Source organism: Oncorhynchus masou, chromosome 28, assembly GCF_036934945.1.
Source record: "Oncorhynchus masou masou isolate Uvic2021 chromosome 28, UVic_Omas_1.1, whole genome shotgun sequence".
In the NCBI taxonomy this organism is placed as follows: domain Eukaryota; kingdom Metazoa; phylum Chordata; class Actinopteri; order Salmoniformes; family Salmonidae; genus Oncorhynchus; species Oncorhynchus masou.
The window spans coordinates 10,062,504-10,206,682 of NC_088239.1; the positions used below are offsets into that span (position 1 = coordinate 10,062,504).

The 144,179-nt window shown below is 43.2% G+C and overlaps 4 protein-coding genes, 1 long non-coding RNA gene, 1 other non-coding gene and 1 pseudogene across 17 annotated transcripts in view; 5 read left to right on the forward strand and 2 right to left on the reverse strand.

Moving 5' to 3' along the window:
• The first annotated feature begins 13,106 nt into the window (after positions 1 to 13,106).
• On the forward strand, positions 13,107 to 14,296 carry LOC135517148 (arylamine N-acetyltransferase 2-like). The gene has a single exon (XM_064941190.1). The coding sequence runs from the start codon at positions 13,358 to 13,360 to the stop codon at positions 14,201 to 14,203; it is 846 nt and encodes a 281-aa protein (XP_064797262.1). The 5' UTR covers positions 13,107 to 13,357; the 3' UTR covers positions 14,204 to 14,296.
• Positions 14,260 to 51,651, reverse strand: LOC135517147 (E3 ubiquitin-protein ligase MARCHF6-like). The gene is made up of 26 exons (XM_064941189.1): positions 51,288 to 51,651; positions 50,578 to 50,677; positions 46,255 to 46,328; positions 45,625 to 45,768; positions 45,184 to 45,256; positions 44,790 to 44,961; positions 44,523 to 44,697; positions 44,333 to 44,394; positions 44,193 to 44,225; positions 43,724 to 43,775; positions 43,541 to 43,599; positions 43,263 to 43,343; positions 43,088 to 43,156; positions 42,776 to 42,850; positions 42,500 to 42,634; positions 39,705 to 39,824; positions 34,798 to 34,898; positions 30,633 to 30,770; positions 22,680 to 22,890; positions 21,616 to 21,685; positions 20,052 to 20,233; positions 17,815 to 17,949; positions 17,633 to 17,722; positions 16,153 to 16,285; positions 14,882 to 15,026; positions 14,260 to 14,630 (listed from the first exon to the last, which is right to left on the reverse strand). Exons 1-26 carry the CDS (start codon positions 51,310 to 51,312, stop codon positions 14,543 to 14,545), a joined length of 2,742 nt encoding a protein of 913 aa, XP_064797261.1. The 5' UTR covers positions 51,313 to 51,651; the 3' UTR covers positions 14,260 to 14,542.
• A 283-nt stretch (positions 51,652 to 51,934) lies between these two features.
• On the forward strand, positions 51,935 to 52,008 carry trnat-agu (transfer RNA threonine (anticodon AGU)). The gene has a single exon. It is a non-coding gene; the product is annotated as a tRNA-Thr (tRNA).
• A 172-nt stretch (positions 52,009 to 52,180) lies between these two features.
• Positions 52,181 to 57,316, forward strand: cmbl (carboxymethylenebutenolidase homolog (Pseudomonas)). 2 transcript variants are annotated; one of them, XM_064941191.1, is made up of 6 exons: positions 52,181 to 52,306; positions 52,810 to 53,024; positions 53,141 to 53,248; positions 55,196 to 55,338; positions 55,806 to 55,897; positions 56,159 to 57,316. In XM_064941191.1, the coding sequence occupies exons 2-6, from the start codon at positions 52,810 to 52,812 to the stop codon at positions 56,339 to 56,341; spliced, it is 741 nt and encodes a 246-aa protein (XP_064797263.1). In that variant the 5' UTR covers positions 52,181 to 52,306; the 3' UTR covers positions 56,342 to 57,316. The 2 variants fall into 2 exon arrangements, with proteins under 2 accessions (XP_064797263.1, XP_064797264.1); XM_064941192.1 differs by having other exon boundaries at positions 52,181 to 52,296.
• A 16,440-nt stretch (positions 57,317 to 73,756) lies between these two features.
• On the forward strand, positions 73,757 to 93,382 carry LOC135517150 (uncharacterized). 4 transcript variants are annotated; one of them, XR_010451997.1, is made up of 4 exons: positions 73,757 to 73,849; positions 83,456 to 83,564; positions 91,752 to 91,981; positions 92,935 to 93,382. It is a non-coding gene; the product is annotated as an uncharacterized LOC135517150 (long non-coding RNA). The 4 variants fall into 4 exon arrangements; XR_010451998.1 differs by lacking the exon at positions 83,456 to 83,564 and having other exon boundaries at positions 91,752 to 91,844; positions 91,929 to 91,981; XR_010451996.1 differs by lacking the exon at positions 83,456 to 83,564.
• A 3,019-nt stretch (positions 93,383 to 96,401) lies between these two features.
• On the forward strand, positions 96,402 to 107,659 carry LOC135518486 (zinc finger C2HC domain-containing protein 1A-like; annotated as a pseudogene).
• Positions 107,660 to 129,218: 21,559 nt separating this feature from the next.
• LOC135517152 (uncharacterized) overlaps positions 129,219 to 144,179 on the reverse strand; it is a 21,693-nt gene continuing 6,732 nt past the window's right edge. The window contains exons 2-6 of one of the 8 annotated variants that reach the window (XR_010452000.1): positions 134,036 to 134,164; positions 133,855 to 133,932; positions 133,633 to 133,752; positions 133,103 to 133,504; positions 129,219 to 132,920 (exon numbers count right to left, since the gene is read on the reverse strand). Coding sequence is in view for 7 of the 8 variants with exons in the window: in XM_064941193.1 (XP_064797265.1) it covers positions 133,160 to 133,504; positions 133,633 to 133,752; positions 133,855 to 133,932; positions 134,036 to 134,164 (672 nt within the window). In the remaining variant the exon portion in view is untranslated. Of the gene's footprint in view, positions 133,505 to 133,632; positions 133,753 to 133,854; positions 133,933 to 134,035; positions 134,165 to 135,026; positions 142,522 to 144,179 lie in introns of those variants that run through there. The other 7 variants (XM_064941197.1, XM_064941199.1, XM_064941195.1 and 4 more) reach the window with 7 other exon arrangements.

The window sequence follows — 144,179 nt, forward strand, 5'->3', positions numbered from 1 at the left end:
GTAGCACACAGTACCACACCACACCACACCACACAGTACCACACCACACCATACAGTACCACACCACACAGTACCACATCACACCACACAGTAGCACACAGTACCACACCACACCACACCACACAGTACCACACCACACCATACAGTACCACACCACACAGTACCACATCACACCACATAGTAGCACACAGTACCACACCACACCACACCACACCACACAGTACCACACCGGCAAAGAGAAGACACTCTGGTCTAGAGACTGGTTGTTACAAGTAGTGCACATCCATACATCTGATTCAGATTTCCTCCTTCCCACCACCTCATCCCTCCCTCCCTCCAACCTGGTGAAGATGGGTAGCTGCCAGAACTTCTTCCTGTGGAGCTTTGAATGCCTCTGAGGAAGGGGGAGGAGAGGGGGGAGAGAGAGGAAGGGGGAGAGAGAGGGCGAGAGAGAGGGAGGGGGAGAGAGGGGGAGAGAGGGGGAGAGAGGAAGGGGGAGAGAGGGGGGGGAGGAGAGGGGAGGAGAGGGGAGAGAGAGGGAGAGAGAGAGGAAGGGGGAGAGAGGGGGAGAGAGAGGGGGGGAGAGAGGGGGAGGGGAGGGGGAGGGGAGGGGAGGGGAGGGGGGAGGGGGAGGGGGAGGGGGAGGGGAGGGGGGGAGGAGAGGGGGGAGAGAGAGAAGGGGGAGAGAGAGGGAGCGGAAGAGAGGGAGGGGAAGAGAGGGCGAGAGAGAGGGAGGGGGAGAGAGGGGGAGAGAGAGGAAGGGGGAGAGAGGGAGGGGAAGAGAGGGGGAGGGAGGGGGAGAGGGAGCGGAAGAGAGGGAGGGGGAGAGAGGGGGAGAGAGAGGAAGGGGGAGAGAGGAAGAGAGGGAAGGAGGGGGAGAGAGAGGGAGGGAGGGGGAGAGGAGAGAGAGAGAGAGAGAGAGAGAGAGAGAGAGAGAGAGAGAGAGAGAGAGAGAGAGAGAGAGAGAGGGATGGAGAGAGAGAGGGATGGAGAGAGAGAGGGAGGTAGGGTAGGGGAGAGAGAGAGAGTGAGCGAATGAGGGGGGGAAAGGTTGGAATTTGTTAGATTACTTGTTAGATATTACTGCACGGTCGGAATTAGACGCACAATCATTTCGCTACACTCGCAATATCATCTGCTAACCATGTGTATGTGAGGGGGTGAAAGAGAGAAAGTGTGTTAACCCTGTCAGTCCCAAGACCCCTGCAAAAAAATCAGATTTTTGTCTGCATGTCCAGCCCTTATATTTACCCTCACAATTAAGTATTTTAAAGAAATGATTACCATTCGGACTCCACATTCGGGATCTGCCCTTGTCTCACAAACACCTCTCTATCTCAGTCCACATTAAACACCGTGTTTAAAAGGGGTTAGAAGTCCAAAACGCACTGGCTTCACGGTGGGACTGTAGGTGAGGAGGACAGAGGAGAACAGAGGAGCAGGGAGGTGGCAAAGTCAGGGGTGGTGAGATGCCACAGACAGGAGGGCATGGTAGAAATGAACAGAGGGGAAGGAGAGGGGGCAGGAGGGTATGGTAGCAATGAACAGAGGGGAAGGAGAGGGGGCAGGAGGGTATAGTAGCAATGAACAGAGGGGAAGGAGATGGGGGCAGGAGGGCATGGTAGAAATGAACAGAGAGGAAGGAGAGGGGGCAGGAGGGCATGGTAGAAACGAACGGAGAGGAAGGAAGGGGGGGGGGTCAGGAGGGCATGGTTGACATGAACGGAGAGGAAGGGGGGGGGACAGGAGGGCATGGTAGACATGAACGGAGAGAAAGGGGGGGGACAGGAGGGCATGGTAAAAATGAACGGACAGACCAGAGGACAATAATCATGTCTGTGTGTGATGGAGAGAGAGAGAGGGGGGGGTCAGAGGGGAGGCAGAATGTGAACAGACTGAGGGATGGAGGAGATGGGAAATCATTACTCACTGTCCAGAACTTGATGGAATACTGCAGTATGTGGCTGCAATGAACAAACAGAAATATCCCACAGTTGTTCATCCTGAAAGAAAGACTTTGATTAATCCAATTTTGATAAACTCTCATATCTATTGGGTGAAATACCACAGTGTGCCATCACAACGGCAAGATTTGTGACAACCAGTGAAGAACAAACACCACTGTAAATACAACCCATATTAATGTTTATTTATTTTCCCTTTTGTACAATTTGCACATCGTTACAACGCTGTATATAGACATAATATGAAATGTGAAATGTCTATTCCTTTGAAACTTTTGTTGAGTGTAATGTTTACTGTTAATTTGTTATTGTTTATTTCACTTTTGTTTATTATCTATTTCACTTTCATTGGCAATGTAAACATATGTTTTCCATGCCAATAAAGCCCCTTTAGAATTGAAGAGAGAGAGAGAGAGAGACAGAGAGAGAGACAGAGAGACAGAGAGACAGAGAGAGAGAGAGAGAGAGAGAGAGAGAGAGACAGACAGAGACAGAGAGAGAGAGACAGACAGAGAGAGAGACAGAGAGACCGAGAGACAGAGAGAGAGAGAGAGAGAGACAGAGAGAGACAGAGAGAGAGAGACAGAGAGACAGAGAGAGAGAGAGAGAGGAGACAGAGAGACAGAGAGAGACAGAGAGAGAGAGAGAGAGACAGAGAGACAGAGAGAGAGAGAGAGAGAGAGAGACAGAGAGACAGAGAGACAGAGAGAGAGAGAGAGAGAGAGAGAGAGAGAGAGAGAGACAGACAGAGACAGAGAGAGAGAGACAGACAGAGAGACAGAGAGAGAGAGAGAGAGACAGAGAGAGACACTTGACACTTACTGGCCTGAGGCCAAAACACGACCAACAACATTGGACACTTTATGGAACAAAAAGCCTTTACTATTTCATCCTGGAATATCCAAGGCCTGAGGTCATCTGCCTTTGGCCTGAAGAGCAGAAACCCGGACTTCACCAAAGAAATCGGTAATACAGACATTGTCATCCTGCAAGAAACCTGGTATAGAGGAGACAGACCCACTGGATGCCCTCTAGGTTACAGAGAGCTGGTAGTCCCATCCACCAAACTACCAGGTGTGAAACAGGGAAGGGACTCGGGGTATGCTAATTTGGTATAGAGCAGACCTAACTCACTCCATTAAATTAATCAAAACAGGAACATTCTACATTTGGCTAGAAATTCAAAAGGAAATTATTCTAACAGAGAAAAATGTCCTCCTGTGTGCTACCTATATCCCCCCACTAGAATCCCCATATTTTAATGAAGACAGCTTCTCCATCCTGGAGGGGGAAATCAATCACTTCCAGGCCCAGGGACATGTACTAGTCTGTGGCGACCTAAATGCCAGAACCGGACAAGAACCTGACACCCTCAGCACACAGGGGGACAAACACCTGCCTGGAGGTGACAGCATTCCCTCCCCGTATGCCCCCCTAGGCACGACTATGACAACATAACCAACAAAAACGGGTCACAACTCCTGCAGCTCTGTCGCACGCTGGGTATGTACATAGTCAATGGTAGGCTTCGAGGGGACTCCTATGGTAGGTACACCTATAGCTCATCTCTTGGCAGTAGTACTGTAGACTACTTTATCACTGACCTCAACCCAGAGTCTCTCAGAGCGTTCACAGTCAGCCCACTGACACCCCTATCAGACCACAGCAAAATCACAGTCTACCTAAACAGAGCAATACTCAATCATGAGGCATCAAAGCCAAAGGAACTGAGTAACATTGAGAAATGCTATAGATGGAAGGAATGCAGTTTGGAAACCTACCAAAAAACAATTAGGCAACAACAAATTCAATCCCTTTTAGACAATTTCCTGGGTAAAACGTTCCACTGTAATAGTGAAGGTGTAAACTTGGCAGTAGAAAATCTTAACAGTATATTTGACCTCTCAGCTTCCCTATCAAATCTAAAAATCTCAAATAGAAAACCGAAGAAAATTAACAACAATGACAAATGGTTTGATGAAGAATGCAAAAATCTAAGAAAGAAATTGAGAAACCTGTCCAACCAAAAACATAGAGACCCGGAAAACCTGAGTCTACGCCTTCACTATGGTGAATCACTAAAACAATACAGAAATACACTACGGAAAAAGAAGGAACAGCATGTCAGAAATTAGCTCAATGTAATTGAAGAATCCATAGACTCTAACCACTTCTGGGAAAATTGGAAAACACTAAACAAACAACAACACGAAGAATTATCTATCCAAAATGGAGATGTATGGGTAAACCACTTCTCCAATCTTTTTGGCTCTATAACAAAAAATAAAGAGCAAAAACATATACATGATCAAGTACAGATCTTAGAATCAACTATTAAAGACTACCAGAACCCACTGGATTCTCCAATTACATTGAATGAGTTACAGGACAAAATAAAAACCCTCCAACCCAAAAAGGCCTGTGGTGTTGATGGTATCCTCAATGAAATGATCAAATATACAGACAACAAATTCCAATTGGCTATACTAAAACTCTTTAACATCATCCTTAGCTCTGGCATCTTCCCCAATATTTGGAACCAAGGACTGATCACCCCAATCCACAAAAATGGAGACAAATTTGACCCCAATAACTACCGTGGAATATGCGTCAACAGTAACCTTGGGAAAATCCTCTGCATTATCATTAACAGCAGACTCGTGCACTTCCTCAATGAAAACAATGTACTGAGCAAATGTCAAATTGGCTTTTTACCAAATTACCGTACAACAGACCATGTATTCACCCTGCACACCCTAATTGACAACCAAACAAACCAAAACAAAGGCAAAGTCTTCTCATGCTTTGTTGATTTCAAAAAGCCTTCGACTCAATTTGGCATGAGGGTCTGCTATACAAACTGATGGAAAGTGGTGTTGGGGGTAAAACATACGACATCATAAAATCCATGTACACAAACAACAAGTGTGCGGTTAAAATTGGCAAAAAACACACAAATTTCTTCACACAGGGTCGTGGGGTTAGACAGGGATGCAGCTTAAGCCCCACCCTCTTCAACATATATATTAACGAATTGGCACAGGCACTAGAACAGTCTGCAGCACCCGGCCTCACCCTACTAGAATCTGAAGTCAAATGTCTGCTGTTTGCTGATGATCTGGTGCTTCTGTCACCAACCAAGGAGGGCCTACAGCAGCACCTAGATCTTATGCACAGATTCTGTCAGACCTGGGTCCTGACAGTAAATCTCAGTAAGACCAAAATAATGGTGTTCCAAAAAAGGTCCAGTCACCAGGACCACAAATACAAATTCCATCTAGACACTGTTGCCCTAGAGCACACAAAAAACTATACATACCTTGGCCTAAACATCAGCGCCACAGGTAACTTCCACAAAGCTGTAAACGATCTGAGAGACAAGGCAAGAAGGGCATTCTATGCCATCAAAAGGAACATAAATTTCAACATACCAATTAGGATTTGGCTAAAAATACTTGAATCAGTCATAGAGCCCATTGCCCTTTATGGTTGTGAGGTCTGGGGTCCGCTCACCAACCAAGACTTTACAAAATGGGACAAACACCAAATTGAGACTCTGCACGCAGAATTCTGCAAAAATATCCTCCATGTACAACGTAGAACACCAAATAGTGCATGCAGAGCAGAATTAGGCCGATACCCACTAATTATCAAAATCCAGAAAAGAGCTGTTAAATTCTATAACCACCTAAAAGGAAGCGATTCCCAAACCTTCCACAACAAAGCCATCACCTACAGAGAGATGAACCTGGAGAAGAGTCCCATAAGCAAGCTGGTCCTGGGGCTCTGTTCACAAACACAAACACACCCTACAGAGCCCCATGACAGCAGCACAATTAGACCCAACCAAATCATGAGAAAACAAAAAGATAATTACTTGACACATTGGAAAGAATTAACAAAAAAACAGAGCAAACTAGAATGCTATTTGGCCCTACACAGAGAGTACACAGCGGCAGAATACCTGACCACTGTGACTGACCCAAAATTAAGGAAAGCTTTGACTATGTACAGTCTCAGCGAGCATAGCCTTGCTATTGAGAAAGGCCGCCGTAGGCAGACATGGCTCTCAAGAGAAGACAGGCTATGTGCTCACTGCCCACAAAATGAGGTGGAAACTGAGCTGCACTTCCTAACCTCCTGCCCAATGTATGACCATATTAGAGAGACATATTTCCCTCAGATTACACAGATCCACAAAGAATTCGAAAACAAATCCAATTTTGAAAAACTCCCATATCTACTGGGTGAAATTCCACAGTGTGCCATCAGAGCAGCAAGATTTGTGACCTGTTGCCACGAGAAAAGGGCAACCAGTGAGGAACAAACACCATTGTAAATACAACCCATATCTATGCTTATTTATTTTATCTTGTGTCCTTTCAAATTTGTACCTTGTAAAAACACTGTATATATATATATAATATGACATTTTCAATGTCTTTATTGTTTTGAAACTTCTGTATGTGTGATGTCTACTGTTAATTTTTATTGTTTACCTTACTTGCTTTGGCAATGTTAACACATGTTTCCCATGCCAATAAAGCCCCTTGAATTGAATTGAATTGAATTGAGAGAGAGAGAGACAGAGAGACAGAGAGAGAGAGAGAGACAGAGAGAGAGAGAGAGAGAGAGAGAGAGAGAGAGAATCAAAAACGAAGTTGAGTTATGACCTTACTTCATCTGAACATTAGAACAGTACACTTACACGTCATTGGAGATGTTTCAGGGCAGGTATCTAAAGGAAAGGTACCTCTTTGGAGAGGTTGGCAGGACTGGTTAAGATGGTGTTCCAGTAGGACCACACAAACATGATGGACAGGTGGAAGAACACCATGTAGAGGACTGCAAGAGCCACACACAGTCACAGTCAGAGACACATTGCAGGAAACACAGTCAAAACATTCAGGACAAGTCTACGAAGGGTTGCATTTTGTAGTAGTTTCATAATTGACTCTGAACTGAGTGTGTGTGTGTTTGCGTGTGCCACCAAGGTTCACCGCACTGCAAAAGCTGAATCTCTCCTTTGTTCTCATCCTCCTAGATCTATCCGCTGCCTTGGACATCGTGAACCATCAGATCCTCCTCTCGACCCTGTCAGGAGCATCTCAGGCTCTGCACGCTTCTAGGACCTCTCCTCTTCTCTCTATACACCAAGTCACTCGGATCCGTCATATCCTCACACGGTCTCTAATATCATCAACATATGACTAGGACGACAAAAACCACAGGTATCCAAGCTAAGCCCTGTTGACATCATTGCAGTATGTGGGTGGGCACCATCTCTACTCTCCCATCTGAAGGGTTTCCACTAGATGGCACCAGTGCTTAATTTGAGCTGGATCCTGCCAGAACAGGATCCGGAACATCTCGGATTTGACTTCAGTCTCCAGAACAGCCTTAGGAGGTTAAACATCACAGCCACAGGCCCAGCCAGTCTCCAGAACAGCCTTAGGAGGTTAAACATCACAGCCACAGGCCCAGCCAGTCTCCAGAACAGCCTTAGAAGGAGGTTAAACATCACAGCCACAGGCCCAGCCAGTCTTCAGAACAGCCTTAGGAGGTTAAACATCACAGCCACAGGCCCAGCCAGTCTTCAGAACAGCCTTAGAAGGAGGTTAAACATCACAGCCACAGGCCCAGCCAGTCTCCAGAACAGCCTTAGGAGGTTAAACATCACAGCCACAGGCCCAGCCAGTCTCCAGAACAGCCTTAGGAGGTTAAACATCACAGCCACAGGCCCAGCCAGTCTCCAGAACAGCCTTAGGAGGTTAAACATCACAGTCACAGGCCCAGACAGTCTCCAGAACAGCCTTAGAAGGAGGTTAAACATCACAGCCACAGGCCCAGCCAGTCTTCAGAACAGCCTTAGAAGGAGGTTAAACATCACAGCCACAGGCCCAGCCAGTCTTCAGAACAGCCTTAGGAGGAGGTTAAACATCACAGCCACAGGCCCAGCCAGTCTCCAGAACAGCCTTAGGAGGAGGTTAAACATCACAGCCACAGGCCCAGCCAGTCTCCAGAACAGCCTTAGGAGGTTAAACATCACAGCCACAGGCCCAGCCAGTCTCCAGAACAGCCTTAGGAGGAGGTTAAACATCACAGCCACAGGCCCAGCCAGTCTCCAGAACAGCCTTAGAAGGAGGTTAAACATCACAGCCACAGGCCCAGCCAGTCTCCAGAACAGCCTTAGAAGGAGGTTAAACATCACAGCCACAGGCCCAGCCAGTCTTCAGAACAGCCTTAGAAGGAGGTTAAACATCACAGCCACAGGCCCAGCCAGTGTCCAGAACAGCCTTAGAAGGAGGTTAAACATCACAGCCACAGGCCCAGCCAGTCTTCAGAACAGCCTTAGAAGGAGGTTAAACATCACAGCCACAGGCCCAGCCAGTCTCCAGAACAGCCTTAGGAGGTTAAACATCACAGCCACAGGCCCAGCCAGTCTCCAGAACAGCCTTAGAAGGAGGTTAAACATCACAGCCACAGGCCCAGCCAGTCTCCAGAACAGCCTTAGAAGGAGGTTAAACATCACAGCCACAGGCCCAGCCAGTCTCCAGAACAGCCTTAGAAGGAGGTTAAACATCACAGCCACAGGCCCAGCCAGTCTCCAGAACAGCCTTAGAAGGAGGTTAAACATCACAGCCACAGGCCTGCTCATGGCTTTGAGCAAGAAGTTGACTCTCAGGAGTTAAATGGACTTGACACGGGGAGAGTAATTGTGGGTGGTTTTGAAAACTAAGGCAGGACATTTTTCCCTTTTTTGGAGAGTGCTGTCCTGTTTCACCTCCATAGATGGTAGGCTACTTGGAGAGTGCTGTCCTGTTTCACCTCCATAGATGGTAGGCTACTTGGAGAGTGTTGTCCTGTTTCACCTCCATAGATGGTAGGCTACTTGGAGAGTGCTGTCCTGTTTCACCTCCATAGATGGTAGGCTACTTGGAGAGTGCTGTCCTGTTTCACCTCCATAGATAGTAGGCTACTTGGAGAGTGTTGTCCTGTTTCACCTCCATAGATAGTAGGCTACTTGGAGAGTGCTGTCCCGTTTCACCTCCATAGATAGTAGGCTACTTGGAGAGTGCTGTCCCGTTTCACCACCATAGATAGTAGGCTACTTGGAGAGTGCTGTCCCGTTTCACCTCCATAGATAGTAGGCTACTTGGAGAGTGCTGTCCCGTTTCACCTCCATAGATAGTAGGCTACTTGGAGAGTGCTAAATGACTTAAATGTAAATGTAAATGCTGTCCCGTTTCACCTCCATAGATAGTAGGCTACATTTACATTTACATTTAAGTCATTTAGCAGACGCTCTTATCCAGAGCGACTTACAAATTGGTGAATTCACCTTCTGACATCCAGTGGAACAGCCACTTTACAATAGTGCATCTAAATCATTAAGGGGGGGGTGAGAAGGATTACTTATCCTAGCCTAGGTATTCCTTGAAGAGGTGGGGTTTCAGGTGTCTCCGGAAGGTGGTGATTGACTCCGCTGTCCTGGCGTCGTGAGGGAGTTTGTTCCACCATTGGGGGGCCAGAGCAGCGAACAGTTTTGACTGGGCTGAGCGGGAACTGTACTTCCTCAATGGTAGGGAGGCGAGCAGGCCAGAGGTGGATGAACGCAGTGCCCTTGCTTGGGTGTAGGGCCTGATCAGAGCCTGGAGGTACTGCGGTGCCGTTCCCCTCACAGCTCCGTAGGCAAGCACCATGGTCTTGTAGCGGATGCGAGCTTCAACTGGAAGCCAGTGGAGAGAGCGGAGGAGCGGGGTGACGTGAGAGAACTTGGGAAGGTTGAACACCAGACGGGCTGCGGCGTTCTGGATGAGTTGTAGGGGTTTAATGGCACAGGCAGGGAGCCCAGCCAACAGCGAGTTGCAGTAATCCAGATGGGAGATGACAAGTGCCTGGATTAGGACCTGCGCCGCTTCCTGTGTGAGGCAGGGTCGTACTCTGCGGATGTTGTAGAGCATGAACCTACAGGAACGGGCCACCGCCATGATGTTGGTTGAGAACGACAGGGTGTTGTCCAGGATCACGCCAAGGTTCTTAGCGCTCTGGGAGGAGGACACAATGGAGTTGTCAACCGTGATGGCGAGATCATGGAACGGGCAGTCCTTCCCCGGGAGGAAGAGCAGCTCCGTCTTGCCGAGGTTCAGCTTGAGGTGGTGATCCGTCATCCACACTGATATGTCTGCCAGACATGCAGAGATGCGATTCGCCACCTGGTCATCAGAAGGGGGAAAGGAGAAGATTAATTGTGTGTCGTCTGCATAGCAATGATAGGAGAGACCATGTGAGGTTATGACAGAGCCAAGTGACTTGGTGTATAGCGAGAATAGGAGAGGGCCTAGAACAGAGCCCTGGGGGACACCAGTGGTGAGAGCGCGTGGCGAGGAGACAGATTCTCGCCGGGCAGCCGTTTGTATGGTCTGTGCAGAGAGGAGAGAACAGGGATAGATAGACACATAGTTGACAGGCTATAGAAGAGGCTACGCTAATGCAAAGGAGATTGGAATGACAAGTGGACTACACGTCTCGAATGTTCAGAAAGTTAAGCTTACGTAGCAAGAATCTTATTGACTAAAATGATTGAAATGATACAGTACTGCTGGAGTAGGCTAGCTGGTAGTGGCTGCGATGTTGACACTACACTAATCAAGTCGTTCCGTCGAGTGTAATAGTTTCTACAGTGCTGCTATTCGGGGCTAGCTGGCTAGCTAGCAGGTTGATTGCGTTACGTTACCTTAAAAGAACGACAATAGCTGGCTAGCTAACCTAGAAAATCGCTCTAGGCTACAGAATTGTCTTAGATACAAAGACGGCTATGTAGCTAGCTAGCTACGATCAAACAAATCAAACCGTTGTACTGTAATAGTTTCTACAGTGCTGCTATTCGGGGGCTAGCTGGCTAGCTACGTTAAAAGAACGACAATAGCTGGCCAGCTAACCTAGAAAATCGCTCTAGACTACACAATTGTCTTAGATACAAAGACGGCTATGTAGCTGGCTAGCTACGATCAAACAAATCAAACCGTTGTACTGTAATGAAGTGAAATGAAAATGTGATACTACCTGTGGAGCGACGCGGAATGTTGACCGGGTAGTTGAAGTTCAATTGGTAGAGGTTGGCTAGCTGTTGGCTAGCTCGCTAGCAGCATCTCCTACGTTAAGGACGACAAATAGCTGGCTAGCTAACCTCGGTAAATTAAGATAATCACTCAGTCTACACACTCTAAACTACACAATTATCTTGGATACGAAGACAGCGAAGACAACTATGTAGCTAGCTGACACTACGCTAATCGAGTCGTTCAGTTGAGTGTAATAGTTTCTACAGTGCTGGTGGACAGTGGATGTTAGCTAGCTGCTTAGCTAGCTGCTGGGCAGATACGTTAGGACGACGAAATACGATAATTATGCAATTATCTTTGATACAAAGACGGCTATGTAGCTAGCTAAGAAGAAATTGCTAAGATTAGACAAATCAAACCGTTGTACTATAATGAAATGTAATGAAAAGTTATACTACCTGCGGACCGAAGTGTAGATGCGACCGCTCGCTCCAACCCGGAACCGGAAACGACTTGCAGTGCGTCGAACGTCACAAATAGAACACTACTTGGAGAGTGCTGTCCCGTTTCACCTCCATAGATAGTAGGCTACTTGGAGAGTGCTGTCCGTTTCACCACCATAGATAGTAGGCTACTTGGAGAGTGCTGTCCCGTTTCACCTCCATAGATAGTAGGCTATTTGGAGAGTGCTGTCCTGTTTCACCTCCATAGATAGTAGGCTACTTGGAGAGTGCTGTCCCTTTTCACCTCCATAGATAGTAGGCTACTTGGAGAGTGCTGTCCCGTTTCACCTCCATAGATAGTAGGCTACTTGGAGAGTGCTGTCCCGTTTCACCTCCATAGATAGTAGGCTACTTGGAGAGTGCTGTCCCGTTTCACCTCCATAGATAGTAGGCTACTTGGAGAGTGCTGTCCCGTTTCACCTCCATAGATAGTAGGCTACTTGGAGAGTGCTGTCCCGTTTCACCTCCATAGATAGTAGACTACTTGGAGAGTGCTGTCCCGTTTCACCTCCATAGATAGTAGACTACTTGGAGAGTGCTGTCCCGTTTCACCACCATAGATAGTAGGCTACTTGGAGAGTGCTGTCCCGTTTCACCTCCATAGATAGTAGGCTACTTGGAGAGTGCTGTCCCGTTTCACCTCCATAGATAGTAGGCTACTTGGAGAGTGCTGTCCCGTTTCACCTCCATAGATAGGAGACTACTTGGAGAGTGCTGTCCCGTTTCACCTCCATAGATAGTAGGCTACTTGGCTGCTACGGTGTTTTGGACACTTTTTTCCTCATTGTGTTCTGGTACCTCTGAGCCCCCTCGGATACCCCCATCCACCCCATCTCGTGCTCACTGTGTTCCGGGCCTTCCCGATGTACAAATGAGCACTACTATATCGTAAAAATGCATGAAATATATATATTTTGTTTTTTGGTGGGGGGGTGGTGGTCTTAATTTAAGGTTAGCGGTGAGGTTAAAGTTAGATTTAAAATCAAATTTTAAAGACATAAATAGTAGAAATGGGCGGGGATTATAACTTCGTAGCTGTGGTATCTAGTGATGATTCCACCCCATGGGAGAGTTTGCGTAACGTCACCGACCACACTCCCCTGTGCATTTCTCTTCGTCTCCCGGTAGAGTGTGCACGTGTCCCACACTTATATATATAGTATATATGTAAGGTTTACATCCTGTTCTATTCGGCGCCTATTCTGTTGCAAAATATTATTTCTGTTGCGCAACCGATTACATGCAACCGTAGGTCCCTTTCTGTTTGCTTCCGTCTGGTTGTTATTAAACGGTAATGAATAAGCCCTGGCCCGGAAATAAAATAAAAGGAGAAACTATGGAGTTCCAACTGTTTTGCATGCTTTTGTTAATCTCTTGATTTCTAGTTTCGCTTTTGGATGCCTTTGTTAAATTAACCTTAATCAGGTCCCTAGACATATTCTACTAATCTTGGCGTCTCTTTAATTAGGATTGTATATTATATGAGTTTTAGACCTGGACCTAAAATACCTTCTTGCTTTATTAGCGTTCAGTCTGCTTGGACTATTCTGTCCAAATCACTAATGATTGGTGTGTCCGCCAGGAGGCATCACGTCCGTTTACCAGGGTAACATATAACCTTTGGCAGGACAGAAAGCAAACTGAAAGGAATATCCTACACACAGGAACTGCAGAGTTCGCCTAATCTATTTTCAAAATCCCAGGCATAGCATATCTTCCCATCGACATTGTTCTTAAAAATACATCGTATTTTGTATAAAGTGAACGAAATATTTTACTTTTTTTCCTTTTTAAAATATTTCGATTAGAAAGTTCTCGATTAGAAATGGATGTTCAGAAGTATTTTCTACGCATTGGGTATGAGGGACCAGCGTCGCCAACGCCGACCTTGGACGCGCTCCAGCGTCTACACCGCTGTCATCTGAGGACTGTCCCTTTCGAGAATCTCACCATCCACAGCGGAGGGCGCGTACGACTCGAACTCCCGCACCTCTATGAGAAAATCGTTAACCACCGCCGCGGAGGGTTCTGCTTCGAGAACAACGGTCTGTTCTCCTGGCTTCTGTCGGAAATGGGATTCGAGGTCACCATCCTAGCGGGCCAAGTGAGAGACGCCATCACAGGGTGGTACGGCCCGCCGTTCGACCACTTCATCTCCATGGTGACGCTCGAGGGGCATCGGTGGCTGTGCGACGTGGCATTTGGTGGATCAGGGTTCGAGCTCCCCATGTCCTTAGAGACGGCAGAACCTCAGAAGCAGGGCCACAGAGTGTACAGGATCAGACGAGCGGGAGAGATGCACTTTCTGGAGTGGCAAGATGAAGAGAGAGAAACTGGGCTCTGGACTGAGCTATACAAGTTCACTCTGGACACAAGACACAGAGGAGACTTCATAGAGATGTGTGACTACCATCAGAGCTCCCCTCGCTCCATCTTCTTCTGCAAGTCTCTCTGCTCCATGCTGAAGCCTACCGGGAGGCTCACCTACATAGGCCATAAACTCATCACCACCCAGTTTCCCTCAGATGAAGCTGGGACTGTGACTAAAGCCAGCAGAGAGCTGACTGATGAAGAGATACCTGACATACTAAAAGAGGAGTTTGGAGTAATACTGGAATCTCAACTTGTCCCAAAGGATGAAACTATGACACCACCCCTCAACATTTTTTAAAATGTTTTTTTTTTTCTTCCCCTTCTTCTGCTTCATGATAAACAACAAGACAAACAAATTGTCAGTTTGATTTAATAAATTAATATACATACACTTAAGATGTACAATGGTCATTGCATTAATCCAAATCTGTCCAATTTCAGACAAGTCTGCATCCAAAATATTTACATATGTACAATCAGGCTGCACTTAACACTTAGCAAGGCATGAACATGACAGGGATGGAGGAGAAGGGACATTTCAGGGGGGAGGGGAGAGGGAGGGGTGAGAGAGGGAGAGGGAGGGGTGAGAGAGGGAGAGGGAGGACACGAGATGGGTGGTTTCCAAAAGCAAACTTGACTACTCTGGGATAGAGTTAGGGGGCGGGACAGAGCTGGTTCCCCTCGCCTTGCGTTCGTAGTTGACAAGCCGCTGGCCAACCAGGTACCTGCAGGAAGGCAAAGAGGACACGTGGGGTTAAAAAAAACAGTCACATGTCAATCACAATACTAGAGCATATACCTAGTTTGTGTGTCAGCTGCAGATCAAGACCTTGAATAGTTAAAATCAGATGTGGAAGTGCTGGGCTGGAACAAAAGCCTGCATATCCTGAAACTCCCTGGGACCAGGGTTGTACTATCCCTATAAAAGGAGCTGTTAAGGAACAGGCCAGGTATGGAGATCGGGGTGGGTGCTTACTTGTCGTTCTTGATGTGTTCGTAAAGACGCTTGAACTGTCGTATCTGGAAGGAGAGGATGCCGATGATGGACACCACCATCAGGAGGAACGGGTAGATCCTCCTCTGAATCAGAATCTGCATCTCTGGAGTCACACCTGACACACCTGCCACACCAGGAGGGGTACAGATCTATTAGTAGAGTTATATCTGGAGTCACACCAGGAGGGGTATAGATCTATTAGTAGAGTTATATCTGGAGTCACACCAGGAGGGGTATAGATCTATTAGTAGAGTTATATCTGGAGTCACACCAGGAGGGGTATAGATCTATTAGTAGAGTTATATCTGGAGTCACACCAGGAGGGGTATAGATCTATTAGTAGAGTTATATCTGGAGTCACACCAGGAGGGGTATAGATCTATTAGTACAGTTATATCTGGAGCCACACCAGGAGGGGTATAGATCTATTAGTACAGTTATATCTGGAGCCACACCAGGAGGGGTATAGATCTATTAGTACAGTTATATCTGGAGCCACACCAGGAGGGGTATAGATCTATTAGTAGAGTTATATCTGGAGTCACACCAGGAGGGGTATAGATCTATTAGTAGAGTTATATCTGGAGTCACACCAGGAGGGGTATAGATCTATTAGTAGAGTTATATCTGGAGTCACACCAGGAGGGGTATAGATCTATTAGTAGAGTTATATCTGGAGTCACACCAGGAGGGGTATAGATCTATTAGTAGAGTTATATCTGGAGTCACACCAGGAGGGGTATAGATCTGTTAGTAGAGTTATATCTGGAGTCACACCAGGAGGGGTATAGATCTATTAGTAGAGTTATATCTGGAGTCACACCAGGAGGGGTATAGATCTGTTAGTAGAGTTATATCTGGAGTCACCAGGAGGGGTATAGATCTATTAGTAGAGTTATATCTGGAGTCACACCTGCCACACCAGGAGGGGTATAGATCTATTAGTAGAGTTATATCTGGAGTCACACCAGGAGGGGTATAGATCTATTAGTAGAGTTATATCTGGAGTCACACCAGGAGGGGTATAGATCTATTAGTAGAGTTATATCTGGAGTCACACCAGGAGGGGTATAGATCTATTAGTAGAGTTATATCTGGAGTCACACCAGGAGGGGTATAGATCTGTTAGTAGAGTTAGAGCTGAACACTTCATACTCACACACAAGTGTGTATGCAAACACTTCCCATGAACATGCAAACAAACAAACACGTGCACACACATACACTGCACACACACACCGTTGACTGACCTACGGCAGGTACGACCCCGGCTGCTATGAAGTAGGGGACACACAGGGACAGCAGCAGCACCGAGATGACAGGGGCAGCCAGCTTACAGATGATGAAATGGAGGTCGATGTTCCTGATGCCGTTAGCATACACCTGACAGGAGGAGAGGTGGCAACGCTACTTTACACAGGGTCGAAATCTATTGTTCACGTCGGGGGAAAAGTTGTGTCACAAGCGCCGAATACAACAGGTGTAGTAGACCTCACAGTGAAATGCTGAATACAACCGGTGTAGTAGACCTCACAGTGAAATGCTGAATACAGCAGGTGTAGTAGACCTTACCGTGAAATGCTGAATACAGCAGGTGTAGTAGACCTTACCGTGAAATGCTGAATACAGCAGGTGTAGTAGACCTTACCGTGAAATGCTGAATACAACAGGTGTAGTAGACCTTACCGTGAAATGCTGAATACAACAGGTGTAGTAGACCTTACCGTGAAATGCTGAATACAACAGGTGTAGTAGACCTTACCGTGAAATGCTGAATACAACAGGTGTAGTAGACCTTACCGTGAAATGCTGAATACAACAGGTGTAGTAGACCTTACCGTGAAATGCTGAATACAACAGGTGTAGTAGACCTTACCGTGAAATGCTGAATACAACAGGTGTAGTAGACCTTACCGTGAAATGCTGAATACAACAGGTGTAGTAGACCTTACCGTGAAATGCTGAATACAACAGGTGTAGTAGACCTTACCGTGAAATGCTGAATACAACAGGTGTAGTAGACCTTACCGTGAAATGCTGAATACAACAGGTGTAGTAGACCTTACCGTGAAATGCTGAATACAACAGGTGTAGTAGACCTTACCGTGAAATGCTTACTTACAAGCCCTTAACCAAACAATGCAGTTCAAGAAATAGAGTTAAGAAAATATTTACTAAATAAACTAAAGTGAAAACATGAATAAGTAACAGAGGAAAATGGCATAACAATAACGAGGTTATATACAGGGGGCACCGTGTGCAGGGGACAGGTTAGTCAAGGTCATTTGTAAAGTGACTATGCATAGATAATAACCAGTGAGTAGCAGCAGTGTATAAACAAATGTAAATAGACCGGGTGGCCATTTGACTAATTGTTCAGCAGTCTCATGGCTTGCGGGTAGAAGCTGTAAATGAGCCTTTTGGTCCTAGACTTGGCGCTCCGGTACCGCCTGCCGTGGGGTAGCAGAGAGAACAGTCTATGACTTGGGTAACTGGAGTCTTTGACTATTTTTCGGGCCTCCCTCTTTCCTTTTCCTGCCATCGCATGGTATATAGATCCTGGAGGTCAGGAAGTTTGGCCCCAGTGATGTACTGGGCCCTATGCACTGTCCACTAGCCTTACGGTCAGATGCCGAGCAGTTTAATTAGTAACAACGGAAAGAGTTGGTCAAACTTCGTGTGAGATTGATCATTGTATAAGGGATAACGACGTGGTGAAGGGTAACACACCTGTTCTATGACCGTCTTCAGCCACCACTGTGGACCCATGAGGGTGATGGCAGCGATGATTTTGGCATGGAGCACCCCCAGAGCCCAGTCCTACACACACCACATAGAACAGTGACCTTTACTATTACACACAAGATACCATATAAAAACCAGTGACCTTTGCCACCACACACACACAGTACCTGCCAGGGGTAGAAGAGAGGCGTCTGGTCCAGAGGAACGCGTAGGGGAGCAACGATGACCAGTTCAAACAGCAGGCCCAATAGTAGAGGGATAACACCAGCCACCAGCAACGCTACGACCAGGGTCTTCAGAATCTACACACACACACAACATTAAAAGGTAAGACATGATTGGATGTTGAAATATAAATGATAATGGCATGAAGATATTAGCCCTGGACATACAGCCATCTCCATAACTAGTACAACCTACTATACACACTTCCAGAAAAGTGGATTTGGTCATTATTAGGATCCCAATTAGCCGCTGCAAAAGCATTAGCTACTCTTCCTGGGGTCCACATGAAACATGACACATAGTACAGAACACAGTTCAGGATTGAAACACACATCTAAAAACATCACAGTCTATATATCAGTACATACAAACAATATCTAGCTGTAATACATACAGTACAAATTACAATACAAGACACATAAAATGTCTGTCTCTTCACAGTCCCCTTTGTGCAGTAAGGTGTTCTTTTGTCTGTGTTTTGAAACTGGTTTTATTGCTAGCTTTAGTTACCTGGGTTACCAGAGAGTTCCATGTAGTCATGTTACCTGGGTTACCAGAGAGTTCCATGAAGTCATGTTACCTGGGTTACCAGAGAGTTCCATGAAGTCATGTTACCTGGGTTACCAGAGAGTTCCATGTAGTCATGTTACCTGGGTTACCAGAGATTTCCATGTAGTTATGGCTCTATTTAATACTGTGTGTTTCCCAGCCTCTGTTCTGGACCTGGGCACTGTGAAGAGACCTCTGGTTGCATGTCTTGTGTTGTACCAATGAGGGTCCGAACTGTGTGTCAACTGCTTGAACAGACCGTTCGGTACCTTCAGCACATCAACACCAAGACCAAAAGTGATGCAGTCAATCTCTCCTCAACTTTGAGCCAGTAGAAACTGACATGCACGTTACTGACACATTCCCACCGTGTACGTCTCAGTGAGATACGTGCTGCTTTGTTCTGGACCAACTGCAATTGACCTATGTCCTTCTATGCCGCACATGACCCCACAGCTGGGCAGTAGTCCAGGCGAAACTACACATGACCCCACAGCTGGCCAGCAGTCCAGGCGAAACTACACATGACCCCACAGCTGGGGAGCAGTCCAGGTGAAACTACACATGACCCCACAGCTGGGCAGCAGTCCAGGTGAAACTACACGACCCCACAGCTGGGCAGCAGTCCAGGTGAAACTACACATGACCCCACAGCTGGGCAGCAGTCCAGGTGAAACTACACATGACCCCACAGCTGGGCAGCAGTCCAGGTGAAACTACACATGACCCCACAGCTGGGCAGTAGTCCAGGTGAAACTACACATGACCCCACAGCTGGGCAGTAGTCCAGGTGAAACTACACATGACCCCACAGCTGGGCAGTAGTCCAGGTGAAACTACACATGACCCCACAGCTGGGCAGTAGTCCAGGCAAAACTACACATGACCCCACAGCTGGGCAGTAGTCCAGGTGAAACTACACATGACCCCACAGCTGGGCAGTAGTCCAGGCGAAACTACACATGACCCCACAGCTGGGCAGTAGTCCAGGTGAAACTACACATGACCCCACAGCTGGGCAGTAGTCCAGGCGAAACTACACATGACCCCACAGCTGGGCAGTAGTCCAGGTGAAACTACACATGACCCCACAGCTGGGCAGTAGTCCAGGTGAAACTACACATGACCCCACAGCTGGGCAGTAGTCCAGGTGAAATTACACATGACCCCACTGCTGGGCAGTAGTCCAGGTGTGACAAAACCTAGGCCTGTTGGACATGTCTGGTCAACTGAGATGTCAAGGCAGAGCAACACCCTATCATGGACAGACCTCTTCCCATTTTTAGCAACCATTGAGTCGTTATGTTTTGACGATGAAAGCTTGCTATCTAGGATTACACCTAGCAGTCGTCTCCTCAATTTGCTCAATAGCCACATTTTTCAACAATAGGTGTAAGCAAGGTTTAGCGTTGAGCGAGTGATTTGTCTCCAAAATGCTGCTTTTAGTTGAGAAACTTAGCGGCAGCCTATTGCTAGTTACCCATTCTAAAAGTGACTGGAGCTCTCCGTTTAATGGGACTGTTGAGTCGTCAGCACACAGACACAACAGGCTTCATTCAAGGCCGGCTGCCACACTTAACTGAATTTGCACGAGAGACACTTCCATTAAGGAAAACCCTCTGACTCTTACCATGAGAGTCCACTCCTGGACTTTGACCATGATGATGGTGGGTCCCTGGGGCATCCAGGCCAACAGCACGGTGGCACCGCGGATGGACAGCCAGCACACGTACAGACCACACGCTGCTGTATACAGCTCATGGATCTTCGAGCTGCCTGTCCAGAATGACATCAGCCAACGGCCCGCAAACACTTCAACACACATTAAAAACAGAACCATGGCTTTTAGTGTCCTTTCGAAACATTCAGGTTCGTCATTCCAGGTGAGATTCCTGAAGAAATACTCCAGTATTGAGATTAAACAAGTCTACTTATTTCCGCGCAGGTCATTTAGATTTAAAACAATACTAAGGTGTGTCGATAGATGAGAGGTCAGTGTTGGGGAAGCTACTCTGAAAATATAGTTTACCAAGCTACCAATTACTGACCACTGGAAGAAGTCTAGCTACCCTTAAGAACCATATAGTTTTACTGAACGAAATGTGAGAGTTCAGTGACCAGCCGGAGGAAGACGATGCGACAGCACCCTCCTCAGGGGATAGGTACTCAGTGTAAAGCCAATTAGTACACACCTGGGCCCACTAATTGCTTTGCATCTTCCTCTATATCGGTGTGCCAGGAGAGGAGCTGGGTGAGGATGGGGAGTAGAGACCGGGACCCGTGAGAACGTCAGTTTTTCCTACCTCAGACAAAGCTCCTGTGACTGGTCTGTCTCTCTGTCAATCAAGGCAGGCTTTAGGTAGAGAGAAGTGTTCCCTCTGCAGCTGTTGTCTAGACGACAAGTCTAAAGACAGGAGTAGCCATTGTGTTCCCTTTTCGGCCACGGCCTTTTGGTCAACGGATTAGTTTGTGTGTTTTGTTACGTTGGTGTTTCAGCGTTGGACGTTCCCTGTACTGGAGTTATTTACTCGGGTGAACGACGACCCGTTTAGTAAACGATACAAAAGAAAAGGAACCCCAACACCGCCTCTGGTCTGTTCATGTTATACCTTCCATCGGTGTTAGGGTGCTTCGGATAAGCTGATCCGTTCAACGTTCATTTGAAAACAAACTACTTTGTGATAAATTATCATATCTAAACATATCACTACGGAGTCAGATGTTAACAGAATGTGTAATTTAACCTATTAAAAAACAAAAAAAATTAAAGTGAGGATTAGGCTAGGACATTCTTGACTATTTTACCCATATTTAATCAACTTGTGTGTAGTTCCAGTAGTTAGCTATATGTAAAAAAAAAAAGAAAAAATAAGTAATTCATTACTGAAAACACTACCAAGACTTCCATGGAGGCTGGTGGGAGGAGCTATAGGAGGACGGGGTCATTGGAAAGGCTGGAATGGAATAAATGGAACAGAGTCAAACATGTGGCTTCCATATCTTTGCAGTTTGATACCGTTCCATTTCGGCCATTAGTGACCCCGTCCTCCTATAGCTCCTCCCACCAGCCTCTACCGTAAGATTTGAATTTAGTTCAACTTCCCACTGAGCTACTGCAAAATATAGTTAAATTACTCGTTTAACGACATATTGTTCACGACTCCCCCAACAATGACTTTAGGTTGATATCTCACCTGGTAACGTCAGACACACCAGACTGGAAACCAGCAGGGTGATACACATGAACCCTATCAGCAAGACGATCTATAGACCGGAGAGAGAGAGACATTCAAGTGGTACATTCAAGCTTCCTGAAGGGGAAGTGGAAGGATCGGTGATAGTGTGACTGACCCTGAAGGGGAAGCGTAGGGGCCGATGGTAGTGTGACTGACCCTGAAGGGGAAGCGTAGGGGCCGATGGTAGTGTGACTGACCCTGAAGGGGAAGCGTAGGGGCCGATGGTAGTGTGACTGACCCTGAAGGGAAGCGTAGGGGCCGATGGTAGTGTGACTGACCCTGAAGGGGAAGCGTAGGGGCCGATGGTAGTGTGACTGACCCTGAAGGGGAAGCGTAGGGGCCGATGGTAGTGTGACTGACCCTGAAGGGGAAGCGTAGGGGCCAATGGTAGTGTGACTGACCCTGAAGGGGAAGCGTAGGGACCGATGGTAGTGTGACTGACCCTGAAGGGGAAGCGTAGGGGCCGATGGTAGTGTGACTGACCCTGAAGGGGAAGCGTAGGGGCCGATGGTAGTGTAGCTGACCCTGAAGGGGAAGCGTAGGGGCCGATGGTAGTGTAGCTGACCCTGAAGGGGAAGCGTAGGGGCCGATGGTAGTGTGACTGACCCTGAAGGGGAAGCGTAGGGGCCGATGGTAGTGTGACTGACCCTGAAGGGGAAGCGTAGGGGCCGATGGTAGTGTGACTGACCCTGAAAGGGAAGCGTAGGGGCCGATGGTAGTGTGACTGACCCTGAAGGGGAAGCGTAGGGGCCGATGGTAGTGTGACTGACCCTGAAGGGGAAGCGTAGGGGCCGATGGTAGTGTGACTGACCCTGAAGGGGAAGCGTAGGGGCCGATGGTAGTGTGACTGACCCTGAAGGGGAAGCGTAGGGGCCGATGGTAGTGTGACTGACCCTGAAAGGGAAGCGTAGGGGCCGATGGTAGTGTGACCGACCCTGAAGGGGAAGTGTAGGGGCCGATGGTAGTGTGACCGACCCTGAAGGGGAAGCGTAGGGGCCGATGGTAGTGTGTAGTGCACTGACCCTGAAAGGGAAGCGTAGGGGCCGATGGTAGGGTTGGAAACCTATAGGTCCTCCCTGCTGTAGTATGGCCTGATGGGCTGCATGAAGCCCCTCCCCCACAGCAGGGGCGGGGTTAGCGTTGTTGTTGTTTTGATGACCGGGAGCATGGTTGTTGTTGACAGGCTGGTTAGCATCATCTTCCTGTTCTCCGAGCAAGTAGGAGTGGAGGTCTCTGAAAGGGGGGAGAGGAGGTGAAGGGAGAGAAAGTCAGCTAACAAATATATACTTCATGTTACGGGTCTGTAGCTATACACATGACCCTATTTAAAAGACCACTTTGGGAGTGTGTGTATAATGTGTATAGGTGTAGTGTATAGTGTGTATAGGTGTAGTGTATATAGGTGTAGTGTATAGTGTGTATAGGTGTAGTGTGTATAGGTGTAGTGTATAGGTGTAGTGTATAGTGTGTATAGGTGTAGTGTATAGGTGTAGTGTATATAAGTGTAGTGTATAGTGTGTATAGGTGTAGTGTATAGTGTGTATAGGTGTAGTGTATAGTGTTTATAGGTATAGTGTGTATAGGTGTAGTGTATATAAGTGTAGTGTATAGTGTGTATAGGTGTAGTGTGTATAGGTGTAGTGTGTATAGGTGTAGTGTATAGTGTGTATAGGTGTAGTGTGTATAGGTGTAGTGTGTATAGGTGTAGTGTATATAGGTGTAGTGTATATAGGTGTAGTGTATATAGGTGTAGTGTATATAGGTGTAGTGTATATAGGTGTAGTGTGTATAGGTGTAGTGTATAGTGTATATATATATGTAGTGTATAGTGTATAGGTGTAGTGTATAGTGTGTATAGGTGTAATGTATAGTGTGTATAGGTGTAGTGTATATAAGTGTAGTGTATAGTGTATATAGGTGTAGTGTGTATAGGTGTAGTGTATAGTGTGTATAGGTGTAGTGTATAGTGTATATAGGTGTAGTGTATATAGGTGTAGTGTATATAGGTGTAGTGTGTATAGGTGTAGTGTGTATAGGTGTACTGAATATAGGTGTAGTGTATAGTGTGTATAGGTGTAGTGTATATAAGTATAGTGTGTATAGGTGTAGTGTATAGTGTGTATAGTTGTAGTGTATATAGGTGTAGTGTATAGTGTGTATAGTTGTAGTCTATAGTATGTATAGTTGTAGTGTATATAAGTGTAGTGTATAGTGTATATAGAAGTGTAGTGTATAGTGTGTATAGGTGTAGTGTGTATAGGTGTAGTGTATAGTGTGTATAGGTGTAGTGTATATAGGTGTAGTGTATAGTGTGTATAGGTGTAGTGTGTATAGGTGTAGTGTGTATAGGTGTAGTGTATAGTGTGTATAGGTGTAGTGTATAGTGTATATAGGTGTAGTGTATATAGGTGTAGTGTGTATAGGTGTAGTGTGTATAGGTGTAGTGTGTATAGGTGTACTGAATATAGGTGTAGTGTATAGTGTGTATAGGTGTAGTGTATATAAGTATAGTGTGTATAGTTGTAGTGTATAGTGTGTATAGTTGTAGTGTATATAGGTGTAGTGTATAGTGTGTATAGTTGTAGTGTATAGTATGTATAGTTGTAGTGTATATAAGTGTAGTGTATAGTGTGTATATAAGTGTAGTGTATAGTGTGTATAGAAGTGTAGTGTATAGTGTGTATAGGTGTAGTGTATAGTGTGTATAGGTGTAGTGTGTATAGGTGTAGTGTATAGTGTGTATAGGTGTAGTGTATAGTGTATATAGGTGTAGTGTATATAGGTGTAGTGTATATAGGTGTAGTGTGTATAGGTGTACTGAATATAGGTGTAGTGTATAGTGTGTATAGGTGTAGTGTATATAAGTATAGTGTGTATAGTTGTAGTGTATAGTGTGTATAGTTGTAGTGTATATAGGTGTAGTGTATAGTGTGTATAGTTGTAGTGTATAGTATGTATAGTTGTAGTGTATATAAGTGTAGTGTATAGTGTGTATAGAAGTGTAGTGTATAGTGTGTATAGGTGTAGTGTATAGTGTGTATAGGTGTAGTGTGTATAGGTGTAGTGTATAGGTGTAGTGTATAGTGTGTATAGGTGTAGTGTGTATAGGTGTAGTGTGTATAGGTGTAGTGTGTATAGGTGTAGTGTATATAGGTGTAGTGTATATAGGTGTAGTGTATATAGGTGTAGTGTATATAGGTGTAGTGTATATAGGTGTAGTGTGTATAGGTGTAGTGTATAGTGTATATATATATGTAGTGTATAGTGTATAGGTGTAGTGTATAGTGTGTATAGGTGTAATGTATAGTGTGTATAGGTGTAGTGTATATAAGTGTAGTGTATAGTGTATATAGGTGTAGTGTGTATAGGTGTAGTGTATAGTGTGTATAGGTGTAGTGTATAGTGTATATAGGTGTAGTGTATATAGGTGTAGTGTATATAGGTGTAGTGTGTATAGGTGTAGTGTGTATAGGTGTACTGAATATAGGTGTAGTGTATAGTGTGTATAGGTGTAGTGTATATAAGTATAGTGTGTATAGTTGTAGTGTATAGTGTGTATAGTTGTAGTGTATATAGGTGTAGTGTATAGTGTGTATAGTTGTAGTCTATAGTATGTATAGTTGTAGTGTATATAAGTGTAGTGTATAGTGTATATAGAAGTGTAGTGTATAGTGTGTATAGGTGTAGTGTGTATAGGTGTAGTGTATAGTGTGTATAGGTGTAGTGTATATAGGTGTAGTGTATAGTGTGTATAGGTGTAGTGTGTATAGGTGTAGTGTGTATAGGTGTAGTGTATAGTGTGTATAGGTGTAGTGTATAGTGTATATAGGTGTAGTGTATATAGGTGTAGTGTGTATAGGTGTAGTGTGTATAGGTGTACTGAATATAGGTGTAGTGTATAGTGTGTATAGGTGTAGTGTATATAAGTATAGTGTGTATAGTTGTAGTGTATAGTGTGTATAGTTGTAGTGTATATAGGTGTAGTGTATAGTGTGTATAGTTGTAGTGTATAGTATGTATAGTTGTAGTGTATATAAGTGTAGTGTATAGTGTGTATATAAGTGTAGTGTATAGTGTGTATAGAAGTGTAGTGTATAGTGTGTATAGGTGTAGTGTATAGTGTGTATAGGTGTAGTGTATAGGTGTAGTGTATATAGGTGTAGTGTATAGTGTGTATAGGTGTAGTGTGTATAGGTGTAGTGTGTATAGGTGTAGTGTGTATAGGTGTAGTGTGTATAGGTGTAGTGTATAGTGTGTATAGGTGTAGTGTATATAGGTGTAGTGTATAGTGTGTATAGGTGTAGTGTATAGGTGTAGTGTGTATAGGTGTAGTGCATAGTGTGTATAGGTGTAGTGTATAATATGTATAGGTGTAGTGTATATAGGTGTAGTGTATATAGGTGTAGTGTGTATAGGTGTAGTGTATAGTGTATATAGATGTAGTGTATAGGTGTAGTGTATATAGGTGTAGTGTATAGTGTGTATAGGTGTAGTGTATAGTGTGTATAGGTGTAGTGTATAGGTGTAGTGTGTATAGGTGTAGTGTATAGTGTATATAGATGTAGTGTATAGTGTATAGGTGTAGTGTATATAGGTGTAGTGTATAGTGTGTATAGGTGTAGTGTATAGTGTGTATAGGTGTAGTGTATAGGTGTAGTGTATATAAGTGTAGTGTATAGTGTATATAGGTGTAGTGTATATAGGTGTAGTGTATAGTGTGTATAGGTGCAGTGTATATAGGTGTAGTGTATAGTGTGTATAGGTGTAGTGTATAGTGTGTATAGGTGTAGTGTATAGTGTATATAGGTGTAGTGTATATAGGTGTAGTGTATATAGGTGTAGTGTATATAGGTGTAGTGTATATAGGTGTAGTGTGTATAGGTGTAGTGTGTATAGGTGTACTGAATATAGGTGTAGTGTATAGTGTGTATATAGTGTGTATAGGTGTAGTGTATATAGGTGTAGTGTATAGTGTGTATAGTTGTAGTGTATAGTATGTATAGTTGTAGTGTATAGTGTGTATAGGTGTAGTGTATAGGTGTAGTGTGTATAGGTGTAGTGTATAGTGTGTATAGGTGTAGTGTATAGTGTGTATAGGTGTAGTGTATAGTGTGTATAGGTGTAGTGTATATAGGTGTAGTGTATATAGGTGTAGTGTATATAGGTGTAGTGTATAGTGTGTATAGTTGTAGTGTATAGTATGTATAGTTGTAGTGTATATAAGTGTAGTGTATAGTGTTTATAGAAGTGTAGTGTATAGTGTGTATAGGTGTAGTGTGTATAGGTGTAGTGTATAGTGTGTATAGGTGTAGTGTATATAGGTGTAGTGTATAGGTGTAGTGTATAGGTGTAGTGTGTATAGGTGTAGTGTATAGTGTGTATAGGTGTAGTGTATAATATGTATAGGTGTAGTGTATAGTGTGTAGTGTGTATAGTTGTAGTGTATATAAGTGTAGTGTATAGTGTGTATAGTTGTAGTGTATATAAGTGTAGTGTATAGTGTGTATAGGTGTAGTGTATATAGGTGTAGTGTGTATAGGTGTAGTGTATAGTGTGTATAGGTGTAGTGTATAGTGTGTATAGGTGTATAGTATGTATAGGTGTAGTGTATATAGGTGTAGTGTATAGTGTGTATAGTTGTAGTGTATATAAGTGTAGTGTGTATAGGTGTAGTGTATAGTGTGTATAGGTGTAGTGTATATAGGTGTAGTGTATAGTGTGTATAGGTGTAGTGTATAGAGTGTATAGGTGTAGTGTAGTGTGTATAGGTGTAGTGTAGTGTGTATAGGTGTAGTGTAGTGTGTATAGGTGTAGTGTAGTGTGTATAGGTGTAGTGTATAGTGTGTATAGGTGTAGTGTATAGTGTGTATAGGTGTAGTGTATAGAGTGTATAGGTGTAGTGTATAGTGTGTATAGGTGTAGTGTAGTGTGTATAGGTGTAGTGTAGTGTGTATAGGTGTAGTGTATAGAGTGTAGTGTATAGAGTGTATAGGTGTAGTGTGTATAGGTGTAGTGTATCGTGTGTAAAGGTGTAGTGTATAGTGTGTATAGGTGTAGTATATAGGTGTAGTGTGTATAGGTGTAGTGTAGTGTGTATAGGTGTAGTGTATAGTGTATATAGGTGTAGTGTGTATAGGTGTAGTGTATAGTGTGTATAGGTGTAGTGTATAGTGTGTATAGGTGTAGTGTGTATAGGTGTAGTGTATAGTGTGTATAGGTGTAGTGTAGTGTGTAGTATATAGGTGTAGTGTGTATAGGTGTAGTGTATAGTGTGTATAGGTGTAGTGTACAGTGTGTATAGGTGTAGTGTATAGTGTGTATAGGTGTAGTGTACAGTGTGTATAGGTGTAGTATATAGGTGTAGTGTGTATAGGTGTAGTGTATATAGGTGTAGTGTATAGTGTGTATAGGTGTAGTGTATAGGTGTAGTGTGTATAGGTGTAGTGTATAGTGTGTATAGGTGTAGTGTACAGTGTGTATAGGTGTAGTGTATAGTGTGTATAGGTGTAGTGTACAGTGTGTAGTTGTAGTGTGGATAGACCCACAGTAGGTATCCAGCGCTGATGTGTAGTGTGTATAGGTGTAGTGTACAGTGTGTATAGGTGTAGTGTAGTGTGTATAGGTGTAGTGTATATAGGTGTAGTGTGTATAGGTGTAGTGTATAGTGTGTATAGGTGTAGTGTAGTGTGTATAGGTGTAGTATATAGGTGTAGTGTGTATAGGTGTAGTGTACAGTGTGTATAGGTGTAGTGTATAGTGTGTATAGGTGTAGTGTACAGTGTGTATAGGTGTAGTGTATAGTGTGTATAGGTGTAGTGTACAGTGTGTATAGGTGTAGTGTACAGTGTGTATAGGTGTAGTGTGTAGTGTGTATAGGTGTAGTGTATAGTGTGTATAGGTGTAGTGTACAGTGTGTATAGGTGTAGTGTACAGTGTGTATAGGTGTAGTGTACAGTGTGTATAGGTGTAGTGTACAGTGTGTATAGGTGTAGTGTATAGTGTGTATAGGTGTAGTGTAGTGTGTATAGGTGTAGTGTAGTGTATAGGTGTAGTATATAGGTGTAGTGTATAGGTGTAGTGTACAGTGTGTATAGGTGTAGTGTACAGTGTGTATAGGTGTAGTGTACAGTGTGTATAGGTGTAGTGTACAGTGTGTATAGGTGTAGTGTACAGTGTGTATAGGTGTAGTGTACAGTGTGTATAGGTGTAGTGTACAGTGTGTATAGGTGTAGTGTACAGTGTGTATAGGTGTAGTGTGTATAGGTGTAGTGTACAGTGTGTATAGGTGTAGTGTGTATAGGTGTAGTGTACAGTGTGTATAGGTGTAGTGTGTATAGGTGTAGTGTACAGTGTGTATAGGTGTAGTGTGTATAGGTGTAGTGTATAGTGTGTATAGGTGTAGTGTATATAGGTGTAGTGTATAGTGTGTATAGTTGTAGTGTAGTGTGTATAGGTGTAGTATATAGGTGTAGTGTGTATAGGTGTAGTGTGTATAGGTGTAGTGTACAGTGTGTATAGGTGTAGTGTATAGTGTGTATAGGTGTAGTGTAGTGTGTATAGGTGTAGTATATAGGTGTAGTGTGTATAGGTGTAGTGTATAGTGTGTATAGGTGTAGTGTACAGTGTGTATAGGTGTAGTGTATAGTGTGTATAGGTGTAGTGTACAGTGTGTATAGGTGTAGTGTATAGTGTGTATAGGTGTAGTGTACAGTGTGTATAGGTGTAGTGTGTAGTGTGTATAGGTGTAGTGTACAGTGTGTATAGGTGTAGTGTATAGTGTGTATAGGTGTAGTGTATAGTGTGTATAGGTGTAGTGTAGTATATAGGTGTAGTATATAGGTGTAGTGTATAGGTGTAGTGTACAGTGTGTATAGGTGTAGTGTACAGTGTGTATAGGTGTAGTGTACAGTGTGTATAGGTGTAGTGTACAGTGTGTATAGGTGTAGTGTACAGTGTGTATAGGTGTAGTGTACAGTGTGTATAGGTGTAGTGTACAGTGTGTATAGGTGTAGTGTACAGTGTGTATAGGTGTAGGGTACAGTGTGTATAGGTGTAGTGTACAGTGTGTATAGGTGTAGTGTGTATAGGTGTAGTGTACAGTGTGTATAGGTGTAGTGTGTATAGGTGTAGTGTACAGTGTGTATAGGTGTAGTGTGTATAGGTGTAGTGTATAGTGTGTATAGGTGTAGTGTATATAGGTGTAGTGTATAGTGTGTATAGTTGTAGTGTATATAGGTGTAGTGTATAGTGTGTATAGTTGTAGTGTAGTGTGTATAGGTGTAGTATATAGGTGTAGTGTGTATAGGTGTAGTGTGTATAGGTGTAGTGTACAGTGTGTATAGGTGTAGTGTACAGTGTGTATAGGTGTAGTGTACAGTGTGTATAGGTGTAGTGTACAGTGTGTATAGGTGTAGTGTACAGTGTGTATAGGTGTAGTGTACAGTGTGTATAGGTGTAGTGTACAGTGTATATAGGTGTAGTGTACAGTGTGTATAGGTGTAGTGTACAGTGTGTATAGGTGTAGTGTATAGTGTGTATAGGTGCAGTGTATAGTGTGTATAGGTGCAGTGTATAGTGTGTATAGGTGTAGTATATAGGTGTAGTTTGTATAGGTGTAGTGTGTATAGGTGTAGTGTATAGTGTGTATAGGTGTAGTGTATAGTGTGTATAGGTGTAGTGTGTATAGGTGTAGTGTACAGTGTGTATAGGTGTAGTGTACAGTGTGTATAGGTGTAGTGTATAGGTGTAGTGTGTATAGGTGTAGTGTACAGTGTGTATAGGTGTAGTGTACAGTGTGTATAGGTGTAGTGTACAGTGTGTATAGGTGTAGTGTACAGTGTGTATAGGTGTAGTGTACAGTGTGTATAGGTGTAGTGTACAGTGTGTATAGGTGTAGTGTACAGTGTGTATAGGTGTAGTGTACAGTGTGTATAGGTGTAGTGTACAGTGTGTAGGTGTAGTGTGGATAGACCCACAGTAGGTATCCAGCGCTGACAGTCCAGGCCCTGACCAGGCCTTTGAGCCACTGGCGTGTGTGACCTTGTTCCAGGAGAGCTGGCAGAACCACCTGCAGTAACAACAGCTCCAGAGACAGCTCACTGACTGGAGCATCACTGGAGGAGAGGAGAGAGGAGAGGGGAGAGAGGATAGGGGATAGGGTAGTGAGGAGAGGGGAGAGCGGATAGAGGAGAGAGGATAGGGGAGGGGGAAAGAGGAGGGGGAGAGAGGGGGAGGAGAGAGGATAGGGGAGGGGGAGAGAGGAGGGGGAGAGAGGATAGAGGAGGGGGTGGAGAGGAGGGGGGAGAGAGGTGGGTGAAGGTATATCACTTACTGGGCATACATCTATATCTAGGCATTTTGATGCTGGGCTGGAATAAAAACCTGCACACACAGCAGCTCTCCAGGACCAGGGTTGGTGACCTTTGCTGGCCACAATTGAGCCATGTGAGTGTCCCTGTGAAGCATGACGTTGTAGGACAGGAAGGAGCGTCCCTGTGAAGCATGACGTTGTAGGGGAGGAAGGAGTGTCCGTGTAAAGCGTGACGTTGTAGGGGAGGAAGGAGCGTCCCTGTAAAGCGTGACGTTGTAGGACAGGAAGGAGCGTCCCTGTAAAGCATGACGTTGTAGGACAGGAAGGAGCGTCCCTGTAAAGCGTGACGTTGTAGGACAGGAAGGAGCGTCCCTGTAAAGCATGACGTTGTAGGACAGGAAGGAGCGTCCCTGTAAAGCATGACGTTGTAGGGGAGGAAGGAGCGTCCCTGTAAAGCATGACGTTGTAGGGGAGGAGGGAGAGTCCCTGTAAAGCATGACGTTGTAGGACAGGAAGGAGCGTCCCTGTAAAGCATGATGTTGTAGGACAGAAAGGAGTGTCCCTGTAAAGCATGACGTTGTAGGGGAGGAGGGAGAGTCCCTGTAAAGCATGACGTTGTAGGACAGGAAGGAGCGTCCCTGTAAAGCATGATGTTGTAGGACAGAAAGGAGTGTACCTGTAAAGCATGACGTTGTAGGGGAGGAAGGAGCGTCCCTGTAAAGTATGACGTTGTAGGGGAGGAAAGAGTGTCCCTGTAAAGCATGACGTTGTAGGGGAGGAAGGAGCGTCCCTGTAAAGCATGACGTTGTAGGGGAGGAAGGAGCGTACCTGTAAAGCGTGACGTTGTAGGACAGGAAGGAGTGTCCCTGTAAAGCATGACGTTGTAGGGGAGGAAGGAGCGTCCCTGTAAAGCGTGACGTTGTAGGGGAGGAAGGAGCGTCCCTGTAAAGCGTGACGTTGTAGGACAGGAAGGAGCGTCCCTGTAAAGCATGACGTTGTAGGACAGAAAGGAGCGTCCCTGTAAAGCGTGACGTTGTAGGGGAGGAAGGAGCGTCCCTGTAAAGCATGATGTTGTAGGGGAGGAAAGAGCGTCCCTGTAAAGCGTGACGTTGTAGGGGAGGAAGGAGCGTCCCTGTAAAGCATGATGTTGTAGGACAGAAAGGAGTGTACCTGTAAAGCATGACGTTGTAGGGGAGGAAGGAGCGTCCCTGTAAAGCATGACGTTGTAGGACAGGAAGGAGCGTCCCTGTAAAGCATGACGTTGTAGGGGAGGAAGGAGTGTCCCTGTAAAGCATGACGTTGTAGGACAGAAAGGAGTGTACCTGTAAAGCATGACGTTGTAGGGGAGGAAGGAGCGTCCCTGTAAAGCGTGACGTTGTAGGGGAGGAAAGAGCGTCCCTGTAAAGCGTGACGTTGTAGGGGAGGAAGGAGCGTCCCTGTAAAGCGTGACGTTGTAGGGGAGGAAAGAGCGTCCCTGTAAAGCGTGACGTTGTAGGGGAGGAAGGAGTGTACCTGTAAAGCGTGACGTTGTAGGGGAGGAAGGAGCGTCCCTGGAAAGCGTGACGTTGTAGGGGAGGAAAGAGCGTCCCTGTAAAGCGTGACGTTGTAGGGGAGGAAGGAGCGTCCCTGTAAAGCGTGACGTTGTAGGGGAGGAAGGAGCGTCCCTGTAAAGCGTGACGTTGTAGGGGAGGAAGGAGCGTCCCTGTAAAGCATGACGTTGTAGGGGAGGAAGGAGCGTCCCTGTAAAGCATGACGTTGTAGGACAGAAAGGAGCGTACCTGTAAAGCATGACGTTGTAGGGGAGGAAGGAGCGTCCCTGTAAAGCATGATGTTGTAGGACAGAAAGGAGTGTACCTGTAAAGCATGACGTTGTAGGGGAGGAAGGAGCGTCACTGTAAAGCATGACGTTGTAGGACAGGAAGGAGCGTCCCTGTAAAGCATGACGTTGTAGGACAGGAAGGAGCGTCCCTGTAAAGCATGACGTTGTAGGACAGGAAGGAGAGTCCCTGTAAAGCATGACGTTGTAGGGGAGGAAGGAGCGTCCCTGTAAAGCATGACGTTGTAGGGGAGGAAGGAGTGTACCTGTAAAGCATGACGTTGTAGGGGAGGAAGGAGCGTCCCTGTAAAGCATGACGTTGTAGGACAGGAAGGAGCGTCCCTGTAAAGCATGACGTTGTAGGACAGAAAGGAGCGTCCCTGTAAAGCATGACGTTGTAGGGGAGGAAGGAGCGTCCCTGTAAAGCATGATGTTGTAGGGGAGGAAAGAGCGTCCCTGTAAAGCGTGACGTTGTAGGGGAGGAAGGAGCGTCCCTGTAAAGCATGATGTTGTAGGACAGAAAGGAGTGTACCTGTAAAGCATGACGTTGTAGGGGAGGAAGGAGCGTCCCTGTAAAGCATGACGTTGTAGGACAGGAAGGAGCGTCCCTGTAAAGCATGACGTTGTAGGGGAGGAAGGAGTGTCCCTGTAAAGCATGACGTTGTAGGACAGAAAGGAGTGTACCTGTAAAGCATGACGTTGTAGGGGAGGAAGGAGCGTCCCTGTAAAGCGTGACGTTGTAGGGGAGGAAAGAGCGTCCCTGTAAAGCGTGACGTTGTAGGGGAGGAAGGAGCGTCCCTGTAAAGCGTGACGTTGTAGGGGAGGAAAGAGCGTCCCTGTAAAGCGTGACGTTGTAGGGGAGGAAGGAGTGTACCTGTAAAGCGTGACGTTGTAGGGGAGGAAGGAGCGTCCCTGGAAAGCGTGACGTTGTAGGGGAGGAAAGAGCGTCCCTGTAAAGCGTGACGTTGTAGGGGAGGAAGGAGCGTCCCTGTAAAGCGTGACGTTGTAGGGGAGGAAGGAGCGTCCCTGTAAAGCGTGACGTTGTAGGGGAGGAAGGAGCGTCCCTGTAAAGCATGACGTTGTAGGGGAGGAAGGAGCGTCCCTGTAAAGCATGACGTTGTAGGACAGAAAGGAGCGTACCTGTAAAGCATGACGTTGTAGGGGAGGAAGGAGCGTCCCTGTAAAGCATGATGTTGTAGGACAGAAAGGAGTGTACCTGTAAAGCATGACGTTGTAGGGGAGGAAGGAGCGTCACTGTAAAGCATGACGTTGTAGGACAGGAAGGAGCGTCCCTGTAAAGCATGACGTTGTAGGACAGGAAGGAGCGTCCCTGTAAAGCATGACGTTGTAGGACAGGAAGGAGAGTCCCTGTAAAGCATGACGTTGTAGGGGAGGAAGGAGCGTCCCTGTAAAGCATGACGTTGTAGGGGAGGAAGGAGTGTACCTGTAAAGCATGACGTTGTAGGGGAGGAAGGAGCGTCCCTGTAAAGCATGACGTTGTAGGACAGGAAGGAGCGTCCCTGTAAAGCATGACGTTGTAGGGGAGGAAGGAGCGTCCCTGTAAAGCATGACGTTGTAGGACAGGAAGGAGAGTCCCTGTAAAGCGTGACGTTGTAGGGGAGGAAGGAGCGTCCCTGTAAAGCATGACGTTGTAGGGGAGGAAGGAGCGTCCCTGTAAAGCATGACGTTGTAGGGGAGGAAGGAGCGTCCCTGTAAAGCATGACGTTGTAGGGGAGGAAGGAGCGTCCCTGTAAAGCGTGACGTTGTAGGACAGGAAGGAGCGTCCCTGTAAAGCATGACGTTGTAGGACAGGAAGGAGCGTCCCTGTAAAGCATGACGTTGTAGGACAGGAAGGAGAGTCCCTGTAAAGCGTGACGTTGTAGGGGAGGAAGGAGCGTCCCTGTAAAGCATGACGTTGTAGGGGAGGAAGGAGCGTCCCTGTAAAGCATGACGTTGTAGGGGAGGAAGGAGCGTCCCTGTAAAGCATTACGTTGTAGGGGAGGAAGGAGTGTACCTGTAAAGCATGACGTTGTAGGGGAGGAAGGCAGGGAGGAGGAGCTTGATCATCCTGATGGGCAGCCACAACATCAGGAGAACGATAGAGCCAAACACCACCTAGGAGAGGACATATCATACACCTTTAATGATCAGCACACAACCAAAGCAGAACCATAGCTGTATGTGACTACTTTTTTACCAACAAATCTGTCTGTAGATGGACGGAGCACAGACAGGGTGAACCTGCAGAGGCAGCATTTTTATTTGCTGGACAATTAAGAAATATACAGGAGCCATATGCATTGTTTGCGTAGCCTGATTAGGGCGTCCACCCACGGTTCTCAGAATGACAGAAATCACATTTAGTTTATGGTTATTCATCTTCACAAAACATGCCAGTCGGATGCAATGGCGTGCGTCATTCTTACCGAATTCCGATGAGCAAATAGAAGATGTTAGAATATATAGGTGGTGTATCCATAAGGCTCGGGGAAGCTTTCCTTAAAGTAGATTTCATTAAAATTGTCAAAATTATATAGCCTAATTAGCTTTTTGCTGTCTATACAGATTTTTTTTCCTTCAAAATTCAAAATAGCCTACTACACCAAACAGCACGTTTTGGCCACAGAATATCATTAATTGTATAATATGTAGATTGTTTTAAATGGCATAGCCCAGTCGGAAGGGCCTGCAATTTAGGCAGAGCGTGTGGTAAATACCAAGAAGATGTGTGATGAGTTTTGACAGTCAGTGAAAAGCAGAGAGACCCAGCCAGGCATATCGTAATATTTAAAAATACAATCGCGGAAAAACAGTTTAGAAAACAATTGGCTATTGCTGTAAAGAGAAGACTCCAATCTGTCTTTTAGTTATCAAAATGATCTACTTAATTGAGCGAAAAGTAGCCTATCCTATTGGCACCAGTGGAGAACATGGGCCAGAACCCCAGTGACTGTATATTCATGTCTTTAGCATTGGGTCACTGGCACTTGTGTTTGATTTTGGACAATCATTTCCTCCTCCAGGTTAGATGGGAGGTCATATTGAATTTGTTTCTCCCCTTCTCGTTGGCCTACAGGTTAGATGGGGACGTCATATTGAATTTGTTTCTCCCCTTCTCGTTGGCCCAATATATAGATCAGACAACGTTGTCTTTATGTGTCAGCAGAGTAGGCTTCTCTGTCATATTAAAAAATATTCTGCTAATGTCTCCAGTCATATAAAAAGTGTAGCAGAATTACATAAAATGTGTTTATTAAAAAAGGCCACAATTTTCCTGTACGAAAGCAGATATGTAGCCTAGACCCACTAAGTCACTATACCCTGCATTCAACAGTATTTTTACACACAGTGATTTAGTTCTATTATTAGCCTAAATTATGACTATCCAATCTACTCTTCACATTATGAATAGTAGAATATATCTTACACAAGTCTGCAAATGGAGGATGCATGAAATGCATTTTTATGGTGAAAATTAGCTTCCCCAAACTTGAAACCTACTTGCTGCACATGTTAGAATAACTGCCCACATTTACTTTTCCTCATCCAACAGGTAACGAACAGCAAAATTACTAGCCTACGTCAATCTACTATCCGCCATAGTAGAAAAGTTGACCTATTCTATTGGTCAGCTTATCGTTCTGTGCGAGAAAGAAATAACCTGTCCAAAACAGACTCTGGGATAGTTGTGGGACGATAGATCCATAATTCATCCAGCCAGTAGTCCTTTGCCACACCCCAAAACGTAAAAAAGCTCATGCAACAGATCAGAATGTTTAGCATATCACTTTGATAAGCTATTATTTCTTCACATTATACGCGTGGCAATGCACACAAGGCAGTAAGCTATACACGAATGTTCGCCCCATAATGCACTTAGAGGAAAACACATTTTGAGCTGTTTCATGTGGCGGCAGGTAGCGGTGGTTAGAAATGTAGAAAGAAGAGATCTAAAGACGCAACAACTAGCATTGGTTGCTAATATGACTGTTGACGCAACAACTAGCATTGGTTGCTAATATGACTGTTGACGCAACAACTAGCATTGGTTGCTAATATGACTGTTGACGCAACAACTAGCATTGGTTGCTAATATGACTGTTGACGCAACAACTAGCATTGGTTGCTAATATGACTGTTGACGCATCAACTAGCATTGGTTGCTAATATGACTGTTGACGCAACACCTAGCATTGGTTGCTAATATGACTGTTGACGCAACACCTAGCATTGGTTGCTAATATGACTGTTGACGCAACACCTAGCATTGGTTGCTAATATGACTGTTGACGCAACAACTAGCATTGGTTGCTAATATGACTGTTGACGCAACAACTAGCATTGGTTGCTAATATGACTGTTGACGCAACAACTAGCATTGGTTGCTAATATGACTGTTGACGCAACAACTAGCATTGGTTGCTAATATGTCTGTTGACGCAACAACTAGCATTGGTTGCTAATATGACTGTTGACGCAACAACTAGCATTGGTTGCTAATATGACTGTTGACGCAACAACTAGCATTGGTTGCTAATATGACTAGGATTGTGCCTTTGGCTACTAGACAATGAAAATCAATAGAACATGAGAGAAACAGACTACTGGTTTCAATGGTCTGCATGTTTGGTGTGATTTTGGCTAGGCTACTTTAAGCAAGGTAAGATATGCCTCAGAATATGTAGTAAAACCTTCAGGTTTCAAACAATTAAGTACGTTTTCAAAATGCATACTGCCTCCAGCTCATTGTAAAGTGCTGTGACGCACTGAATTTATTTTTATTTTACCTTTATTTTACTAGGCAAGTCAGCTAAGAACAAATTCTTATTTTCAATGACGGCCTAGGAACAGTGGGTTAACTGCCTGTTCAGGGGCAGAACGACAGATTTGTACCTTGTCAGCTCAGGGGTTTGAACTTGCAACCTTCCAGTTACTAGTCCAACACTCTAACCACGAGGCTACCCTGCCGCCCCAGCCTGTTAAGTTGCCTTTGTACTTGAATGGCAAATGGGAAGTGCATTTTAATTACCAGTTCAGAAATACAAATTGCAGCTCTAATCTTGGCCATTGGTTTAAAAAAAAAATTGAATTGTAAAAAAATGTTTTTACTACACATGTGATTGCTTGGTATTTCAATCATGGAATATGCTTTTCGGCCAAAAGTCGGCAATTACCGGCCAACGGAAACCCTGCTGCCGGAGGTGTCTGTAGATGTACAGTGCATTTGGGCCCCTTAAATTTTTCCACATTTTGTTACATTACAGCATTTTTCCAAAATACCCAATAGAAATTTTTGTATAAATCTATAAAAACTAAAAAACATTTTACATAAGTATTGTGAGCTCTGGTGCATCCTGTTTCCATTGATCATCCTTGATGTTTCTACAACTTGATTGGAGTCCACCTGTGGTAAATGTAATTGATTGGACATGATTTGGAAAGGCACACATCTGTCTATATAATGTCCCACAGTTGACAGTGCATGTCAGAGCAATAACCAAGCCATGAGGTTGAAGGAATTGTTTTTAGAGCTCCGAAACAGGATTCTTTCGAGGCACAGATCTGGGGAAGGGGACCAAAACATTTCTGCAGCATTAAAGGTCCCCAAGAACTCAGTGGCCTCCATCATTCATTTAATGGAAGAAGTTTGGAACCAGACACTACCTAGAGCTGGCCGCCCAGCCAAACTGAGCAATCGGGGGAGAAGAGCCTGACAGAGCTCTAGAGTTCCTCTGTGGAGACGAGAGAATCTTCCAGAAGGACAACCATCTCTGCAGCACTCCACCAATTATGGAAGAGTGGCCAGGCGGAAGGAAGTCACTCCTCAGTAAAAGGCACATGACAGCCAGCTTGGAGTTTGCCAAAAGGCACCTAAAGGACTCTCAGACCATGAGAAACAAGATTCTCTGGTCTGATGAAACCAAAATTAAACACTTTGGACTGAATGCCAAGCATCCCGTCCGGAGGAAACCTGGCACCATCCCTACGGCGAAGCATGGTGGTGGCAGCATCATGTCTGGAGGAAACCTGGCACCATCCCTATGGTGAAGCACGGTGGTGGCAGCATCATGTCTGGAGGAAACCTGGCACCATCCCTACGATGAAGCATGGTGGTGGCAGCATCATGCTGTGGGGATGTTTTTCAGAGGCAGGGACTGGGAGACTAGTCAGGATCAAGGGAAAGTACAGAGAGGTCCTTGATGAAAACCTGCTCCAGAGTGCTCAGGACCCCAGACTGGGGCGAAGGTTTACCTTCCAACAGGACAACAACCCTAAACATACAGACAAGACAACACAGGAGTGGCTTCAGGACAAGACTTTGAATGTCCTTGAGTTGCCTAGCCAGAGCCCGGACTTGAACCCGATTGAACATCTCTGGAGAGACCTGAAAATAGTTGTGCAGCGACTCTCCCCATCCAACCTGACAGAGCTTGAGAGGATCTGCAGAGGAAAATGGGAGAAACTCCCCAAATATAGGTGTGCAAAGCTTGCAGCGTCATACCCAAGAAGACTCGAGGATGTGATGGCTGCCAAAGGTGCTTCAACAAAGTACTGAGTAAAGGGTCTGAATACTTATGGAAATGTGATATTGTAGTTGAAAAAATAATATTAACTAAATGTTCTCTAGATGTTTTTGCTTCGTCATTATGGGGTGTTGTGATGTCATTATGGGGTACTGTCTGTAGATTCATTTTGATTTATTTAATCCATTTTCGAATAAGGCTGTAATGTAACAAAATGTGGAAAAAGTCATGGGGTCTGAATACTTTCCGAATGCACTATACGTACCACAGACAGGATGAACCTGCGGAGGTGTCTGTAGATGTACGTACCACAGACAGGATGAACCTGCGGAGGTGTCTGTAGATGTACGTACCACAGACAGGATGAACCTGCGGAGGTGTCTGTAGATGTACGTACCACAGACAGGATGAACCTGCGGATGTGTCTGTAGATGGGTAGGTGGATCATCTCCTGGACTGGGTTGAAGTCTGGATCGTTCAGGTTTCTCAGAAACCACAGAACCCCAGGCCTCAGCACCTGACCCAACACAGCAACACACTATAGTCAGGAATTAATCAACAGTACACTACAACAAACCAGTCAATGGCTACGCTTCCATCCAATTGGTAACAGATTTAAGTGAATATTCTAGAATCCCGCATATACCTAGGATAGGATAAAGTAATCCTTCTCACCCCCCCCCCCCTTAAATGATTTAGATGCACTATTGTAAAGTGGCTGTTCCACTGGATGTCATAAGGTGAATTCACCAATTTGTAAGTCGCTCTGGATAAGAGCGTCTGCCAAATGACTTAAATGTAAATGTAAATGTAATGACGAAAGTATACACATTCTCTGGATAATAAGCAGTGCGTGATGACGTAGTGCACTGCACATAAGTTCCATTTTCATGTACCGAATAAAAACCCAAAGTTTAATGCGTTTCCATCGGCATTTCAAATAAAACTGTTGCGTAAAATAGCGAAGGTTTGTGGCACGCGCGCTCTAGCCAACAGCTCACGGATACTCTGCAGGTAGGCTAGTGAAGCATCAATCATCACGTCACCAGAATAAGACACTCAGTATTTTTCGGAAAGGAGCATCACCGCTCATCGCTGTGCACTTTCACCACCCTGTGAAGTTCATCATAACATTTGACCTGTAAACAAATAAACTGCATGCTGTATTCGTAGTGGGAGGTCCACACAACATACACTACATGGCCAATAATATGTGGACACCACATCGAACATCTCATTCCAAAATGCTGGGCATTAATATAGAGTTGATCCCTCCCTTTCCTGCTATAACAGCCTCCACTCTTCTGGGAAGGCTTTCCACTAGAAGTTGGAAAAGTGCTGCAGGGATTTGCTTCCATTCAGCCACAAGAGCATTAGTGAGGATGGGCACTGATTTTGGACGATTAGGCCTGGCTCGCCGTCAGTGTTCCAATTCATCCGAAATGGGTTCGATGGGGTTGAGGTCAGGGCTCTGTGCAGGCCAGTCAAGTTCCTCCCCAATGATCGACAAACCATTTCTGTATGGACCTTGCTTTGTGCACGGGGGTATTGTCATGCTGAAACAGGAAAGGGCCTTCCCCAAACTGTTGCCATAAAGTTGGAAGCACATAATCGTCTATAATGTAATTGTATGCTGTCGTGTTAAGATTTCCCTTCACTGGAACTAAGGGGCCTGAACCATGTAAAACAGCCCCAGACCATTAACTTTGCAGTTGGCACTATGCATTCGGGAAGGTAGCGTTCTCCTGACATCTGCCAAACACAGATTCATCGGTCGTACTGCCAGGTGGTGAAGCGTGATTCGTCACTCCAGAGAACGCGTTTCCGTTGGGCCAATACACATTTGAATACTCTAGCTAATACACACAGCAATGATGTGTTTCATTAACACATGTAAAATAAAGACTATTCAACTTACTTTCACAGCCCTAGTGGTGGTGAGAGAATGTTTTTCCACTGATCCAGAGTCTGTCAATGGCGGCGAGCTTTACACCACTCCGGCCGACGCTTGGCATTGCGGATGGTGATCTTAGGCTTGTGTGCGGCTGCTCGGCCATGGAAACCCATTTCATGAAGCTCCCGACAAAATGTTCTTGTGCTGACGTTGCTTCCAGAGGCAGTTTGGAACTTGGTAGCTTCAGCACTCGGCGATCCCGTTCTGTGAGCTTGTGTGGCCTACCACTTCGCGGCTGAGCCGTTGTTGCTCCTAGACGTTTCCACATCACAATAACAGAACTTACAGTTGACCGGGGCAGCTGACGAGCACCGACAACGGTGCCACGTTGAAAGTCACTGAGCATCTTGAGTAAGGCCTTTCTACTGCCAATATTTGTCTATGGAGATTGCATGGCGGTACGCTCGATTTATACACCGGTCAGCAACGGATGAGGCTGAAATAGCTGAATCCACTCATTTGAAGGGGTGTCCACATACTTTTTGTGTGTGTATATTAGAGGTCGTCCGATTCATCGGAATGGCCGATTAACTAGGGCAGATTTCAAGTTTTCATAACAATTGGAAATCGGTATTTTTGGACACCGAGTTGGCCGATTTTTTTTTACACTTTTATTTAACAAGGCAAGTCAGTTAAGAACACATTCTTCTTTTCAATGGCGGCCTGGGAGCGTTGGGTTAACTGCCTTGTTCAGGCTCGGGGATTCAGTCCAACGCTCTAACCACCTGATTACATTGCACTCCACGAGGAGACTGCCTGTTACGCGAATGCAGTAAGAAGCCAAGGTAAGTTGCTAGCTATCATTAAACTTCGCTTATAAAAAACAATCAATCATAATCACTAGTTAACGACACATGGTTGATGATGTTCCCTATATAGTGCACTACGTTTGACCAGGGCCCATAGGTCTCTGGTTAAAAGTAGTGCACTATAAAGCGAATAGTGTGCCATTTGGGATGTAGAGTTAATGTAGTGCACTATATGAGGTGTCATTTGGGACATGCTCTACAACCAGGTTTCCATACAGCCAATTCACGTGGGCGAATGAACATAAGAAAAGGCGAAACCGAGCTGATGGAAACAGGAAATGTCGACAGACAATTTGTTTGTTCAATATGGTGGGATCTTTTCGTGTCCGTCAAATTAATGATGTGAGAAATTGCGTTAACGGCTTTATTCCCCAAATATTGATAAGATCAAATGGAAATAGACATGGAGTCCCGATCCCTGTCCCCTACCTCTCTCAGTAAGAGGATGAAGGAAGCGAAGTAGAAGACGTAGACCATTCCCACCAGCCAGTGCAGGAACATGGTGGTGCCTGGAGCAGATTTAAAACTCAGCTCTCTGTCCTTCAGAGACGCATCAAACATCTCCTGCAGAACGGACGGAAGAAGAGGTGGGAACGGTTAAAGAAAGAGACTGGTAGGCTGGGGGGGGGGAAATGGAGAGCAAGGTTGGAAGAGAAAAGGGGGAGAGAGAGAGAAAGAGGGATAGATATAAACGTCTGTACGTACTAAAGAGCAGATGTCGAGCCACCAGCCACAGATGAGGGGGAAGACTCCTATCTCCACGACAACAAGCAGTGAGACCTGGAACACACACCACGATAAACACCATGGACAGACACATGACCTCAGGGACTATGAAGCCCCAGGGGAAACTCAGGCAATTCCCAAAATCATGCATTGATGTCAATGGGAGATATACAAAAAAAAAAATGTAAGTTGACCTTCCGTCATTCATATAGATTTCAATTTATAGTCACGTCGTTCTTCGTTTCGGGTTTACAGTAATATGATATATTAGATTTAAAACCGAAATGTTACCTTGACAACGATGTAGCAGACCCCTAGTAGACGGCGGGACCGCTGGAACCTGACCAGAGCAGCGAACCCCTGAGAGACACAAGTTAAGGACAAACACACAAAAACAGTGGAAAGGTCTCCATGGAAACACTGCACGGTCACCGGAAGGGATCCCGGTCAGTAGGCGGAAGGATACATGACAGAGGATGAGCGTCATGGCCAACAGGATGTACCCTACGATGGTTGTGATCAGGCCCTCGAATTGGGAGGCTTGGACCTAGAGGACAAGACAAGAGCATTCAACCATATTTGCCATGTTGGTGAGGCCAACTTTGTTGAACGCAGAAAGTAAAACAGACCAGTCTTGACTATATCGATTAAATAATGCAATCTTTGTAAATACAATATATTTGTACTGTATAACATTATGTTTTGCACAGAGTCAGGAGTGGTGTATTAGAGAATGTTTCTTACATATTCCTCAAAGCCAAGGCCCATGACAGAGAAGTGACCAATGTGGTATGGACAGAACGCTGGAAGAGAACAGTGATGGATCAAACCTCACAGCCTTCTACTGAGCCCTACCACCATACCTGGCTAGTTCATTGTAAGAAGGGTACTGCTTTAAGGGGAGTTAGTGTTCATTTATGGACTCACCGAAGACCAGGATGAAGAGAGTGTTCAGAGACACAACCCAGAACACATGCTCCTGGAAGACGAGACACAAAGCAAAACGTCACCTCACTCCATCCTAGTGCTACTGCTTATAGACCAGACAACCCCTTCAATGCAATACCACTCCATACTGTGTGCTAATACCACTCCATACTGTGTGCTAATACCACTCCATACTGTGTGCTAATACCACTCCATACTGTGTGCTAATACCACTCCATACTGTGTGCTAATACCACTCCATACTGTGTGCTAATACCACTCCATACTGTGTGCTAATACCACTCCATACTGTGTGCTAATACCACTCCATACTGTGTGCTAATACCACTCCATACTGTGTGCTAATACCACTCCATACTGTGTGCTAATACCACTCCATACTGTGTGCTAATACCACTCCATACTGTGTGTTAATACCACTCCATACTGTGTGCTAATAGATACGTACTAAGAACACCAAGGAGCCATCGAGTCCAAGCATCTGAGAGGTAAAGAGAGAGATATTAAGAGGTGATGATGATGATGGACAGTGCAGTGTCATGTGTTTGATTCAGGACAGATGTGTTGGAGAAACTAAACCAGTCTCACCCTCTCCCATGTGAGCTCCTCTGCTGCTCTGTCCCATTCTAGAGCATTCCAGTTCATATCATCTACAGACAGAGAAAGAGACAGAGGGAGAGAGAGAGGGAAATAAGAGGGAGAGAGATCTCATACTATAACTTTGAGTATTGCTGTTGCCATGTTAGCCATCTGATGAGTGCTGGCCCTAGTCTCCTACCTTGAGCCCCGTTGTTGGCATCCACATCTTCGGCAGCCACCCCCTCCTCTTCCTCGTTGTCTAGTTCTGGCTCCTCCCCCTGTTCTGGCGGGCCATCCGGGGGCTCTGGCTCTGCCTCATGAGCTGGGGGGTTGGCAGGGGCAGGGGGTTCATCAGCTGCTCCTTGACCGGCAGCCTGCAGGGGAGCAATGTGGATGGAGGGGCTGTAAATGTGTGTGTGTGTATGTGTGTGTATGTGTGTGATGAATGTGTGTGTGTGTGTGTTACCTCGTTGGGCTGTTGTCCGGCTGCGTTGGGCTGGGGCTGCTGGTGGTGCTCCAGCCACAGGGGGGGACCACCATGGACTATCTGCTCCCTGAGCCACACCAGACTGATGAACGCACACAGTGTACACGTCACCACGAAACAGCCCTGCAGACAGTCTGCCAGCAGGTTATCTCTACAGGGAGACCGGATGTGAAAATGTCAAAGATCTACAAAAAAGCACTCGCACATCTTGTTGCATGTGTGTGGGAACCTGGGAATAAAGCAATAACATCTGTAAGCTCTGACCAAAGCCAGGCGACCGACACATAAGCTTGAATAAACAATGACGTGATCTGATACAGGAAGGAGGTAGAGTCTGATTGGTGAAGGAGGAGGATATGACGCAATGACTCACGTGGAGAGCATGTCCAAAGGCAGCGTCAGGAGCGAGGTCACAGAGCCAGTAAACAGACACTTGTAGATTCGACCTGAAGAGAGAGAGAGAGAGGAGATATGGGCATCATCTCACCAAGGGAGAACATGCTGAAGAAAGAGGTAGACCTTCATGAAGGAACATCTTGGTTAGGACTGAGGACAAATGTGTTTAGGCAGGGGCAGTAACTGTATACTTAATGCTGGTATTGTAATCCACCCCATTCTAAGAGTGTAGGCAGTGGACACACAAAACAACACACCAGTAGGATTAACAAAACTGGGAAAATCCCCAAATCCCGCTTCTGATCCTATTAAACCATGGACACAAGAGCTAGCGTACAGGTCCTTATGTGAGTGATACTGTACTTAAGAGTAAAGTGTTGACACATTAGTGTGTGTGTGTGTGGATCAGTCTCCTCACATGCAGTGAGGGGGACCACCCCCAGCCATGCGAAGGCCACCAGTGTGTAGTGAAACCAGTATCGTATGGCCGTGCCCACACTGGTCAGCAGGCCAGCACAGATGTCCTGGATGGGCAGGCGCGGGGGCATGTCTGGGGAGTAGACTGGAGCAGAGCAGATAGAGGGATGAGACAATCATTTATAAATAACAGAGCAAAAATAGGAGGTTGAGACATTTTGAAGTACCCCTTTGGGTTCCAGGTAGAACCCATCTCATATGTATATACTGTACTCGATACCATCTACTGTATCTTGCCTATGCTGCTCTGTACCATCACTCATTCATATATCCTTATGTACATATTCTTTATCCCCTTACACTGTGTATAAGACAGTAGTTTAGGAATTGTTAGTTAGATTACTTGTTGGTTATTACTGCATTGTCGGAACTAGAAGCACAAGCATTTCGCTACACCCGCATTAACATCTGCTAACCATGTGTATGTGACAAATACAATTTGATTTGATTTGAACCCTTTTTTTCTAAGAGTGTATTCAATGACAGAGCATCCCAGTCTGAAGTCAACCTCTTGCAACAGCGCACATTTCTGAGACTGACAGGTCAATCAATGCCACGGACGGGTACTTACTTGGTGTGAAAGCAAATCTGTGCTTGCATAATTCACAGTACTCCTTCCTGCTGTGCTTCAGCCACTGCACCAAACTGTAAACAACAACAAAGGTAAGAGCGGCGAATGTTAGGTGAGGAACTAACGATAGTGAGAACAACCCACACTGAACACCCTAAAAGGCTCGTTCGTACCACACAGCAGTCGACTCATTCAGAAGTTTAACTCTTCGTAATGCTTTCTTTAATACACAGTACAACGCTTGCTACTGCAGCCCTGAGCTGTCTAGCATTGGTGATTATGTGCTCCTAGTTTGCAATATATTAAGAATGAGATATTTCTGTCTCACACACGCCTTGTGAATGAGAACTGGTCCACACAGAGGATCCTAAAACACTGATTTGAATCCTCATGATATTGTTATTACTGCCAGTTAGGACTATATGTTAATAACACCAAGACAACCCAAGTTACATATTGTATTATTATTTAAATAGGCAAGTCAGCTAAGAACAAATTCTTATTTACAATGACGGCCTACCCTGTCCAAACCCAAACCTGGACGACGCTTGGCCAATTGTGCGCCACCCTATGGGACTCCCAATCACGGCCAGTTATGATACGGCCTGGAATCGAACCAGGATCTGTAGTGACGCATCTAGCACTAAAATGCAGTGCCTTAAGACCGCTGGGCCACTCGGGAGCCCCAAGTTCCATGTAACTAACTACGCCGAGGTTACCTTCCTGTACATCTGGATGAATCGTGTGTGAACCAACAGGGCCCTCTGGAGATCACTGACATTATGCCAGAGCAGACGGTACCAGAAATGGAATGATGACACAGTGCTCCAATGCACTTCTGTACCCGGCTCAGCAGACCACAAATGTGTAACCACACCTGTAGTAACTGTGTAACCACGCCTGTAGTAACTGTGTAACCACGCCTGTAGTAACTGTGTAACCACGCCTGTAGTAACTGTGTAACCACGCCTGTAGTAACTGTGTAACCACACCTGTAGTAACTGTGTAACCACGCCTGTAGTAACTGTGTAACCACACCTGTAGTAACTGTGTAACCACGCCTGTAGTAACTGTGTAACCACGCCTGTAGTAACTGTGTAACCACGCCTGTAGTAACTGTGTAACCACGCCTGTAGTAACTGTGTAACCACGCCTGTAGTAACTGTGTAACCACACCTGTAGTAACTGTGTAACCACACCTGTAGTAACTGTGTAACCACACCTGTAGTAACTGTGTAACCACACCTGTAGTAACTGTGTAACCACGCCTGTAGTAACTGTGTAACCACGCCTGTAGTAACTGTGTAACCACGCCTGTAGTAACTGTGTAACCACGCCTGTAGTAACTGTGTAACCACGCCTGTAGTAACTGTGTAACCACGCCTGTAGTAACTGTGTAACCACGCCTGTAGTAACTGTGTAACCACGCCTGTAGTAACTGTGTAACCACGCCTGTAGTAACTGTGTAACCACGCCTGTAGTAACTGTGTAACCACACCTGTAGTAACTGTGTAACCACACCTGTAGTAACTGTGTAACCACGCCTGTAGTAACTGTGTAACCACGCCTGTAGTAACTGTGTAACCACACCTGTAGTAACTGTGTAACCACGCCTGTAGTAACTGTGTAACCACGCCTGTAGTAACTGTGTAACCACACCTGTAGTAACTGTGTAACCACGCCTGTAGTAACTGTGTAACCACACCTGTAGTAACTGTGTAACCACACCTGTAGTAACTGTGTAACCACACCTGTAGTAACTGTGTAACCACGCCTGTAGTAACTGTGTAACCACACCTGTAGTAACTGTGTAACCACACCTGTAGTAACTGTGTAACCACGCCTGTAGTAACTGTGTAACCACGCCTGTAGTAACTGTGTAACCACGCCTGTAGTAACTGTGTAACCACGCCTGTAGTAACTGTGTAACCACGCCTGTAGTAACTGTGTAACCACACCCGAAGGCTTTTATTATGTTTCTGCAGTAGTAAACCATGGCAGTAAACCACATTATAGTAGTTCAATAGTGTCCCGACTGCTTCTCATCACTAGTTAGCACAGTAAATGACAGATCAGAAACTTTCACTATCTTTTATCCTTTGCGTTATTGTTAATTGTTTTTCCTTTGTTAGATCCACATGGCAGAGAAAACAGCTGCGATTGCAGCAACATAAGTGGGATGATCACTTGGGACACACGTCAACATAATGGCCTCAGGACAGTCTTAGGCAATAGCGAGGCCCTATGCTGTGTCTATATCAACATTACCTCATCCTACTGACTCAAATGTGATTCTCCTATGGCCATTATATCAGAGGAGTGAGTCGGTCTCTCTATGGCTAGTACTGGAAGCTGGTGTGGGGGCTAGGCTATAGTTTGATTATAAATACTACTACAGTATATAATACAGTATAGGTTAAAAAAAACAACAGTATATAGTTGACTCCTGATAGTAAGTGCACTTAAGTGTAAAACAATCTTGAGGTCGCAATTCAATGACAATGTTTGTAATTGTTCCTGATGACTATGTTCCCAAGCCGTGTCAATCATTCATCAGGACAGGAGTTGACATTGATTGAGTCAGGTAGAGAGAGGTAGAGAGAGAGGTAGAGAGAGAGAGAGGTACAGTGCCTTGCGAAAGTATTCGGCCCCCTTGAACTTTGCGACCTTTTGCCACATTTCAGGCTTCAAACATAAAGATATAAAACTGTATTTTTTTGTGAAGAATCAACAACAAGTGGGACACAATCATGAAGTGGAACGACATTTATTGGATATTTCAAACTTTTTTAACAAATCAAAAACTGAAAAATTGGGTGTGCAAAATTATTCAGCCCCTTTACTTTCAGTGCAGCAAACTCCCTCCAGAAGTTCAGTGAGGATCTCTGAATGATCCAATGTTGACCTAAATGACTAATGATGATAAATACAATCCACCTGTGTGTAATCAAGTCTCTGTATAAATGCACCTGCACTGTGATAGTCTCAGAGGTCCGTTAAAAGAGCAGAGAGCATCATGAAGAACAAGGAACACACCAGGCAGGTCCGAGATACTGCTGTGAAGAAGTTTAAAGCCGGATTTGGATACAAAAAGATTTCCCAAGCTTTAAACAACCCAAGGAGCACTGTGCAAGCGATAATATTGAAATGGAAGGAGTATCAGACCACTGCAAATCTACCAAGACCTGGCCGTCCCTCTAAACTTTCAGCTCATACAAGGAGAAGACTGATCAGAGATGCAGCCAAGAGGCCCATGATCACTCTGGATGAACTGCAGAGATCTACAGCTGAGGTGGGAGACTCTGTCCATAGGACAACAATCAGTCGTATATTGCACAAATCTGGCCTTTATGGAAGAGTGGCAAGAAGAAAGCCATTTCTTAAAGATATCCATAAAAAGTGTCGTTTAAAGTTTGCCACAAGCCACCTGGGAGACACACCAAACATGTGGAAGAAGGTGCTCTGGTCAGATGAAACCAAAATGTAACTTTTTGGCAACAATGCAAAACGTTATGTTTGGCATAAAAGCAACACAGCTCATCACCCTGAACACAGCTCATCACCCTGAACACAGCTCATCACCCTGAACACACCATCCCCACTGTCAAACATGGTGGTGGCAGCATCATGGTTTGGGCCTGCTTTTCTTCAGCAGGGACAGGGAAGATGGTTAAAATTGATGGTTAGATGGATGGAGCCAAATACAGGACCATTCTGGAAGAAAACCTGATGGAGTCTGCAAAAGACCTGAGACTGGGACGGAGATTTGTCTTCCAACAAGACAATGATCCAAAACATAAAGAAAATCTACAATGGAATGGTTCAAAAATAAACCTATCCAGGTGTTAGAATGGCCAAGTCAAAGTCCAGACCTGAATCCAATCGAGAATCTGTGGAAAGAACTGAAAACTGCTGTTCACAAATGCTCTCCATCCAACCTCACTGAGCTCGAGCTGTTTTGCAAGGAGGAATGGGAAAAAATTTCAGTCTCTCAATGTGCAAAACTGATAGAGACATACCCCAAGCGACTTACAGCTGTAATCGCAGCAAAAGGTGGTGCTACAAAGTATTAACTTAAGGGGGCTGAATAATTTTGCACGCCCAATTTTTCAGTTTTTGATTTGTTAAAAAAGTTTGAAATATCCAATAAATGTCGTTCCACTTCATGATTGTGTCCCACTTGTTGTTGATTCTTCACAAAAAAATACAGCTTTATATCTTTATGTTTGAAGCCTGAAATGTGGCAAAAGGTCGCAAAGTTCAAGGGGGCCGAATACTTTCGCAAGGCACTGTAGACAGACAGAGAGAGAGAGAGACACTCACCATTCCTGGTGGATGAACTTGATGCTGCCAGTACAGACACAGGGGTGGTACAAGGGTTTGTCTGGGGTCCCCTCTGAACGACACACGCGACATATATCCCCTACACAGAGAAAATGTTTGTCCATTGGTTCAGAGAGACAGACAAGACGACACACACACACCGCCTACACATAGGAAGAACAGCCTTCTGTAGTAGCAATCGATTTGAAGCTACCTAATGAATTGTTCCAGTGCCTAATCAAACAATATTGTAGTTAGCTTTACACTGACAAGATAAATGGTAACACCAGCCATGAGAGCAGACATCAGCTAATAAATAGCTAGCTTGCTATGGAGTTAGCTACGTTTCATTGATTACCTCGCTACTGTAGCTAGCTACATTACGTTTGCTTAACCAACTAACATGCCAGTGTTAGCAGCCGCATCAATTATCTGTACTGGGGAAATGTGCTAGGTTATATAACTAACTATCCACGGTCTAACTAGCTACTGGTAGCCCATTGATGATCGATTGCTTCTAGCCAGGCCCTAACTGGTGTCACTGTGTGGGTGTCAGTGGACGAAAAATGTGCTAAAAACTAACGTTGGAAAGGTAACGTTAGTTAGAGACCACCTTTGCCTTGGAGACCAAGTACAGAGTAACTAGCTAGTTTCACTAAGCTAACTTAGCTAGCCAACGTTTGTGGACTGTAAAAAAAATAAAAATGTACCTTCATCTGCAATGTCCATCTTCATAGATGAGGCTCTGCCCCTCTTTTTTGGAGTTATACAGTAACGTTAGTTTGCTATCGCACACCCATCGACAACGCGAACGGCACTGTTTTTAGCCGATCTGGATCAGACGATCCTTGAAGTCCGATACATTGACTATCATAAAATGGTGTCCACTTTGAACACCAGAATCCCTCCTGTTTCGTGACACGCTCGGACCATGTATGTTGGACCGGTAGCGATTGTCAAACCGAGATCGCCAGCAGACCTCTTCCTAGCTAATTCAACACGATAGAGGCGACGAATAAAAAATTCACCTGACACAAGTGATACCTTGCGACAGTGTGCGCCGTTTTCCGTCAGCGGTTATCCGGAATCTGGGTCACATGGTACCATTTTGTGGTTTCTGGCCCGTGTAGATAGTGACATCCTGCGGTATTTAGCCGGTACTACATCATACCGATATATCTGTGACTGAATTCTTTCTTTAAATTAATGTCTGATCCATCGCTTTACCCCGTTATGGTATTTACTGTTAATCTCGGAATGTAATTGCAAACTGCACACAGCTGACTTTACAACAAATACTCACAATGCCAAAGCCAGGTCAAGAATTGTTAATATCTCTAACACAGATGGCATCAGTGGCGCTGTGGCTTAGTTGGTTAAAGCGCCTGTCTAGTAAACAGGAGATCCTGAGTTCGAATCTCAGCAGTGCCTTTTTGAGACGGTAGGTTTGTACAGTTCGAAATTGTCCCAGTTTCAACTCGGCGAATCGAATGATTATTACACGTTTACATGTTCTACACTCAAAATGCAGATTATAAAATCATCCATTTTGGTGGGTTTGGACTTCGGACTGGGAACGATGCTCACGCCACCGAAGAGGGCGGTCCTTCTAGTCAGCCATTCACATATTTTTCACTTTTCCACTGCGGAAGAAAACTAAACTCTTAACGGGAAGGGGAGAAATATACTATTTTTTAGAGTCAGTGCGCGGGGGTACAGGTTAGTTGAGGTAATGTGTACATGTAGGTAGGGGTGAAGTGACTATGCATAGATAATAAACAGCGAGTAGCAGCAGTGTACAAAACAAATGGAGGGTGGTGTCAAAGTAAATAGTCCGGTGGCCATTTGATTAGTTGTTCAGCTTTCTCATGGCTTGGAGGTGGAAGCTGTTAAGAAGCCTTTTGGTCCTAGACTTGGTGCTCCGGTACCGCCTGCCGTGCGGTAGCAGAGAAAACAGTCTATGACTTGGGTGACGAGTCTGACGATTTTATGGGCTTTCCATTGTATGTGGAAATAACTGAGGCTTATAGGCTATGTTGCCCTCTAGAGCAGAGTCAGCGTGACGCACTCCGCAATGAGTGGGAACATTTTAATTACCTACTTATGTCAAAGGATTCCGTATCCCTGTATCGATGAATACAATCCATGTGTTTCAGTGTACTTGTACCAGTATGTGTTGCTATACATGTTTGTATGGTTATGTGGGTGATTCTCAATGTTATCTCTTTCCAGATGGCCAATGAGGCGAAGCCGTGTCCATGTGACATGGGATACATGATGGAGTATGGAGGTGTTGGCCAGGAGGTCCAGATAGAACACATCAAGGCCTACCTGGTCAAGCCTCCCTCTGATTCAGACAAGGCCGTCATCATCATCCAGGACATCTATGGCTGGCAGCTACCCAACACCAGATACATGGCTGACATGCTGGCCTCCAATGGATACATGTACGTAACAATGCATACTTAACAATGTTGTTACTTACCGTATACCTGGCATTTCCTGGCGAATTACAGTACAAGTATTACCAGTATTGTCATGCTGGCTGTCTATCTCCCCTCAGTGCAGTGTGTCCTGACTTCTACGTTGGAAAGGAGCCATGGAGTCCAGCACAAGATTGGTCTACCTTTCAGCAGTGGCTGGAGGACAAGAAGCCCACCAATATCAACAAGTAATGCAAACATTCCCATTGGCCAGAGAGTAGTCTCAGAGAGCCAGACTCCATTCCCATTGGTCAGAGAGCCAGACTCCATTCCCATTGGCCAGAGAGTAGTCTCAGAGAGCCGGACTCCATTCTCTTTGGCCAGAGAGTAGTCTCAGAGAGCCAGACTCCATTCCCATTGGTCAGAGAGCCAGACTCCATTCCCATTGGCCAGAGAGTAGTCTCAGAAAGCAGACTCCACTCCCTTATGTCAGAGAGTAGTCTCAGATAGCCAGACTCCATTCCATTGGCCAGAGAGTAGTCTCAGAGAGCCAGACTCCATTCTCATTGGCCAGAGAGTTGTCTCAGAGAGCCAGACTCCATTCCATTGGCCAGAGAGTAGTCTCAGAAAGCAGACTCCATTCCCATTGGCCAGAGAGTAGTCTCAGATAGCCAGACTCCATTCCATTGGCCAGAGAGTAGTCTCAGAGAGCCAGACTCCATTCCCATTGGCCAGAGAGTAGTCTCAGAGAGCCAGACTCCATTCTCATTGGCCAGAGAGTAGTCTCAGATAGCCAGACTCCATTCTCATTGGCCAGAGAGTAGTCTCAGAGAGCCAGACTCCATTCACATTGGCCAGAGAGTAGTCTCAGAGAGCCAGACTCCATTCCATTGGCCAGAGAGTAGTCTCAGAAAGCAGACTCCACTACCCTATGCCAGAGAGTAGTCTCAGAGAGCCAGACTCCATTCCCATTGGCCAGAAAGTAGTCTCGGAGAGCCAGACTCCATTCCATTGGCCAGAGAGTAGTCTCAGAGAGCCAGACTCCATTCCATTGGCCAGAGAGTAGTCTCAGAGAGCCAGACTCCATTCCATTGGCCAGAGAGCCAGACTCCATTCCCATTGGCCAGAGAGTAGTCTCAGAGAGCCAGACTCCATTCCATTGGCCAGAGAGTAGTCTCAGAGAGCCAGACTCCATTCCATTGGCCAGAGAGTAGTCTCAGAAAGCAGACTCCACTACCCTATGCCAGAGAGTAGTCTCAGAGAGCCAGACTCCATTCCCATTGGCCAGAAAGTAGTCTCAGAGAGCCAGACTCCATTCCATTGGCCAGAGAGTAGTCTCAGAGAGCCAGACTCCATTCCATTGGCCAGAGAGTAGTCTCAGAGAGCCAGACTCCATTCCATTGGCCAGAGAGTAGTCTCAGAAAGCCAGACTTCATTCCATTGGCCAGAAAGTAGTCTCAGAGAGCCAGACTCCATTCCATTGGCCAGAAAGTAGTCTCAGAGAGCCAGACTCCATTCCATTGGCCAGAAAGTAGTCTCAGAGAGCCAGACTCCATTCCATTGGCCAGAGAGTAGTCTCAGAGAGCCAGACTCCATTCCATTGGCCAGAGAGTAGTCTCAGAGAGCCAGACTCCATTCCATTGGCCAGAGAGTAGTCTCAGAAAGCAGACTCCACTCCCTTATGCCAGAGAGTTGTCGCAGAAAGCCAGACTCCATTCCATTGGCCAGAAAGTAGTCTCAGAGAGCCAGACTCCATTCCATTGGCCAGAGAGTAGTCTCAGAGAGCCAGACTCCATTCCATTGGCCAGAAAGTAGTCTCAGAGAGCCAGACTCCATTCCATTGGCCAGAGAGTAGTCTCAGAAAGCAGACTCCACTCCCTTATGCCAGAGAGTTGTCGCAGAAAGCCAGACTCCATTCCATTGGCCAGAAAGTAGTCTCAGAGAGCCAGTCTTCACTCCATAATTTCACTGTATATAGTATTAATCTCTATCAGCACACATCCACTGTTGGCCAGCAGAGGGTACCATCACGAAGCCAGACTCGTTAGTCTTATATTCGGTCAATAGAATATAACTTTATTAGAAAATAACTTTATCCCTCTGTTAACTTACAACTGAAATGTGTGTGCCCTGTGCTCCTCTAGTAACCCAACCCCTTCCTCCCCTCTCCCCCTGCTGTCTGTCTGTCCGTCCAGGGAGGTGGACGCAGTCCTGAGGTTTCTGAAGAGCCAGTGTGGGGCCCTGCGTATTGGGGCAGTGGGCTTCTGCTGGGGGGGGGTGGCCACCCACTACCTGGCTCTGCAGTACCCTGAGGTCAGGGCAGGGGTATCTGTCTATGGTAAGGGTAGGGGTCAGAGGCCTGTCCAATCAGAATACAGTAATAACCATGAGGTAGAGTGTCTACCAATGGTCGCAATCTAGGCTGATTACATTGCAGACGCCGGCCAGATCTCGTGAGGTGTAGCTAACCATATCATGTGATGTGGGCCCGTGTAGCTCAGTTGGCAGAGCATGGCGCTTGTACCGCACGAAAAAGGTATGAAAATGTATGCGCTCACTACTGTAAGTCACTCTGGATAAGAGCATCTGCTAAAGGACAAAAAATGTTGTTTATATATATATATATATATATATATGATTTAGCAGCCTGATTCCCGACTGCACATTTGATAATATGAAACACAACCATTGGTTGATGCAGTGCAACAGCTGCAATGTAGTCGGTCTGGAACGCAACTATTGTGCTTGCCTAGTAGGCTAGTAATGCTAATGCTATGCTGTTTGGATGTGACTGCGTGTCTGCAGGAATCATCAGAGAGAGGGAGGACAGGTATGAACTGAAGAGCCCGACACTGTTTATCTTCGGAGAGAAGGATGACGTCATCCCACTGGACCAGGTCTGGTATTATTAAATACTACACAGTACTACATTTTTTTAAAGAAAAAAGTCCATGGAGATCATTCATATATTGAAAACTATATTGAGCACCATTTATTGCAAGCCAGAGTCATCTCTTGAGTGAAATTAACCGTCATCATCAGCATCTTTGTCGGTTACTGGCCTTATACCACCATTTAGTGTCATCCAATCAAATGCTTTGAGTTGTGTTTCAACCATCCTATCACCATTTAATTCATTCCCTGTTGTTTCCTTCCAGGTGAGTGTCCTGGAGAAGAACCTGCAGGAGAAGTGTACAGGTGTAGACTACCATGTGAAGGTCTTCCCAGGTCAGACTCATGGCTTTGTTCACCGGAAGAGAGAGGACATCAACACCACAGACCAGCCCTGCATCCAGGAGGCCAGGACAGACATACTCAACTGGTTGCAGAAATACATGTAGGATATCTACAGAGCAGTTGTCAATCATCTGCCGTCCATGGTAGAGTGAACAGAAAGCATAAAAATGCAAATCCAATTTCACTACACCACTAACCTTATTAAAAAGTAATAGCTAATGTAATTGATCATCAGTTCTGAGGTCATTTCCACATATGTCCTTTCTGAATAGCAGCCTATCTGGTGATTATCATGTCCTTGATTTATCATGATCAAATTCAAGCTGGCGGGGTGTTTTAATGTGGAATCTGTCGTTGCCATATTTGTAGTAGACTTTAGTTTTGTACCTTTTTCTTGCAGTACATTGTACACATGATCTCTTCCTTGTATACATGATCTCTTCCTTGTATACATGATCTCTTCCTTGTATACATTTTTTTTTTTACCTTTACCTTTAACCAGGCAAGTCAGTTAAGAACAAATTCTTATTTTCAATGACGGCCTAGGAACAGTGGGTTAACTGCCTGTTCAGGGGCAGAACGACAAATTTGTACCTTGTCAGCTCGGGGGTTTGAACTTGCAATTCCGGTTATGAGTCCAACGCTCTAACCACTAGACTACCCTGCCGCCCCAACGATCTCTTCCTTGTATACATGATCTCTTCCTTTTACACATGATCTCTTCCTTTTACACATGATCTCTTCCTTTTACACATGATCTCTTCCTTTTACACATGATCTCTTCCTTGTACACATGATATCTTCCTTGTACACATGATATCTTCCTTGTATACATGATCTCTTCCTTGAATACATGATCTCTTCCTTGTATACATTCTGTATTTTTGCATACGTTATCTGTTCATTTTGTATGCATTGTACACATTACCTCTTCATTGTATACATTATAAAAACAAGGAATTACTTTTAACTGCAAAGTGTATAAAAAATATAAATGCAATTATATTTTATTTCTGATTTGATGTTTGTGTTTAATATAATGTAATACCCAAAGATATCAATAAAGACATTATGCTTCATGTTAATGTATCATTGTAATCTCATGTGCACATTTTATCCTGGATTCAGACTGGCTCAGTCTGCTGTCCAGCCACAGCTGTTGTTGAGGTGTTTACTTTGGCTGACCACAAACGACAACACAGGCTGAGCAGGAAGGGAGAGACCTTCAACTAATGCACAGGTTCACTTCTCCCACGGTCTGAGAGAATATCAGATAGTAACCTGCTATGACAATCTTTGGCACTTGATGTTTTTTGTTTTTTTTCTGTCAGAAACATGTGTTCCATTTCCATCTAATTAGGGCTTACCCCATTTAGTCGCCTGGACGATTGTTTGGTCGGTAGGCTGTTGGTTGACCGATCATTTTTTAGTAGGGCAGTTGCAAAAAAAAACCGCAAAATAATGATGGAACGTCTTGATTGACACCAGTAGTACATTTTCCATTAATTCCCATAATTTCTAATCTACCAGTGGAGTCTCCTCAGAGGCGGAAGGGGAGGACCATCCTGCTCAGTGAATTAAATAAAAAAAATTGTAAAACATTAAAAAGTTATTTTTAGATAAAACTATACTAAATATAATCACATCACCAAACAATTGATAAAACACTATTTTGTAAAGGTCTACAGTAGCCTCAATAGCACTCTGTAGGGTAGCACCATGGTGTAGCCAGAGGACAGCTAGCTTCCGACCTCCTCTGGGTACATTGACTTAAATACAAAACCTAGGAGGTTCATGGTTCTCACCCCCTTCCATAGACTTACACAGGTCATTATTAAAACATCCGGAGGACATCCTCCCGTCTATCAGAGCTCTTGCAGCATGAACTGACATGCATAAGCTACAGCTAGCTAGCACTGCAGTGTATAAAATTGTCTGGTTCATCCTTGGGAGTAGTTGGAAGAAAATAGTTTAACAGTTTTAACCAAATACATTTCTTCCAAAATGAAGGAGAAGCAAGAGAGAAATAGAGTGTCTTTTTTAAACTTTGAGTTTCACTTACTTAGCTAGCAAATGCAGCTAGCTAGATTAGCCAACTGAAACACCCTTCTCAAACAGAGGGAGGCTGCAGTGGCTTGGGAAAGTATTCACCCCCCTCGCACGTTTCCTATTTTGTTGCCTTACAACCTGGAATTTAAATGTATTTTTTGGGAGGGGGGGGTGTATCATTTGATTTACACAACATGCCTACCACTTTGAAGATGCAAAATATATTTTATTGAGATACAAACAAGAACAAAAAACATTCAACTTGAGCGTGCATAACTATTCACCCCCCCCAAAGTCAATAGTTTGTAGAATCACCTTTTGCAGCTGCAAGTCTCTTGGGGAATGTTTCTATAAGCTTGGCACATCTAGCCACTGGGATTTTTGCCCATTCTTCAAAGCAAAACTGCTCCAGCTCCTTCAAGTTGGATGGGTTCTGCCGTTGTACAGCAATCTTTAAGTCATACCACAGATTCTCAATTGGATTGAGGTCTGGGCTTTGACTAGGCCATTCCAAGACATTTAAATGTTTCCCCTTTGCTTTAGCAGTATGCTTAGGGTCATTGTCCTGCTGGAAGGAGAACCTCCATCCCAGTCTCAAATCTATGGAAGACTGAAACAGGTTTCCCTCAAGAAGTTCCCTGTATTTAGCGCCATCATTCATTCCTTCAATTTTGACCAGTTTCCCAGTCCCTGCCGATAAAAAACATCGCCACAGCATGATGCCTCCACCACCATGTTTCACTGTCGGGATGATGTTCTCTGGGTGATGAGAGGTGTTGGGTTTGCGCCAGACATAGCATTTTCCTTGATGGCCAAAAAGCTCAATTTTAGTCTCATCTGACCAGAGCACCTTCTTCCATATGTTTGTGGAATCTCCCACATGACTTTTGGCAAACGCCATACACAAATTTTTATTTTTTTCTTTAAGCAATGGATTTTTTCTGGCCACTCTTCCGTAAAGCCCAGCTCTGTGGAGTGTACGGCTTAAAGTGGTCCTATGGACAGACACTCCAATCTCCACTGTGGAGCTTTGCAGCTCCTTCAGGGTTTTCTTTGGTCTCTTTGTTGCCTTTCTGATTCATGCCCCCCTTGAGTGGTCCATGAGTTTTGGTGGGCAGCCCTCTCTTGGCAGGTTTGTTGTGGTGCCATATTCTTAATTTAAAAAATGAATGGATTTAAATGGTGCTCTGTGGGATGTTCAAAGTTTCAGATATTTTTTTATAACCCAACCCTGGTCTGTACTTCTCCACAACTTCACCCGGTCACATACAGCTGATGTGTTGTGCATTTACGTCCACAAGAGAAGGGACAAGGTGAGAGTAGGAGAGTGCATAGAAGGAATACAACGTGGATGATATGAAAGTTACCTGTGTTTCTGCTTGATCAGGGGTGTATTCCTTCCACCCATTCTGTTGAAAAACAGTACTTTTTTTAAACTGAAGCAAACGGAACAAAAACGGGATAAATATACCTGAATTTGTCCAATGGAAACTCTAGTTTGCAACTGTTGTACTAATGATTACACCCTATAGCAGCTAGATGCAGTCAATAGTGTGCAAGGCGGTATTGAATGTCACTGTCCATGTGTCAATGTCTGCCGCCTCAAATTGGTCTCTCGACCTGTGTGCACCTACGTTGTAAACTTTCATTCATAGGCTAGGTTGTAGCAACCTCATGATGGGTACAGGGAAAATTAGAGTATCACGTAGTAGCCTAAACCTATCGATGTTAATTCTTTTTTTCATGAGCATGGCCTTATTTCTATTACAGCATATTGGATGACTCATTCATATGCCATTCATCTAGTTCAATGTGTCTTCATCTTAAATGGCACTGACCACCTCTGTAATCTACAATGTTTGTTTGGTTGACGTAATTTCTGTTAATGCATTCAATACATTATTATTAGTAGTATTTTAGTTCAGTTTTCATTGTCAGAGTGGACACGTTGTTTTCAGAGCACACAACCTAGTCTATACTTGTGAGAAACAAGTTTTAGTTTTTTCATTTCATGTACGATTTGTCTATATATTCATTGTGTTTTGTTTGGAGAGCTCCTGTCAATGTTGAGTAAGGACACGCATCTGATTATGTATCGAAGTAGAAGCCTATAGGCTACCTGGCCTGTGTGCAATTGTAGTCTTATAAATAGGCCCATTTGGGAGTCTGATAGTATTTCTGAATGTCTTAACTCGCCACTAATGAGCTGTGGAGCTTCTCAAAGTCATTTTTTCTTCACCTCAAACAGCAAGTAAATTAAGTCTATTTTTACATCTATTGAGAATTAATATAGTTCCTCAATGTAGCCTATTTGAAAATACTTTCCAACTCTCTCCCTTTTGATAACCACTTAGCATGAAAGGGGAAAAAAATGTCATGCTATGATCTACAGTTGAAGTCAGAGGTTTACACTTAGGTTGGAGTCATTAAAACTTGTTTTTCAACCATTCCACAAATTTCTTGTTAACAAACTATAGTTATGGCAAGTCGTTTAGGACATCTACTTTGTGCATGACACAAGTCATTTTTCCAAAAAAAATTTATTCAGATTTGTTTACTTTACTTTATCACAATTCCAGTGGGTCAGAAGTTTACATACACTAAGTCGACGGTGCCTTTAAACAGCTTGGAAAATTCCAGAAAATTATGTCATGGCTTTAGAAGCTTCTGGCTAAATGACGTCAATTTGAGGTGTACCTGTTGATGTACTTCAAGGCCTACCTTCAAACTCTGTGCCTCTTTGCTTGACATCATGGGAAAATCAAATGAAATCAGCCAAGACCTCAGAAAAAAAATTGTCTGGTTCATCCTTAGGAGCAATTTCCAAATGCCTGAAAGAAGCACGTTCATCTGTACAAACAATAGTACACAAGTATAAACACCATGGGACCACGCAGCCGTCAGTCACAACGCTCAGGAAGTTCTGTCTCCTAGAGATGAACGTACTTTGGTAAGAAAAGTGCAAATCAATCCCAGAACAGCAGCAAAGGACCTTGTGAAGATGCTGGAGGAAACAGGTACAAAAGTATTTTTATCCACAGTAAAATGAGTCCTATATCGACATAACCTGAAAGGCTGCTCAGCAAGGAAGAAACCACTGCTCCAAAACCACCATAAAAAAGCCAGACTACAGTTTGCAAATACACATGGGGACAAAGATCGTACTTTTTGGAGACATGTCCTCTGGTCTGATGAAACAAAAAATAGAATTGTTTGTCCATAATGACCATTATGTTTGGAGGGAAAAGGGGGAGGCTTGCAAGCCTAAGAACACCGTCCCAACCATGAAGCACGGGGGTGGCAGCATCATGTTGTGGGGGTGCTTTGCTGCTGGAGGGACTGGTGCTCTTCGCAAAATAAATGGGATCACTAGGGAGTCAAATTAAGTGGATATATTGAAGCAACATCTTAAGACATCAGTCAGGAAGTTAAAGCTTGGTCGCAAATGGGTCTTCCAAATGGACAATGGCCTCAAGCATACTTCCAAAGTTGTGGCAAAATGGCTGAAGGACAACAAAGTCAAGGTATTGGAGTGGCCATCACAAAGCCCTGACCTCAATCCTATAGAAAAGTTGTGGGCAGAACTGAAAAAGCATGTGCGAGCAAGGAGGCCTACAAACCGGACTCAGTTACACCAGCTGTCAGAAGGAATGGGCCAAAATTCACCCAACTTATTGTGGGAAGCTTGTGGAATGCTACCTAAAACATTTGACCCAAGTTAAACAATTTAAAGGCAATGCTACCAAATACTAATTGAGTGCATGCATTTTTCTGACCCACTGGGAAGGTGATGAAAGAAATAAAAGCTGAAATAAATAAATCATTATCTCTAAAATTATTATGACATTTCACATTCTTAAAATAAAGTGGTGATCCTAACTGACCTAAGACAGGGATTTTTTTACTAGGATTAAATATCAAGAATTGTGAAAAACTGAGTTTAAATGTATTTGGCTAAGCTGTATGTAAACTTCCAACTTCAACTGTAGGTCATAAAATAGGCCCACCTGATTACTTCTCATCCCTTGCACAAATAGCCTACAGCTGTGTCTGTCTGGAGCTCACTGGTGCAGGAAACATGGAAGTTTGATTGTTCAGGCTGAAGGTTGAACTAAGTTGATACAATGATTTAAGTTCCTTGCAGACTAGGCATGCATAGACAACGTGATTTATTTTTAAATCAGGATATTTTCTACCTGCAATGTTTTTATTTGTTGGCTTTCTGTTTGGCAATTTTTTTACAAACAGTAGTTGGCAAATGGAAGTTACTTTTAGATTTTGCACAATTTTCCTTTTGGTTTAGACATCATTTTGGGATGAGTAGATTTTATTATAAAATACATGAAACTGTTCCATGAAAATGTGCATATAAAAATCATAACTGGCATGCAGATCAATAGAACTGGTCATTGAAATTGTCATTCCAAATGGAAAAGGTTGCTGACTCCTGGCGGAGCCTATTACTGGGACCTTCGGGAGCTTAATGGGACCTTCGGGAGCTTACTGGGACCTTCGGGAGCTTACTGGGACCTTCGGGAGCTTAATGGGACCTTCGGGAGCTTACTGGGACCTTCGGGAGCTTACTGGGACCTCCGGGAGCTTACTGGGACCTTCGGGAGCTTACTGGGACCTTCGGGAGCTTACTGGGACCTTCGGGAGCTTACTGGGACCTTCGGGAGCTTAATGGGACCTTCGGGAGCTTACTGGGACCTTCGGGAGCTTAATGGGACCTCCGGGAGCTTACTGGGACCTTCGGGAGCTTACTGGGACCTTCGGGAGCTTACTGGGACCTTCGGGAGCTTAATGGGACCTTCGGGAGCTTAATGGGACCTTCGGGAGCTTACTGGGACCTTCGGGAGCTTACTGGGACCTTCGGGAGCTTACTGGGACCTTCGGGAGCTTAATGGTACCTTCGGGAGCTTACTGAAACCTTCGGGAGCTTACTGGGACCTTCGGGAGCTTAATGGCAGAATGTCCAAAGGCCATCAGAAGGTGGTGGTTCGGGAAGAATTTATTTTCTTCTGGTTAGGCTGTTGATCTCTGCCTCCCTTGAGTCATTCGTGTTTTAATTATTTCAAATCACAGTGTTCTTAAAGCATCAGACAAGCTCAGTAGCCAACATATAATTGTTTTTATAAAAATAAAGCTCCAGAAGAAGAACAATTTATTCTTAGATATATTCTATATTTTAAAACACAACCAGTGAGAGTGAGGTGAAGGAGCTGGAAAGAGAGAACAGTATTTACTGTGTGATCAACCTCTAGTTGTTCTGTGTTGAGCTAAAATTAAGAGTCAGGAAGTTAGGGCTTCCTTGATGTGCAAATCTAATTCTCACAACCGCTTAGGACCACCCATCCCGGATCCGGTGTATTTGTAATCAGCAACGCTTAATAGCCTAGCATAACAGTCAAATAATAGTACTAGAAAATATTCATATTCATGAAATCACAAGTGAAATATAGCGAAACACAGCTTAGCCTTTTGTTAATCACCCTGTCGTCTCAGATTTTGAAATTATGCTTTACAGCGAAAGCAATACAAGCGTTTGTGTAAGTTTATCGATAACAGAACAAAACAATAAGTAGACCTTGCATCAGGTAACTTGGTCACGAAAATCAGAAAAGCAATCAAATTAATCGTTTACCTTTGATGATCTTCGGATGTTTTCACTCTGGAGACTCCCAGTTAGACAACAAATGTTCCTTTTGTTCCATAAAGATATTTTTTATATCCAAATACCTCCGTTAGTTTGGTGCGTTATGCCCAGGAATCCAACAGAAAGAGCGGTCACCACAACACAGACAAAAATTCCAAATTATATCCGTAATGTACACAGAAACATGTTGCTATAAAACGCTTTTTATAATCAATCCTCAAGGTGCTTTTCATTCAAATATCTATTCGATAATATATCAACCGGGACAGTTGGCTTTCCACTAGGACCGGGAGTAACAATGGCCGCCTCTCTCTTTTGCGCACAAAATCACTCTGAGAGCCCCCACCTGTCCACTTACGCAATGTGGTCGTTCACACTCATTCTTCAAAATAAAAGCCTGAAACTATGTCTAAAGGCTGTTGACACCTTAGGGAAGCCATAGAAAAGGGAATCTGGTTGATATCCCTTTCAATGGGCAATAGGGATGCATAGAAACACCGGAGTTTCAAAATAAGAGTCACTTCCTGATTGGATTTTTCTCAGGCTTTTGCCTGCAATATCAGTTCTGTTATACTCAGAGACAATATTTTTACAGTTTTGGAAACTTTAGAGTTTTCTATCCTAAGCTGTCAATTATATGCATCTGGTCCTGAGAAATAGGCCGTTTACTCTGGGAACGTTATTTTTCCAAACATAAAAATAGTGCCCCCTAGCGTCAAGAGGATATAATTAAGGCATTACAAAGGCTAAATGTCTGTCGGTCATTGACTCCCTTTTTACATGCAGATGCTAGCATTAAACAACAGTAACTATAACAGCTACATCCTGATAAAGGTTGAGCGGATATCACACTGCTAGGTCTTATCCAATCAGTTGTAACCAGGGGTAACTCCTGCACTGTCTGCTAGCTGGAGAGGAATGGTGCAAAATAATGTCATTGGCATTATTCCAGAACTTTCACTGGGACTCAGCCTCATAAAAATGACATCCTTTCTGAAGAGAAACAATGCTCCATAGAATGCTCCATAGAATGCTCCATAGAATGCTCCATAGAATGCTCCATAGAATGCTCCATAGAATGCTCCATAGAATGCTCCATAGAAACAAGGTGGAGGACCTGGAGAGAGGTAACACAGGTACTAAACCAATCAGAGGTAACACAGGTACTAAACCAATCAGAGAGGTAACACAGGTACTAAACCAATCAGAGGTAACACAGGTACTAAACTAATCAGAGAGGTAACACAGGTACTAAACCAATCAGAGAGGTAACACAGGTACTAAACCAATCAGAGAGGTAACACAGGTAATAAACCAATCAGATAGATAACACAGGTAATAAACCAATCAGAGGTAACACAGGTACTAAACCAATCAGAGAGGTAACACAGGTACTAAACCAATCAGAGAGGTAACACAGGTACTAAACCAATCAGAGAGGTAACACAGGTACTAAACCAATCAGAGGTAACACAGGTAATAAACCAATCAGATAGGTAACACAGGAAACAAACCAATCAGAGAGGTAACACAGGTAATAAACCAATCAGAGAGGTAACACAGGTAATAAACCAATCAGAGAGGTAACACAGGTAATAAACCAATCAGAGAGGTAACACAGGTAATAAACCAATCAGATAGATAACACAGGAAACAAACCAATCAGATAGATAATGTTTTCATCCTGTCGAAACCCATATTTGAGTTTTGTTTTGAGTTGTTAAGGCTGTGAATCTGTTCCTGTGATTTCAGCCCTGGATGGTAGAGTGACAGCTGGTGAGACGGGGGAAACAGGTAATGTCTCCAAGAAACATTATCTCAAGGTTCAGTTTAATCTCTAGCTTTCTGTAACTACTATGCTGGGGGCCAGATTGAGTGCCAGTGAGGAGGGGGAGGTTCTGAAGAGAGAAACTGCAGGTAACACAGCCTAGACCAACTGGGCACAGACGTCAGTTCAACGACAAGTTTTAATTGACATTTGATTGAGTTTTCAACTAAACATGACTTCAACATGATTACTTTTTTCAAATTCCATTCCGTTTTCCACGTTGATTCAACGTCATCACATTGATTTTTGGGGTTGAAATTATGTGGAAACAACATTGAGTCTACCAGTTTTTGCCCAGTGGGGAACTAGTAAACTGGTTTTATGAACACTGCTAATGTAACTTTCTAAATGCACAGCATTAATGTTGTCTTGTGTTTTTCCTGTGTTTACGTTTACAGACACAATGGCATTCTCGGTTGGTTTGACTGACTCAGGACACGAATCACATTGACCTACAGCAGAATAATCACAACCCAACTAACGTTACTAATCTACACACACTGAATCCAGCGACAGTCCAACATTATTAACAGTGTCTATGAGTGACAGACAGTGCTGATTGTTTCCTGCTTCTCCTCTGGATTGGTATAACCGTACCAAAATGACCTGTATATTATGTATAATAGGAAACACATTGCTGGCGAAGTTGATGTGTACATATCTAATGGTTTGTCGCTAGAGCTGAAGCACGAGATGTGGTCTACATGAATCTCCACCAAGACATGGGTCTCTGATGCCCCAGGACCTTCAGTGGGCTCCTGCTCTTCCCTATTTGAGGGCAGCATCATTTTTATTTAACTAGGCAAGTCAGTTAATTTCAAGTCATTTATAATGACGGCCTACCGGGGAGCTGTGGGTTAACTGCCTTGTTCAGGGGCTGAATTACAGATTTTTTTACCTTGTCAGCTCGGGGATTCGATCCAGCAAACTTTTGGTTACTGGCCCAACACTCTAACCACTAGGCTTCCTGCCGCCCCACCATGCTATAATGAACTCAGCTTTCTGACGTGAGCAGTTCTGGTGTTAAAGAAACCCGATCTCTTTAACCAATAAACTGCATTCTAAAAATACCAGACTTTCTTTTGTACATCATATTTTTCCTGATTTGGATTTGTAAATGCACATCCTTGTGTGGACCGTCCCCATTCATACATAGGTCATTCATTCAACCAAGTGGGTGCCCTTTGAGTAGCGTAACTTTGTAAAATAATAAAAACATGTTTGATTTTTACCTTACTTTAACATTGTGATACAGAGCACATGTTCAACTTAAACACGTTTTTATTAAGAGTTATTGGTTGTTTTGCAACAAAACCAAGGCTTGGGAAACTATTGGGCGAAACAGACCGGGTTGGCTTAGAATGTTTACTGAAAACGTAAATACATTTGCACTATGAGCACTTGCCTCTCAAATACATTCTTAGTTATTGGTATGCAAGCTAGCGAATTTTAGCCATATTGGCATGAAATCCATCAAAACATGGTATCATAAACAAGATGAATTGAGCTTAAACACGCCACTTATGATTAGTCACATGGCAGTTTCTCCTCATTCTTGCTAGCAATGGACATCCCGAAACACAACAACAGGCTGACCTCTGCCCCATGGAAGCACGCGCATCATCGTTTTGGTGACGTTGTCAGCTAACCCATCTATTAAGTGCCAAGTAAAGTCACAGGGTTGACTGTTGACTGGGTTATGTCTATCCCCTTGTGACAGGGGGAATGGAAGGTGGTTGTGTGCAACAGGGAAGGGCACTTGAAAGTTACCTTCACAAAAATATTGTAATTATTCAAACATTTCTAGATCTATGGGTAACAGGAATGACACGTTACATTTGACCCACTAGGGTCTCCACAACAAAACAACATAACATGGCCAGAGAAGAACCAGCTCATCTGCTTCTAGACTATGATTTGACAGATGTTAAGTGTTCCTTTTGATATTTTTTTAAAGGAATAATTTCACCACATAATGAGGGTTCAGTTCACCTAACACAGATTACCTTAAAATTAGGTACAGATGTAAATGATCACATGAAATAAAAATGAATCTTCAGAATGACAGCCAATTTGTCCACAAGAGGGAGCCCCCCCATGAATAACCTCCCTCCAGTCCTTTCCCAATGATTCATAGTAGAGGTTTAATCGGAATGGCCAATTTAGTTTTGTATTTTTTTACACCTTTATTTAATCTTTATTTAACAAGGCAAGTCAGTTAAGAACACATTCTTATTTTCAATGACGGCCTAGGAACGTTGGGTTAACTGCCTTGTTCAGGGGCAGGACAGATTTTTACCTTGTCAGCTCAGGGGATACAATCTTGCAACCTTACAGTTAACTAGTCCAACTCTCTAATCACCTGCCTCACGAGGAGGCTGCCTGTTACGCGAATGCAGTGAGCCAAGGTAAGTTGCTAGCTAGCATTAAACTTATCTTATAAAAAACAATCAATCAACGACTGTCGTTGCTCCAATGTGTACTTAACCATAAACATCAATGCCTTAAAATCAATACACACGTATAGCTAAAATAAATCCAGGTTTGCAGGCAATATTAACCAGGTGAAATTGTTTCACTTCTCTTGCGTTCATTGCATGCAGAGTCAGGGTATATGCAACAGTTTGGGCCACCTGGCTCTTTGCGAACTAACTTGCCAGAATTTTACGTAATTATGACATAACATTGAATGTTGTGCAATGTAACAGGAATATATAGACTCATGGATGCCACCCGTTAGATAAAATACAGAACGGAATAAACGTTTTGTTTTCGAGATGATTGTTTCCGGATTTGACCTAAGGCTCGTATTTGATAGAGCAGTCTGACTGAGGGGTGGTAGGCAGCAGCAGGCTCGTAATAGTCAAAGGTATATGGTTTAGAGAGAAATAGTCGACGCATTATAATTTCTGTAATAATTTGCGGCTGAACTTGAAAGGGGTTCCTTCAATATTTTACCGTTCATGTCTTCCATAGAGAATGTCTTGATCTACTTCAAATAAGGTCTGTGTTTCGTGCTTAAACCCCCTCTGCGTTTTGATACCCGTGTAAATCTCACTAGGATAAGGTAACGTTTGTCAAAATATTTTCATAAATCCACTCTACAAAAAAACTGATTCGCTTATATTTAGCCAATATTGATCAGTTACCTTGTCCTATGGATATCTACACAGTTATAAAATTGGCAAGGTGGTGTAAGCCTACACGAAACACAGACCTTATTTTAAGTGAATCTAAAAATATCCTATGGAATAAATGAAGGAACCGCTTTTCAGATTTTGCTAGAAGGTGTCATGGGAATTATGACTCGCACTTTGGTAGTCAATTCTTACAATGTCCATTACTGAAATATGATTTCCTTGCATATAGAAATTACAGTAGTTTAACATTCATCACAGGTAACTTAAACTCTATTTGTATTCAATCAGTTGAGAGTATTTGTCTCCTAAGCAGACTCTTCAGCATCATTGTCACTTCAGGGCTGTGTGTGTGTGTGTGTGTGTGTGTGTGTGTGTGTGTGTGTGTGTTTTACAGATGGCAGAGAAAAGCAGAGCATGGAATTGGCACCAGGGGAAGCAAGGTGTCTTATTTGTGATAGATGTCAGCATGAGGTCAACAACGGCTCAATCAAAACATACCACCAACCTGTGGAATCACCTTAAGAACACCCATCCAAAAGCCCATTTGTATTATATTTAAGTTAAAATAAAAAAAAGTGTTCATTCAGTATTGTTGCAATTGTCATTATTACAAAAATAATATATATATATATATATATCTCATTACAAAAAAGGTTCAACCATATATATATATATATACACACAATTTTAAAAATCGCCGTTCAATCAGTATCGGCTTTTTTTGGTCCTCCAATCGGCATTGAAAAAACATAAATCGGTCGGCCTCTAATTCATAGTCACTTCTCAACGAGTCAGATTCACTTCTCAACGAGTCAGATTCACTTCTCAACGAGTCAGATTCACTTCTCAACGAGTCAGATTCACTTCTCAACGAGTCAGATTCACTTCTCAACGAGTCAGATTCACTTCTCAACGAGTCAGATTCACTTCTCAACGAGTCAGATTCACTTCAATTATGGTCTTTATTTGTATATCCAAAACAAACAAATCAACAAATGGCCTGCAGCCAGCATGTCAGTCTCACCATCAAAACTAGTGCTCTTGTTAAGTTAATAAATAAATAAATACATACATATGGAAAACACTAAATGTAGAGTTCATACAGCTAGTAGGCTTTCATTATAAACAGCATTGGACTGTACCAGTAGCATTGGACTGTACCAGTAGCATTGGACTGTACCACTAGCATTGGACTGTACCACTAGCATTGGACTGTACCACTAGCATTGGACTGTGCCACTAGCATTGGACTGTGCCACTAGCATTGGACTGTACCACTAGCATTGGACTGTGCCATGTAGCATTTAGGCCCGGTTTCATTATTGGAGAATATCTGACCAACTTTGATTTTGGGGTGAACTATCCCTCTAAGCATCCTTTACTGAGAATGGATGAATAACTCATGTGATAGAACACAGACACAAAGACATCACTCATTATACCTGGTGCAGTGAGTGACATCAGGACATGACCATGGGACAGCACACACATGCTGATCAGCCACACACTGTGGAGGGGACATCAGTTAGCAGGCCACATAAGAAACAACCTGTTGGAGACTAGCAAAACAGTGTAGTGAAATTAACGGCCAAGATTCAGCGTCAGAGTCTCCAATTATCATATCATGGCAATATATATATCTATATAATGTTTTAGTTTCCAACAGCCTAAATTGCCAGGTCTCTGGTAAAATAGATTCTCAATCTCAGGATATCTCCTAGTTAAATGAAGGTTCAATCATTTAGAGAGTAAAAGGGGGTTGTTGTTCCTGTAAGGATGTTCACATGATTGACAGGGGGCCCGGGCCAATGGCATCAGGGCAGAGAAGAAAGAGCAGGAGTCCGTGTCCAACCACTGTTCATTGTTCCGAGCGACAGTCCTGTGTTAAGGATGGTAACCATAGTGAATCCCCAAGGGTGGTTAGGGATGTTCCACTTCCGCTGTTGAAAACTTCTTCAGCCATGTACAAATCACCTTAATTGGCAACCTTTCCTAATTTCCTTTCCTTTAGGAAGGGCCACTGAATGGTCAATGGACTAGGTAGGATACTACCATATTGCTTCATCAGCCACACCATATTAATCCAACTCTGTTTTTCCCATGAATTTCGTTCCTTCCACTATATAAACTTCAGGGAGAAAGAGCAGAATCGGAATGGGCTTGTTTTAATTTCAGCTTCTGTTGTTTAGAAGGAAAGGAGGCAAGGAAAGGAAGCTTTTTAAGACTGTTGGGAGGAGGACCAGCACAGAGGACTCGGCGTGCTGTGACTGCCTCGGTAACGCCAACAACTCATGTTATTGGCTCAGGGCAGAGTTCTGAGAGCAGGTTGGGAAGCTCTACTGGTAGAAGGTCTACAAGTTCACAGATCAGAAGCTTGGAAAAAGAGCAGTGGTTTTGGTCCAGGTCGTCTGCTAGCTCCCCAACTCTTTACCTCCCTCTTCTGGTGTGGATGAAGACTCCGACAGGGTCTTGCTCTTTTCAGCATCCTCTCTTTCACCTGAGAGAGAGAGAGGAGAGCAGAAGGGCAGTTGAGTCTGTGTGTCGGTGCGTGTGTGTGTGCCGGTGTCGGTGCGTGTGTATGTCTACGTGTGTGCCGGTGTGAATATGTGTGTGTGTGTCCAATGCTCTGACCTGACTTGTTGATGTTGAGCTGTGCCAGGTCCTGTGACAGGTCGCTGGGTCCCTGTGCCTCAGGGGATTGTGGGATATCGTGTACGGCGTTCCGTCGGCCGGTCCGCCGCGAAGCGATGAAGTCTTCATATGTCGCCTCCACATCAGTCATAGCTGACACACCTCAACATAGCAGGACCTGGGAGAACACACATTATAAATGCAAACACACCCTCTCAGTGTGTGTGTGTGTGTGTGTGTGTTCACTTTAAAATGGAAGCCAAACAAAAAAACATTGATTAAAAATTTTAATGACGACTTCGAACAATTTACACAGAGAGTAAGAAAACATTAAACATTTCCTGCAGATGCAAAGTTCGTTAACAGAATTAAAGTAAACATCTCTGTTCTATTCTGCTACCAAACTTTGTATCGGCTTAGTTTTTCCTGTAAATGTGTTTTTTTTGTACAATTGTCAGTGGACAATCTTAAAGTCGTCCTTGTGCATAGAGTTGTATGCTTGTTAAAGTTGGTTTTTGTTTGGTATACAAAACTGAGTATCAGTGTAATTCCGTTACCATGGAGTCATCCTAGACCAGGGATCAACAACTAGATTCAGCCCGGGACTATTTTTTCTTGAGTGGATGGTTGGGTGTTTTTAAGTCTTATGTCCAACAGTTAATACGTGTTGGTTTTTTTGGGGGCGGGGCTTAGAAAACTTGGGCGTGGGGGGAAATAAAAAACACCAGCGGCCCGCCAGTTGGGGAATCCTGCCCGACAACAGCCATCTGCTGAGGGGAGCCAGACAGTGGTGAATCCTGCCCGACAACAGCCATCTGCTGAGGGGAGCCAGACAGTGGGGAATCCTGCCCTACAACAGCCATCTGCAGAGGGGAGCCAGACAGTGGGGAATCCTGCCCTACAACAGCCATCTGCAGAGGGGAGCCAGACAGTGGGGAATCCTGCCCTACAACAGCCATCTGCAGAGGGGAGCCAGACAGTGGGGAATCCTGCCCTACAACAGCCATCTGCTGAGGGGAGCCAGACAGTGGGGAATCCTGCCCTACAACAGCCATCTGCTGAGGGGAGCCAGACAGTGGGGAATCCTGCCCTACAACAGCCATCTGCTGAGGGGAGCCAGACAGTGGGGAATCCTGCCCTACAACAGCCATCTGCTGAGGGGAGCCAGACAGTGGGGAATCCTGCCCTACAACAGCCACCTGCTGAGGGGAGCCAGACAGTGGGGAATCCTGCCCTACAACAGCCATCTGCTGAGGGGAGCCAGACAGTGGGGAATCCTGCCCTACAACAGCCATCAGGGGAGCCAGACAGTGGGGAATCCATCCATCTGCTGAGGGGAGCCAGACAGTGGGGAATCCTGCCCTACAACAGCCACCTGCTGAGGGGAGCCAGACAGTGGGGAATCCTGCCCTACAACAGCCATCTGCTGAGGGGAGCCAGACAGTGGTGAGTATTCATAGATGCCAAGAGAAACCAGGCTTCGAAAACAACACCCCTCTGTCTCTGTATGTGGAGCCCATACATGCTTTCTGGTCAAAAAGAGTATGACATTGTTGCCACCCATAGTATTGAATGCAAGGGAAGCCAGTGAGCAGTTGGCCTCCCTTGATAACAATATATATGTTTTAAATGTATAAAATAATAGCCAATCAGCTTTGAGCGAAACAGTGAGCTCAGCTGTGAATGGTCCTGGCACACCAAAAAAAAAAAAAAAAAAAAAAAAAAAAAAAAAAAAAAAAAAAAAAAGGGAAGTGTCAAGGGAAGCTGGTTTGGATTTGGCTTCACACCAATCACATCACAGTAAAAATAATAATAATCATTGACAGAATTTTTTTTTTGTTGTGTCATTGTCCTCCGGTGGCTAGCTAAACATCATCCCTTTCCTATATTAGCCATGAATGGAGATAGGGATTTGGACTTGAGGTTTTACTAAATACTCCATACTGGCCAATGATTATAATGGCGATTGTGAACCAACTATAAATTCATACATTGTGCCCCTGGCCTGAGAGGATGGAAGTTCAACATGGAGTTGGCCTGGCACATCGCGTTGCCCATGAAAGGAAGTTAGGCTAGCGAGCAAGCATTTTAGCCAGGTAGCCTAGGACAACAAAAACTAAAAGCGTGGCAGACTGTTCAGGCAACATGAAAGGAGGATGACATTGGCTATTCTCTACAAGTAGGGTGAGTCACCATGGTTTTTCTACTTGCACACACAGAAATCAGTACCATGGACAGACAGCATATTTAGCTTACGTTGAATGGAATTAAAAAGGACCAAAATGGAAGTAAGAGGACCAGAAAGGAAGTAAGTACCAGACTGTGCGTTATCCATGATTTTACTGAAGTGCATCTTTTAGTTGTCACTGTATTAGACTAAGCATAGTTGATTAGATGGTGAAATGTTGACTTTGAATCAATAGTTGTTTAGTAGTCCAAAAAGGTGGGAAACATTAACTGTTTGTTACATGCTATATGCTTTGTGTCACCGGACAAAGGTTGCTCTCCGGTTTGTGATGAAACAAAAAGGTGTGGTTGAATTTATTCTGCCACTGTGTCTTCTTATTGTCTCGGCTTTAGGCCTATATACCACAGTATATATTTTACCCATGCACCACTGCTGCAGCCAGAGAAAAAGCCTCACCGGCCTTTTGGTTATCACTCAGAGAACCCAGTCCCTACAAACACACTCAGTCAGTGACATCACCATCTTCCCTTTTGAACAGCTTTACATGTTTTTCTGCATTCAAAACCGTCACTGTATCTACGGTTGAAGCTGGAAGTTTACATACACCTTAGCCAACTACATTTAAACTCAGTTTTTCACAATTCCTGACATTTAATCCTAGTAAAGATTCCATGTCTTAGGTCAGTTAGTATCACCACTTTATTTTAAGAATGTGAAATGTAGTAGAGTTAATCATTTATTTCAGATTTTATTTCTTTCATCACATTCCCAGTGGGTCAGAAGTTTACATATACTCAATTAGTATTTGGTAGCATTGCCATTAAATAGGTTGGGTGAATTTTGGCCCATTCCTTCTGACAGAGCTGGTGTAAAGGTTTGTAGGCCTCCTTGCTCGCACACGCTTTTTCAGTTCTGCCCACAATGTATCTATAGGATTGAGGTCAGGGCTTTGTGATGGCCACTCCAATACCTGGACATTGTTGTCCTTAAGCCATTTTGTCACAACTTTGGAAGTATGCTTGGAAGACCCATTTGCGACCAAGCTTTAACTTCCTGACTGATGTCTTGAGATGTTGCTTCAATATATTCACATAATTTCCCTCCCTCATGATGCCATCTATTTTGTGAAGCGCACAAATGAATTCCATTCTTTTACTTTTAGATGTGTGTGTATTGTTGTTAGATCCTACTGCAGTGCTGGAGCAAGGAACACAAGCATTTCGCTACACCCGCAATAACATCTGCATGTGACCAATATAATTTGATTTGACTATGATATTTCTTTGTATTCGTGGGTTTTCCCCATTTACTGACTGAAAAATGTGCTGTTATTACCACAACACATGCTATTTGCAAGATGCCAGAGCATGTCTCTGTACTGTGACTTACGTGTCAACCGTCCGTAGGCCAACAGCCATGTGGTTGTGTGTGTGTGAGCAGCATGCCAAAGCATGTCCCTGTGCTGAAGCATGTGCCAACCCTTCCACATTAAGGGCAACAGCCTTCCTAATATAGCCTTCAGACAAACTGTCAATAGCTAAATAATTTAACAATTGAATTGTGTAAAACACAAATCCTTCAAAATGTATATCTTAAAATGGCCATAACTGATGAACATAAGCTATTCACCATTTAGCTTTGAATGTGACACAATATGAAGGAACAGATTGGTTCCATCCAGTGAAAGTCTTTAAGGACAAATCTAGCTGGATATGAAACATGACCCGACCTGCTCATTAGGCCTATGGAGGCAGATTTACAAGGGCGGCATAATCTAAGCTTAACTGGCCGACACGCACCTCCAACAACACATCAAACCTCACATATTTCTGCCCCAAAACAATGACAACTTCTCTCAACCAGTGGCATATGGGCTTTTTAGGTGAGTGCTGATGCTGCCCTGTGATAAGCAGTGCCCACTTTGTCGAAGACAGGGTCGCTAAATATTTATCTTGTCCAATCGCAGCGCACCTCTCCAGGGTGCTGTTGGGGAGACGGATGGCTGTGGCACTCGACCAACATTCCACCCCCACCAAAAAATAAAAAATATCTAACATAAATCATGTAGCAGATATGGAATAAAGAGGATGAGGCCTTTTCTGTAGCCTACAGGCTGGAGATAAAATGTATGACAATGTAATGAGATAGAAGCTTTTTAGGATACATCATGCAGGTTTCTCTGATCAAATAGCCTTACCTAAACGGCGCGCAGTCATGTTAACAAAACAATATAAAAACAGGACAGGTCAAAGTAAATGGACCATATCTAATGGACCATATGGAATGGACCATCACAACCGTTGTCCAGGAGTTCCACCGCATTGTCATGATCAGTGGCTTCAAGTTTGTATCTGTATATTTTTGACAAGCTGATCATAGCGAAAGAAGAAACTACATCTGCATTACCCGCTGTGTAAACACATTGCAAATAGGCTCAGGATAACTCCCGATGAAGTTGGGAAGCTGATATTTAGCACTTAAATAGACCAATTGATTAGTCACAGGAACCAATTTGTAAGTCGCTCTGGATAAGAGCGTCTGCTAAATGACTTAAATGTAATGTAAATGTAATAAGGAGCAATAAAGCCAATGCAAAGGTCTGTTTTACAAATTGTGGGCCCACCCCATTCATTAATGTCATTGGGGGTGCGACATGGGAGGCTACACCCTAGTAAGCACTGTCGCACGTCTTTTGGATATCCTTATTTGGTCCTGTCCTGTCCGGCCATCTTTTCTGGTCCTGTCCTGTCCGACCATCTTCTCTGGTCCTGTCCGGACCGGCCATCTTCTCTGGTCCTGTCCGGTCCGGCCATCTTCTCTGGTCCTGTCCGGACCGGCCATCTTCTCTGGTCCTGTCCGGACCGGCCATCTTCTCTGGTCCTGTCCGGACCGGCCATCTTCTCTGGTCCTGTCCGGACCGGCCATCTTCTCTGGTCCTGTCCGGACCGGCCATCTTCTCTGGTCCTGTCCGGACCGGCCATCTTTTCTGGTCCTGTCCGGACCGGCCATCTTTTCTGGTCCTGTCCGGACCGGCCATCTTTTCTGGTCCTGTCCGGACCGGCCATCTTTTCTGGTCCTGTCCGGACCTGCCATCTTTTCTGGTCCTGTCCGGACCGGCCATCTTTTCTGGTCCTGTCCGGACCGGCCATCTTTTCTGGTCCTGTCCGGACCCGCCATCTTTTCTGGTCCTGTCCGGACCGGCCATCTTTTCTGGTCCTGTCCGGACCCGCCATCTTTTCTGGTCCTGTCCGGACCCGCCATCTTTTCTGGTCCTGTCCGGACCGGCCATCTTTTTTGGTCCTGTCCGGACCGGCCATCTTTTTTGGTCCTGTCCTGTCCGGCCATCTTTTCTGGTCCTGTCCGGACCGGCCATCTTTTTTTGGGGTGTTGTTACAGGCCAGGGATGCACAACTCCAGTCCTCTGTCCTGATTGGTGTCACATCTGACAGCAACAGTGAACTAATAATGATCCTCAGTTTAGAATACAATTAGTCTCATCAGCCTGTGTTGATTAGGGAAGGGGAAAAAGTGTGACACCCTCCCCCCAAGGACTGGAGTGTCTCCATCCCCGCTGTAGGCTATACCTCAGTAAGCACAGACCGATGTTGACGCCTTTTGTCTGGACTGGACTTGTTTTTTTTGGTTCAGTCCAAACCAATCAGATTTTGGTTTGTCTGGACCAGCCTTGTTTTGGCCCAACCACAGAGGTCTAAAAATGGCATATTTTCAACTTTCATTCAGAACCAAAAACGAAGCTGGGATCAACTTCCGGAAAATACACATTTTCACCTTCCACTCAGAACCTAAATTGAATAACTTCAATATTTGGAAAAATACGTATTTTAGACATATTGACAATGCAATTTTGCTTACTGTCACTACTCTTGTAGGGACTGCATTTTTTTTTTGGTCTCACCTAGGGTAGCAGAAAAGCCAGGACCGGCCCTGATGAAAGGCATGGTAATCCCCCCCATTACGATATTTCTCTAATTCAATTTGAACGAATGTGGACTAGAGCGCGACAGTGAGTGGATTTTGTTGTTACAACGTTTACATGCACACACATAATTAAATATTAAACGGATTAAGGCAGTAGGTAGATTAAACCAATCATGTAAACACCATACTCTGTTTATCTTAATCGGCACAAGGTCAATATTGCCGATTAAAAAACCTGTTTTTCTGAGCAATCTTTAACTATTAGAACATGTAAACACCTTAATCGGCGTCCCAGTGTCGCATTCTACCTGCGAATGTGCTAGTACCAGCCGAGCGAGCCTCCCTCTAACGCGAGTGAATTGTGTTCTGAACAACAATGTATGCGTCTTTTAGAAGTAGTTTTCACATATGAACTTTAATGTCCGAACATGTTCGCTGTGGTAGAAAGCGCGTTTATTTTGACTGGCGATGTTCTCCATTTTAGAGCGCCATTATGTAGCCTGATTTCATCTGTAAACGGGATTATTATGGAAATCGTTCTTGCAAAGCATGTACACGTTTTAATCGAACTCTTATTAATCTGATTATCCACAATCGCATTATTGTGTGCATGTAACCGTACTAATTAGCATTAACGTTCACTGTATGGCAACACTGTAATCACATTTGTGGCGATGTATCATTTGCAAAACAAGGGGACGAGTTTCAACCGGCCTAAATGAAAACACCAGAAAATATCGGTAAATATTGACATACTTCTCTGCAATCTGTAGTTTGACAGCCTTTGAGGCTGTCGAAAGCGGCACCATTTAAACCGATTACATACACCGAAACTTGGCACGTTATTAAATCTTACCCTGTGTGTGTTGAGGACTTCCAAACAAGCTGCTTTGCACGGTTAATCACACAGCGACATAAGCGGTCATTTGTTTTCTGTCGCATCTACAGATGCAACTGGACCTCTTCTGGCGCACGTGGGCATGACGTCTGAGCGCTAGGCGGTTGGGCACGGCTCTGTGCACTGGCTCGTGTGTTCAATTAGGCTGCTAAATGGAAGATGTATTTTAATAAATGTCATTCAATTACGTTATTTTTTATTTCTTAGCCTAATAATTGTTCCAACACGACTCGATATCAGATAAAAAATCTTATAGGCCTACTATTAGGAATGAAACACTACAGATTGTGTGTGTCAAAGAAAGCACGCCTGAGCAGTCAGTGTAATGCTTACAAATCTTTTTTTAAATGGTTTATTTCACATTTGTTTATCCATTTCACTTGCTTTGGCAATGTAAACATGTTTCCCGTGTCCAATAAAGCCCATAAATTGACATTTAATTGATACTGACCGGCACAGCCAAGAAGCAGGACCGAGTTTGGGAAAGCCAAAGTCTGTTGTTGTTACCTACCTTAATTTCCTGCAACAGCAGCAAACGACACAGACAAGCGAGATGGTGGGTTTTAAGGGTAAGACGTTTAACGCTGGTAATTAATCAATTGATGACTTAACCAGTTATCGACTTTACTGTTTAATAAATGTCGTTTTTTGTGTTGTTTTTCAGGAATTCTCTTTTCTTTGGTGTGTCAAGCCAAAAAAACAGGGCGGACTAGTCTATGACGAGCTAGGGTGTTATGATAACATTGGTGGCACTGGTTGTTCGTAATGAAGGCATTTACATTAATTTGAATAGTTGATAGCCTTACATGTTGGCTACAGCGCTTGAGCAAAGGACGTAATGTATGCTTAGAATGGCAGCCTCATGCTAAACTTCAAGCCAACATTGATCTACTGGTAGGTTTTTATTTTTTTATTTTTTTTCACCTTTATTTAATAAACAGGTAGGCCAGTTGAGAACAAATTTTCATTTACAACTGCGACCTGGCCAAGATAAAAGGTTATTCCATCTCACGACCAAAACAAGAGCCTAAAAATGGGCCTGGTTTAACCTACATGTATAAAGGTGCTCAATGTTGACCTATTTTTCAGACCATGAGACATCCATGTCATCATCACAGGAAAAGATAAACAGTTTAGTTTGATATACTTTAAAGATTACAAACGGGGTTGCAAAACTATTTTATAATTTCTTGAAAAAAAGCTTTAAAATGTTTGACTTTAATCTCAATTCTCAAAACTATTTTTTTTTCTTCATATAAGCACATTTTGTAGCTTAGAACCTCATCTAATGTGTTTGTTGTGCCTGCCTTCGGTTGAAACACAACAAGCTCTTGAATACAGGGTAGGTGTCATTTTAATCATTGAAACAGATTTCATAAAATGGACCTATCCCTTCCAACAACCTCAGTTTAACTGGTGCATGAAATTGAAATTGAACTGAAATTGTCACTTCTAATTAATACCACAAAGATGGCCGCGGTCCACCCACCTTTGAATGCCTTCTTCTATGGTGTCATAGTGGTCCGCCAAAAATATTTTAAGTGCATGCTGCTACCTACTGTGCTGGAATGTACGCTCAATCATGATCTGCCCAATTCTGTACTATCATGAAAATAAAATTCTAAACCAAATGAATCCCTAACTTCTACCTTCATTGTGTCTCAACTGATGACAGGCACAACACAAAAACCTCAGATGATATCAAATAGGGTCTAAGCTACAACATAGGCTAGGCAAATATATGGAGGGAAAAAATGGGTGTTTTTAGATAATTGACGTTTAATAGGTTAAAAAAAAGTCAATTTTTATTAAACATTTTTAAAATAGTTAAGCTTTAATATGTTGTCAATCTCAACCGTTATTTTTTTCCAATGATTAAGACATGGATGTCTCATTGTATGGTGGGGTATGGAAAATAGGTGAACTTTGAGCCCCTATATGATCTTTTAGAACCTTTTCTCTATTTGGACATTGAGGTCCAAAAAGTCCCTTTTTGAGCACTTCTACCAGAGGAGGATGGTGGTACCTTTTTATTTGGGAGGACGGGCTCGTGGTAATGGCTGGAGCGGAATAGGTGGAATGTTATCCAATACATCAAACGGAAGATTTCCATGTATTTCCCCTTTATAGTCAACTATTCTATGCAGTTATTTATGCTGTTTTGAACCAGTGTATTAGAGTGTTTGTTACTTGAGTACATTTAGCTTGTGATGTTGCAGACTGAGGAATTAGCTAAAAATACATTTCACATAAACCGACAAATGACATTGTGATGTACAGAAGGTCGAAACACCCCATCCATTCCTTCCTGTATAGATGTGGAGGAGGCTCTGCAATCCAATGGAGAGCTGATCCCTTGTAAGATCTATGGAAGCACCTTCTACACGACAGTCCTGGGAAGACACAAACACACAGATTTGTGTACAGATTCACGTTGCTTTCTCTGATGAGCCACAGCTGTCTCACTGATATACACATCCCCCCAGGCTTCATAATTACACCCTTCCCTCTGCAGCAGAGTAAAACATTGATGATGTTTTGATAGGCTTACCAAACACTGATGAGGTTAAGTAGCCATGTTTACAGTAGCTAAAAAAAAAGAAGGGAGGCGGTGATGAAATAATGACCACTATCTGTGTTTTGGTGCCAATTTCCACAGCAGTTGTCATCAGATGGAGGACAGAGTCAGCAACAGCTGCTAGTCATTGTGTTGCTGTATTGCTGACTGAGTTAAGGTGTGACTCCCTCCACAGATTAGTCAGGGGTATTTTGTACTGTATCAACGTACACACACGCAGCTCTATTTTTGTGAAATTTCACCAGTTTTTGGGGAGTTAAAAACATTTGACCATTAAAAATCGTATTTTCCCTACACCTAACCATTAGCTTAACCCTAAACGTAACCCTTGAGCTTAAAATAGCATTTGAACAAATTCAGGACATTAAAATAAGTCCTGACTTTTCAAAAAAGTTGTTGTTTTCTTACCTTGTCAAGATATTCGGGTGAATTTGTTTGGACACTGGGGCCCAGAAAAGGTAGAAAAACAAGTACACACACACACTGTACCAGTTGCATGCTTGTATTTAGGTTTAAACCTCCTTGCCACTTTCTTTGTCCCCCTGTAGAAGAAACATACACCCCCCCCCCCCATCTGTCAGCAGGTACCAGCTAAGAAGAGGAAGGTGTTCGACTATGGCAAGCAGAAGGCTGAGGGAACAGAGAACTACATTACCAAACGTGAGACAACACAACACGGTTCATAGTAGGAGAACAGCTCCAATAACCATGCCAAAGCTTGCCCCAGACTACTGTGAAAGAGGCTGTGGAAGGGACCTAGTAATGAATTGAATGAAGACAAAGACCCACTCTACTGTAAAACAAGCCCACATTTATTAGCTAAATGTGACCTACACTATATATGCAAAAGTATGTGGACACCCATTCAAATTAGTGGATTCTGTCATTTCAGCCACACCCGTTGCTGACAGGTGTATAAAATTGAGAGAAAAAAAAATCAGTTTAGAGATATTTAGAGAATTGATGTTTTAATAGGTTAAAAAATGACCATTTTTAGTAAACAACATTTAAAAATAGTTAAGCTTTAATATGTTGTCAATCTCAACCGTTATTTTTTTCCAATGATTAAGACATGGATGTCTCATTGTATGGTGGGGTATGGAAAATAGGTGAACTTTGAGCCCCTATATGATCTTTTAGAACCTTTTCTCTATTTGGACATTGAGGTCCAAAAAGTCCCTTTTTGAGCACTTCTACCAGAGGAGGATGGTGGTACCTTTTTATTTGGGAGGACGGGCTCGTGGTAATGGCTGGAGCGGAATAGGTGGAATGTTATCCAATACATCAAACGGAAGATTTCCATGTATTTCCCCTTTATAGTCAACTATTCTATGCAGTTATTTATGCTGTTTTGAACCAGTGTATTAGAGTGTTTGTTACTTGAGTACATTTAGCTTGTGATGTTGCAGACTGAGGAATTAGCTAAAAATACATTTCACATAAACCGACAAATGACATTGTGATGTACAGAAGGTCGAAACACCCCATCCATTCCTTCCTGTATAGATGTGGAGGAGGCTCTGCAATCCAATGGAGAGCTGATCCCTTGTAAGATCTATGGAAGCACCTTCTACACGACAGTCCTGGGAAGACACAAACACACAGATTTGTGTACAGATTCACGTTGCTTTCTCTGATGAGCCACAGCTGTCTCACTGATATACACATCCCCCCCCAGGCTTCATAATTACACCCTTCCCTCTGCAGCAGAGTAAAACATTGATGATGTTTTGATAGGCTTACCAAACACTGATGAGGTTAAGTAGCCATGTTTACAGTAGCTAAAAAAAGAAGGGAGGCGGTGATGAAATAATGACCACTATCTGTGTTTTGGTGCCAATTTCCACAGCAGTTGTCATCAGATGGAGGACAGAGTCAGCAGCAGCTGCTAGTCATTGTGTTGCTGTATTGCTGACTGAGGTGTGACTCCCTCCACAGATTAGTCAGGGGTATTTTGTACTGTATCAACGTACACACACGCAGCTCTATTTTTGTGAAATTTCACCAGTTTTTGGGGAGTTAAAAACATTTGACCATTAAAAATCGTATTTTCCCTACACCTAACCATTAGCTTAACCCTAAACGTAACCCTTGAGCTTAAAATAGCATTTGAACAAATTCAGGACATTAAAATAAGTCCTGACTTTTCAAAAAAGTTGTTGTTTTCTTACCTTGTCAAGATATTCGGGTGAATTTGTTTGGACACTGGGGCCCAGATCAGGTAGAAAAACAAGTACACACACACACTGTACCAGTTGCATGCTTGTATTTAGGTTTAAACCTCCTTGCCACTTTCTTTGTCCCCCTGTAGAAGAAACATACACCCCCCCCCATCTGTCAGCACGTACCAGCTAAGAAGAGGAAGGTGTTCGACTATGGCAAGCAGAAGGCTGAGGGAACAGAGATCTACATTACCAAACGTGAGACAACACAACACGGTTCATAGTAGGAGAACAGCTCCAATAACCATGCCAAAGCTTGCCCCAGACTACTGTGAAAGAGGCTGTGGAAGGGACCTAGTAATGAATTGAATGAAGACAAAGACCCACTCTACTGTAAAACAAGCCCACATTTATTAGCTAAATGTGACCTACACTATATATGCAAAAGTATGTGGACACCCATTCAAATTAGTGGATTCTGTCATTTCAGCCACACCCGTTGCTGACAGGTGTATAAAATTGAGAGGAAAAAAAATCAGTTTACAGATATTTAGAGAATTGATGTTTTAATAGGTAAAAAAATGACAATTTTTAGTAAACAACATTTAAAAATAGTTAAGCTTTAATATGTTGTCAATCTCAACCGTTATTTTTTTCCAATGATGAAGACATGGATGTCTCATTGTATGGTGGGGTATGGAAAATAGGTAAACTTTGAGCCCCTATATGATCTTTGAGAACCTTTTCTCTATTTGGACATTGAGGTCCAAAAAGTCCCTTTTTGAGCACTTCTACCAGAGGAGGATGGTGGTACCTTTTTATTTGGGAGGACGGGCTTGTGGTAATGGCTGGAGCGGAATAGGTGGAATGTTATCAAATACATCAAACGGAAGATTTCCATGTATTTCCCTTTATAGTCAACTATTATATGCAGTTATTTATGCTATTTCTACTGGGGCGGCAGGGTAGCCTAGTGGTTAGAGTGTTGGACTAGTAACCGAAAGGTTGCAAGTTCAAATCCCCGAGCTGACAAGGTACGAATCTGTCGTTTGTTAACCCACTGTTCCTAGGCCGTCATCGAAAATAAGAATTTGTTCTTAACTGACTTGCCTAGTTAAATAAAGGTAAAATAAAAATAAAACAAGCCTACATTTGTTAGCTAAATATTACCTACACTATATATGCAAAAGTATGCGGACACCCCTTCAAATTAGTGGATTTGGCTATTTCAGCCACACCCGTTGCTGACCAGTGTCTAAAATCGAACACACAGATAGCGCTGGCCAGTAGCCTGACATCGGTAGCGCCGGCCAGTAGCACTACCCTGGGCATTAACAGTGCCTTGTTGCCAATTCCATACATGAACCTATAGTATAAGTTTTAAAAAACAATGTAAATACTGGTGTGCCATAATTCATATGGAACAGATCATAACCATGAGACGGAGATAAAGTATCTATCGTGTTGGAAAATCCTATGATCTCAGAATATCATATGACCAATTCAAGACTGTTGTCTGACAACTGCATGTACTAATCTGCCGTTAAATTATCTCCCCATGTTTGAAATTAACTTTTTTTAAACAAATCTATTTTGGAAACTGGAAATGTAATTCTAGTCTAAGCTGTATGTGCATGGGACCTTCCAGAGCAGAGCTTTGCTCCTAGCCCCGTTCCAAATCTGTCCTTTAGCTAAACTAGCTTGGTCTCAGATTTGTCTATAGCTCAACTAGTCGCTATTGCTTGTTGTGTAGACAGTAGTCAGATTGACAAGAGTTTGCCACGCTGCCCGAGTTTGCCACGCTGCCCGAGTTTGCCACGCTGAGACCTGGGACCTGCCAAAGCCCGTGGGGACTATGCTTACGTCCAATATGACAGGCTCATTGTCCACCATCCCTCCCAAAAGCTTGGAAGGGATGAGAGAGCCCATGGGTTTGTAGCATTGACCCCGCAGCGCACACACACACACAGTCACACAAACACACTTACACACACCAACTGATTAATGGAATGTATATGTTTTTCTCTTGCTTTGGTTGCTTTTTTTTGATAACAGTGGGGAATCTAAATAATATGTGTGAAATGCTTGATAATGTATGTGATGTAAACAGAGAGTTCTACTTTCTTGGGGACCTGAATATTGACAGTCCTCTCAAGAGAAAACTTCTCAGTGTAACCAGTGCCTGTAATCTGGTTCAAGTTATTAATCAACCTACCAGGATGTTTACAAACATTATAGGGACAAGATCATTAACATGTATTGATCACATTTTTACTAATACTGTAGAACTTTGTTCTGAAGCTGTATCTGTACCCATTGGATGCAGTGATCAAAATATAGTGGCTATATACAGGAAAGCCAAAGTTCCTAAAGCTGGGCCTAAAATAGTGTGTAAGAGATCATACAAAAGAGTTTGTTGTGACTCTTGTGTGGATGATGTTAAAAATATTTGTTGGTCTGATGTAATTAATGAGGAGCATCCAGACGCTGCACTTGATGAATTTATGAAATTGCTTCTTCCAATTATTGATAAACATGCACCTGTTAAGAAACTGACTGTTAGAACTGTTAAGGCTCCATGGATTGATGAGGAATTGGAAAAGTGTATGGTTGAAAGAGATGGGGCAAAAGGAGTGGCCAATAAGTCTGGTTGCACATCTGACTGGCAAATTGAGAAATGTGACTAAACTCAACAAAAAGAAGAATAAACTGTTTTATGAAGCCAAGATCAATGATATAAAGAATTATGTTAACTACTTTAAAATATATTATGGGCAGAAAGACCAGTTCAACTCCATCTTTCATTGAATCAGATTGTTTATTCATCACATAACCATTTGATGTGGCCAATTATCTTAATGATTATTTCATTGTGGGCAAACTTAGGCAGGAAATGCCAACAGTGAGCCATTGTACTCATGCATAAAAGGAAAAACAAATAATGTAAGAAAAGCATTGAAAGTTGAATATTGTAAAGTAAGTATGGGAGACTTGAGAAAATTATTATTGATCAATAATGACAAACCTCCTGGCATTGACAACGTAGATGGAAAGACACTGAGGATGGTTGCTGACTCTATTGCCACTCCTGTCTGTCACAAGGTTTATCTGAGCCGAGCGGAAAGTCTTTGTCCTCAGGGCTGGAGGGAAGCTAAAGTCACTGGTTCTAACAGCAGACTTATCAGCTTGCGTGTGTTTGACCAAATAGAGTGCTATTTCTCTGTAAACTAATTAACAACAGACTTTCAGCACGCTTATAGAGAAGGGCACTCAACATGTACGGTATCGACACAAATGAATGATTATTGACCATAACCGGTTGTTTGGAATGTGTTTTTTTAAAGCTTTTCTACCTTACATTTACATTTACATTTAAGTCATTTAGCAGACGCTCTTATCCAGAGCGACTTACAAATTGGTGAATTCACCTTCTGACATCCAGTGGAACAGCCACTTTACAATAGTGCATCTAAATCATTAAGGGGGGGTGGTGAGAAGGATTACTTATCCTATCCTAGGTATTCCTTGAAGAGGTGGGGTTTCAGGTGTCTCCGGAAGGTGGTGATTGACTCCGCTGTCCTGGCGTCGTGAGGGAGTTTGTTCCACCATTGGGGGCCAGAGCAGCGAACAGTTTTGACTGGGCTGAGCGGGAACTGTACTTCCTCAATGGTAGGGAGGCGAGCAGGCCAGAGGTGGATGAACGCAGTGCCCTTGCTTGGGTGTAGGGCCTGATCAGAGCCTGGAGGTACTGCGGTGCCGTTCCCCTCACAGCTCCGTAGGCAAGCACCATGGTCTTGTAGCGGATGCGAGCTTCAACTGGAAGCCAGTGGAGAGAGCGGAGGAGCGGGGTGACGTGAGAGGACTTGGGAAGGTTGAACACCAGACGGGCTGCGGCGTTCTGGATGAGTTGTAGGGGTTTAATGGCACAGGCAGGGAGCCCAGCCAACAGCGAGTTGCAGTAATCCAGACGGGAGATGACAAGTGCCTGGATTAGGACCTGCGCCGCTTCCTGTGTGAGGCAGGGTCGTACTCTGCGGATGTTGTAGAGCATGAACCTACAGGAACGGGCCACCGCCATGATGTTGGTTGAGAACGACAGGGTGTTGTCCAGGATCACGCCAAGGTTCTTAGCGCTCTGGGAGGAGGACACAATGGAGTTGTCAACCGTGATGGCGAGATCATGGAACGGGCAGTCCTTCCCCGGGAGGAAGAGCAGCTCCGTCTTGCCGAGGTTCAGCTTGAGGTGGTGATCCGTCATCCACACTGATATGTCTGCCAGACATGCAGAGATGCGATTCGCCACCTGGTCATCAGAAGGGGGAAAGGAGAAGATTAATTGTGTGTCGTCTGCATAGCAATGATAGGAGAGACCATGTGAGGTTATGACAGAGCCAAGTGACTTGGTGTATAGCGAGAATAGGAGAGGGCCTAGAACAGAGCCCTGGGGGAAACCAGTGGTGAGAGCGCGTGGCGAGGAGACAGATTCTCGCCACGCCACCTGGTAGGAGCGACCTGTCAGGTAGGACGCAATCCAAGCGTGGGCCGCGCGGAGATGCCCAACTCGGAGAGGGTGGAGAGGAGGATCTGATGGTTCACAGTATCGAAGGCAGCCGATAGGTCTAGAAGGATGAGAGCAGAGGAGAGAGAGTTAGCTTTAGCAGTGCGGAGCGCCTCCGTGATGCAGAGAAGAGCAGTCTCAGTTGAATGACTAGTCTTGAAACCTGACTGATTTGGATCAAGAAGGTCATTCTGAGAGAGATAGCGGGAGAGCTGGCCAAGGACGGCACGTTCAAGAGTTTTGGAGAGAAAAGAAAGAAGGGATACTGGTCTGTAGTTGTTGACATCGGAGGGATCGAGTGTAGGTTTTTTCAGAAGGGGTGCAACTCTCGCTCTCTTGAAGACGGAAGGGACGTAGCCAGCGGTCAGGGATGAGTTGATGAGCGAGGTGAGGTAAGGGAGAAGGTCCCCGGAAATGGTCTGGAGAAGAGAGGAGGGGATAGGGTCGAGCGGGCAGGTTGTTGGGCGGCCGGCCGTCACAAGAAGCGAGATTTCATCTGGAGAGAGAGGGGAGAAAGAGGTCAGAGCACAGGGTAGGGCAGTGTGAGCAGAACCAGCGGTGTCGTTTGACTTAGCAAACGAGGATCGGATGTCGTCGACCTTCTTTTCAAAATGGTTGACGAAGTCATCTGCAGAGAGGGAGGAGGGGGGAGGGGGAGGAGGATTCAGGAGGGAGGAGAAGGTGGCAAAGAGCTTCCTAGGGTTAGAGGCAGATGCTTGGAATTTAGAGTGGTAGAAAGTGGCTTTAGCAGCAGAGACAGAGGAGGAAAATGTAGAGAGGAGGGAGTGAAAGGATGCCAGGTCCGCAGGGAGGCGAGTTTTCCTCCATTTCCGCTCGGCTGCCCGGAGCTCTGTTCTGTGAGCTCGCAATGAGTCATCGAGCCACGGAGCGGGAGGGGAGGACCGAGCCGGCCTGGAGGATAGGGGACATAGAGAGTCAAAGGATGCAGAGAGGGAAGAGAGGAGGGTTGAGGAGGCAGAATCAGGAGAAAGGTTGGAGAAGGTATGAGCAGAGGGAAGAGATGATAGGATGGAAGAGGAAAGAGTAGCGGGGGAGAGAGAGCGAAGGTTGGGACGGCGCGATACCATCCGAGTAGGGGCAGTGTGGGAAGTGTTGGATGAGAGCGAGAGGGAAAAGGATACAAGGTAGTGGTCGGAGACTTGGAGGGGAGTTGCAGTGAGGTTAGTGGAAGAACAGCATCTAGTAAAGATGAGGTCGAGCGTATTGCCTGCCTTGTGAGTAGGGGGGGAAGGTGAGAGGGTGAGGTCAAAAGAGGAGAGGAGTGGAAAGAAGGAGGCAGAGAGGAATGAGTCAAAGGTAGACGTGGGGAGGTTAAAGTCGCCCAGGACTGTGAGAGGTGAGCCGTCCTCAGGAAAGGAGCTTATCAAGGCATCAAGCTCATTGATGAACTCTCCGAGGGAACCTGGAGGGCGATAAATGATAAGGATGTTAAGCTTGAAAGGGCTGGTAACTGTGACAGCATGGAATTCAAAGGAGGCGATAGATAGATGGGTAAGGGGAGAGAGAGAGAATGACCACTTGGGAGAGATGAGGATCCCGGTGCCACCACCCCGCTGACCAGAAGCTCTCGGGGTGTGCGAGAACACGTGGGCGGACGAAGAGAGAGCAGTAGGAGTAGCAGTGTTATCTGTGGTGATCCATGTTTCCGTCAGTGCCAGGAAGTCGAGGGACTGGAGGGAGGCATAGGCTGAGATGAACTCTGCCTTGTTGGCCGCAGATCGGCAGTTCCAGAGGCTACCGGAGACCAGGAACTCCACGTGGGTCGTGCGCGCTGGGACCACCAGATTAGGGTGGCCCGGCCACGCGGTGTGGAGCGTTTGTATGGTCTGTGCAGAGAGGAGAGAACAGGGATAGATAGACACATAGTTAACAGGGTACAGAAGAGGCTACGCTAATGCAAAGGAGATTGGAATGACAAGTGGACTACACGTCTCGAATGTTCAGAAAGTTAAGCTTACGTAGCAAGAATCTTATTGACTAAAATGATTGAAATGATACAGTACTGCTGGAGTAGGCTAGCTGGTAGTGGCTGCGATGTTGACACTACACTAATCAAGTCGTTCCGTCGAGTGTAATAGTTTCTACAGTGCTGCTATTCGGGGGCTAGCTGGCTAGCTAGCAGGTTGATTGCGTTACGTTACTTTAAAAGAACGACAATAGCTGGCTAGCTAACCTAGAAAATCGCTCTAGGCTACACAATTGTCTTAGATACAAAGACGGCTATGTAGCTAGCTAGCTACGATCAAACAAAATAAACCGTTGTACTGTAATAGTTACTACAGTGCTGCTATTCGGGGCTAGCTGGCTAGCTACGTTAAAAGAACGACAATAGCTGGCCAGCTAACCTAGAAAATCGCTCTAGGCTACACAATTGTCTTAGATACAAAGACGGCTATGTAGCTAGCTAGCTACGATCAAACAAAACAAACCGTTGTACTGTAATAGTTACTACAGTGCTGCTATTCGGGGCTAGCTGGCTAGCTACGTTAGAAGAACGACAATAGCTGGCCAGCTAACCTAGAAAATCGCTCTAGACTACACAATTGTCTTAGATACAAAGACGGCTATGTAGCTGGCTAGCTACGATCAAACAAATCAAACCGTTGAACTGTAATGAAGTGAAATGAAAATGTGATACTACCTGTGGAGCGACGCGAATGTTGACCGGGTAGTTGGAGTTCAATTCGGTAGAGGTTGGCTAGCTGTTGGCTAGCTAGCTAGCAGCATTTCCTACGTTAAGGACGACAAATAGCTGGCTAGCTAACCTCGGTAAATTAAGATAATCACTCTAAGTCTACACACTCTAAACTGCACAATTATCTTGGATACGAAGACAGCGAAGACAACTATGTAGCTAGCTGACACTACGCTAATCGAGTCGTTCAGTTGAGTGTAATAGTTTCTACAGTGCTAGTGGACAGTGGATGTTAGCTAGCTGCTTAGCTAGCTGCTGGGCAGATACGTTAGGACGACGAAATACGATAATTATGCAATTGTCGTTGATACAAAGACGGCTATGTAGCTGGCTAAGAAGAAATTGCTAAGATTAGACAGATCAAACCGTTGTACTATAACGAAATGTAATGAAAAGTTATACTACCTGCGGACCGAAGTGTAGATGCGACCGCTCGCTCCAACCGGAATATCATGGATTCAGAGATATCTTTCTAATTGAACTGAGTGTTTTCTTTAATTGAAGCTTCTCTAATGTCAAAGCCCATCTACTCTTTTTTTCTATTTTTACCAATGACCTGCCACGGGCAATAAACAAAGCATGTGTCCATGTATGCTGATGATTCAACCAATCAGCAACCACACCTAATGAAGTCACTGAAACCTTTAACAAAGAGTTGCAGTCTGTTTTGGAATGGGTGGCCAGTAATAAACTGGTCCTGAACATCTCTAAAACGAAGAGCATTGTATTTGGTACAAATCAGTCACAAATTTTTAGACCTCAGTGGAATCTGGTAATGAATGGTGTGGCTGTTGAACAACTTGAGGATACTAAATTACTGGTTAAACTTTAGATTGTAAACTGTCATGGTCAAAACGCAGATACTGAACAAAAATATAAACCAAAAATGTCAAAGATTTTACTGAGTTACAGTTCATATAAGGAAATCAGTCAATTGAAATAAATTCATTGGGCACCATTCTATGGATTTCACATGACTGGGCAGGGGTGCAGGAGGGGTGGGCCTTGGAGGGCAAATTCACATTCTTTAGTGTAGACATTCATTTTTTTAATGATTTCATGACTGTTTGATCCCTGAATGGTAAAAAACAACAACTTAAATTCGAAGTATGTTTGTAGCACAAAATATCTAACAGGTAGGCCCTTTTTCACTCTCTCATTATGTCACAAGTGGACAGGCTCCCAGAGGCAGGTTATGGCCCCAGCTCACTCGACTGCCCCTCCCCTCTCCAACAGCCATCAGCCCAGGGCAGCATGAAGACAGGCCCCCAGAGGCAGAGCCATAAAAGGCCCCTGCTCACTCGACTGCCCCTCCCCTCTCCATCAGCCCAGAGCAGCATGAAGACAGGACAGCTAAACGATCATCTGGGAATCCTCCCTTCCTCATGGAGCTTTTTGAAGGTGAGTTGAATATTCAATGTGATGTTTGTATATAGATATATATTATTTAAGAATGATTTGTCTTAATTGATTTCATTGACATGTTTTTAAATGTATTTTTTAAATGAAGGCTAAAAGCCATTGTTTTTATTCATACTGTTTGTAAACAATAGCTTCTGCCCTCTTAGGTTCAATTTGACCCTCTTATTACATCAAAACCTCTCAGACTAGAAAATACGATTAGAAACTGATTAGAAACTATGGCCAACTATGATTAGAAACGATAATTAGAAACTATGATAATAAACTGTGAACAACGATGAAGCAATGTCTCTAAAGTGTGAGTGATCTATTATTTAATAGTGTAATATTACACACTCTCTCTCTAAATGTACAACATTTCACTCAATGTATACCAAAGTAACAAATATTTAACAACGTTTCAATGTTTCGTATTGCAACAGTTATGAAAGACAATGACATCCAATATTTAGGGAATTATTAATATAATGTGTTACATAGTGTGTATCTGTGGTTAACTTTGTAATAGATCCTCTCACTCGCTCGCTTTCTCTCTCAGGCTATGACAAAAGACATGACATTGACTGCTGAGTGTTGAACATTTTCCCCCTCTATAGCCACCCTGGTTATTATATGACCCTGATGGTCCATCTATGATCGTTGGAAAATCTTGAATAACAACAAGGGGCACATGTACTCTTAAATGTCCACTCGGCACAGCCCTTGGAGCATGGTTCCTCTCTAGTTTTAATCCCAGGTTTAAGACTTCTAGGGAGTGTTTCCGAGATGCTGTGCTTCGGGATATGCATTGATGGGTCGTAGGGATTTAGACTGGGTATCTGTAAAACACTTCTGATGAAAAAAGGGCTTTTAAGAAATACATTTGGTTGATTCACAGATTTGTGTTATAATATAACAATATTATTACCATAATCTTTATTATGATGTTACAGGTGAGATGTACCCAGAAATGTCAACGTCTTGTCAAGTGCTCAAATCTGTACAGCAGCCCCACCTTACAAGAATGGGTTTACACGGCCGTGATGAAAACAGTTTATATGAGCGCTAATTCAAACATACAATGCTATATATTTGATAGAATTACCCATTCAAAACTGTTACAAAATCACTTCTCATTGTGTTCATTTCAAGGTTTCACAAACATAAAACATCTATCTAGTTAATGTTTCTTGGACCAACACACGGTGGAGTTTCCTATTTACTAAAGAACAATCATTAAGACAAAACACAAAGAGTTGCAATATAATCTGTATACGTGTCATTCTATACTGAACAGGTACATTCTGAAAGATGTTGACTTTACTTAAATTGTATTATTTATGTTGTCTCATACCATGCCAATACATGACCAAGCAATGCAACAGATGAGGAATTAACCCCATAACACTGCTCACACTGCCCTACCCTGTGCTCTGACCTCTTTCTCCCCTCTCTCTCCAGATGAAATCTCGCTTCTTGTGACGGCCGGCCGCCCAACAACCTGCCCGCTTGACCCTATCCCCTCCTCTCTTCTCCAGACCATTTCCGGAGACCTTCTCCCTTACCTCACCTCGCTCATCAACTCATCCCTGACCGCTGGCTACGTCCCTTCCGTCTTCAAGAGAGCGAGAGTTGCACCCCTTCTGAAAAAACCTACACTCGATCCCTCCGATGTCAACAACTACAGACCAGTATCCCTTCTTTCTTTTCTCTCCAAAACTCTTGAACGTGCCGTCCTTGGCCAGCTCTCCCGCTATCTCTCTCAGAATGACCTTCTTGATCCAAATCAGTCAGGTTTCAAGACTAGTCATTCAACTGAGACTGCTCTTCTCTGTATCACGGAGGCGCTCCGCACTGCTAAAGCTAACTCTCTCTCCTCTGCTCTCATCCTTCTAGACCTATCGGCTGCCTTCGATACTGTGAACCATCAGATCCTCCTCTCCACCCTCTCCGAGTTGGGCATCTCCGGCGCGGCCCACGCTTGGATTGCGTCCTACCTGACAGGTCGCTCCTACCAGGTGGCGTGGCGAGAATCTGTCTCCTCGCCACGCGCTCTCACCACTGGTGTCCCCCAGGGCTCTGTTCTAGGCCCTCTCCTATTCTCGCTATACACCAAGTCACTTGGCTCTGTCATAACCTCACATGGTCTCTCCTATCATTGCTATGCAGACGACACACAATTAATCTTCTCCTTTCCCCCTTCTGATGACCAGGTGGCGAATCGCATCTCTGCATGTCTGGCAGACATATCAGTGTGGATGACGGATCACCACCTCAAGCTGAACCTCGGCAAGACGGAGCTGCTCTTCCTCCCGGGGAAGGACTGCCCGTTCCATGATCTCGCCATCACGGTTGACAACTCCATTGTGTCCTCCTCCCAGAGCGCTAAGAACCTTGGCGTGATCCTGGACAACACCCTGTCGTTCTCAACCAACATCATGGCGGTGGCCCGTTCCTGTAGGTTCATGCTCTACAACATCCGCAGAGTACGACCCTGCCTCACACAGGAAGCGGCGCAGGTCCTAATCCAGGCACTTGTCATCTCCCGTCTGGATTACTGCAACTCGCTGTTGGCTGGGCTCCCTGCCTGTGCCATTAAACCCCTACAACTCATCCAGAACGCCGCAGCCCGTCTGGTGTTCAACCTTCCCAAGTTCTCTCACGTCACCCCGCTCCTCCGCTCTCTCCACTGGCTTCCAGTTGAAGCTCGCATCCGCTACAAGACCATGGTGCTTGCCTACGGAGCTGTGAGGGGAACGGCACCGCAGTACCTCCAGGCTCTGATCAGGCCCTACACCCAAGCAAGGGCACTGCGTTCATCCACCTCTGGCCTGCTCGCCTCCCTACCACTGAGGAAGTACAGTTCCCGCTCAGCCCAGTCAAAACTGTTCGCTGCTCTGGCCCCCCAATGGTGAAACAAACTCCCTCACGACGCCAGGACAGCGGAGTCAATCACCACCTTCCGGAGACACCTGAAACCCCACCTCTTCAAGGAATACCTAGGATAGGATAAGTAATCCTTCTCACCCCCCCCTTAATGATTTAGATGCACTATTGTAAAGTGGCTGTTCCACTGGATGTCAGAAGGTGAATTCACCAATTTGTAAGTCGCTCTGGATAAGAGCGTCTGCTAAATGACTTAAATGTAAATGTAAATAACAGTTGTGTATCTTTTTAGATCAAGAATACTAATAGGCATGATCCGATTCTCTTTCCTATCTAGGCATCATATAATGTACAGCCACATGCAAATCCATAAACTCCACCAATAAAACATTGAAAACCTTAACATGACTTCTGGCAATGTCATTATTTTTGTTGCCATCCATCAATGGTTGAATTGTGTTATTTTTTCTTTGTATATGCGTACAGAGCTTCCAATGGCTGGAGCCAATCAATGTAGTCAATTAAAAAGACTCAAACGTATGTGAAAAGATGTGGTCAAAGTATAAAATGTTGCTGTTTTTTTATTTTTTTTTATTTTTATTTTAGTTTTTGTTACAACAACCAGGTCTTCTTAACATTTGCCATAACTAGTAAGCCTTACACCCTGAATGTATATGGGCTCCCAAATATGCACCTGGGAACACATGGAAGGGGTGGGACCACATGCACTTTTAAGTAATTGAGCCAAGAACATCATTTCTATATTATAATTAAAATCATTGACCCATAAGAGAACACATAAGTAAAGCATGACCCATATAGAATTAAAACAACATTATTCTTAATGAGAAATATATTCTAATAAACAAATGTTTGCATAACGAAAGACAAACTGTCTCCAACAATGTATTTAGGTATGTATAAAACGTTGATATTGGCAGTAAGGTCATTGAGAATAACAATAGTTATTGTGGGAGGTTTAGGGATAAATATAGTGAAGATCATGATTTTTAAAGATGTGTTCACAGTGGGGATTCTGAAAGAGGGGGATTAGAATCCCAAAGTGATAGGATTCTGAAAGAGGGGGATTAGAACCCCAAAGTGATAGGATTCTGAAAGAGGGGGATTAGAACCCCAAAGTGATAGGATTCTGAAAGAGGGGGATTAGAACCCCAAAGTGATAGGATTCTGAAAGAGGGGGATTAGAACCCCAAAGTGATAGGATTCTGAACGAGGGGGATTAGAATCCCAAAGTGATAGGATTCTGAAAGAGGGGGATTAGAACCCCAAAGTAATACGATTCTGACCGAGGGGGATTAGAACCGCAAAGTGATAGGATTCTGAAAGAGGGAGATTAGAACCCCAAAGTGATAGGATTCTGAAAGAGGGGGATTAGAACCCCAAAGTAATAAGATTCTGAAAGAGGGGGATTAGAACCCCAAAGTGATAGGATTCTGAAAGAGGGGGATTAGAACCCCAAAGTGATAGGATTCTGAAAGAGGGGGATTAGAACCCCAAAGTTATAGTGGTAAGAATGATCAAAAAGGTAATTTCAGGTTTAGGGGGGTAATAACTTTATGGAAACTACTATTCACACTATGTGGATCATAAACATGTACAGACATAGAGAACCATCACATCAAGAAGGTGTAACAGAGATGAATGGCTATTCAATGTACAACAGTAGAGTCTTCTGTAACAAGCAATACGTATTAAATACGTTTACATACATCCATCCATGACTGAACAGTTTAACAAATGCTTTGAAAGGTTTTGTAAGGAAATTGTAACAGGCCTCATTCAGCAGTCTGAATGAACCTAGAGACACCAAAACAAAAATTGTTTGGAGAAGCTTCGAGATTATTTCACAAGTAAGGGGCAAAGAGCTGATTTACCTAACTATGTACAGACCAAAGGAATTTCCAGAGTTAGCTATCCCAGAGACTGTGTATGATAACTCTGACTCCTACGTCTAATGGTTATTGTAGATGTTAGCTACAGAGGGAGTTTCCAGTATGTCAAAGAGCTTTATAAAGGCAAAGAGAGTAACGCATTGACCTACTTGACCTCAGAGGGTCAGCCTACTTTATGATAGACAATGCAGGGATGTGTACTGAACCAGCACCCATAATAAAACAAAGGGCTCTATGGTCAAATGCAACTAAACGCTTTAATGAAGTGGCATCTGCATTCATATAGATGATTTCACAATAGTCTAGGAACATCGATTGAAGTATCTGCTTTATACTATTAAGCAAGAAGCCTGATCTATTTCTATAGAAGAAACCCCTTTTTATATTCAGAATCTTAATGAACTAACTCATCAATGTCTTAAAAAAAAGACAACTTAACGTACAGTTAAAGTCGGAAGTTTACCTACACCTTGGCCAACTACATTTACACTAAGTTTTTGTTAATTCCTGACATTTAATCCTAGTAAATTCCCGTCATAGGTCAGTTAGGATCACCACTTTATTTTAAGATTGTCAGATTGTGAAATGTCCGAATAATAGTAGAGAGAGTGATTTATTTCAGCTTTTACTTCTTTCATCACATTCCCAGTGGATCAGACAGTTACATATACTCAATTAGTATTTGGTAGCATTGCTTTTAAATTGTATAACTTGAGTCAACCGTTTCGGGTAGCTGAAATTTTCCTACCTCATGATGCTATCTATTTTCCTGCCTCATGATGCTATCTATTTTCCTTCCTCATGATGCCATCTATTTTCCTTCCTCATGATGCCATCTATTTTCCTTCCTCATGATGCCATCTATTTTGTGAAGTGCACCAGTCCCTGCTGCAGCAAAGCACTCCACAACATGATGCCGACTTGAAATGTACATGACCCTCTCTCCCTCAGTGACATTGTTAGTTTCTACGATCTCCACCCCTCCCCTTATCAATGCCTTCCACGCACTCAACACATTACAATATTAGTTGCACACACTATATCTTCCTCCAATAACCCTTAACTTCTGGTAGACCCGCTATGCTAACCTGACAGCTAACTGAGCTAGATACGCTGCCTGACAGCTAACTGAGCTAGCCACGCTGCCTGACAGCTAACTGAGCTAGCCACGCTGCCTAACAGCTAACTGAGCTAGCCACGCTGCCTGACAACTAACTGGGCTAGCCACGCTGCCTGACAGCTAACAGAGCTAGCCACGCTGCCTGACAGCTAACTGAGCCACGCTGTCTGACAGCTAACTGAGCTAGCTACGCTGCCTGACAGCTAACTGAGCTAGCCACGCTGCCTGACATCTAACTGAGCTAGCCACGATGCCTAACAGCTAACTGAGCTAGCCACGCTGCCTGACAACTAACTGAGCTAGCCACGCTGCCTGACATCTAACTGAGCTAGCCACGCTGCCTGACAGCTAACTGAGCTAGCCACGCTGCCTGACAACTAACTGAGCTAGCCACGCTACCTGACATTTAACTGAGCTAGCTATGCTGCCTGACATCTGTGAATTGCTAGATGTACTGCACTGTTGGAGCTTGGAACACAAGCATTTCGCTACAATAACAATAACATCTACCAAATATCTGTATGTGTCCAATAACATTTGATTTGATTTTGACATCTGACTGATCTAGCCTGCCTGACATGCATTTTAATAGCAACTTAATGATTTAGATGCACTATTGTAAAGTGGCTGTTCCACTGGATGTCAGAAGGTGAATTCACCAATTTGTAAGTCGCTCTGGATAAGAGCGTCTGCTAAATGACTTAAATGTAATGTAAAATGAAAAGGAAAACAATGCTGTGTTATGTCTTGGATTGCTGTCCCCTCCCTGCTGGCTACCAGAATAATAATTGGTTAGTGTGAATCCCAAATTACACCCCATTACACCCGAATACTTTTGGGACAGAACTAGGTGTGTTCTCCTGTATTAACGTTTTCATGGGAGAAATCCTATGTAGGTAGGCTCTGTGTGTAAGAGTTAGGCATGCAGTTTGGTACCTATAACATTAATTCACATTTAGGAATCGAATTCACTGTCACTATTCTCCAGGGCGTGAAAAAATGCATTATTTGGCTTGCAGGTGCTTAAACATTATGGTAAATGAAATGTCTTGGTACTGTCCTTTTTTAATGACCATACTAGACCCGGAGCATGCAGATATCTAGAGGAGATAATGTGTTTGAATTGGGACTGGTGAACTGCACTGCACTTTAAAGGGAGCATCCACTTATTTGATGTGCTTATACAGTGTCGTCTGTATTAAACCCAGTTTAATCACTGAGGGATACAAGCGTGTGATCTGAGCTGTAACCAGATATGAGTTGACTGCGATTGTCATGTGACCAACCGTGAAGTGGTATGATGTCTAACCACTTCTGTCACTAGTGGTAAATCTCAACGTCCAGGAAGACCTAAAGTACTGGTAAAGAGGACTTTACAATATATTCTGGATAAATATATCAGCATCACAATCAGGGGACAAAACAATTTCTTAGAAGCAAGTGAGAGACTTTGCTCAGAGGATTCTTGGTGTTGCTCAAGGCAAAAAAACAACAACAGCCACCAACACACTGTGACGGCACCACCTCGACCTAGTTAGCCCTTCATCATTCTACACCAATGGGTCACTGAAGTGTGTGTGTGTGTTCCAGCCAGAGCCTTCCAAGAAGCTGTCCAACTGGCGTAGGAAACACAAGGACTTCATCGCCACCATCAGAGCTACCAAGGGCCTCACTCAGGTCATGAAGGAGGGGGGTTACCTCCACCCTCCTCCTATGTACCAGGTAACACCACCCTGATTGTATTGTTCTAGATTATATCCAGTGACTGTGTTCCAGATTATATCAAGTGACTGTGTGATTGTGTTGTTTCAGATTAATTCCAGTGACTGTGTTGTTTCAGATTCATTCCAGTGACTGTGTTGTTTCAGATTCATTCCAGTGAATGTCTGATTGTGTTGTTTCAGATTCATTCCAGTGACTGTGTTGTTTCAGATTCATTCCAGTGAATGTCTGATTGTGTTGTTTCAGATCATATCCAGTGGCTGTGTTGTTTCAGATTAATTCCACTGAATGTCTGATTGTGTTGTTCCAGATTCCATCCGGTGACTGTGTGATCAAATAAAATTGTAGTTGTCACATGCGTTGTAAAAAACAGGTGTACATTTACAGTGAAATGCTTATTTTACAGGCCATTCTCAACACTGTAAAGAGAGAAAAAAGAAATAATAGAAAAATAATATCACAAGGAATAAATACGCAATAACTTGGTTATATACACGGGGTAAAAGTACCGAGTGCTGGTGTACGAGGTAATTGAGGTAGATATGTACAGTGCATTTGGAAAGTATTCAGACCCCTTGACTTTTTCCACATTTTGTTACGTTACAGCCTTACTCTAAATTGTTTTTTATTTTTTATCCTCACCATCTACACACAATACCCCATAATGACGAAGTGAAAACAGGTGTGTAAAAATGTTTGAAAATGTCTTAAAAATAAATAACCGAAATACCTTATAAGCATTCAGACCCTTTGCTATGAGACTCGAAATTGATCTTGGAAAGGCACATACCTGTCTATATAATGTCCCACAGTTGACAGTGCATGTCAGAGCAATAACCAAGCCATGAGGTGGAAGGAATTGTTTGTAGAGCTCAGAGACAGGATTCTTTCGAGGCACAGATCTGGGAAAAGGTACCAAAACATTTCGGCAGCATTGAATGTCATCAAGAACTCAGTGGCCTCCATCATTCATTTAATGGAAGAAGTTTGGAACCAGACACTACCTAGAGCTGGCCGCCCAGCCAAACTGAGCAATCGGGGAATAGAGCCTTGCTCACGGAGGTGACCAAGAACCCGATGGTCACTCTGACTGAGCTCCAGAGTTCCTCTGTGGAGATGGGAGAACCTTCCAGAAGGACAACCATCTTTGCAGCACTCCACCAATTAGGCCTTTATATTAGAATGGTCAGACAGAAGCCACTCCTCAGTAAAAGGCACATGACAGCCTGCTTGGAGTTTGCCAAAAGGCACCTAAAGACTCTCAGACCATGAGAAACAAGATTATCTGGTCTGATGAAGCCAAAAGTAAACTCTTTGGCCTGAATGCCAAGTGTCACGTCTGCAGGAAACCTGGCACCATCCCTACGGTGAAGCATGGTGGTGGTGGCAACATCATGCTTTGGGGATGTTTTTCAGGACAGGGAGACTAGTCAGGATCGAGGCAAAGATCAACGGAGCAAAGTACAGAGAGATCCTTAATGAAAACCTGCTCCAGAGCGCTCATGACCTCAGACTGGGGTCAAGTTTCACCTTGCAACAGGACAATGACCCTAAGCACACCGCCAAGACAATGCAGGAATGGCTTCGGGACAATCTCTGAATGTCCTTGTGTGGCCCAGCCAGAGCCAGGACTTGAACATCTCTGGAGACACCTGGAAATAGTTGTGCAGCAATGCTCCCCATCCAACCTGACAGGGCTTGACAGGTTCTGCAGAGACGAATGGGAGAAGCTCCCCAAATACAGGTGTTCAACGCTTGTAGCGTCATACCCAAGAAGACTTGAGGGTGTAGTCACTGCCAAAGGTGCTTCAACAAAGTACTGAGTAAATGGTCTGAATACTCATGGAAATGTGATTTTTCATTTTATATATATATATATTCCTCTGTATATATAATTAGCAAAAATGTCTACCTATTTTTGCTTTTTCATTATGGGGTATTGTGTGTAGATTGAAGAGGGATGAAAACAATTAAATCATTAAGACTGTAACGTAACAAAATGTGGAAAAAGTAAAGGGGTCTGAATATTTTCCGAAGGCTCTGTAGGTGGTGTAAAGTGACATGGCAACAGGATCAGGGCTGTAACCAGGGTTTTAGTGCTTTTCTATACAATAAAAAGAAATAAACATTAATGTGCTATTTGGAGAACAGCAAAAATAAGCCAAAATGACCACAGCCATTGTCACCGTGGCTGCTGTAGGTTCATTCAACTCAGTCCATCAACAAACACATAGCCTATTAGCTTTACAATTGTAATGTTTTACCCCTGAAAGAGGGGAAATATGATTCACACTGACACTTAGCATTAGCGATAAAACAAGTGTTTTGCATTTTAATATAGGCCTGTAGGTTTATAGGAGGCCTAGGCCCATGTGGAGATCTTCATATTGATTGGTAACTTTTTTCATAAGTTTAATAAAGATTTTCTCATGGGACCCCAACCCCAAGGGCCACTGTACTAACCCCATGGGACCCCAACCCCAAGGGCCACTCTCTGCTTGCTTCCTCTCTCTGTCTCCCCTGCTTCCTCTCTCTGTCTCCACTGCTTCCTCTCTCTGCTTGCTTCCTCTCTCTGTCTCCACTGCATCCTCTCTCTGCTTGCTTCCTCTCTCTGTCACCACTGCATCCTCTCTCTGCTTGCTTCCTCTCTCTTTCTCTGTTTGCTTCCTCTCTCTGTTTGCTTCCTCTCTCTGTCTCCACTGCTTCTTCTCTGTCTCCACTGCTTCCTCTCTCTGCTTGCTTCCTCTCTCTGTCTCCACTGCTTCCTCTCTCTGCTTGCTTCCTCTCTCAGTCTCCACTGCTTCCTCTCTCTGTTTGCTTCGTCTCTCTGTCTCCACTGCTTCCTCTCTGTCTCCACTGCTTCCTCTCTCTGCTTGCTTCCTCTCTCTGCTTGCTTCCTCTCTCTGTCTCCACTGCTTCCTCTCTCGGTCTCCACTGCTTCCTCTCTTTACTTGCTTCCTCTCTCTGTCTCGACTGCTTCCTCTCTCTGTCTCCACTGCTTCCTCTCTCTGTCTCCACTGCTTCCTCTCGCTGTCTCCACTGCTTCCTCTCTCTGTCTCCACTTCTCTCTGTCTCCACTGCTTCCTCTCTCTGTCTCCACTGCTTCCTCTCTCTGTCTCCACTGCTTCCTCTCTCTGTTTGCTTCCTCTCTCTGTCTCCAATGCTTCCTCTCTCTGTTTGCTTCCTCTCTCTGTCTCCACTGCTTCCTCTCTCTGTCTCCACTGCTTCCTCTCTCTGTCTCCACTGCTTCCTCCTGCATGCATTGCAGCTTGCCTCAGCCTTCATCGCTGAGCGCTGTAAAGCAAAGTTAATCTGAGAACTGTGTGATTGTGTTGTTTCAGATTATGTCCAGTGTCCATCCTGCCAGCGGCGGTTCAGTGAGAATGCAGCAGACACATTAAATTCTGTAAGGAGCTGCCCGTACACAGATAGGAAGGACAGCACTGACCCATGGGTATGAGTGAAGGACAGCACTGACACATGGGTATGAGTGAAGGACAGCACTGACTCATGGGTATGAGTGAAGGACAGCACTGACCCATGGGTATGAGTGAAGGACAGCACTGAACCATGGGTATGAGTGAAGGACAGCACTGACACATGGGTATGAGTGAAGGACAGCACTGACGCATGGGTATGAATGAAGGACAGCACTGACTCATGGGTATGAGTGTTTAACGGTTCTTTTAAGTGTGTGAGCAATGCACAGAATAGAATGGTGTGGGTGTGGGTGTGGGCACACATGCAATCTCCACAGTTCTTCTGTGAAGAAGGCCAAATCTCCTGCTGTGTCTTACTCTTCCTCCTGTTTACCCCAGAGATCTGGCCTGGCCCAGCATTCCGGTAACACACACACAAGCACACACACGCTGGTCCTCACAGTAAGATGATGGTAGAGATATTTGTGTAACCCAGGGGTTATTTCACATGCTTGTCTCTTTCTGCTCAGTCTCTTTTACAAAACGGTCTCTGTCTTCTAGAGGACATCTCAAAATAGACCCAGTCTCTTCTGTGCTAGGCCACAGTGACTGAAACTAACACCGGAGCTAGCACTCTGTAGTACCAAACTAACACTGGAGCTAGCACTCTGTAGAACTAAACTAACACTGGAGCTAGCACTCTGTAGTACCAAACTAACACTGGAGCTAGCACTCTGTAGTACCAAACTAACACTGGAGCTAGCACTCTGTAGTACTAAACTAACACTGGAGCTAGCACTCTGTAGTACCAAACTAACACTGCAGCTAGCACTCTGTAGTACCAAACTAACACTGGAGCTAGCACTCTGTAGTACTAAACTAACACTGGAGTTAGCACTCTGTAGTACTAAACTAACACCGGCACTAGCACTCTGTAGTACCAAACTAACACTGGAGCTAGCACTCTGTAGTACTAAACTAACACTGGAGCTAGCACTCTGTAGTACCAAACTAACACTGGAGCTAGCACTCTGTAGTACTAAACTAACACTGGAGCTAGCACTCTGTAGTACCAAACTAACACTGGAGCTAGCACTCTGTAGTACTAAACTAACACTGGAGTTAGCACTCTGTAGTACCAAACTTACACCGGCACTAGCACTCTGTAGTACTAAACTAACACTGGAGCTAGCACTCTGTAGTACTAAATTAACACTGGAGCTAGCACTCTGTAGTACCAAACTAACACTGCAGCTAGCACTCTGTAGTACTAAACTAACACTGGAGCTAGCACTCTGTAGTACCAAACTAACACTGGAGCTAGCACTCTGTAGTACCAAACTAACACTGGAGCTAGCACTCTGTAGTACTAAACTAACACTGGAGCTAGCATTCTGTAGTACCAAACTAACACCGGAGCTAGCACTCTGTAGTACTAAACTAACACTGGAGCTAGCACTCTGTAGTACCAAACTAACACTGGAGCTAGCACTCTGTAGTACCAAACTAACACTGGAGCTATCACTCTGTAATACTAAACTAACACTGGAGCTACCACTCTGTAGTACCAAACTAACACTGGAGCTAGCACTCTGTAGTACCAAACTAACACCGGCACTAGCACTCTGTAGTACTAAACTAACACTGGAGCTAGCACTCTGTAGTACCAAACTAACACTGGAGCTAGCACTCTGTAGTACTAAACTAACACTGGAGCTAGCACTCTGTAGTACCAAACTAACACTGCAGCTAGCACTCTGTAGTACCAAACTAACACTGGAGCTAGCACTCTGTAGTACTAAACTAACACTGGAGTTAGCACTCTGTAGTACTAAACTAACACCGGCACTAGCACTCTGTAGTACCAAACTAACACTGGAGCTAGCACTCTGTAGTATTAAACTAACACTGGAGCTAGCACTCTGTAGTACCAAACTAACACTGGAGCTAGCACTCTGTAGTACTAAACTAACACTGGAGTTAGCACTCTGTAGTACCAAACTTACACCGGCACTAGCACTCTGTAGTACTAAACTAACACTGGAGCTAGCACTCTGTAGTACTAAATTAACACTGGAGCTAGCACTCTGTAGTACCAAACTAACACTGCAGCTAGCACTCTGTAGTACTAAACTAACACTGGAGCTAGCACTCTGTAGTACCAAACTAACACTGGAGCTAGCATTCTGTAGTACCAAACTAACACTGGAGCTAGCACTCTGTAGTACTAAACTAACACTGGAGCTAGCATTCTGTAGTACCAAACTAACACCGGAGCTAGCACTCTGTAGTACTAAACTAACACTGGAGCTAGCACTCTGTAGTACCAAACTAACACTGGAGCTAGCACTCTGTAGTACCAAACTAACACTGGAGCTATCACTCTGTAATACTAAACTAACACTGGAGCTACCACTCTGTAGTACCAAACTAACACTGGAGCTAGCACTCTGTAGTACCAAACTAACACCGGCACTAGCACTCTGTAGTACTAAACTAACACTGGAGCTAGCACTCTGTAGTACTAAATTAACACTGGAGCTAGCACTCTGTAGTACCAAACTAACACTGCAGCTAGCACTCTGTAGTACTAAACTAACACTGGAGCTAGCACTCTGTAGTACCAAACTAACACTGGAGCTAGCACTCTGTAGTACCTAGCACTCTGTAGTACTAAACTAACACTGGAGCTAGCACTCTGTAGTACTAAACTAACACTGGAGCTAGCACTCTGTAGTACTAAACTAACACCGGAGATAGCACTCTGTAATACTAAATTAACACTGGAGCTAGAACTCTGTAGTACTAAATTAACACTGGAGCTAGCACTCTGTAGTACCAAACTAACACAACATCTTGGGCTGTGCAGTCATCAGATTCAGATACAACGTCACTGAACTAAATCACTGATCTCCCTTCCTCTCTCTGCTCTCCTCTCCTCATCTCCCTTCCTCTCTCTGCTCTCCTCTCCTCATCTCCCTTCCTCTCTCTGCTCTCCTCTCATCTCCCTTCCTCTCTCTGCTCTCCTCTCATCTCCCTTCCTCTCTCCACTCATCTCCCTTCCTCTCTCCGCTCATCTCCCTTCCTCTCTCTGCTCTCCTCTCCCTTCCTCTCTCTGCTCTCCTCTCCTCATCTCCCTTCCTCTCTCTGCTCTCCTCTCCTCATCTCCCTTCCTCTCTCTGCTCTCCTCTCATCTCCCTTCCTCTCTCTGCTCTCCTCTCATCTCCCTTCCTCTCTCCGCTCTCCTCTCATCTCCCTTCTTCTCTATGCTCTCCCCTTATCTCTGCACCTCTTCTCTCCACTCCTCCTCTCTCCCCTCACCTTCTCTCTCCACTCATCTCCTCACCTCCTATCTCGCTCCTCCTTTCCTGTCCTCATCCCCCCTCTCCTCTATTCTCCTTTTCTCTCTCCTCCCTATAGGGATCCCATCCATTAAGGTTACCTCTGCAGGATCAGTGAGGAGCGCCCCTTCTTGTTACTCTCCTAATCTCACTGCTGCGTCTGGCCTGACTAGTCCTCGCGTCAATAAATCCTGTCACTATGTAACACACTATAAATGTTCGACCACCAGCAAAAACTACTCCCTGTTTTTCCTTCTTTCCCTCATTCCTTCTCTTTTCATTCATTCTCCTCTCATTCTGTCCCTCCTCCTTACTCCTCCTCTCAGTGTTGGAGGTAAAGCCCCGTCCAGAAGGTTCCTATGGCTCTGTGAAGAACTGTCTGTTAGCAGGGGGACTCAACAAAACAGGAAAGCAGACAACTCCAACTCCAGGTAGGAAAGGGCCTGTCTGAGTGACTGGGAGTGTATTGTGTTGTGATGATTGTGATGAAGTGTTAGACAACTCCAACTCCAGGTAGGAAAGGGCCTGTCTGAGTGACTGGGAGTGTATTGTGTTGTGATGATTGTGATGAAGTGTTAGACAACTCCAACTCCAGGTAGGAAAGGGCCTGTCTGAGTGACTGGGAGTGTATTGTGTTGTGATGATTGTGATGAAGTGTTAGACAACTCCAACTCCAGGTAGGAAAGGGCCTGTCTGAGTGACTGGGAGTGTATTGTGTTGTGATGATTGTGATGAAGTGTTAGACAACTCCAACTCCAGGTAGGAAAGGGCCTGTCTGAGTGACTGGGAGTGTATTGTGTTGTGATGATTGTGATGAAGTGTTAGACAACTCCAAGTCTGGAGAATGCTGATCTCTTGTGGTATTGCTCAGCATAACTAAACCTCTGCAGTGGTTGCCCTCTCTCTCGCTCTCTTTGCCTTTCTCCCCTTCAGGAACGATGCTAAACGCGACAACGATGTGGATAATGGTGGAATGATGACAATGTTCTGCCATGAGTGTGGATCCAAGAACCCTGTAGACTGGGCCAAGTTCAGTTGTGAGTGCGGATCCAAGAACCCTGTAGACTGGGCCAAGTTCTGTTGTGAGTGTGGATCCAAGTACCCTTTAGACTGGGTGAAGTTCTGATGAGAGGAGAGATAGAAGGGAGGAGGAGGATAGGAGAAAAGAGAAGTGGGGAGGAGAAAAATAGGAAATGAAATTGAAGGGTGGTATTTTACTGGAACCCTGGGCTATATCGGTGTTATGACACATAATACTGTTACCTAGCTAAAATAGCACAAGGCCTTCCAGACATTTTTGGGGAGGTCCTAACATCACAGTCAATTTGGCATCAGTTGCCATAACTTTTTATGACATTATTAGGACAGGGTTATGTTGGCATAATTTCCACTATAAACAGGTGTCCATCCAGTCTCTATGAACCATGGTCTATAAACCCTCTCCAATGGAACTCACACTCTCATCCCATTCACTCCCTCCCTACCGTTTCTCTTCTGCATTACGTATTCAATGTGTTACTATTGAAGTGCAATATGATTGACTACTGATTTTTTTAAGAGTTTCATTATTTTATAATGAAGCTGAATGGAATGTGTAATTTGTGCTAAGAGGATGCATTATTTTCATTGGGTCATGAGTAGAATGAAATGTTATGTATTTGGCAAATACATTATTTTCACTGGGACCAATGTGAGGCCATTGCTGTTAAATAGTTGTGGTACAGGTCAGGGTTTTAAAGTCCACCATTTCAGTACACCATACAACATATACAACACAAAGGTTTGAAATGGACCGCAATTCAAACCCTAATATTTCCACATACAGTTGAAGTCGGAAGTTTACATACACTTAGGTTGGAGTCATTAAAACTAGTTTTTCAACCACTCCAAAAATGTCTTGTTAACAAGCTATAATTTTTGCAAGTCAGTTAGGACATCTACTTTGTGCATGACACAAGTCATTTTTCCAACAATTCTTTCCAGACAGATTATTTCACTTAAAATTCACTGTATCACAATTCTGGTGGGTCAGAAGTTTACATACACTAAGTTGACTGTGCCTTTAAACAGCTTGAAAAATTACAGAAAATGATGTCATGGCTTTAGAAGCTTCTGATAGGCTACTTGACATAATTTGAGTTAATTTGAGGTGTGCCTGTGGATGTATTTCAAGGCCTACCTTCAAACTCAGTGCCTCTTTGCTTGACATCATGGAAAAATCTAAAGAAATCAGCCAAGACCTCAAAAAATTATTTGTAGACCTCCACAAGTCTTGTTCATCCTTAGGAGCAATTTCCAAATGCCTGAAGGTACCACGTTCATCTGTATAAACAATAGTATGCAAGTATAAACACCATGGGACCACGCAGCTGTCATACCACTCAGGAAGGAGACACGTTCTGGCTCCTAGAGATGAATGTATTTTGGTGCGAAAAGTGCAAATCAATCCCAGAACAACAGCAAAATACCTTGTGAAGATGCTGGAGGAAACAGGTACAAAAGTATCTATATCCACAGTAAATCGAGTCCTATATCGACATAACCTGAAAGTCCGCTCAGCAAGGAAGAAGCCACTGCTCCAAAACCGCCATAAAAAAGCCAGACTACGGATTGCAACTGCACGTGGGGACAAAGATCGTACTTTTTGTGGAGAAATGTCCTCTGATGAAGCAGAAATAGAACTGTTTGGCCATAATGACCATGGTTATGTTTGTAGTAAAAAGGGGGAGGCTTGCAAGCCTAAAAACACCGTCCCAACCGTGAAGCACGGGGGTGGCAGCATCATGTTGTGGGGATGCTTTGCTGCAGGAGGGACTGGTGCACTTCACAAAATAGATGGCATCATGAGTGAGGACAATTTTGGATAGATTGAAGCAACATCTCAAGACATCAGTCAGGAAGTTAAAGCTTGGTTGCAAATGGGTCTTCCAAGCATACTTCCAAAGTTGTGGCAAAATGGCATAAGGATAACAAAGTCAAGGTATTGGAGTGGCCATCACAAAGCCCTGACCTCAACCCTATATACATTTTGTGGGCAGAACTGAAAAAGCGCAAGGAGGCCTACAAACTTGTTGTGGGAAGCTTGTGGAAACGTTTGACTCAAGTTAAACAATACTAATTGAGAGTATGTGAACTTCTGACCCACTGGGAATGTGATGAAAAAAAAAGCTGAAATAAATCATATTCTCTACTATTATTCTGACCTTTCACATTCTTAAAATAAAGTGGTGATCCTAACTGACCTAAAACAGGGGTTTCTTTACTCGGATTAAATGTCATGAATTGTGAAAAACTGAGTTTAAATTTATTTGACTAAGGTGTATGTAAACTTCCGACTTCAACTGTACAAGGGTAAGGACCGTAATTCATAACCTGCTATTTCCACATACCTGGGTAAGGACCGTAATTCATATCCTGCACACACTACGGCCCGCCAGGACCAGGGATGAAGAACATGTTCACTACAATCACTTCCAACCACATCTGTCAGTTTCTATCTGGAAGTAAACTAAGACGTACAGTATCTGCCTGCTACCCAGCTCATTGTAATGATAATTTTACACTAAATTTAGCAAATTTCATCACTATCATTAACGTTATTGTTGTCATCTTTAGTATATTGAACTGTATTAAAACATGTTAATGTGTCATTTTAAAAATGTTTAGTGACTCCCTGATGCAGGCATTATTACTGTAAATTCGCACTGATGCAGGCATTATTACTGTAAAATGATCCCTGATGCAGGCATTATTACTGTAAATTCGCACTGATGCAGGCATTATTACTGTAAATTGATCCCTGATGCAGGTATTATTACTGTAAATTCGCACTGATGCAGGCATTATTACTGGACATGCTTTAATGCCACTTCCATCCTTTAAATTTAACAATGAATATTGATGAAGAATCATCCGTGTATTTGTCCATCGGTGTGTGTGTGTTCTTCTTTAGCTAGTACAAACAGCAGACTGCTTTTAGATGTCCTTTAATTGGCAGGTTAGTTGGTCTTTAAAAGTAGCAATATACTGTAGAATGTATTTGCTGTTGAATATAAAAATATACACTGAACAAATATATAAACGCAAGATGTATAGTGAAAACTTGTTCCAAGGATCAAGCAGAGCTCATTTTCCAATCAAGTTTATTCAAGCAATTGCAAGGAAGTTCTCTCTTGATATACCGGGGAGGAACTTGATTATTTACATGTTAGTCTTTATATACTGTATATACACACACAAAAGTATGTGGACACCCCTTCAAATTAGTGGATTTGACTATTTTAGCCACAAGCGTTGCTGACAGGTGTATCAAACAGAGTACACAGCTATGCAATCTCCACAAACAAACACAAGCACTAGAATGGCCGTACTGAAGAACTCAGTGACTTTCAACGTCGCACCATCAAAGGATGCCACCTTTCCAACACGTCAGTTTGTCAAATTGCTGCCCTGCTAGAGCTGCCCCAGTCAACTGTAAGTGATGTTATTGTGAAGTGGACATGTCTAGAAGCAACAACAGTTCAGCTGCGAAGTGGTAGGCCACACAAGCTCACAGAACGGGACTGCCGAGTGCTGAAGCACGTAGCGTGTAAAAATCGTCTGTCCTCGGTTGCAACACTCACTACCGAGTTCCAAACTGCCTCTGGAAGCAACGTCAGCACCAAAACAGTTTGTCGGGAGCTTCATGAAATGGGTTTCCATGGCCGAGCAGCCGCACACAAGCCTAAGATCACCATGCGCAATCTCAAGTGTCGGCTGGAGTGGTGTAAAGCTCGCTGCCATTGGACTTTGGAGCTGTGGAAACACGTTCTCTGGAATGAGGAATCACGCTTCACCATCTGGCAGTCCAACTGCCAAATCTAGGTTTGGCAGATGCCAGGAGAACGCTATCTGCCTGACTGCATAGTGCCAACTGTAAGGTTTGGTGGAGGAGGAATAATGGTCTGGGGCTGTTTTTCATGGTTCAGGCCCCTTAGTTCCAGTGAAAGGAAATCTTAACACTACAGCATACAATGACATTCTAGATGATTATGTGCTTCCAACTTTGTGGCAACAGTTTGGGGAAGGCACAAAAGTGAGGTCCATACAGAAATGGTTTGTCGAGATTGGTGTGGAACAACTTGACTGTCCTGCACAGATCCCTGACTTCAACCCCATCAAACACCGATTAGCCAGGCCTAATCGCCCAACATTAGTGCCCGGCCCCGAAGCAATTCTTAAACATCTACTTAAACATCTAGTGGAAAGCCTTCCCAGAATAGTGTAGGCTGTCGTGGGAGCAAAGGGGGGACTAACTCCATATTAATGGCCATGATTTTTGGAATGAGATGTTCGAAGAGCAGTTCGAAGATACTTTTGGTCATTTAGTGTAGTTCATGTACAAAAAGAGCTATACTCACTTCTGGGAGAGGTAATCTTACAAAGGAGAATGGATAACATCCTGAGGTTCCACATCCTTAGAAGAATAGCACAAACAAGAACCGGTTCTAACTAGTTCTCACAGCATTTGTGTCGAAGATAGGGGAGTGATAAGATCTTTAGAGTCTAAACAAACAGAACAAGAATTTAGCCTGGTTGCTAACAAGACAATAACAAATCACTCCTTTCTGGGGTCTATGAAGAGGTTACTGGACAACAGGGGAAATTACTATTCAACTCAAGCATTTCATAGCATTTTAGGCTACCGAAACCATTTTACCCCCACACTACCTTACAAAGCTTGAAATCAAGATAAGCATCGTTCATCAAATGAGGGGAGAAGACCTGCATGAAGACTATGGCTGAATTTCACAAGATCTAAGTTGGATTGAAAGTTTTTTGGAAGGCTTTAGTAACTTGGATTTCATTTAAGAAACCAGAGTTGAAATTATTCAGCCTTGTAGGTTTGCTTTGGGGTAATTGACCTGTGAAACAGGCTCACCATTGCAACAGAACAACTCCCACATTGTCTTTAATTTTCTTTGCCAAATACATATTTTCCCCTTTTGTATAATATATACTGAACAAAAATAAAAACGCAACATGCAACAATTTCAAATATTTGTCTAAATTACAGTTTAAATGAGAAAATCAGACAATTGAAATAAATTCATTAGGCCCTAATCTATGGATTTCACGACTGGAAATACAGATCTGTTAGTCACTGACTGATATCTCTGCGGTTGTGATGCCTGTTGCACCTACTGCAAAATTCTCTAAAATGACGTTGGAGGAGACTTATGGTAGAGAAATGAACATTCAATTATCTATCAACAGCTCTGGTGGACCTTCCTGCAGTCAATATTCTAATTGCACGCTATCTCAACTTGAGACATCTGTGGCATTGTGTTGTGACAAAACTGCACATTTTAGAGTGGCCTTTTATTGTCTTCAGCACAAGGTACACCTGTGTAATGATCATGCTGTTTATTCAGCTTCATGATATGGCACACCTGCCAGGTGGATGGATTATCTTGGCAAAGTAGAAATGCTCACTAACTGGGATGGAAACAAATTTGTGAGATAATGTTTTTGTGCCAATGGAACATTTCTGGGATCAATTATTTCAGCTTATGAAACATGGCATATACTGTACATACTGTACATAGACTGTCCTACCTCACAAGACCATACAACCTTTAAGGAATATACATGACTATACCACCTTACAGGATTGTACTACCTTACAGGCCTATATACTACATATGGCCTATACTACCTTATAGGACTATATACTATATGTAGATGATACTAACATGCAGGACTATTAATATGCGTAGACTATACTATGTTACAGGACTATATACAATATACCCACACAGACAGTGTCGTGAAGAAGGCGCAGCAGCGCCTCTTCAACCTCAGGAGGCTGAAGAAATTTGGCTTGTCACCAAAAGCACTCACAAACTTCTACAGATGCACAATCGAGAGCATCCTGTCGGGCTGTATCACTGCCTGGTACGGCAACTGCTCCGCCCACAACCGTAAGGCTCTCCAGAGGGTAGTGAGGTCTGCACAACACATCGCCGGGGGCAAACTACCTGCCCTCCAGGACACCTAAACCACCCACAGGAAGGCCATAAAGATCATCATACCATAAAGACACAACATACCTTACAGGACTATATACTACTTTACAGCCAATCCCCATTTTTCTGTTTATGTGCTCGTATGGTGGGATGGTGGCTCACACACCCACTAGATCTTTAGAGATTCACCTGTTCGACGATACCCCTGAACAGGGCCAACCAGGCAGGATATAACCCCACCCACTAGAGGGATATCTTCAACCACCAACCTACTACACTGAGACAAGGCTGAGTATAGCCCCCGAATGTCTCCCCCACGGCACAAACCCGAGGGAGGCACCAACCCCGACAGGAATATCATGTCGGTGACTCAGCCCCCATAATAGGGTTAGAGGCAGAGAATCCCAGTGGAGAGAGGGGAACCGGTCGCACAGAAACAGCAAGGGCCGTTCGTCCCTCCAGTGCCTGGGCCAGATTACACTCAATCATAGGACCTACTGAAGAGATGAGTCTTCAATAAAGACTTAAAGGTTGAGACCGAGTCTGCCTCTCTCACATGGATAGGCAGACCATTCCATAAAAATGGAGCTCTATAGGAGAAAGCCCTGCCTCCAGCTGTTTGCTGAGAAATTCTAGGCAGTAAGGAGGCCTGCGTCTTGTGACCGTAGCGTACGTAAGTATGTAAGTATGTAAGTATGTACGGCAGGACCCAATCGGAAAGATAGGTAGGAGCAAGCCCGTGCAATGCTTTGCAGGTTAGCAGTTAAACCTTGAAATCAGCCCTTGCCTTAACAGGAAGCCAGTGTAGAGAGGCTAGCACTGGAGAAATATAATACATTTGTTTTGGTTCTAGTCAAGATTCTAGCAGCCGTGTTTAGCACTAACTAAAGTTTATTTAGTGCTTTATCCGGGTAGGCGGAAAGTAGAGCATTGCAGTAGTCTAATCTAAAAGTGACAAAAGCATGAATACTTTTTCTGCATCATTTTTGGATAGAAAGTTTCTGATTTTTGCAATGTTTTGAAGATGGAAAAAGCTGTCCTTGATTTATTCACGATATGGTCGTCAAAAGAGAGATCAGGGTCCAGAGTTTTTTATTTATTTATTTCACCTTTATTTAACCAGGTAGGCAAGTTGAGAACAAGTTCTCATTTACAATTGCGACCTGGCCAAGATAAAGCAAAGCAGTTCGACACATACAACGACACAGAGTTACACATGGAGTAAAACAAACATACAGTCAATAATACAGTATAAACAAGTCTATATATAATGTGAGCAAATGAGGTGAGATAAGGGAGGTAAAGGCAAAAAAAGGCCATGGTGGCAAAGTAAATACAATATAGCAAGTAAAACACTGGAATGGTAGATTTGCAATGTAAGAATGTGCAAAGTAAAAATAAAAATAATGGGGTGCAAAGGAGCAAAATAAATAAATAAATACAGTAGGGAAAGAGGTAGTTGTTTGGGCTAAAATATAGGTGGGCTATGTACAGGTGCAGTAATTTGTGAGCTGCTCTGACAGTTGGTGCTTAAAGCTAGTGAGGGAGATAAGTGTTTCCAGTTTCAGTGCTTTTTGTAGTTTGTTCCAGTCATTGGCAGCAGAGAACTGTAAGGAGAGGCGGCCAAAGAAAGAATTGGTTTTGGGGGTGACTAGAGAGATATACCTGCTGGAGTGTGTGCTACAAGTGGGAGATGCTATGGTGACCAGCGAGCTGAGATAAGGGGGGACTTTACCTAGCAGGGTCTTGTAGATGACATGGAGCCAGTGGGTTTGGCGACGAGTATGAAGCGAGGGCCAGCCAACGAGAGCGTACAGGTCACAATGGTGGGTAGTATATGGGGCTTTGGTGACAAAACGGATTGCACTGTGATAGACTGCATCCAATTTGTTGAGTAGGGTATTGGAGGCTATTTCGTAAATGACATCGCCAAAGTCGAGGATTGGTAGGATGGTCAGTTTTACAAGGGTATGTTTGGCAGCATGAGTGAAGGATGCTTTGTTGCAAAATAGGAAGCCAATTCTAGATTTAACTTTGGATTGGAGATATTTGATATGGGTCTGGAAGGAGAGTTTACAGTCTAACCAGACACCTAAGTATTTGTAGTTGTCCACGTATTCTAAATCAGAGCCGTCCAGAGTAGTGATGTTGGACAGGCGGGCAGGTGCTGGTAGCGATCGGTTGAAGAGCATGCATTTAGTTTTACTTGTATTTAAGAGCAATTGGAGGCCACGGAAGGAGAGTTGTATGGCATTGAAGCTTGCCTGGAGGGTTGTTAACACAGTGTCCAAAGAAGGGCCAGAAGTATACAGAATGGTGTCGTCTGCGTAAAGGTGGATCAGAGACTCACCAGCAGCAAGAGCGACCTCATTGATGTATACAGAGAAGAGAGTCGGTCCAAGAATTGAACCCTGTGGCACCCCCATAGAGACTGCGAGAGGTCCGGACAGCAGACCCTCCGATTTGACACACTGAACTCTATCAGAGAAGTAGTTGGTGAACCAGGCGAGGCAATCATTTGAGAAACCAAGGCTGTCGAGTCTGCCGATGAGGATGTGGTGATTGACAGAGTCGAAAGCCTTGGCCAGATCAATGAACACGGCTGCACAGTAATGTTTCTTATCGATGGCGGTTAAGACCTTGAGCGTGGCTGATGTGCACCCATGACCAGCTCTGAAACCAGATTGCATAGCAGAGAAGGTATGGTGAGATTCGAAATGGTCGGTAATCTGTTTGTTGACTTGGCTTTCGAAGACCTTAGAAAGGCATGGTAGGATAGATATAGGTCTGTAGCAGTTTGGGTCAAGAGTGTCCCCCCCTTTGAAGAGGGGGATGACCGCAGCTGCTTTCCATCTTTGGGGATCTCAGACGACACGAAAGAGAGGTTGAACAGGCTAGTAATAGGGGTGGCAACAATTTCGGCAGATAATTTTAGAAAGAAAGGGTCCAGATTGTCTAGCCCGGCTGATTTGTAGGGGTCCAGATTTTGCAGCTCTTTCAGAACATCAGCTGAACGGATTTGGGAGAAGGAGAAATGGGGAAGGCTTGGGCGAGTTGCTGTGGGGAGTGCAGTGCTGTTGACCGGGGTAGGAGTAGCCAGGTGGAAAGCATGGCCAGCTGTAGAAAAATTGAATTGAAATTCTCAATTTTGGTGGATTTATCAGTGGTGACAGTGTTTCCTATCTTCAGTGCAGTGGGCAGCTGGGAGGAGGTGTTCTTATTCTCCATGGACTTTACAGTGTCCCAGAACTTTTTTGAGTTAGTGTTGCAGGAAGCAAATTTCTGCTTGAAAAAGCGAGCCTTGGCTTTTCTAACTGCCTGTGTATAATGGTTTCTAGCTTCCCTGAACAGCTGCATATCACGGGGGCTGTTCGATGCTAATGCAGAACGCCATAGGATGTTTTTGTGTTGGTTAAGGGCAGTCAGGTCTGGGGAGAACCAAGGGCTATATCTGTTCCTGGTTCTAAATTTCTTGAATGGGGCATGTTTATTTAAGATGGTTAGGAAGGCATTTAAAAAAAATATCCAGGCATCCTCTACTGACGGGATGAGATCAATATCCTTCCAGGATACCCCGGCCAGGTCGATTAGAAAGGCCTGCTCGCTGAAGTGTTTCAGGGAGTGTTTTACAGTGATGAGTGGAGGTCGTTTGACCGCTGACCCATTACGGATGCAGGCAATGAGGCAGTGATCGCTGAGATCTTGGTTGAAGACAGCAGAGGTGTATTTAGAGGACAAGTTGGTTAGGATGATATCTATGAGGGTGCCCGTGTTTAAGGCTTTGGGGAGGTACCTGGTAGGTTCATTGATAATTTGTGTGAGATTGAGGGCATCAAGTTTAGATTGTAGGATGGCTGGGGTGTTAAGCATGTTCCAGTTTAGGTCGCCTAGCAGCACGAGCTCTGAAGATAGATGGGGGGCAATCAGTTCACATATGGTATCCAAAGCACAGCTGGGGGCAGAGGGTGGTCTATAGCAGACTGCAACGGTGAGAGACTTGTTTTTAGAGAGGTGGATTTTTAAAAGTAGCAGTTCAAATTGTTTGGGTACAGACCTGGATAGTAGGACAGAACTCTGCAGGCTATCTTTGCAGTAGATTGCAACACCGCCCCCTTTGGCAGTTCTATCTTGTCTGAAAAGGTTGTAGTTTGGAATTAAAATTTCAGAATTTTTGGTAGTCTTCCTAAGCCAGAATTCAGACACAGCTAGAACATCCGGGTTGGCAGTGTGCTAAAGCAGTGAATAGAACAAACTTAGGGAGGAGGCTTCTAATGTTAACATGCATGACATCAAGGCTATTACGGTTACAGAAGTCATCAAGAGAGAGTGCCTGGGGAATAGGAGTGGAGCTAGGCACTGGGGGCGATAAAATAGCATCAAGGTATAATGTACATACAAAGGTATGGTAGGATGTGAATACAGTGGAGGTAAACCTAGGTATTGAGTGATGAAGAGAGAGATATTGTCTCTAGAAACATCATTGAAACCAGGAGATGTCATTGCATGTGTGGGTGGTGGAACTAATAGGCTGGATAAGGTATGGTGAGCAGGACTAGAGGCTCTACAGTGAAATAAGCCAATAAACACTAACCAGAACAGCAATGGACAAGGCATATTGACATTAAGGAGAGGCATGCTTAGTCGAGTGATCAAAAGGGTCCGGAGAGTGGAGAGGTTGGTTGGGGGTCACGGCGATTTAGACAGCTAGCCGGGCCATCGGTAGCAAGCTAGCATAGGATGGACGTCTGTTATTAGCCAACTCTTGCGTTCCGTCAGTAGATTAGTGGGGTTCCATGTGGTAGAGGGGATTAATCCAAATCACACAACAACAACAAAAATAAAAACAATAGATATAGCTAGAGGCCCAAGAAGAAGAAAAAAATATAACAATAAAAATAAATAAATAAATTGTTCGATTGAATATTCAGATAGCAGCCGATAAGACAGCTAATGGCTAGCAGGCTGCAGATGGGCGCCCAGGCAACGTTGCGACGGAGGAACCAGCCGGATAACTCCTTCGGGTAGATAACGTCGGCAGTCCAGCCGTGAAGGCCCGGTGGGACTCCGCATAGGCAGCAAAACAGGTCTGGATAGGTGACCGCAGCCCAGGACTGATAGATGGAACTCCTCAGCTGGCTAGTTCCGGAACAACTGATGTTTGCTCTGGAATCAACGAAAGCTTTAACTAGCTTCTGATTAGCTTCTGGATTAGTTTCTGGCTAGCTTCTGGCTAGTTTCTGGCTAGCTTCTGATTAGCTCCTGGCTAGCTCCTGGCTAGCTTCTGGCTAGTTTCTGGCTAGCTTCTGATGAGCTTCTGGATTAGCTCCTGGCTAGCTTCTGGCTAGTTTCTGGCTAGCTTCTGATTAGCTTCTGGATTAGCTCCTGTCTAGCTCCTGGCTAGCTTCTGGCTAGCTCCTGGCTAGCTTCTTGGAATTTCTGACTAGCTTCTTGGAGGAGTACAGATTTGAGGTAAATAATACTTTTTTATACTTTTTTATAAATATAAATTGATGAGGCGGGTTGCAGGAGAGTGTTTTGAGGATGAGTTTATGGAAAATTTAAAAAAAAAATGTATGAAAAAAGTTGTAAATATATATACGGGACACGACAAGACGAGGACAAAAGACGTCTGAACTGCTATGCCATCTTGGTAACAACCAAGAGTTACCAACAACCAACAACCAAGAGTTACACCAATGTCCTTCACAGTTTTATTTGAGATGACTGTACAACCATCAAGATTAATTGTCAGATCCAACAGAACATCTCTTTGTTTCTTGGGACCTAGAACGAGCATCTCTGTTTTGTCCGAGTTTAAAAGGAAAACATTTGCCGCCATCCACTTCCTTATGTCTGAAACACAGGCTTCCAAGGAGGGCAATTTTGGGGCTTCACCATGTTTCATCGAAATGTACAGCTGTGTATCATCCGCATAGCATTGAAAGTTAACATTATGTTTCCAAATGACATCACCAAGAGGTAAAATATATAGTGAAAACAATAGTGGTCCTAAAACCAAACCTTGAGGAACACCAAAATGTACAGTTGATTTGTCAGAAGACAAATCATTCACCGAGACGAACTGATATCTTTCCAACAGATAAGATCTAAACCAGGCCAGAACTTGTCAGTGTAGACCAATTTGGGTTTCCAATCTCTCCAAAAGAATGTGGTGATTGATGGTATCAAAAGCAGCACTTTTCAAATACCTTTTTCAAATATTTTTGAGAGGAATGGGAGATTCGATATGCATATATTTTCTGGGTCAAGGTTTGGCTTTTTCAAGCGAGGCTTTATTAATGCCACTTTTAGTGGGTTCCGATGGATAGGGAGCCTTATATTATGTTCAACATAGGAGGGCCAAGCACAGGAAGCAGCTATTTCAGTAGTTTAGTTGGAATAGGGTCCAGTATTCTGCTTGATTGTTTAGAGGCCAAGACTATTTTCATCAATGTGCCAAGAGATATAGTATTAAAAAACTTTAGTGTCTCCCTTGATCCTAGGTCCTGGCAGTGTTCTGCAGACTCAGGACTCCTCAGATCTAAGAGGAGTTCGTAATTTGCTTTCTAATGATCATGTTCTTTTCGTCAAAGAAGTTTGTGAATTTATCACTGCTGAAGTGAAAGCCATCCTCTCTTGGAGAATGCTGCTTTTTAGTTAGCTTTGTGACAGTATACAAATTTAATTTAGGATTGTTCTTATTCTCCTCAATTAAGTTGGAAAAATAGGATGATCGAGCAGCAGTGAGGGCTCTTCGATACTGCACGGTATTGTCTTTCCAAGCTAGTCGGAAGACTTCCAGTTTGGTGTAGCAGCAGTGAGGGCTCTTCGGTACTGCACGGTATTGTCTTTCCAAGCTAGTCGGAAGACTTCCAGTTTGGTGTAGCAGCAGTAAGGGCTCTTCGATACTGCACGGAACTGTCTTTCCAAGCTAGTCGGAAGACTTCCAGTTTGGTATTGCAGCAGTGAGGGCTCTTCGATACTGCACGGTACTGTCTTTCCAAGCTATTCGGAAGACTTCCTGTTTGGTGTTGCGCCAGATCCGTTCCAATTTTCTGGAAGCTTGCTTCAGGGCTCGGGTATTTTCTGGAAGCTTGCTTCAGGGCTCGGGTATTTTCTGGAAGCTTGCTCACAGGGCTCGGGTATTTTCTGGAAGCTTGCTTCAGGGCTTGGGTATTTTCTGGAAGCTTGCTTCAGGGCACGGGTATTTTCTGGAAGCTTGCTTCAGGGCTCGGGTATTTTCTGTATACCAGGGAGCTAGTTTCTTATGACAAATGTTTTTTGTTTTTTTAGGGGTGCGACTGCATCTAGGATATTACGCAAGGTTACATTGAGTTCCTCAGTTCGAGTACAAAAATCGGTTAACCACCTGACGTCCTTGGGTAGGTGGAGGGAGTCTGGAAGGGCATCTAGGAATCTTTGGGTTGTCCGAGAATTTATAGCATGGCTTTTGATGATCCTTGGTTGGGGTCTGAGCAGATTATTTGTTGCGATTGCAAACGTAATAAAATGGTGGTCCGATAGTCCAGGATTATGAGGAAAAACATTAAGATCCACAATATTTAAACTAGGTCCACAGTATGACTGTGACAGTGAGTAGGTCTGGAGACATGTTGGACAAAACCCACTGAGTCAATGACGGGTCCGAAAGCCTTTTGGAGCGGGTCTGTGGACTTTTCCATGTGAATATTACAGTCAGCAAAAATTGGAATATTATCTGCCATGACTACAAGGTCCGATAGGAATTCAGGGAACTCCGTGAGGAACACTGTATATGGCCCAGGAGGCCTGTAAACAGTAGCTATAAAAAGTGATTGAGTAGGCTGTATAGAATGCATGACTAGAAGCTCAAAAGATGAAAAAGCAGTCTTTTTTTTTGTAAATTGAAATTTGCTATCGTAAATGTTAGCAACACCGCCTTTGTGGGATGCGCGGGTAATATGGTCACTAGTGTAACCAGGAGGAGATGCCTCATTTAACACAGTAAATCAGGCTTACGCCATGTTTCAGTCTGGCCAATCACATCAAGATTATGACCAGTGATTAGTTTATTGACAGTAACTGCCTTGGAAGTGAGGGATCTAACATTAAGTAGCCCTATTTTAAGAAGTGAGATATCATCTCTTTCAAGAATGAAAGGAATGGAGGAGGTCTTTATTCCAGTGAGATTGCTAAAGCAAACAACGCCATGTTTAGTTTTGCCCAACCGAGATGGCACAGAAAATCTGAGGCACAGATGAGGTCTCAATGGGGATAGCTGAGCTGACTACACTGACTACCGTAGTGGCAGACTCCAGTAAGCTGGCGGCGTGGCAAACAGACTACAGCTTACAGCATTATATATATAGACTATACGATCTTACAGGACTATCCAACCTTACATGACTATATACTATATATAGACTGTACTACCTTACCTGACTATATATAAACTATACCACCTTACAAGTCTGTACTACCTTAAAGGACTATATGCTATATAGAGACTATACTACCTTACATGACTATATAATATACACAGAATATACTACCTTTACAGGGCTATACTACCTTACAGGACTATGCACGCTATATAGAATATACTACCTAACAAGACTATATATATACACATCTTACTACATTTGAAGTATATACTAACTTATAAGACAATAATATACATAGACTATACTAACTTTACAGGGCTATACTACCTTACAAGTCTATATACTATATAGAGGATCTCTAGAGGAGATCTGCATGGAGGAATGGGCCAAAATACCAGGAACAGTGTGTGAAAACCTTGTGAAGACTTACAGAAAAAATTTGACCTCTGTCATTGCCAACAAAGGGTATATAACAAAGTATTGAGATAAACTTTTGTTATTGACCAAATACTTATTTTCCACCATAATTTGCAAATAGATTCATTAAAAATAATACAATGTGATTTTCTGGATTTTTTTATCTCATTTTGTCTGTCATAGTTGAAGTGTACCTATGATGAGAATTACAGTCCTCTCTCATCTTTTTAAGTGGGAGAACTTGCACAATTGGTGGCTGACTAAATACTTTTTTGCCCCATTGTATATACTATACTACCTTTTAAGACTATTCTGCCTTACAGGACTACATACCAGATATAGACTACACTACCTCAAGGGACTATATATTAAACATATACTATGCTACCTTACAGGACTATTCCACCTTACAGGACTACATACTACATATAGGGATGGCAGTGTTGCCGAGTCCAAGTAACCGAAAGGTTGCAAGTTCGAATCCCCGAGCTGACAAGGTACAAATCTGTCATTCTGCCCCTGAACAAGGCAGTTAACCCACTGTTCCTCTGTCATTGAAAATAAGAATTTGTTCTTTTAACTAACTTGCCTCGTTAAATAAAGGTAAAATAAATATATATATCAAATAAAATTTTATTTGTCACATACACATGGTTAGCAGATGTTAATGCGAGTGTAGCGAAATGCTTGTGCTTCTAGTTCCGACAATGCAGTAATAACCAACAAGTAATCTAACTAACAATTCCAAAACTACTGTCTTATACACAGTGTAAGGGGATAAAGAATATGTACATAATGATATATGAATGAGTGATGGTACAGAGCAGCATAGGCAAGATACAGTAGATGGTATCGAGTACAGTATATACATATGAGATGAGTATGTAAACAAAGTGGCATAGTTAAAGTGGCTAGTGATACATGTATTACATAGGGATGCAGTAGATGATAGAGTACAGTATATACATATACATATGAGATGAATAATGTAGGGTATGTAAACATTATATTAGGTAGCATTGTTTAAATTGGCTAGTGATACATGTATTACATAAGGATGCAGTAGATGATAGAGTACAGTATATACGTATACATATGAGATGAATAATGTAGGGTATGTAAACATTATATTAAGTAGCATTGTTTAAATTGGCTAGTGATACATGTATTACATAAGGATGCAGTAGATGATAGAGTATACTACCTTACAGGACTATACCTCTTTACATGATTATATACTGTATATATACTAACTTTCATGACTATACTACCTTAGAGGACTATATAATACCTTACAGGACTATATACTATATATAGACTGTACTACATTATAAGACTATACTGTCTTACAGGACTACATACCAGATATAGACTAAACTACCTAACAGGACCATATACTATATATAGATTATACCACCTTACAATACTAAATACTACCTATAGATTATAATAACATACAGGACTTTATACTTTTACATGACTATACCACCTTACAATACTAAATACTACCTATAGATTATAACAATAACATACAGGACTTTATAATTTTACATGACTATACTACCTTACAATACTAAATACTACCTACAGATTATAATAACATACAGGACTTTATACTTTTACATGACTATACTACCTTACAGGACTATATACTATATATAAAATATACTACCTCACATGACAATATATAAAATACTACCTCACAGAACAATATATAAAATATATTACCTCACAGAACAATATATAACATATACTACCTTACAGCACTATACTTTCTTACAGGACTTTAAACTATATATAGACTGTACTTTCTCAGAGGACTGTACTACCTTACATGACTATATACTATATATAAGCTATACTACCCTCACAGGACAATATATAGACTATACTACCTCACAGGACTGTAAAACCATAAAGGACTATGTACTATACATAGACTATGCTTCCTTACAAGACTATACTACCTTAAAGGACTATACTACCTTAAAGGACTATACTACCTTAAAGGACTATACTACCTTAAAGGACTATACTACCTTAAAGGACTATACTACCTTAAAGGACTACACTACCTTACAAGAATATAATGTCTTACAGGACTTTATACTATATATACAATGTACTACCTCACAGGACTGTAAAACCTTACATGACTATATACTATATATAGACTATACTACCTTGCAAGACTTTACTACTGTACATGACTATATACTACATATAGACCATACATATATAGACTTACAGGACTATATACTCTACATAGACTATGTTAACTTACAGGACTATATTACCTTACAAGACTATACTGTCTTCAGGGACTGTATACTACATACAGTGGGGAGAACAAGTATTTGATATCAAATGTATATAAGTATCAAATACTTATGTCATGCAATAAAATGCAAATTAATTACTTAAAAATCATACAATGTGATTTTCTGGATTTTTGTTTTAGATTCCGTCTCTCACAGTTGAAGTGTACCTATGATAAAAATTACAGACCTCGACATGCTTTGTAAGTAGGAAACCCTGCAAAAATCGGCAGTATATCAAATACTTGTTCTCCCCACTGTATATAGATTATACTACCCTACAGGACTATATACTATTTATAGACTATGCTACCTAACAGGACTACATACTATATAAAGGCTACACTATCTTATAGGACTATATACTATATATAGACTACACTACCTTACAGGACTATACTACCCTACATGACTATATACTAGATGTATATACACTATACTTCCTTTCAGGAAAATATACTATATAAAAACTTTACTACCTAACATTACTATATACTATAATACCTTACAGGAATATATAATATATACACACTATACTACCTTATATGACTATATTACTATAATCAATTTATAACATTTTTGACATGCATTTTTCAGATTTTTTGTTGTTGTTATCCTGTCTCTCACTGTTCAAATAAACCTACCATTAAAATTATAGACTGATCATTTCTGTGTCAGAGGGCAAACGTACAAAATCAGCAGGGGATCAAATACTTTTTTCCCTCACTGTAGACTATACTACCTTACAGAAAAACATATAGACTATACTAACTTACATGACTATATTAATTTACATGACTATACTTTCTTACAGGACTTTATACTATATATAGACTGTACTACCTTACAGGACTGTACTACCTTAAATGACTATGTACTATATATAGAATATACTACAGGACTTTATACTATATATAGACTATAGTACCTTACAGGACTATATTATCTTACAGGACTATATACTATATAGAGACTATACTACCTTACAGTACTATACAGTGCCTTGCGAAAGGATTCGGCCCCCTTGAACTTTGCGACCTTTTGCCACATTTCAGGCTTCAAACATAAAGATAAAGAACTTCTGGAGAGAGTTTGCTGCACTGAAAGTAAAGGGGCTGAATAATTTTGCACGCCCAGTTTTTCAGTTTTTGATGTTAAAAAAGTTTGAAATATCCAATAAATGTCGTTCCACTTCATGATTGTGTCCCACTTGTTGTTGATTCTTCACAAAAAAATACAGTTTTATATCTTTATGTTTGAAGCCTGAAATGTGGCAAAATGTTGCAAAGTTCAAGGGGGCCGAAAACTTTAGCAAGGCACTGTATATAGACTATACTACCTTACAGGACCATACTACCTTACAGGACTATATACTATATGTAGAGTAGACTATACTTCCTTACAGGACTAGATATAGACTATACTACCTTAAAAGACCATACTACCTTACAGGGCTATATACTATATATAGAGTGGACTATACTTCCTTACAGGACTATACTTCCTTACAGGACTATACTTCCTTTTAGTACTGCATACTATATGTAGAGTAGACTATACTTCCTTACAGTACTACATACTATATATAGAGTAGACTATACTTCCTTACAGTACTACATGCTCTATATAGACTATACTACCTTACATGACTATACTAACTTACAGGACCGTACTGTTAAAGGAATTCTAAATTCCTCTGTATTGTTTCCCAATCAGAATTAAATACTCTGTCAATGCATTCTATGGGATTGTAAGACCCAATATTTTTTATAAGAATGGACGGAGCCCCGGTCAAACTTCTTCAGGATTATGTACTTGTAAAGGAACCAAATCAGCGGAAATTCCAGAACGCCAACTAATTATACTTGTTAAAACTCAAACTTTCATTAAAATTCACATGCAGGGTACTCAATTCAAGCCACACTCGTTGTGAATATAGCCAACATGTCAGATTTGTAAAATGCTTTTCGGCGAAAGCATGAGAAGCTATTATCTGATAGCATGCAGCCCCCAGAAACACACAAAGGGGACTTAAACAAAGAAATTAGCGTAGCCGGCGCTACCCAAAACGCAGAAATAAAATATAAAACATTCATTACCTTTGACGAGATTCTTTGTTGGCACTCCTATATGTCCCATAAACATCACAATTGGGTCTTTTCTTCAATTAAAATCGGTCCATATATACCCAAAATGTCCATTTATGAACACCGAGAAATCCATGGAAAAAGTCACGTTTCCGAACGCGACGTCATTTTATAAAATTCATAAAGTTGCCTATAAACTTTGACAAAACACTTCAACCTACTTCTGTAATCCAAGTTTAGGTATTAGTAAACGTTAAGAAACGATCAAATTGATCACGGAGAGATCTGTATTCAATAGCTAGAAGTTTACAAAATGAAGTCCAGTTCCTCTTGGACATTTTTTTCAGTTGCGCACCTGTATACCGGATGTGCTATTGACTAATCTGACCAAGGATAAAGGGCCCTGGTAATCACAACACTGGTGACATCGTGTGGAAGCTGTAGGAATTGCAAACACAGTTCCATCATTTATGGCAAGCCAAAAAACAATACAAAGACTGGCGGATGGATTTTTTCTTTGTAGATTTTGTGATCAGGTTTTCTTGTGATTTTGACAACGGAACTCGTTCTGTTATAGTCACAGACACCATTGAACCAGTTCTCGAAACGTCAGTGTTTTCTATGCACACATACTAATCATATGCATATACTATATTCCTGGCATGAGTAGCAGGACGTTGAAATGTTGCGCGATTTTTAACAGAATGTTGAAAAAAGTAGCTCGATCTCCAACAGTCAGGTAACAGCGTTTAATTCAAGAGAGTACTGACCTAAAAGACAAAGAACATTACATTTTAAAGAGAGAAGATAAAAATGACGTCATCAGTTTATCACACTCTCTCCGATCCATACAATAGCGCAGTGTCTTCAGGTCTGGAGATTGTCTCCTACTCCCCTCATAAAGCAAACATTCCAATCTGTCTAAAAGAGGCCCTCCTTCTCCCTTAAACCAGCAAGGTACAGACAATTCATTCGTTTTACCTACAATTTCAGTCCTAGTTTAACCAAAAAACCCATACATTTCATACCATAACATAATAGTATTAAAATTAGTATTAAAATTAATGGTTCTAATAAAAATGTATACATAACTAATAATTTCAACTATAATTTCCTCCAACACGTACTAACTTACAGGACTATATACTGTGTATAAACTCTTCTACTGTACAGGAACATAGACTATATATAGACTACACTACCTTACAGGACTATACTACCTTCCAGGACTATATGTAGACTATGCTACCTTACATGACTATACTACGTTCCAGGACTATATGTAGACTATGCTACCTTACATGACTATACTACCTTCCAGGACTATATGTAGACTATGCTACCTTACATGACTATACTACCTTCCAGGACTATATGTAGACTATGCTACCTTACATGACTATACTAACTTACAGGACTATATACTATATATAGACTACACTACCTAACATGACTATATACTATATATATATATACTATACTATACTACCTAACAGGATTACACATAGACTATGCTACCTTACAGGACTATACTACCTTACAGGAATATTTACTATATATAGACTATACTACCTTCCAGGACTATGCATAGACAATACTACCGTACATGACTATATACAATATATAGACTATTCTACCTTGCATGACTATATACTATATATAGACTGCACTACCTTACAGGACCATACTATCTGACAGAACTATAGTATTTAGTCCTGGAAGGTAGCATATACATAGCATGTATAGACTATACTACCTTCCAGGACTATACATAGACAATACTACCTTACAGGACTATATACTATATATAGACTATGCTACCTTATAGGACTATATATAGACTATACTACCTTCCAGGACTATATATAGATTATACTACCTTTCAGGAATATAGACTATAGACTATGCTACCTTATAGGACTATATATAGACTACACTACCTTAGGGTACTATACTACCTTACAGGAATATATACTATATATAGACTATACTACCTTCCAGGACTATACATAGACAATACTACCTTACATGACTATATACTATATAAAGACAATACTACCTTACAGGACTATATACTATATACAGACTATGCTACCGTACAGGACTATATACTATATACAGACTACACTACCGTACAGTACTATACTACCTTACATGACTATATACTATTTATAGACTATACAACCTTCCAGGACTACACTGCCTTCCAGGACTATGAACTATACAGTCCCCTTGGAAAGTTTGCAGATCCCTTGACTTAAATATATCATTATCCTCAGCATTCTACACACAAAACCCTATAATGACAAATCGAAAACAGGTTTTTAGACATGTTTGGAAATTCATAAAAAATAAAAACAGATACCTCATTTACATAAGAATTCATACCCTTTGGTCTGAGACTCAGGTGCATCCTGTTTCCATTGATAGTCCGTGAGATGGTTCTACAACTTGATTGGAGTCCACCTGCGGTAAATTCAATTGATTGGACATGATTTGGAAAGAAATACACCTACAGTGGCTTGTGAAAGTATTCACCACCTTGGCATTTTTCCTATTTTGTTGCCTTGACAACCTGGAATTCAAATTGATTTTTTGGGGTGTTTGTATCATTTGATTTACACAACATGCCTACCACTTTGAAGATGCTAAATATTTTTTTATTGTGAAACAAACAAGAAATAAGACACAAAAAACAGTTAACTTGAGCGTGAATAACTCTTCACCCCCCAAAGCCAATACTTTGTAGAGCCACCTTTTGCATCAATTACAGCTGCAAGTCTCTTGGGGAATTTCTCTATAAGCTTGCCACATTTCGCCACTGGGATTTTTGCCCATTCTTCAAGGCAAAACTGCTCCAGCTCCTTCAAGTTAGATGGGTTCCGCTGGTGTACAACAATCTTTAAGTCATACCACAGATTCTCAACTGGATTGAGGTCTGGTCTTTGACAAGGCCATTCCAAGACATTTAAATGTTTCCCCTTAAACCACTCGAGTGTTGCTTTAGCAGTATGCTTATGTTCATTGTCCTTCTGGAAGGTGAACCTCCGTCCCAGTCTCATATCTCTGGAATACTGAAACAGGTTTCCCTCAAGAAGTTCCATGTATTTAGCCATCCATCATTCCTTCAATTCTGACCAGTTTCCCAGTCCCTGCCGATGAAAAACATCCCCACAGCAATACTTTTGCAATGCACTGTATCTATATAAGGTCCCACAGTTGACAGTGCATGTCAAAGCAAAAACCAAGCCATGAGGTCGAAGGAATTGTCTGTAGAGCGCCGAGGCAGGATTGTGTCGAGGCACAGATCTGAGGAAGCATACCAAAACATGTCTGCAGCATTGAAGGTCCCCATGAACACGGTGGCATTCATCATTCTTAAATTGAGGAATTTTGGAACCACCAAGACTCTTCCTAGAGCTGGCCGCCCGGCCAAACTGAGCAATCGGGTGGAGAAGGGTCTTGGTCAGGGAGATAACCAAGAACCTGATGGTTACTCTAACAGAGCTCCAGAGTTCCTCTGTGGAGATGAGAGAACCTTCCAGAAGGATAACCATCTCAGCAGCACTCCACCAATCAGGCCTTTAAGCTAGACTGGCCAGACGGAAGCCAGTCCTCAGTAAAAGGCACATGACAGCCCACTTGGAGTTTGCAAAAAGACACCGAAAGACCCTCAGACCACGAGAAACAAGATTCCCTGGTCTGATGAACCCAAGATTGAACTCTTTGGCCTGACTGCCAAGTGTCACGTGTGAAGGAAACCTGGCACCATCCATACGGTGAAGCATGGTGGTGGCAGACTCATGATGTGGGGATGTTTTTCAGTGGCAGGGACTAGGAGACTAGCCAGGATCAAGGTGAAGATGAACGGTGCAAAGTACAGAGAGATCCTTGATGAAAACCTGCTCCAGAGCGCTCATGAACTCAGACTGGAGCAAAGGTTCACCTTCCGCAGGACAACAACCCTGAGCACACAGCCAATACATTGCAGGAGTGGCTTCGGGACAAGTCTCTGAATGTCCTTGAGTGTTCCAGCCAGAGCCCGGACTTGAACCTGATTGAACATCTCTGAAGAGACCTGAAAATAGCTGTGCAGCAACGCTCCCCATCCAACCTGACAAAGCTTGAGAGGATCTGCAGAGAAGAATGGGAGAAACTCCCCAAATACAGGTGTGCCAAGCTTGTAGCGTCATAGCCAAGAAGACTCGAGCCTGTAATCGCTGCCAATGTTGCTTCAACAAAGTACTGAATATTGGGTCTAAATACTTATGTAAATGTGATATTTCACTTGAATTTTTTATACATTTGCAAAAAACATCTACAAAGGTAGCATTTTGCATTGTCATTATTGGGTATGCAGATTGATGAGGGGGGGGGGATGTATTACATTTTAGAATAAGGCTGTAACTGTAGGAGCGAAACTCATGCCAATGATTACATTTCCAGTATTCAGACTGACCACTTTGAAGTGTTGAGACAGAAAAACATATATAACGAATAAGACATATGTGAGCAGAATACCTGCTGAGCTCAGATAAAAATGGACAGAGCTAGGTAAACATAGTTGACCATTAGACGACAGTAAAAACATATTGTCAGCAGAAAAGACATATGGAATTCATCACCAGACACAGACATGTAGATAATTGCATGTCAGCAGGAAAGGTATATGAAGCTGATAACCAAACATGTAGAAACAGGATGTCAGCAGAAAATGTAACAAAGAAACCATGGTTGTACTGATCTAGGATCATCGGAAAATAACTAATACTGGAGACATATGTATGCAATAAATGTATGATTTTTTTGTATCAAGATAATGGTGGTGCGAGGCCAAGGGGACTTATTCATACACATACAAGGGAGTGACTATACGTGTTATGTAAGAAGGAAAACTAGACAGAGCTCTGTGATGAGAAAGAGGGTTGTTCCATGGAAATGCTTTGTAATGAAGTCTAATTGAATTTACAAGTTCTGGTATCTGTGAAATATTTTGAGTCAATATTCCACAACATAAACTAACAAAATGTGGAAAAAGTCAAAGGGTCTGAATACTCTCGAAAGCACTGTATACAGACTATACTACCTTACAGGGTGTTTACTATACACTTTCATTTTACAGTAACTGTATACAGACTATACTAACTTACAGGGTGTTTACTATACACTTTCATTTTACAGTAACTGTATACAGACTACACTACCTTACAGGATGTTTACTATACACTTTCATTTTACAGTAACTGTATACAGACTATACTACCTTACAGGGTGTTTACTATACACTTTCATTTTACAGTAACTGTATACAGACTATACTACCTTACAGGGTGTTTACTATACACTTTCATTTTACAGTAACTGTATACAGACTATACTACCTTACAGGGTGTTTACTATACACTTTCATTTTACAGTAACTGTATACATTTTACAGTAATATCCTTTTCATACACATACCAAAATCCCACTAATTTACCATGCCTGCATTCTTATACCAGCTTTTAGTTTTTCTAACCAGGTAACATTTTTATGCGAGGAAAGTACATGTCGGATAAAAAATGTCAAGACAGGCATGATGGAAACAGCTAATTTGTCGGTAAACTTTCTAAATGTCGACAAAACAAACTACTCTGGACAAGATGGGATCGTTGTTTGTCAAATTAATTATGTGAGAAATGGCAGTGGAAACTCTTATGTGCAAATATTGATATAATAACCATCATAGGGAAGTAAACTTGGAGTCACGTGATAACATGGTGTTTGGTCCTCCTCCTACAACTCAGAAAAGCATGTCGTTTATTAGGCTACAGATTAAATAAGTTATGATGAACTTTACAGGGTGGTGAAAGTGTAAGGTGATGAGCTTCATGCTCTTTTCCAATAAATAGAGAGGGTCTTATTCTGATGACATGATGATCAATGCTTGGATGCCGTTTCACAAACAAAAATGCTCTTTTGTCAATAAGAATCTCATCATGCAGACACTGTATCTGCGATAGAGCATACATGCCAATACCTGAGTGGGTACATTCGTTATATAACTCAACATGTTTAGTGACAAAACCATCAGTAGAGTTGAAAATGCAATCGAAACCCATTTAACTTGTATGTTTTATTCTGTACATGGTAATTTAACTACAAAAGTAATTTTTATGCGCCTTCCATCCTAACACACAAGTCAATTTGATGGAAACATGTCAGGTGGGAAAATTTGCATATTTTTTTAACGTGAATTTTAGACTGTCTAAAGTTGAATGGAAAACTAGCTTAAGAAAGGTGTAGAAAGCATGGAAAATAAAAAACACCTAAAGACCTAGTCATGGTTCCTGCATTTTCACAGAGCCTGTAAACAAAAGACAGGAATCTGTGTGAATGTTTCTCTTTGCTTTTTTGCAGGTAAATGAATTAACACGTAATTGTTTAACTCCTCCCTAATTTGAAATGCAAACAGCCCCCATGGTTTAAAAACACTCTCCACCCCTCAGATTTTGCCAGTTACCCACTGATATATATAAAGGGGTATACCTGCAAGAAAGTGGTAAATAAATGCTTGGTGGGGTTAGCTCGGCTGCATCTCTCCTCTCACTTCAGGTCTCCATGTCTTTCAGCCAGAGACATGTAGCACTCCTTCAGGCTGTCCACAAACACCTTCAGTCCACACTGTCTCCGCCTCCTTTTCATGGCCTCTGTGCTCCTGCTTCTCTCCTTTCTCTCTCGTCCCTGCTGTTTCCAACTGTTCAACCTCTCCCCTCCCTTCGTGGTCCCTCTGTTCTCCTCCGTTCTCTCTTTCTCCTCCACCGTTTCCCCTCCTGGCTTCTTCTTCTTTCTCTTCTGATGCCGATGGGTTGTGTGCTGTCCTTGTGAACTCCTCTGGACGTTGAGAAACCAGACCATTGACAACACAATAATAATATGGTCAATCAATATCTATGGTCAGGAATAATACAGTGATTAGATGTAAAGGAGAGAATCTCAACATGCATAAGAAAGACATTCTGTAAGTGTAGTTGGTTTAATAGTTGGTAACGTTAGTTCTACTAATGAATGGATCTCACCTGTTTTCTAGGACAGTAGCGGCCCAGTGAGCACAGGATTTCTCTCTTGAGTCTCTCTAGCTTAAAGAGCCTAATGAGTCTGGTATGGCTACACATCATGTTGTAAATAAACTGTCTTTCCTACAAAAACAATGTGACCAGAGCAATGATTTAGATGGAAGGAAGTCAAGAGTAGATTTTTCGAAGAAACGGTGGATTGTTCAGAATATTGTAAATACTCACGTTATCCTTCTCACATTCAGACATTTCCCCTGTGCAGCTTTTATGAGACACTTTTAATGATTCAGTGATGTTGTTCTCCTAGCAGTGAGAGAAGAGATCTCAGTTTAACACAGTTTAAAATCCATAAACTCTATTTATCTCAATGGCAAAATGAAAACTCATTGTCCATCATGTTACTTACAAGGTTCTGAAGGAGCAGGGAGATGACAGACTCGTAGTCCTCAGCGATCTCTCTCATAGTCCGGTTGCTGTCACAAGACAACACCAGAGGTAGCAGCATGAGAGAAAAGACAGAGGTGCCAAGAAGATGCTGTGTGTGTGTGTGGGTGTGAGAGAGAGAGAGACATACAGAGAGAGAGAGACATACAGAGAGAGAGAGACATACGGAGAGAGAGACAAAGAGAGAGAGAGAGAGAGAGAGAGACAGAAAGGTGTACAAAAATCAGTCTTATTAGCATTATTCACACCAGTTAAAATAAGACGTTTTTGTCTTGACCTATTCATACTTTACCGATCCAGGCGAGTGCCATTGAGTTATTTATTTGATCTCTGGTCTGGCAGTAGCCTAGCCTACTGTGGAACTACAGACGGATGGTCGCATGTTTTATGAATTCATGTTTTCTGAATTATAAAAAAATGACATGCTTTTCTATAAAATAATTTCTCCGTAATTAATATTACCTGATTGAGCTAATCATGTAAATGTAATTAACGAGAGAGTCAGGGCTTTATAGAGCTGTTATCTTCCGAATAAACTCTTAAAGACCTAGTAATATTTTACATCAATAGCAGTCAATATTAATTGTCACATTAATTCAGTCTCATCTGAAAGTTGTAAATTCTTGGTTATCTGCAAGAACCCTGGCTAACAAGTTGAATCAGCAATACAAAATTGGGTTTAATTATTTATTTACTAAATACCTAACTAATCACACAGATTTACACATACAGATAATTAATCAACTTGATTACAAATTCCGTCATAAAGGAAAACGTCCCTAGCGGGCAGAACAGATATGACAGCTGGTTACACAAAAGAAAAGGGGCTGGGTTTGAGTGAAAGAGCGGGAAGACTGAGGAACAAAGGGCAAAGCTGTGCTATCGTAAATACAGTATCTTATGCATTCTAAATTACCACCCATTTGGAAAAGGAAAATGCAATAAATATTTACTCTGAGCTGCGCTTCGGTAGGTTGGTGGTAGATGGAAGGCCGTGTTGCCCAACCGAGTCCTTTGAAGAATGTCTCTGGTTGTCAATTGGATACGTTGTAGTAACGTCGTTGTGTGATAGACGGGATACTCTGTCTGTTCCTTCCAAACCTGCGTTTGCATCTGCTGTTGCTAACTCAACGGCTAGGAGGTATCACTTCTGTTGTGAATAAGAGTTCAAAGTTCATACCATTCGCAACCAAAGCTCACGCTGATGTTGGCTTCGTTCTGTAGTTATTATCTGAACCATTCTGACATCGGACCGTCGTCCTCACATCCTCGGAACAGGAGGTTATATTGTCGTCAAGGCTTTATATAGGAAGGGAGAGGAGGGCGTGTTTGAAAAGTTTTATAACCCATGTCCCTTCACAGGGGTGGGCCACTGATTGAGCATAGCCCTAACCTTATGAAAAGCCAAATCTCACATTTTAGAAGCTAAAATCACATTTCATCCCATCATGAATAATTTCATATTCAAACATTTAAATTGAACAACAATTCCATGTAAATCTGATAACTCTGATGTATAGACTTTCCACTGTAGAGTTTATGTCATCTTATCATTGATGAGAATGTCTCAGATGACAACCGAACTGACATCATATTCATTAAGTACCACAGCATATGTTCAATTGGTCGGATTACCAGAATATTGTTAATTTCCCCCCACCTTCTGATGTTCCCAGAATCTCTATGTTAACCAAAGGGGTTTGCAAATGTAACATCAGTAGGGTAGAGAGAGGAAAAAGGGGGGGAAGAGGCATTTAACACCTTTGTTTGCTTACACAAAAGCCTAGACTAGAGCATTATAATGATAGGCTATTTTGTCAGGACTGCTTTCAACAATATCAGCGTTCTATGGAAAATAATGAACTCTGTGGAATGTGTGTTCCACGACGAACTAGCGTGGAAAATAGTGTTGAAATTATTTTCCAGAGAATGTAGAGCCATGAGTTGATTATCCCTTTTATACCATGGCTATAATTTAACACATTTGCAACAAAAAAATGTGTTCATTTGCCAGTAGAAATTTTTCAACATCCACTGAAGTAGCTAGCAAGTTTACTAGATAGATATGGTAGTTGCAGTTGGTAACCAAACAGACTTGCTAGTTTAGCCTACCAAACAGTTCTTGCTAGTTTAGCTAACCAAACAGACTTGCTAGTTTAGCTAACCAAACAGTTCTTGCTAGTTTAGCTAACCAAACAGACTTGCTAGTTTAGCTAACCAAACAGTTCTTGCTAGTTTAGCTAACCAAACAGTTCTTGCTAGTTTAGCTAACCAAACAGTTCTTGCTAGTTTAGCTAACCAAACAGTTCTTGCTAGTTTAGCTAACCAAACAGTTCTTGCTATTATGAAAATCGAATTCAACAATACTAATATTAATACTGTGATTTCTGCTTTCAAAATCTGCTCAAACAAAACATGTAAAAATGAACTAAAGCCATTGAATTCTACCAATATTGAATTGGTCTAATCCTGAATGCTGATTGGTTAAAACCGCATTCGAGCCGGTGTCTATTCCACAAGTTACCACCGGCTAAATCTATGAAGTTGAAATAGCTATTTACTCTGTTCCATCTGACTCCACTGTCTCATCAGCCCATTTAGTTTTTAACAGTGGAGATTTGTATAAACCTTGATGTCGGTCTCTCTGACATTTGCAATATTGTTTTAATATTCAAATTCGATCTCCAGCTGTCGCATAGTAACAAACGTGTCGGCAGTCAGGATGAGACAGACAGGCAGGCAGCTTTTCTCAGCCAGTCAAAATCATCAATCAGCATCATTTTTTTCGGAAGTTGCAGTCTTTCCAGCTTCAGTTTGAAGTTATTGTGTTAGCTGTGTTGTTGGCTAGCTCCTCTGAACAACACTGTCCTGACAAGAGAGCTCATTGTCTATGCCAGTTGAAATCTCACATCATTAGCTCTTTGTTATGGATGTATCCAAATAAATATCACTAGAAAACAGCTTAAACAAACGCAAATGCAGCAACTTTGTTGCTATTCTGGCTGCACTGTTAGACATGACTGTAAGTTAGCCATAGTTGGCTAGCTAGGCAGCAAAGGATAAGAACGTTGCCAGCCAGTCTGGCAATAGAGCATTTAGAATGAACAACTGGATTGTGTCCATAGATACAGATTAAATTGACAACAACTGGGTCGAGTCTCTGGCAACCGAACCAATAGAACGAACAACTAGCCGGCTTGGGCAGTAACCCTAGATTTGGGTCAGGACTATATCTTGTGGAAGGATGAAATAGTATGAATAAATTAATCAAAATATTTTTTTTACTGAAAATATGTAAATCATTTAATTTGAGTCATTTAGCAGAAGCTCTTATCCATATGGCCAATATACCAAGGCCAAGGGCTGGTCTTATGCACGACGTAACGCTGAGCCGTGGTATATTGGCCATACATCATAAACCCCCGAGGTGCCTTATTGCTGTTATAAACTGGTAACCAATGTAATTAGAGCAGTAAAAATAAATGTTTTGTCATACCCGTGGTATACGCGCTGATATACTACGAATGTCAACCAATCAGCATTGATTATATTACGGTGTTTATAATTCTGTACGTCATAACTGAACTTTGGCTAGTCTATTGTTTCTAACCTACCATTTGTATGTAGGCTACTTGGTTCATATTCCCAAAAAGATGCCACTCCCACCACATTTACAAAAGTTGTCATAAGTTGTAGTGTTTCTCACTGAAACCCCTTCTGTACATTCTTAGCTACAAGCCTAAAATTCCCCAGCCTTGTTTCTCTATCAATCTCCCTGCATGGCTGGCGGACAGCAAGATATGACCTTTAAAGGCCCAGTGCAGTCAAAAAAGGTAATATCCTGTGTTTATATATATATATATATATATGTATGTGTGTGTGTTTTATATATACACTGCTCACAAAAATAAAGGGAACACTAAAATAACACATCCTAGATCTGAATGAATGAAATATTCTTATTAAATACTTTGTCTTTACATAGTTGAATGTGCTGAAAACATGTGTCTGTGGAGTGAGAAGATGCACACAGTACAGAAGGAGCAAAAGAGACAAGACGAAGAACAACAAAAAACACTAATTAAAAAAATATATTCTTACGATAAAGGCATTTGGAACATTGTGCTAAAATATTAATTTGAATTATTTAGATATTGCCCAGCCCTAGTTCCAAACCACTCTGCCAATAACAGCAATGGTTTTCAGTTTCCCACTTCTAGCTTGAGAAATTACTCTTAATCTGCTAAAAAGCTATTTTTGTTAACTTTTGACCAATTTACAATTACAGTAAGGTACATTCTTGTTATCCAGAAATAATTTGATATTGAGATAAAAACAGCTGCATTGGACCTTTAACTGACTCCAATAGCGTTCACTCTCCATCCTGTGGACTACAGAAAGCACTGCAGTAGCCTTGTGGACTCGCTAACTAGGGGCTATGTCCTAATTATCTCCATCCTCCCAATGTGTGCACTTGTTCCCTTTACTTCTCTGATTTGAAAGGAAATGACTGGTATGTGAAATATGGTGGAAACTCCCACTATACCATGCCTCCAATTCACCAATGCTTCTCGATTTGTAGGAAGTAGGCTAGTGCACAAGGGTAGACCTACACTTTAGGCTAAAGGAGATAGTTTTGGGAGGCACACAGTTTCCATCTGCTAGCACCTCCCCTGTCAGATAAGCATAGCAACGGGAAGTAGGGGTGCTGAGGTGTTGGTCTGAAATAAATAAATAACAAATCCCCACCAAATTAGTGCACTAGGTCTATATTACTCCTGTATGAGCGGAGAAAAATACAAAGTACTTTTGGCTTGCCTGTTTTGCACTTTATTTCGGCATTAATTCGCATCACATATCAGTTTGCAAACAATGTAAAAAAGAAAGTGGAGTTAATAAAACAGCATACAAACATGGTCTCTTTTTTGCTTTCTTGAGTAAATAAGCTCCAAAATGCAGGTGTTTCAGCCTGGCTCAGTGCTTTCTGTGGTGATGGGTCAGCAAGCGGAAAATACGGAGCGTAGGGATTGGTAATGTTCTCCTAGCTGCGCCGTGATTGGCTCAGTGTTTTGTCACTTATGGGGACACTACGTCACCGCCAAGTTTAAGGGTAGAGCTCGAAAATTCAATCCCCTTGCGTGCTGCCATAAAGTTACATTAGAAGTGCCCATCCAAGAAGACTCAAGGTCATTGGCCACAGATAAAATTACATCAAATCACATCTACTGTAGCTTTGATTGGACTACTTTCAAAATCTTATCTAGCAGTCATCATCAAGTTGACAATCTACTGGCAAATCCTTTTTAATCCTTGTCATATGAAGACAAAAATAATGAAGATAAATTTTTAGATAAAACCTATCGGGGGTCATCGGCCATAAACATTACACAACAAGTTGGAAATCACAAATTCAACAATGAGTGGATTGGAAGGAATATTTGGCTAACTACAAGCATTGCAAAGCAGTCCCTAGCCTGCTATTCCGTGGGGTGGCTGTGTGGTCCCAAGTCTGGGATTAAGGGTCTCTTTTCCAAGTATAATCATAATGATAAACGTTCAACATTGGCTATGCTGATTTGTACAACGCTCAAAACAACTGTTAACGCGGAACTGCGAAATCTGACTTCATTGAGTTCAAGACAACTGGGAACTGGGGAAAAATATGTTTTGAACGGTCTTCCAACTCAGAATTGTACATCTGGAACTCGGGCGTCTTTCTAGAGCTACGACCTGAAGATCACTGATGTCATCATGATTCGACCTTGTTTTTTTCCAGAGCTCCCACTTGTCTTGATTCTAATCTTTGGTGACTTTAATATTCACATGGAAAAGTCCACAGACCCACTCCAAAAGTCTTTCGGAGCCATCATCAACTCAGTGGGTTTTGTCCAACATGTCTCTGGACCCACTCACTGTCACAGTCATACTCTGGACCTAGTTTTGTCCCATGGAATAAATGTTGTGGATCTTAATGTTTTTCCTCATAATCCTGGACTATCGGACCACCATTTTATTACGTTTGCAATTGCAACAAATAATCTGCTCAGACCCCAACCAAGGAACATCAAAAGTCGTGCTCTAAATTCACAGACAACACAAAGATTCCTTGATGTCCTTCCAGATTCCCTCTGTCTACCCATGGACGCCAGAGGACAAAAATCAGTTAACCACCTAACTGAGGAACTCAATTTAACTTTGCGCAATACCCTACATGCCGTTGCACCCCTAAAAATTCAGAACATTTCTCATAAGAAACTAGCTCCCTGGTACACAGAAAATACCCGAGCTCTGAAGCAAGCTTCCAGAAAATTGGAACGGAAATGGCGCCACACCAAACTGGAAGTCTTCCGACTAGCTTGGAAAGACAGTACCGTGCAGTACCGAAGACCCCTTACTGCTGCTCGATCATCCTATTTTTCGAACTTAATTGAGGAAAATAAGAACAATCCGAAATTCCTTTTTGATACTGTCGCAAAGCTAACTAAAAAGCAACATTCCCCAAGAGAAGGATGGCTTTTACTTTAGCAGTGATAAATTCATGAACTTCTTTGAGGAAAAGATAATGATTATTAGAAAGGAAATTACGGACTCCTCTTGAAATCTGCGTATTCCTTCAAAGCTCAGTTGTCCCGAGTCTGCACAACTCTAGCAGGGACTAGGATCAAGAGAGACGCTCAAGTGTTTTAGTACTACATCTCTTGACACAATGATGAAAATAATCATGGCCTCTAAACCTTCAAGCTGCATACTGGACCCTATTCCAACTAAAAAAACTGAAAGAGCTGCTTCCTTTCATTCTTTTGGAGAGATTGGAAACCCAAATTGGTCTACACGGACAAGTTCTGGCCTGGTTTCGATCTTATCTGTCGGAAAGATATCAGTTTGTCTCTGTGAATGGTTTGTCCTCTGACAAATCAACTGTAAATTTCGGTGTTCCTCAAGGTTCCGTTTCAGGACCACTATTGTTTTCACTATATATTTTACCTCTTGGGGATGTCATTCGAAAACATAATGTTAACTTTCACTGCTATGCGGATGACACACAGCTGTACATTTCAATGAAACATGGTGAAGCACCAAAATTGCCCTCGCTAGAAGCATGTGTTTCAGACATAAGAAAGTGGATGGCTGCAAACTTTCTACTTTTAAACTAAGACAAAACAGAGATGCTTGTTCTAGGTCCCAAGAAACAAAGAGATCTTCTGTTGAATCTGACAATGAATCTTGATGGTTGTACAGTCGTCTCAAACTGTGAAGGACCTCGGCGTTACTCTGGACCCTGATCTCTCTTTTGAAGAACATATCAAGACCATTTCAAGGACAGCTTTTTTCCATCTACGTAACATTGCAAAAATCAGAAACTTTCTGTCCAAAAATGATGCAGAAAAATTAATCCATGCTTTTGTCACTTCTAGGTTAGACTACTGCAATGCTCTACTTTCCGGCTTCCCGGATAAAGCACTAAATAAACTTCAGTTAGTGCTAAATACGGCTGTTAGAATCCTGACCAGAACCAAAAAATGTGATCATATTACTCCAGTGCTAGCCTCCCTACACTGGCTTCCTGTCAAAGCAAGGGCTGATTTCAAGGTTTTACTGCTAACCTACAAAGCATTACATGGGCTTGCTCCTACCTATCTCTCCGATTTGGTCCTGCCGTACATACCTACACGTACGCTACGGTCACAAGACGCAGTCCTCCTAATTGTCCCTAGAATTTCTAAACAAAGAGCTGGAGGCAGGGATTTCTCCTATAGAGCTCCATTTTTATGGAACGGTCTGCCTACCCATGTCAGAGACGCAAACTCGGTCTCAACCTTTAAGTCTTTACTGAAGACTCATCTCTTCAGTGGGTCATATGATTGAGTGTAGTCTGGCCCAGGAGTAGGAAGGTGAACGGAAAGGCTCTGGAGCAACGAACCGCCCTTGCTGTCTCTGCCTGGCCGGTTCCCCTCTTTCCACTGGGATTCTCTGGCTCTAACCTTATTACAGGGGCTGAGTTACTGGCTTACTGGGGCTCTCTCATACCGTCCCTGGGAGGGGTGCATCACCTGAGTGGGTTGAGTCACTGATGTGATCATCCTGTCTGGGTTGGCGCCCCCCCTCCCCCTTGGGTTGTGCCATGGCGAAGATCTTTGTGGGCTATACTCAGCGTTGTCTCAGGATGGTAAGTTGGTGGTTGAAGATATCCCTCTAGTGGTGTGGGGGCTGTGCTTTGGCAAAGTGGGTGGGGTTATATCCTTCCTGTTTGGCCCTCTCCGGGGGTGTCCTCGGGTGGGGCCACTGTGTCTCCTGAACCCTCCTGTCTCAGCCTCCAGTATTTATGCTGCAGTAGATTGTGTCGGTGGGCTAGGGTCAGTTTGTTATATCTGGAGTACTTCTCCTGTTCTATTCGGTGTCCTGTGTGAATTTAAGTGTGCTCTCTCTAATTCTCTCTTTCTCTCTTTCTTTCTCTCTCTCGGAGGACCTGAGCCCTAGGACCATGCCTCAGGACTACCTGACATGATGACTCTTTGCTGTCCCCAGTCCACCTGGCTGTGCTGCTGCTCCAGTTTCAACTGTTCTGCCTTATTATTATTGGACCATGCTGGTCATTTATGAACATTTGAACATCATCTTGGCCATGTTCTGTTATAATGTCCACCCGGCACAGCCAGAAGAGGACTGGCCACCCCACATAGCCTGGTTCTTCTCTAGGTTTCTTCCTAGGTTTTGGCCTTTCTTGGGAGTTTTTCCTAGCCACCGTGCTTCTACACCTGTATTGCTTGCTGTTTGGGGTTTTAGGCTGGGTTTCTGTACAGCACTTTGAGATATCAGCTGATGTATGAAGGGCTATATAAATAAATTTGATTTGATTTTGTCTTGAAAGCACCATAAATCCAAAGAATGCCAGACTTTGATGACAAAGTTGGATGACTAAATTTACCCACAAAGGACCGCCGCACCACTCTCCTGTTCAAGTGAGTAGAGCACGGTGAGAGAATTTTCAGCATAATGGAAAACTTCTGGGATCATTTTTTTCATCTTTTTCCATGGGACCAACACTTTACATGTTGCGTTTATATTTTTGTTCAATATATATATATACACACACAATCGTGGTCAAAAGTTGAGAATGACACGAATATTACTTTTCACAAAGTCTGTTGCCTCAGTTTGTATGACGGCAATTTAAATATACTCCAGAATGTTATGAAGAGTGATCAGATGAATTGCAATTCATTGCAAAGTCCCTCTTTGCCATAAAAATGAACTGAATCGCCCCAAAAACATTTCCACCGCATTTCAGCCCGGCCAAAAAAGGACCAGCTGACATCATGCCAGTGATTCTCTCATTAACACAGGTGTGAGTGTTGACGAAGACAAGGCTGGAGATCACTCGGTCATGCTGGTTGAGTTCGAATAACAGACTGGAAGCTTCAAAAGGAGGGTGGTGCTTGGAATCATTGTTCTTCCTCTGTCAACCATGGCTACCTGCAAGGAAACACGTGCTATCATCATTGCTTTGCACAAAAAGGGCTTCACAGGCAAGGATATTGCTGCCAGTAAGATTGCACCTAAATCAACCATTTATCGGATCATCAAGAACTTCAAGGAGAGTGGTTCAAATGTTGTGAAGGCTTCAGGGGTCCAAGAAAGTCCAGCAAGCGCCAGGACCGTCTCCTAAAGTTGATTCAGTTGCGGGATCGGGGCACCAACAGTACAGAGCTTGCTAAGGAATGGCAGCAGGCAGGTGTGAGTGCACCTGCACGCACAGTAAGGCAAAGACTTTTGGAGGACGGCCTGGTGTCAAGAAGGGCAACAAAGAAGCCACTTCTATCCAGGAAAAACATCAGGGACAGATATTCTGCAAAAGGTACAGGGATTGGACTGCTAAGGACTGGGGTAAAGTCATTTTCTCCGATCGTTTGGGGCATCCTATTCCGTAACAAAGCCTCCTTCACTCACGCTGCCAAGCTTACCCTAGTAAAACTGACTATCCTACCGATCCTCGACTACGGCGATGTCATCTACAAAATTGCTTCCAACACTCTTCTCAGCAAACTGGATGCAGTTTATCACAGTGCCATCCGTTTTGTCACTAAAGCACCTTATACTACCCACCA

Coding starts and splice junctions, on each gene's coding strand:
- LOC135517148 (XM_064941190.1), top strand. CDS start 13,358: ATGGATGTTCAGAAGTATTTTCTACGCATTGGGTATGAGGGACCAGCG.
- LOC135517147 (XM_064941189.1), bottom strand. CDS start 51,312: ATGAAGATGGACATTGCAGATGAAG. Junction 50,678..51,287: donor GATGGACATTGCAGATGAAG/GTACATTTTTAT, acceptor TTCTCTGTGTAG/GGGATATATGTCGCGTGTGT. Junction 44,962..45,183: donor CCTTTGGACATGCTCTCCAC/GTGAGTCATTGC, acceptor GTCTCCCTGTAG/AGATAACCTGCTGGCAGACT.
- cmbl (XM_064941191.1), top strand. CDS start 52,810: ATGGCCAATGAGGCGAAGCCGTGTCCATGTGACATGGGATACATGATG. Junction 55,339..55,805: donor GGCAGGGGTATCTGTCTATG/GTAAGGGTAGGG, acceptor GCGTGTCTGCAG/GAATCATCAGAGAGAGGGAG. Junction 55,898..56,158: donor ACGTCATCCCACTGGACCAG/GTCTGGTATTAT, acceptor GTTTCCTTCCAG/GTGAGTGTCCTGGAGAAGAA.